This window comes from Cynocephalus volans, chromosome 1 (assembly GCF_027409185.1).
Source record: "Cynocephalus volans isolate mCynVol1 chromosome 1, mCynVol1.pri, whole genome shotgun sequence".
NCBI lineage: Eukaryota > Metazoa > Chordata > Mammalia > Dermoptera > Cynocephalidae > Cynocephalus > Cynocephalus volans.
The window spans coordinates 10,412,201-10,519,444 of NC_084460.1; the positions used below are offsets into that span (position 1 = coordinate 10,412,201).

At 41.0% G+C, this 107,244-nt stretch overlaps 2 protein-coding genes and 2 pseudogenes across 5 annotated transcripts; 1 reads left to right on the plus strand and 3 right to left on the minus strand.

The window, feature by feature from the left end:
• Positions 1 to 280: 280 nt before the first annotated feature.
• RBBP9 (RB binding protein 9, serine hydrolase) lies at positions 281 to 9,000 on the minus strand. Its single transcript, XM_063093643.1, has 5 exons — positions 8,852 to 9,000; positions 7,453 to 7,495; positions 6,604 to 6,709; positions 3,526 to 3,611; positions 281 to 3,126 (listed from the first exon to the last, which is right to left on the minus strand). Exons 1-5 carry the CDS (start codon positions 8,948 to 8,950, stop codon positions 2,900 to 2,902), a joined length of 561 nt encoding a protein of 186 aa, XP_062949713.1. The 5' UTR covers positions 8,951 to 9,000; the 3' UTR covers positions 281 to 2,899.
• An 8,527-nt stretch (positions 9,001 to 17,527) lies between these two features.
• On the plus strand, positions 17,528 to 65,360 carry SEC23B (SEC23 homolog B, COPII coat complex component). Of its 4 annotated transcripts, none has more exons than XM_063089831.1 (20): positions 17,528 to 17,684; positions 19,705 to 19,928; positions 21,067 to 21,124; positions 24,252 to 24,338; positions 25,873 to 26,109; positions 26,215 to 26,300; positions 27,200 to 27,344; positions 27,778 to 27,936; positions 28,279 to 28,394; positions 32,059 to 32,182; positions 33,520 to 33,600; positions 37,592 to 37,681; positions 38,591 to 38,697; positions 40,178 to 40,331; positions 49,699 to 49,776; positions 52,782 to 52,943; positions 54,069 to 54,155; positions 57,315 to 57,470; positions 57,837 to 57,902; positions 64,045 to 65,360. In XM_063089831.1, the coding sequence occupies exons 2-20, from the start codon at positions 19,708 to 19,710 to the stop codon at positions 64,132 to 64,134; spliced, it is 2,304 nt and encodes a 767-aa protein (XP_062945901.1). In that variant the 5' UTR covers positions 17,528 to 17,684; positions 19,705 to 19,707; the 3' UTR covers positions 64,135 to 65,360. The 4 variants fall into 4 exon arrangements, with proteins under 4 accessions (XP_062945901.1, XP_062945892.1, XP_062945910.1 ...); XM_063089822.1 differs by having other exon boundaries at positions 17,607 to 17,666; positions 19,694 to 19,928; XM_063089840.1 differs by having other exon boundaries at positions 17,608 to 17,666.
• A 10,802-nt stretch (positions 65,361 to 76,162) lies between these two features.
• Positions 76,163 to 78,603, minus strand: LOC134385935 (low-density lipoprotein receptor-related protein 3-like; annotated as a pseudogene).
• A 15,478-nt stretch (positions 78,604 to 94,081) lies between these two features.
• LOC134362682 (growth factor receptor-bound protein 10-like) lies at positions 94,082 to 95,844 on the minus strand (annotated as a pseudogene).
• Between the last annotated feature and the right edge of the window lie 11,400 nt (positions 95,845 to 107,244).

Here is a 107,244-nt window from a genome sequence, read left to right on the forward strand (position 1 = left end):
CCTTGAAGTTTTACGACAAGCAAACAGAAAGGACATTGTTGGGTGGGAGGGGGGAGAGGGAGGAGGGAGGGGGATTTTGGTAATGGGCCACAATAATCATCCACATTGTATATCGACAAAATAAAATTAAGGAAAAAAAAAATATATATATATATCACCTCTAGTTAGCTCAGTTGGTTAGAGCATGATGCTGATAACAAGGTCAAGGGTTCTGTCCCTGTACCTGCCAGCTGCCAAAAGAAAAAAAAGAACTAAAGAAAAGTTGAAGACCTGAATAAACTGGAATAAAGGAATGTTTGAAAAAAAATATATATATATATATAATGGCACCTCTGATACATAGTTAAATTCATTATTTATCCTACAGGGATAAACTGACTCAAAACAAACTGTGGGGCTCCAAACTGATGACAACGCCAATAAATCAAATTGTGAATGAAGTCCTAATACTTATATTTGATTCCTATTTAGTATTAGATGTTTTGTTCACCTAAGAATAGATACTTCCCAGAGTCTAAGGCCTTTCAATGATTGATAATGATCCATACAGAATCAAACAGAAATCATGAGAGTCCATGGTTCTACGGTTTTTAAAGAATACTTATGTGGATTCTCACATGAAATTCCTTTGATCTTGGTTTAGCAGTGAGTAAATTTTATAGACCCATGATTTTGATGGTGTTCAGCTAAGCAAACTAGTCAAACAAGTAATTTGAAGTTGAGTTGCTCTTACTTTGAACTATTATTCATTATTGGATGGTGGGTAAGAGAATATAAAATATGTGCCCTAGACCAGTGCTGTCCAAAAGAACTTTCTATAATGACGGACATATTCTATATCTGCTGTCTAATAAGGTACCACTTGCCATAGGTGGCTTCTGAGCACTTGAAATATGGCTAGTGTGACTGAAGAACTGAATTTTTAATTTTATAGCTACTTGTGGCTACTGGTTACCACACTGGGCAGTACAACTTGACAATCATATTGGTCTATTGTAATTCTCTTTATAAGATGAACCATACCAGAATTAATTATTCTCAGTTGCATATATTTGGTTTTTTTTCCCTATGGAGAAAGAGGACAAGAAAGTATTGTGAACAGCTGTTATTTGTATAAGCTTGTATTTTTTTTTAAGAAAGAACTTCAGGAAACAGTAATGGAGTTACTAATTCTAAATAATTCAAGTAGAATCCAACTTTGATTATAGGTTTGGTCAAATCAGTGCTAAATAGCCTCTTTAAGAACATTACTATTCAACTGATTTATCTAATTTGCTTTTTCTTGGTTAGAGTGTGGTGTTGATAACACCAAGGTCAAAGGTTGGTTTTTACTAACTTGTCAAATAAGTTGTTTTAAATCTTATTTTTAATTAGAGAAGTAATACACATTCCATGTAATAAATTCAAATAATCCCCAGGTGGATATATAAAACACAATGGGGACGTCCACCACAACTGTAACTACCAAAATTCCTATTCCCCGAAGATAATTGCTATGAAAAGTTTAGAGAATCTTTCCTGACTTTTTTCTTTGTCTAAGCACACTTAGAAACCAAAAGACTTATCAGGTTAAAATGATGGCTCTGAATCCCCTTTAGGCATAAACAATGTGGGAAATCACATTTCTGCAGCAAATTCAGTTCTGCAACATCAAGTGTGAATTCCCTGGAAACTGTTTGAGCCAATACTTAGGGATCATAATAACTAAAAAGTGTTGGATAATGAAAAAGGGTTTTTTTGAGGGAGTTTGATCAGAAGAAAAATCTTGGAATGATGCTTGAAAGAGATCCTAAGGACACTGGAAGTTAAAAGGTTGAACTCCACAAAACAAAATTTGAAGTATGGAAAGGTTATTTTTTTAAATATTTAAAAGTTTCTAACAAAATCCAAATTGTTCCCATGATTTCATCCTTTGACATTATGTTCATTTTGCTTATCTCAAGCTTTTCTTGGGCTTTATAGAGACTTGTCTAAAAGCAGCAGGCTAAGTTAATGCCTGTGGATAAGGTCACAAGTGGATGGCTTGGATTTTTGTCTGTCTTGCAGTGCTTGTAAATTTTTTGATTTACACTGTTGTTGCCAACTAACATAATCCATACCTATATAGACTGGACATAATTCATATATATATGGACTGTATATACATACATATACCCTGAATTTAAAAACCACTATATGTAGATTTTTCCCTTGAAATATCAGAAAATCGACACCTTGCCACATTTCCACATGGCAACAATTTAGACAGGGCATGAGCTCTCCATATGGCCTGATCCCCACCACTCTCGTCTTACACAAATCTAGTCACTGTGCTTCTGTTCCCTGCCTGACCCTGGCACACCAGTAACTTAGCATACTTATGTATCATTCTCTCTCAACATGTTTGAAGGACTGGGGAGCAAGGTATCAAAGGTGAAGGCCCTAGACTGGGTTTAATATGCTGGGCCAGCTAGTGTTTTGAGCTCTAAGCCAATACTCTGGACCTTTAGTCATGTTTTCTTTCCCCAGTAAAATAGAAAATTTTATTTCAAGAGGAAAAGAGTATAACTCCTACAACATACATGAAAGCCTATTTAGTTTTAATCTGGACTGGGAATCAGGAAACCTGGGTTCCATTTCTGACTTAATTGTTTTGGATAAATAAGGGTGATTAAGCTGTCTTTATGTCCCTTATCAAATGAGAAGAATACTACTGTACTTCATAGCAATATGGAGAGATTTAGATTCTTTGGAAAATGGAAATGGTATTTCTAAAACTTAGTTTGAATGTTGAAACGTGTTTGTTTTTCAGACACTTTTGGAACTTAACTGGATGTTTTATATGTCTAGTAATTGTCTGATAATAGATAATATTACTCTGCCCCTATACTGGGATGCAAAACAGCAGGAATCATCCTGTCTATGCTAGTACTTTCAGCATAGACTTTACCACGCTAATCAGTTCGTGAAACTCTGTGTTCTGAAAGTGGCCACGGTCAGTGAATTTGTACAATTTGGCTTCCAACCTATCAGCCACTTCTTGTTGTTCCTTCCAGGGAAGGAAAGGGTCGTCAGTGGAACCAAATTGCACAATGTGACAGCAATTAGCCTTTATCTTCTCCCACTGCCAGGGGCGGCTGAAGTATCCTATGGAAAAAAAATAACCTATCAATGCCCATGATATTCTAAAACGTCTAGTGGAGACACAGAGACACACAGAATCAGTGCCTAAATGTGAATTAGAAGCACTTCTTTTGTTTTCATATCTGTAGGGCTTGATACCAACACTGTTACTTGTGAAGAGGGAGTATGTGGCTCAAATAAAACCAGGCCTCTAAGGTTCAATTCTAGACTTTGGGTTGGAAAGAAGTCCACCACCTCTCCAAGTGCCTAACATATTCAAAGGTAAGTAGTAAATTTTTCTCATAGGCTATTCAATTTTTTTTTTTTTTAGCTTATCTGAATATCAGTACTGTTTTATAACCTGAACAGGCAGCCCCATGTCTAGGGGAAGGGCTTTTCTGGGGTTTCTGCCTGCAGACTTACCACTTGCACGCTCATTTTCATCCCCCAAGTCTGATGTATATGCAGACACTAATATAATAGCATATACTCTATGTGTTTCTGCATACCTAGAAAGAGAAAAATGATGTCAGCTCATAGATAATATTAAATCCGATCACCAGAAAGTTAATAAACCACTTACAAACCCATTTGATGCATCACACAGAAAGCATGTGCTATATGCTGTTGAGATTAATATGAGAAATAGCAAGAAAACTACAAGTCCAACCCTGACTACTTGATGAGCCCCTACTCATTTTTCAAGGTAGTCCAAACCTCTTCTGCAGTCCTTCCCTAATAAACAAAAAAAGTGTAAACGTTCTCTTTGGTGTGTGTATTCACCCATCTTTAGTGTGCATAAGCATTATGTGGTTGGTTAACATGCAGATTCCCAGGCGTGTCCCCAGAGCATGTTTCAGAGGATTAGGATTGAGGTTCAGTTATTTGAATTCTAAGGTGTGACATCTCCCCCAACCCAGGTGATTCTACAGAGTACCAGAAATGTACCTCTATTACCACACACTCCACATTGCATTGTATTATTAATTTGTGTTGTATTAGGAGGGTACTTCAAAAAGTTAATGGAATGATTCATATTATCTTTTAATTCTATTTTTCCACAAACTTTTTGAAGTACCCTCGTATATCTGTCTCCCCCAATAAACCATCAGCTCCCTAAGGGCAGGCATGAGCCTTACTGATCTTTGTGTCCTTGCTTTCTGGTACAGTGCCTGGCAAGTAGACACTTAGCTAACCATCTGCAGATGGTAACCTCACTCAGCAAAGACTAGGCTAAGGAAAGACATGGAGTAGTAACAGTTTCAAGAGCTAGGGAAGATTTAGGATTCGTATTTTGTTCTTGGGTCCAAACTTTTTTTCCCAACCATTTATTTTGAAAAATATCAGAGGACTGGCCAGTTGGCTCAGTTGGTTAGAGTGTGGTGTTACAACACCAAGGTCAAGGGTTTGGATCCCCATACAGCCAGCTACCAAAAAGAAAAAGAAAAATATCAAACCTACAGGAAAGTTGGAAGAACAAGCACCTAGATTTATTAATTTTACTGCAGTTCACACTTATTTAAGCGTGTATCTCCTAAAAACAAAGCCATTCTCTTATATAATCACAGTACCATGACCACTCCCAATAAGTTTAACACTGAAATAATATCTCTTATCTGTATTCATTTTTCCCCAGTTGTACCAAAAACATCCTTTACAACAAAAAACATCCTGAAAAACAGTAAAAACTTTTACAATCCTAGATCCAGTCAAGGATCATGCATCACATTTGGTTTTCATGACTCTTTTGTCACTTTTAAACTTTTTTTTTTTGGCAGGTGGCTGGTAATTAAACTTTTTGTTTTAAACAACATTGACATTGTTTAAGAGTTTAGGCCAGTTGTCTTGTACACTATCCCCTTAACTGAATTTGTCTGTTTCCTCATGATTAGAATGAGGTTAAACATTTTTGCAAGAATACTACATAGATGATCTCGTGTCCTTCCCACTCCATTCCATCAGAGGGCACATGATGCCAGTCTGCCCCATTATTGATGAGATTAAATTTGATCACTTGCTTAAGGTGATATCCACCAGATCTCTCCATTATAAAGGCATAGTTTCCCCTTTGTGATTTAAAGTAATCTGTAGAGTAGTCTTCTGTGACTGTGTCAATTTCATGTTCCCCTGCAACCTTACACCCAGTGGTTTCAGCATCTGTTTTTCTCCTTGCCTCCCTTAACTGTAGAGGTCAATTCTCCTAAGTCAGAAGGTTGCTGACAACCCTGCAGGAAGTTCAGTGGTCCAAATTCAGAAGGCACATGGGGGTTGGCCAGTTAGCTCACTTGGTAGAGCACCAAGGTCAAGGGTTCAAATCCCCATACCGGCCAGCCACCAAAAAAAAAAAAAAAAAAAAAAGGCACATCTTTACTATCCAATGGCTTGAGAAAAATTCACTTGGCCTTGAGTTGGGCCAGATTTCATCAATAAAGGGAGCTCTTCATTTTCCAGACAAGCGCTGGCAGCTTATAAACATCCCTTACACTATGACTACCATAATTTTATACCTCCATATTAAAAAACGTTATTATTCTCATAGCTGTGATCAGTGTGGCCGAAAGGTTACAGAATTTGGCAAGATTCCCTAATAAGCAATTCATGTGACATCCTGAGTGACTGCTTGGGACAAGAGACTATACAAATAAAAATATTAACCTTTGTCATCCAGCCTAGTGAATATGGAAAAAACCCAACCCTTAGGGAACCAGCTAAGTTCCCTACCCCCTAGAACTTATAAGGTTAAAGGGGGAGATGTGACATTCTAATGGAGACCATCGGGCATGTGCCCATGAATCCTAAGGAATGGAGGGATGCAGGTGGGTGGGGGTAGCAGCTGCCAGCAAATATTTATTGAGCATCTACTATATGCCAGGCTCTCAGTGGGGTTTCAGTGTCAGAGAGAACAAAGTCCCAACCTTGTGGAGCTTACATGGAAATGGACAAGAAATAAACAGGATATAAAATGGTGAAAATTGCTATAGAGAATAAGATACAATGGGCACAGAAGCCAGAAGGGTGAGGCTGCTGTTTCAGAGAGATTACAGAAGGCTTAACTGAGAGGGAACATTTGAGAAGATTTAAAGGGGAATAGAAAGCCACATAGGTATCTAGGGACAGAATGTTCCAAGTAGGAGGGTGAGAGCTGGTTACGGTAGGTGTGCATTTGCCATGTTCCATGAACTGCAATGAGGTCAGTAAACCTGGCTGGGGAAGAAAAGGGGAGATGGTAGAGATGAAATCATAACTGAGTGACAGGAAGCCACTGGGGTTTGGAGCCACTTATGTTTTAAAAGGATCCTGCATCCCAGCAAAAAAGCAATATATTTTCTTTTAATCCACTAACCAAACCAGGAAGGAATTAGGTCAGATTATGTTACCACTTTTTGAGGTCAGCACTGTTTCCTCTGCAATAGAAACCTAAGATATACGCAAGGTATTTCCCAAGCAAGCATGGCTGGGCTGGAGCCCACAAAGTGGGTGGCAGTTCAGCAAGGATCGTACCTCATGGCTGCAATGGCTCCGGAACTGTGGCCTATGATGATGGTCTTTTCATCACAGTGCAGCTCCGTCTCCATGAAGGGCAGCCAGATGCTCTCTCGAGCTGTAACTAAGGTTCAGGGTAAAGGAAGAGTATGTCATTTGATAGGGATGGTCTCAGTATAATGCTGCCCCCCTTTCTAACATAACTGTTCAGCAGTTCACAAGTTTTAAAACCACAGAACCACAATGGGAGATGGAGCTGTTTTAATAGAGTTAAAGACTTATATGCTGCTGTTTGAAAGACCTAAATCCATAGTTTGGAAATAGTTTTATTTTCTACCATGTTTTTGTAAGAAAAAACTGAGGAAATAATGAAATATAACTCTGAAACTTTAATGTAAACCCTCAAACATAAAAAAAAAAGAAAAAACCTTGACAACATTCTCTTTAAAATTCACCTATACATTGTTTCCTTCCATAAAGGAGGTTCCTGAGACAAATCATAGGCATACCCAGAACAAAACTGGCAATATTACATTTTTAAACATTACAATCTCAAATAGGTGCTATAACATTTTATTATATCTCTGCCTCAAATGGAACACCCACAAATTTTACCTGAAAATATCTATAGACTTAAAGAAGGGAAAATCAAATTGCTTGCAAAGTTGAAAATTAAGTTCTACCAAGTAGAGATGTTATCTATATTTTTTGGCTTATACCCTCCTCCCCAAGGTGCTTGCCTTATTCATTCTTAGAAATATATTCATCTTTGCCTTCTCTACTATCATATTCCTGTTCTCTACCACGAAAATGGTGAGATCAAAACCCAACAAGATGCAGCTATTTAAAAACAAGTTTAAAACTTACTTGGGTCAGGCATGTTTTTAGCCAAACACTGGAAACCAGGTATCTATGATATGAGGGAGGGGAAAAAAAGCTATAATAAAGATCTTAATTACAACTAATACTTTGCTAATAAGAAGTGAGACAACCTGATATAATCTTTATCAAATCAATAAGTATTTGCTTATATTATGAAATGAAGTGGGTTAAATGCTACAGGATTACATATGAATATATAATCCTGCCTCATAAACTCCATCTGTAGTTCTATATTTAGCCAGCTCTGCAGACCTCTGTACAGAGAGACCTATCTCTGAATTTGTATATCCTATACAATAAAGATCTACATCCTTTATTTGCAATAAATATAGACCTGCATCTATATTTATCTCTACAGGCATAAATTTATAGAGAAGGCATGAATGAATGTGTTCTAGACAGACCTAGAGCCAGACCGTGAACCAGGGAGTAGATAAAATGTGGTACAGAAAACTGGAGATCCCATCTTCTCTGACCTTTTGGTTTGTAGTTCTAGCCATGGTTTTAAGCCACAACCCTGAAATTCTATTCTAGAAAACTTCTCTAGAGAATGGCAACCCAGGAAGCAGTCTTATTGCCAGGTTACAGAATAGGGTTCAGAAAAAAGTCAAGATGCATAGGACAATCTACAGTAGGACACCATTTTTATAAAGTTCACAAAGAAGCCAAGTTAAACTGTATTATTTAAAGACTACATAATATAAATGCTAAAAATAATTTTAAAAAGAGAAGCAAATGGAAAAAATTACAGGATGGCAGGGGGATAAGATGGGGGACATACAGGTCATTTCAAAAATATTAGTAGGCTCAGTTGGTTAAAGGGCAATGTTGATAACACCAAGGCCAAGGGTTCGGATCCAGGTAAGGGTGAGCCGCCAAAAAAAAAGAAAAGATATTGGTAACATGAGCCCAATAAAGACTGTTTATTCCTCTAAAAATGAAAAAAAAAAAAAAGATATTGGTAACAGACTTTAGTTTGGTGATTCATTAAATTACACTTCATAATTTACACACATACATCCTTTGTATATATTAAATATTATATATTTCATTTTTTAAAATCTGAAGCAGGGAGCAATGAAGATAATTGTAAAATTATCTGGGAACTCCCAAATCGGAACCGGCAGCAGAGAGGGGGAGGGGGAGGGTTCTGTCTCTGTAGTTCAGAAAGTGGTTCCTTCCACTCTAACGACTGAGCCCTCGGAGAATTCTTCCAATTTTTCCAATCAAAATTTCGACCACCAGTTCTAGAGTTTAAGAGAGAACATCGAGGAGAGGGGTGGAAACACACAGGGCGCTGCTGGCGGGAGGCGACACACCTTCAAACGTCAGGCCTCCGTCCCCGACCCAGCTGACTTCCCCGAGCAGATCGTGTGTCTCTTACCTGCCCCAGCTCCTTTTTCACCCAGCCATACCAGCCGTGCGTGGCCACATCCCCGCCTCCGTTCCCGGGAACAATCACTGCCTTGCTGGGAGAAGCCATGAGTGAAGAGGCCAGAGTCGGCTGGCACCGGGTCGTCCAGCGCTCGGAGCCGAGACCGCATCCGGCCGGGCGCGGGCGCCTGTGGCACTCTGGGAATTGTAGTTCCGGGGGACAATAGGACCAATCTTTCACTCTGGCCTTCCTTACCCTCGCTGCACAGGAGGCCAAAACAAACCTCGCGGGTATCCACCCAATGAAATCACCTTTTGCTTGCCTCCTGCTCGGGTTCTTATTCCCCCCCACGCACCCTTATTTGGGAAAGGTTGTGACTTGCCCAAAATGTGTTCTCTCTTTACTAGACTTACTGAGATTTCTATAGGAAAGTGTATTTCTAGTACCAAACACGCAGAACACAACCTATTTATAACTTGGGAACACCCGAAATCCACATTATTTTTCCTTCTGATTCCAAAACAGTTCTTGGTAGAATAGTCAATATCAGCCCTGGTTATTATTTTTCATTGCTTTAAATACTGTCCTTTTAAAAGGTATCATCATTGGTGTAGGGCACATGAATAACATTCATACTTAAATCCATTTAAAGACTGGGCAAATTCAGGAGCTGGCCGGTTAGCACACTTGGTTAGAGCATCAGTGCTGATAACACCAAGGTCAAGGGTTCAGATTCCCCCCTTACCAACTAGCCAGCCAAAAAAAAAAAAAAAAAAGACTGGGAAAACTGAGGTACTGATGAATGATTTACCTTTCATAACATGGCAATCCTGAAGAAACTGGTTGTACCTTATAGGTATATCGAAATCTTATTGAATAGAGATGGGCAGAAGTGTGCATGGGAATGAACAGGAAAGTGCCTTTTTTCCCCTTGCCCCCCATGGAGTTATTGTGTACATCAGACGTGCTTTAGCACCTGATGTTGAGAAACATCCCCTTTTAGTGCTTTTGTGTGTGTGTGTGTGTGTGTGTATTTTCTGAACAGGCACAAGCAGGAGATTTATACAGTACCCCCGCTCCCCACATTCTTTAACAAGAGTAAAACATACTCTTTTCTTTTGAATGGAGGCTCCATGAATTTTCTTTAAAAAGTCAATGTTATTGAATTTTAAATGCAAACTTACGTACTTAAGAAGGTATGATGGGTCTGGCCAGTTAGTTAGCTCAGCTGGCTAGAGCGAAATTTTAAAACACCAAGATCACAGGTTCAGATTCAGATCCCTGTACCGGCAAGCCACCAAAAAAAAAAAAAAAGAAAGAAAGAAAAAGAAAAAGAAAAAAGAAAGAAAAAAAAAAGGAATGAACTACTGAGATACACAATACCATGCATGAACCTTAAAATAATTATGTTGAGTGAAGGATGCCAGACAAGAAAAAAAAGTACATATCCTATGATTCCATTTATATAAAACTACAGAAAATACAAGGAGCTTGAGGAAACTTTTCTGGGTGATATATATGTTCTTCATCTCAATTGTAATGATGTGTTTCAAAACTTAAATTGTATACCTTAAATATGTGCAGCTTATTGTACATCAATTACACTTCAATAAAGCTGTTTAAAATTGAAAAGTAAGGCTGGCTGGTTAGCTCACTTGGTCAGAGTGTGGTGATAACACCAAAGTCAAGGGTTCAGACCACCAAACTGGCCAGCCATTTAAAGAAAAAAAAAAATCCATGAAATTAAGAGGTAAAACAAGTACAGACATTCCTGTACCCAAGTGGTTTGTTGACTAGTGTTTTTTACTTCCAGAAATAATGACACTCCCTTAACATGAACTGTGGGCTGAAAAGGGATCTATCCTTCCTTAAGATTCTGTTAGCTCTTCCTTCTAGAAGGAGAAAAAAGGCAATAGCATGAACTTCACCTTTCTCAGATTGTTTATGGCACTAATTATTGCAGAGGTTATATAGTTACACATAAATCCACCTTGTTTCCTTTTCCACTTTTTATCTCTTTTACAAGCATTTTCTGAGCTTGTCATATCACAGAAGAAATGGCTTTAGTTTCAAAACTAAAAGTCAACATTTTTATAATTTAAGAGAATACAACAATGCACATTTGTATCTGGTACATCATTTGATAATATTGAAAGAGCTGTTCTCAAGAACTTGCTGAGGCAGTTTGTCTTTTTCTTTTTTTTTTAAAGATGACTGGTAAGGGGATCTTAACCCTTGACTTGGTGTTGTCAGCACCATGCTCACCCAGTGAGTTAACTGGACATCCCTATATGGGATCCGAACCAATGGCCTTGATGATATCAGCACTACACTCTCCCGAGTGAGCCACAGGCCGGCCCCAGTTTCAGTCTTTCTAAAGGTTCAGCCACCTTCCTCTAAGGCCCTCCTTCTGAATTCTTTGCCCTGATATTTTCTTCTCAGGTCAAGATCTCTTCTGTTTTGGGGGGGGGGGGGGGGGTTGTTTTTCTTTTTTGTGGCTGGCCTGTATGGGAAGGTCAGAATCTCTTCTGTAGGAAGAAATTCTTCAAACTCACTGTCTAAACTTATTCTCCCCTCTTCTGTGGTTACTTTCCTATTTCCGCCACTGTTTTTGTTTGCTTGTTTGGTTTTTTTGTTTTGTTTTGTTTTAACCACCTTGAGGAGAAGGGATGTTAAAAGAAAGCTTCTTCAAAATCTTGACAGACACACAGGAGTCACCAGGGAAAGAAGGGAAGTGAAGAGGTTGTTCTTGGCAGAAAGGAGAGCGTGGAAAATGGAACAGAGACAAGAAACAGCACACATGGGTTGGGAAGGACAATTGGTTCGGTGCTGTAGGACTGAGGTATGTGGACCATGGAGGCCTTTGAGTAGCACAACAAAATCTGAGCAAAGAGATCATTTGGGAGACTGTTGCAGTAACCCAGTGAGACAGAATGAGTGCTGAACTAAGCAGGTATATTGAATTGAGAAATACTTAGAATAAAAAATCAACAGGAGCGAGTGATTCATTGTTAGCTTCAAGGTGGAGTAGTTAGGGATAAACAAAGGCCGAGGATTACTCCCTAGTTTCTAGGTGAGTAAATGGGAGGAGAATGGCATCTCCAAGTGAAATAGAATTATAGAGGCAGAAGGTTAGTTGGAGGACAGAGGAAAGATGAATTCAATTAAGGACATACTGAGATTGAGATGCCCAAGAACACCTAGAGATATCTGCAGGGAAGTTCTCCAGATGACATTGGACATCCCAATTCTCTCCCCTTTCCTGCTTGTAGTTCTCAACAATAACTGTAGAGAGGCTGGCTGGTCAGCTTAGTTGGTTAGCACATGGTGCTGCTGTCACCAGGATTCCAGGGTTTGATCCTTGTAACAGCCAGCCACCACAAAATAATCACAGAATGTGCTGAAAATACAGTATCCTGAAAAATAAATAATCGTCGAATGTGGTGAAAATGCAGAGATAAAAACGGAATGTCCTTCAGTGCTTTAGCTCAGCATTTCATGCTTCCCCCAGGATGTAAAACCCCTGGTTGGGCTGCTGTCTGGGGTCCCTCTGCTGTGGTGCAAGTGAGGCTCACACAGAGGAGGCTCCATCCACACTTTACAGCTTTCAGGAGCCTTGGGGGACCAGATCATCGTGAGTCTTAGGCTTCTATTGTTCCCTGCTGCCTATCTATTAAGTAATAAATCCACTTTATGTAACTTTGTGTGTGTGTGAGTGTTCCGTCTGGCTAGACTTGGGCAAGCAAGAAAAGCGCAAGATGCAGTGAGCTGATGTGATAACCAGGGCACAGTAAGCCTGCTTTACAGGTTGCTGAATATATGAACCTGATGTTAGATAGAGAAGCCTGAGTGAGAAATACAAAATTTAGAATCAGGTTATAGGTGATGATAATATATTAGGAAAACTGTGAAAGATTTTTAAATAGGCAAAAGAGATTATTGGGTTAATTTTCCATGGAATACTGGGCTTTTTAAAAAAGATCCTAGGGGTCATCTGATTATAAGAGATATGTAACTTTGTCTTTGATTATGCTCATTTACAACTCTGTAGAAATAGAAATTAACTTTTTTGTTTCTTTTTTTTTTTGTATTTTTTTCTATTTTGATTGTTTTATTTACTTTTTTAGAAATTACTTTTATTTTTAGAAATTAACTTATAGGAACACTTACTCTATGGAGTAACGTGATGCCGGATACTAGAATCGCAGTAAGGCCAATTGAGATCTTTAAAGAAGAAAAATAAAGAAATTAACTTATAGAAAGCTGATAGTAATGCAAATGTTTCCTGCCCATAACAATGCAAATTATTCCTGTTCGCAGCAATGCAAATACATTTTGTGTGGTAGAGAATACAAGTCTCAAAACATCAAATTCTTCTTGGAACCAGTTTGAACATCTCTACTGGTTCACTCATTAATGAATGAACTAAGTAAAATCTTTGGAACATATTCATTTTATATTTGTATGAGGGCCATAATTTTATCTTTTCAAGACACTTTAACAGTTTTGAAGGTTTCACTAACATACCAATAGATTCACCTGACAGAACCAGGTAAACCATGTTACTGAAGAAGACCTCATGGGCTGTTTAAGCCCAGACACCTGTTTTTCTTGGCTCTCAGAGTGAATACCAGGTGGCAATAGTACTACAATGTTGCTGAATCTCTGTTTCTCTAGGTTTCTTTTCTCTTCTCTACTGAGTTTGTGTTGTTGTCATTGGAGTGAGCAGGACTGAAACCATGTTGGGACCTAAAACCACATGGGCTCTAAAGGATTTTAAAAGGACACAGTTTTTTCCTTAGCATGCGTTTCTCTGAGTTCCCTCTTTTTTTATGGTTATTTGATATTTTGAACCTTGGTTATGGGGCAAGATGCTGTTATTTACATGAATGTAAAGATGTTTTCCAGCCAGCCTGAAGCTGCAGACTTGCACATACTACACAGACCCTAAGATAACAGCAAAGATAGTAGCAGAAACCAGACAGAATCTTGGTGAGACTGCACCTGAGACCTTGCATGAAGCCCTTGCTGCTCACATGTCCCTCCCTACTGCTTTTTCCCACATTCCATTCCCTCAACCTCCTCTTAAAACCCCCCTCAGTAAACCTGAGTCTTTGAGATGTCTTTAGTTTGGCCATCCTCTTTCAGGTTTACTGGAGAGGTGGGTTAGCCTAACATCTCTCCTCAGGTCACCGGTATTCCTGAATGAAAGCTGACTTCCATGTTCACCAACATTTGAACACTTGACTTTTGTTTGTTTTTTGATTGGGGACAGCCAGCTGGACCTGTGATTTTTGTCTGGAGGCAGGCAGCCAGTCCTGTGAGCTTGATGTCAAATTTTGGGGGGCCTCAGCTGGAGCTGAGTGTGTCCTGTAACACCGTTTTTGATTTACCCACAACTGGTATGTTTTTCCACATTGGTGGCAACAACAGCTAGGAATTTGGTTTTATATTTTGACCATTTGGTGATTTCTTTAAGTGAACTAACAGTCTATAGTGTCAAAGGACAAAATCATAGCAAATGTAGTTAAAGATCTCAAGTTGCTTTATTGAGATCCTAGAATTGGGCAACATGTCATGCCATAAAATAGAATGAATATTCCAATGGCTGAGCAGTGGAGGTTGGTTATATAGACAGAAAAGGCTGAAGAAAGCAGAAATAAAGTACAAAAAGCAGATTGGTCAGTTTGAATTTACTTTCCTTGTAAGGTGGAGACAGGAAGACACAACAATAGAAAAATAACTGACTAGTAAACATTAGGTTACTTCCGCTATCTCTTTTGTGTAAGGATTCAAGAGGAGGGAATTTCATTATCATAACACTTGAAGATTTAAACTATAAGCTAAGTGTTTGGAACTCAGTAGCGGTGACTCCATTTTGACTTTTAGTCTGGTCTGTTGGGACCTAGTGCAGGAACTCAGCCCAAAACAGTAGCCTCCTATAATTTTTATTGAACAATAGAGATCTATTCTCTCCTGGATAAGATATGACAGAGAATCTGTTTGTTAGCCTTTCTTGTTTGTTTACCTTTTTGTCTATTTGTGAGTTCAGGCTGATGTCGGAGGTAGAGTATGGGGGACCCAATAGTTGGCCTTAACCCACCCTGTCCTCTTACCAGGTTTTTGACTCCACTACAGGAAAGAATTCAAGGGCAGAGTCACAGTAGAAACTGAAAACAAGTTTAATGTAACAGATAAGAAATACAGGTTCCATAGAGAAAGTGTGGTCTAGCTCTAGAGACTGAGCAAGGCCCAGACCAAGTTTAATACAAAAGTAAGAAATACATACTGAAAGTTCAGAACAAAATGCAAGCTGCCTCAAGACAGTGAGCAGTTGCTTCCTTTAAGTAAGTTTGATAGAAAGTATACACACCTCAGCCAGAGGAGTACAGATAGCCTCCAAGACAGTGAGCAACAACCCTGCCTTTTGCTGGGATTCAGCTTTTATAGTTTTGCTATCTAATGAGTACTCAATTTAAGGGGGTGGTTCTCAGTTATGGAACATAGTCTTGCACATACTCAGTTGGTCTCTTCTTGGAGCATATTCATTGGTCAAATCCTATCACATGCATCAGGCATGTTGGAGAATATTATGTGCTCTCTAGTACCTCTACTGGAGGGTCATTCAGCTACCGGAGTTATACGACCCCTCTCTACTGAGCAAGCCCAGCCACTGGATTTGCAGAAACCAGCCCCTTGTGGTCTCATTTTCCCATGTTGGTGCTGATAATAGGTCTAACTGGTAATAGTAGCTTTCCTCTAGAGGAGGATCTAAAGGAAGGGCCTGAGACCTCGGGAGTGGCTTGAAACCCAGAGGTGGGTACTGAAACCTGAGGCCAGGGAAACTGAGCACCTCCTATACCAAAATCAGGTAAGACGTCCACACCCTCTGGGAAGGAAAATAACTCTTTGTTATCTGGTCCACTAAATTTTTATTTTTCTGTGTTTAGTTTTAACCTGTGGCTGAAGTCGTAGAACCAAAGCTATAAACTTTCTATATGTCTTCATGGCTGTAATCAAGCCTTCACCTCTTGTAAGGGTGAAAAAGGTTTTACTATCTTTGTAGAGTCTTAGTAAGTTAGATTACTACATTTCTTACAGGAGCTCTCATAATTAGTTTATGGAAATAAATACACACATATAAGTCAAGGATTTCTAAAATTCCTAGAAAATAAGGAAATTAAACTTCTAATACAGTATATAAATGTGCTAGATTTAAAAAGTCCTTCTTACAGACATTGCTAGAACAGAAAATATACAGGTTCAAATAATTAAGGCAAATCTTTGGCAAATAATACTATCCTCACGTTTGTTTTAAAAAACCCCAGCTATGCCTTTTCTCAGTGTTGGGTATAATACATTGCTACGTTTTATTTTACTTGGGTTTGTTTCTTTTATAGAGAGAATAATTAATTTGAGTCGCCTAAACTTATACAAGTTTACTGATCAAATAAGCTAACATTAACATTACGTAATGTTCTGATCCCCATTCCGGCCAGCAGCCAAAAAAAAAAAAAAAATTACATAATGTTTAAGGTCATGAAAAATGTAAATTTGTCCAACGAAGTGAATCATTATTCTGACAAACTTTATTTCTTCGCCTTGCCTTTGCCAGGCTACTGACAAATTTTCATAGTCTCAGTAACTATCACAAATAAAAGAAATTTTAAAAAGAAAAGGAAAAAACCCACAGTAACTATGTTTCATAGTACATTGATTTAATTTCTATGACTTGTAGGTAATTTAAACTTTGTACTAATATTAAATTGAGCTAATTTTGTTTTGGCAGCTGGATGGCACTGGAATCCGAACCCTGAGACCTTGATGTTATCAACATCACACTCTCCCAAGTGAGCCACCGGCCGCCTAAATTGAGCTTAATTAATGCATACTTCTTGGATCCCTAGATATGTTTTAGCATAATTTTAAGTTTATACAGTTTCGCTGATTTGTACATGCTACGGAAGGACTATATCTCTGAGTCAGGTTAATGAACGTGCTCATATTTGCCACTTGTAAGAAACTATAAAACGGTGTGGTGGCTGCAGAAAGTTGTGTTCTATGTAGTTATGACCTTTGTTAGTGTCCTAAAATGCTTGCATATGACAGTTCTCAATTACACATCTCCTTGTAAAAGGACGACAGGAACGGACACGCAGAGAGGGACTGTGCACCAGTGCCACTGTCAGCGGACAGCACCACGTCATTACAGCAAGCAGAGAAGGAAACTTGCAAAACGAAGACGCATCTCCGCTAGAGAGGAAGAGACCGGCCCCCTCCGCAAGCATGTGCCCGTGCGACCGACGCTCGTCTCCCGCCCCTTCCCACGTGCTGACGCCTTCCTCCGGGCCTTTCAGTTTCCTCTCGCCGGAGCCGCTCCTTTTTCCGGGGCTACACGTCATCGTTCTTGCTTCCCTGTAACCAAGGCGATGAGAGGGACTTCCCACTGAGGCGAGCGGACGTCATAGTGGATCAGGGCGAACTGCTGTGGAGTGCTGACTGTGCCTAGAGAACAGTCGGGCAGGCTCCCGGGTTTTCTGAAGCGGAAACGTTTAGGAGTGAACTGAGGGAAATTGGTGTTGGGAGGAAAAGTGACTTTGAAGTGCGAGGCACATCTCGCTCGCCGTACCCCAAGATGGCGGCGGGGCTTCTCTGAGTGTCTCGCTTCCGTTCGTCTGCTAGAGAAGCTCTGTGATTGGCCATCAGACGGCGCCGTGGCGTGATGCGCTGCGGCGCTGACCAATCGGTTGAGAGCTGAGCTGGACTTGGCTGTGGGAGCCGGAGCTTGGTTCTTGGGACTGTGAGTGCGGACTGCTCTAGCCAGGTGAGCAGCGCCGGCCAGGTGAGTGGGAGGCGTAGGCGACGGGAGACCGGGGGTCCGCGCCCGAGTTTCTGCGGCGGGCGAGGCGGGCTGCTCCCGGAGTGAGGCCTCTTCCTGGCAGGCAGGGGAACAGGAGGGAATGGTCGCGTCCCGCGCGGGGCGCACAGAGGACCGGTTTCTGGCCCCGGATCCTTCAGAATCGCGGAGTGCGCACAGGGGAAAGGATCGAACTCCCATTTTATTATTTTATTTCTCTTTGAACTTTACGTTCTGAATGGACCCCCATTTTAGAGTTGAGAAACTCACGTCAGGTTAAATGACTTTTGTTTCGTGACAGCTGGAACCAGAACCAGGTCTTTGGACTCCCTTCTGGGATTAAACCTTACTTAACCTTGTCTACTTGATGGTCCCTACCTCCCGAAAAGTTATATCTTGTCGAGATAAGGATGGTTCAGATTTTTTTGCGGATACTCCTACAGTATGTTTTCAGGCGTTTCATTCATTCACTGATTCATTCGTTCGGCTGTTAACCTTTTCAGATACCCTTCCCCTTTGAGAATTTGGTGTAAGCCGTGAACTCATCTTCCTAGAAAAATACGTATTCGCTTATGCACACAATTTTGCGTACAACTTCAGGGGATTTGTGGACCCTCTGAAGTCTCCTGTGTATTGTGTCCAGGGTTAAGAATCCCTGCTCTGGAGAGGTGAGGGAGAGAGGCAGTGGGACGTGGAGGGAGGAGGTTTAATATGTAGATGCTTAGGGACATTAGATGGAGCCAGTACTTTTTAATAACTAACTGTTTTGAAAGGGGAACTGTCATTTACTGAAACCTGCTGAAGTATTTGCTGGGAATTGTGATGTTAGAAGTTGCTGTTATTCCCATCTGAATTATCTCTTTGTCCCCCAGGAAGCTGCAGAAGTGCCTCCTGTGTACACAGTGCTTCAAGTTCCTGCTTTTGCCAGAAATAACAAATAGATGTCTTAGACTTTCAGTTGGAGCAAACATTAGGAACTTTTGTTGTTTGGATTCTGCCTAGTAGAGTAATTCATTTACTTTTCTAGCCATGTGATATTATTGTATTAATCCAAGTTATTTACCTTACGGTATTTCTCACAATAATGTGGAAGACAGTTATTATCCAGCACTGTGTGAAATGGGCACTAGAGGTCACTTCGTTATCATAGATTCTTTAATTTCCTTTTTTTTCTGCTTTTCTTGAGGGACTTGTTCCTTTGAACCCCAATAGCTGAGGCATGTGTTATCCTAGATTTTAGGATGTGAACAGGATGTATAAAATATTCAATGAAGTTGAGGTTATTTGGGCTTGAAAGCTTAGTCTGAAGGACTGTTTTATTGACCAGAGTCTTTCAAGGCGTGAGCATAAACAACCATGACAAGGAAAGAGGTCCTGGAGAGACTAAGCGTGATAGCAAACTTTCCTTTGTAATTTTGGTAGTATAAAGTAGAAATACTTTAGCTCAGAACTGGTTCCTATTATGAACTGGACTCGCACATCAGTATCCAGTTCTTTTCTCCACAGTTAATAAAATGGAGAGGAGAAAAGGCACAAAAACAAGATCACTCGGAATGTAAAATTTAATATAGTATTTACCTTAATGGAGCAAAGAAGGAAGGGGATCTGAGAGGAAGGTAGTTGAATGCTGAAGCAGGATTTGAGACTTATCCTTGGACACGGGGCAAAAATTGGCTTGGCTGAGATGATGTGTGATCTGTGAAGAGATTTAAAGTAGTAGTAGTCAACCACATGCAGCTTAGAGATGACCAAATGATTGTAACCCTTCCCTCTCTTTTATTTATTTGTTTAAGTGCTAGAGAGGAAGGTTGAGAAAGGAGCCGTACTCAGAGATAACTGTGCAGTTAATTGACTTTTGTGGGTTAGAGGGGAGATACTGTCATTCTACAGGGACAGGTTCTTCCAGATTGAGTATTTCAGAAATACTCTGTTAGATAACTCTTCTTTTGAAGTTTAGTTGAAAATTTCACATGCAATTAAAGCTTTATCTTCAGTTCTCTTTTAGACTATGGCGACATATCAGGAATTCATTCAGCAAAATGAAGAACGGGATGGTGTGCGTTTTAGTTGGAATGTGTGGCCTTCCAGCCGTCTGGAGGCTACGAGAATGGTTGTTCCCCTGGCTTGTCTCCTTACTCCTTTGAAAGGACGTCCAGACTTACCTCCTGTGCAGTATGAACCTGTGCTTTGTAGCAGGCCAACTTGCAAAGCTGTTCTCAATCCACTTTGGTATGAATTCTTTTAAAAACTGGTAAAGATTATGAAAATAAATTATCACTTATATGTTATTCTCATAAAAGTCATTTGATTTGGGCAAGTCATCAAATTTGAGATGAGTAGTAAGCAGTGAGATTTTTAGGTGATAAATGGTATTTGAAGGAATCTCCCTGGCCAAATACTCCAGATAAAATTGGAATCTTATGGGAACGAGGTAGAGGGAGAGGATTTGGAATTTACTTTTTTTGTTGATTATCAGTTTGCTTTTGGCTTAATTGTAGACTTCATTGATGCCTTTTAAAGTATCTTCTCCCCAAATTTAAAAGCTTTAGACGATTTTCTCCTACTCACGGTTATAGTGATGCTGTATAGAAGGAGGAAGTAGTATGCAGAAGAAATTGTAGCTCTTAAATGATTTTATTGTTAAGTGTAGTTTTTTTTGTGCCTGGGGTAGTGATCTATGATATTGCTTTTAGGTGTTGGCACTATTTGAAAGAATTTTTAAATATGTGGAGAGTGTCAGAATTTTTATATGAGGGAACATTTTTCACTTCATTCTCCTTGCTTTTATTTAATGTGTTCATATATAAGAATGCTGCTGCTCTGCTTTTAAAATGATAGTCACTGATTATTAATTTTCTAAACATAGAAAGGGGGGAGGGGGAAGCAACTGAAGCATTATCTTGAACCAATATTAGGAAGTGTATCAACGCAGAAGCACGCCTGCCCAACTTTTTTTCAAGTGGGCTAAGTGAGGTTAAAGTCTAAGATGTTATTACCAGGTTTGAAGTTTTTAGTATTGAAATTTGGTAGTTTAACAGAGCTGAGTAGTAGAGAGGTTAGGAAAAATCATAGGTTAAGATAAATGGTAAAAGAAAATAACCTATAATTTGTATAAAGTATGGAATTTAAAAAATTATCGATAGAATTGGAAAAGAGAAAAAAGGATTCACTGCAGCTATTTGAAGGAAATTTTGGTTACTTAGTAGCCAGAATTCTAACTGCAGTGAATGTTTTGCATGCCTTTATCTATGCACATGCATAAAAAACACATTTCTGAGTGATTTACTGAACTTGAAATTTCTATTTGAACATTCTCTACCTTAAAAATAAAAATGAGACCTAGTTGTAATATTTATTTTTCTCACAGTCAGGTTGATTATCGAGCAAAACTCTGGGCCTGTAATTTCTGTTTCCAAAGAAATCAGGTATATGAATTATTTTTAATAATATGTTATATGTTTCGTTTTAGTTGTACTATGAAAAAAGTGAGGTTGAATTTGTGTCTACGCTGGTGGTCAGCAGTTTCTGCTGAACTCAGAGTGATAGCTTTTGTTAAATACAATGTTGAATGTCAAATGTTTGTGATTTTTCTTTTTTTAAAAAGATGACTGGTAAGGGGATCTTAACCCTTGACTTTGTGTTGTCAGCACCACGCTCTTCCCAAGTGAGCTAACCGGCCATCCCTATATAGGGATCCGAACCCGTGGCCTTGGTGTCATCAGCACCACACTCTTCCAAGTGAGCCATGGCCGGCCCTAAACATTTGTGATTTTTCTGTTGAACGGTTTCATTATTTGAGTTCTGTGTCATTTTCTGTTGAGGGGACATAGAATTCCCTTTTCTTATAAGTATTCTGTAGGAAGTGAATCTATTACCATAAGAAAATAGATGTGGTGTTCATATTTCACTTGACTTCAGTATATTCTAATTGGATAGTGTACATTACTGAATTTTCATTTTCTGATCTTTTTAACTTTTAGGATCTAAGTATGTGTTGAGTTTCTTTCGATTTAAAAATTTTAAAACTGCCAACCTAGAAGGAGCTCACAAGTGACAAGAGACTTCTCTTTAAAATTAACTGAGACTGTGATGGATATGTTCTAAAACTGGGATTGTGATTATTGCACAACTCTGTGTGTTTTCTTTTTTTTTTTGGCGGCTGGCTGGTATAACTCTATGTTTTCTAAAAATCATTGAATTTTACACTTAAAATGTGTGAATTTTATAGTATGTAAACTCTACTTCAGTAAAGCTGTTAGAAATATTAATTGTACCTAACATAGTATATAATGTTCTAACAGATCTTAAGCTATCATCAACATGCATTTATCTATTTATATATTCGATCATAATTACAATTAATCTCATCCTTAGATATGGCACATAATAAGTCCAGTGATAATGAGAATAGTGTACAGTTGAGAACTGACCATAGGTTCAGAAACTATAAGCAGATTCCATTCAAGATTTATCTCCATGAGAGATTGTACAAATCTTAAAATCATTTCTATGCCTTGTTATATTCATAATTGATTTCTGTGTTTAATATAATTTATCATGAAAATTCCAAGGTAGGGTAGCATGGTGGCTAAGAGTCACCTGGGTCTGACTCTCAGATCTACCACTTGCTTCCAGTGTAACTTTGGGCAAGTCACTTAACTTCCTGTGCCTCAGTTTCCTTGTCTTTAAAAGTAGGGTACTTCATGGGATTGTTGTGGGAATTAAACCGAGTCAATGAATGTGAAGAATTTAGAACAGTGCTTGACGCATAATAAGTGCCATTTAAGTATTTGGTATTATTATTATTTTATTTTTTATTAATTTTTTTGGCAGCTGGTTGGTACAGGGATCTGAACCCTTGACCTTGGTATTATCAGCACCATGGTCTCCCAAGTGAGCTAACCAGCCAGCCATGATGTTATTATGTGAGATCTCTACCTGCTAGTTTATGTGTGGTCTGGAAGTCTATGTGTTGTAGGTGGAAATAATCTTTTGTAACCTCCCAGCTGGGTCATGGAGAGATGAACCCCTAAACAAGTACAGAGCTAGAAGATGAGACATGGCCCCCTGGAAAAATCAGGGTGATCTTGGCCTCCTTTTCCCCCTTCTGGGCAGCCAGTTGACTGGGTGGTCCTCTCCAGGTTGCTGGGAGGTGGCTAATGTGTCTGGGCTTACCTGGGTTCTTTCCACACTTTTTTGTAGTCACAGATAAAGCCCCACTGTGTTGGGAGCTGTAGCTAGCGGGCAGTCATGGCCAGGATGGGGTTAGAGGTCTTTTGCTGGCTCCTGCTGAGGCTCCTCCTGGTGTTCAGACACCCAGTCATACCCCTCCCTACTGGCCAGTGGCCCCTCAAAACTGCCTGTCAGCTCCTCAGCAGGGCTTGCATTTGGTTACTCTGAGGTCATTGGCCTGGGGTGTTCAACTGCTAAATTTGGGGAGATGTATCTGAACTTTTGTTTTTAATATAAAGCTAAAGACTATTAGGATTAAAAATCAATCTACAAACTATGAATTTAAAACATTTGCAGAGAGTTTTAAAATAAAAGAAAATGCCTATGCCATGATGCTAAGCGCACAAAGCAGGTCCCAAAATTGCAAATACAGGATGATGTCAACTATGCTCAGGTAGAAGTCTGGAAAGAAATATGCCAAAATGTTGACAGCAGCTGCCTCTTGGTGATAGGAATTGGGGACTTTTTTCCTCCTGTTGTCTTATATTTTCCTGAATTTGCCAGTTTTTCTACACTTGAACACGTATTACTTTATTGATAACAGCCAAAATCATAAACCCAAATCAAGGCTCTAGCCTTTCACATACATAGACTATCGATGAGACAGGTAAAATCTCAGTCATTAATTTGCAGAGCAGCGCTTAAGAGATGGGGTTTTTGGTTAGAGCACAACCTTATAACACCGAGGTCATGGGTTCAGAGCCCAGTACCAGCCAGCTGCCAAAAAAGGTGGGGGGATGTGTTATGTATGTATGTATGTATGTTTGTTTGTTTGTTTTTGTCAGCTGACCAGTACAGAGATCGAACCCTGGACCTTCATGTTATCAGCAACATACTCTAACCACCTTAGCTAACTGGCCAGCCCAAGAAGTGTTTTTTTTTTTTAAAAAGATGACCGGTAAGGGGATCTTAACCCTTGACTTGCTGTTGTCAGCACCACACTCAGCCAGTGAGCAAACCGGCCATCTATATGGGATCCGAACCCGGGGCCTTGGTGTCATCAGCACCGCACTCTCCCGAGTGAGCCATGGGCTGGCCCCCAAGAAGTGGTTTTAATAGTGTATTTTTAAACATTTAGAAGTTACAGCATAACCTAAAACTACTCTTAAAAAAATGTTGCTTTTTAAAAAAGTTACAAAATGATATAAATATAAGACAGAGTCAGAAGTTTTAAATGCTGATTTTTATATTTTAGTAATATGTTCTATATTTTATGCTTTCAGACTTAATGTGTGGTCATTAGCCATTTTTATAAATAGGAAATAAAAAGTGTAATGTCAACATCTTTCAGCCCTAATAAAAACATTACTTTGTTTTCAGTTTCCTCCAGCTTATGCAGGCATATCTGAGGTGAATCAACCTGCTGAATTGATGCCCCAGTTTTCTACAATTGAGTATGTGATACAGGTAACTTCTTTGTGGTGCATTTAATAAACAATGTTAAATATATTTAGTTTCCCTTGAAAACCTTTGGCTTCTGTGTCTCTTACCTGCGCAAAGGGTTTAAAGCTATGAGGGCAGCAGGATCCTTCACAGGAGGATTTGGTGTGTGTGTACTTACTGGCATTGTTTTCAGGTCTTGATAGAAGGCTACAATAAAGGTGGAACTGATTAAATGTAAAACCTGTCCTCCTCAGCCTTCTCTTAGTTGACGGTACTCCATCTTCTAGTTGTTCACCTTAAAAACCATAGACGGGAGGGGGGGGAGGGAAGAAGACATAACAATTACAATTCCTTGAAGTTGATATGACAAGCAAACAGAAAGGACATTGTTGGGAGGGAGTGGGGAGCGGGAGGAGGGAGGGAGGTTTCAGTAATTGGCCACAATAATCAACCACATTGTATGTTGACAAAATAAAATAAAATAGAATATAATAGAGTAAAATAGAATAAAATAATAGAGTAAAATAGAATAAAATAAAATAAAATAAACAATCTGGTACATAAACAAACAAACAAACAAAAAAAGAAACCTTAGACATCCTTCACCTCTCTCTCTCACATCCCATATCTAGTCCACTAGAAAATCCCATTGGCTGTCTATTCCAAATGTACCCAGAATCCACCCACTTCTCTCTCCCCTCTGTTAACTGTCCTGGGTCAGCCACCGCCTCTCAGTTGAATTACTTTGGTAGTCTCCTAACTGTTGTCTCTGCTTTTACCATTGCCCATTTATATTTTACTCTTAACCTAGAGTAACTTTAAAAATATGTATCATGTTATTCTAGCCAGAATAACTTTCGAAAGTTATTCTCTGCCCAGAAATGTCTAATGGTGGGTGAAAATGGTCCCTTTTCACCCAAAGGAAAAGACAGTCTTCAGAGCCCTATGTGTTTACTTCTCTGATTTCAGTTTCTACGAAGTGTCCTCATTCAGCCCAGTGGGCCTCCTTAGACTCTCCTCCAAATGCCAGGAACACTCCTGCTTGAGGGCCTTTTCTCTAGCTTTTTTCTCAGGCTGGAACTTTCCTTCCCCTATCTCTATATTGTTTCCTCTCTCTCCTTCTCCAGGTTTTTGCTCAAATGTTACTTTTTAGTGAGGCTGTCCTGACCTCTCTCTTTAGTACTTGAACCTGCCCTCTGCCTCTCACTACCAGCATTCACAGTTGACCTTAATCTCTCCATTCCAGGAAGTTTGCTTCTTGAGGCACGCAGGGATCTTTGTTCTTTCTGTTCATTGATGTATCCTAGGACCTGAATAATGTCTGGCACATAGTAGGTATTCAAAAATTTTGAGTGAATTGTTAGATACAAATAGTTTTTATGTTTAGTTTGTTTTACTAGAATCTGAGTCATTTAATGAGGTAAGTAGAAGTTTGTGTAGGTGTCCTTATCCCGAGAGTAAGTGTAGATGAAAACTTGCCGTTTTCCTACCTGATTTACTTTAAAAAGAGCTGTTTGTATTTGTATACTGATCATTGTGCTGTTTTTCTTTGCCTAAGCGAGGTGCTCCATCCCCTCTGATCTTTCTTTATGTGGTCGACACTTGCCTGGAGGAAGATGACCTTCAAGCACTCAAAGAGTCCCTGCAGATGTCCCTGAGTCTCCTTCCTCCAGATGCTCTAGTGGGTCTGATCACATTTGGGAGGATGGTACAGGTTCATGAACTAAGCTGTGAAGGAATCTCCAAAAGTTACGTCTTCCGAGGGACCAAGGATTTAACAGCAAAGCAAATACAGGTCTGTGCCTTGATTTTGCAGAAGCAGGAGTAAGGGCATATCTTAACAGTTAATTAGATGTTCACTTTTAGTGTTATAGGAAATGAGTCCTTTTTGTTTTTTTAGGATATGCTGGGCCTGACCAAGCCAGGCATGCCCATGCAGCAAGCAAGACCTGCTCAACCCCAGGAACACCCTTTTGTTTCAAGCAGGTGAGGTGGTGACATATAGTGTTACATATACTGTAGTGGGCAGGCAGGACGGCCCATGGGAGTTAGGGAAGAAAAATATTAGAACTTTTGTTTTCTTATTATTAGAGAAAAAAATGATTAAGCCTAACCAATATTTAATGTTTTAGCAAAAAGGTTTTGAGACCACTGTACTCAGTCATTCCTGCCTTTTGGAAACATGGCTGTTGTCCTTTTTAGTCCTTAAGTAAAACTGGAAAAATTAAAAAGGTTTCTTTTGGGTGCCCTCCAACAAACCTATTAACAGGTACTCACTTCACTCAGCCCATCAAGTGCCTGGGGCTGCCCTGGGCCGAGTTAATAGCCATAAACTTGAAAAAATGCATTGCCTGATATGCTGGGGACAACCTCTTACCCTGGTAAGAAACCAGAGTGTTTTTACTCTGTGTTGCTTTTGAGGCTCAAGAGAAATACAAACTGAATCTTTAGAATGATGAAGATTGTGCACGAAAATGGACCTTACCTGGACTAAATTCATATTCGGCATGTCCTTAGGATTTCTTTGCTGCTTAAAACTTTTTTCTTCTTTTTTGGCAGCTGGCTGGTATGGGAATCATAACCCTTGACCTTGGTGTTGTCAGCACCACGCTGTCCCAAGTGAGCTAACCAGCCAGCCCTTTGTTGCTTGTTGATTGTTTTTCCATGCTACATATATAAATTGTTAAGTATTACGCTTTAAATTACATTCCTCAATAGTTATTTCAGATTGTTTTGTGTTTGTAGTTAAAGATAACTTTGAAGAAAAAAGTTGCAGGTTTTTCTACTCTGAATAATTATTTTGAAGAGCAGTAACTGTGTGTCACCTAGAGTTGAAGACCAGAGTACTTTATTAAACGAGGATCTGTCTATTCAAAATTGTGCAGATTTCTGCAGCCTGTTCACAAGATAGACATGAACTTCACTGATCTTCTTGGGGAGCTGCAGAGGGATCCATGGCCTGTAACTCAGGGGAAGAGACCTTTGAGATCCACTGGTGTTGCTTTGTCCATTGCTGTTGGCTTGTTAGAGGTAATTCAGAATTTACCGGGACCCTTCAAATCATGTAAACTTGCTCTCAAAAAGTGTATTGAATTTGTTTGGAAATCAGCTGTGACTAAGTCAACCAACTGTCTGTGTCATTATATCAGAAAATGCTTCGTCATTATTATTATCCATATCAAAGGAGCCCCTTGATATTTTAAAAGTACCAAAAGTTTTCATGAAAAACATTAGGAATTAGAACAATGGGAAGTGCTCACATTAAATTAATAAAAGTAAAAACCATGAGGTTGGAAGAAGATAAGTGCTGTTTTTCTGCATCATGATCTGTATTATTCTGCAGTAGCATCAGTATTAAGAATAGCTGAAGAGAATTCGTCTTTGGAGTCTTTCTATGGAAAATTGAAACTATACTTGGAGGTAGGGCTGTATACTTCTAAAATGTTGCTATTTACTCTTTTAGGGCACTTTTCCAAACACAGGAGCCAGAATCATGTTGTTCACTGGAGGTCCCCCAACCCAAGGGCCTGGCATGGTGGTTGGAGATGAGTTAAAGATTCCTATTCGTTCCTGGCATGATATTGAGAAAGATAATACCCGTTTCATGAAAAAGGCAACCAAGGTAGGTATTCTTGGATACAGGCTGTAATTGTGGTAAACTGGAGTGAGAGCTGCTTTGCTGAGGCCATGCATCATGGTCAGCAAGATGCTCTTGCTGAGATGATCATCCAAATCTTGGCTGCTATTAAATTACTGTCCCTACTCTCAGACCTTAGAGTTAGAGTGGTTGGCTTTAAAACTGCTCAGAGTGTTTTGATATTGAAAACTATATTTTTATTTTATTTGGATGATTTTAAGAAAATGATTTCTGTATTCTTATGTTTGATTATATCCTTTGGTACATTAAGGCATATCTTGAGAATAACGTTACTTTTTCCTGAAGGTAGTTTTCCTCTCTTCACAGCACTATGAGATGCTTGCTAATCGAGCTGCAGCAAATGGTCACTGCATTGATATTTATGCTTGTGCTCTTGATCAAACTGGACTTTTGGAGATGAAGTGTTGTACAAATCTTACTGGGTATGTTGACAGTGAACAGTTGGGAAAAGTGAGCATGTTATGTTAAGGAAAGAGAAATGAGTGGTGGAGCCATAGGGATGAGCAAAGACAACTTAGAGAAATTTTCAGGTAGCTCTGGGGTGTGGTTTCAGTGGCTGGGGAGGGGTGTGGGCCCCTTGGAGCAAGAAGCAGTGATTAGCAGGAGGTCCCAAGGGTTCACTATGAAGAAGTCATATTAATAACTTCATTTCTTCTTTAGAGTTGTTAGACTTGTACGGAGACCAGGTCAGGAAAGCAAGCAAGCAAGGAGTATCTGGCCTTTAGCACGACACTTCCTTGTAAGAAGGGAAGAAAATAGGATTTGAATGCTGGAGCAATTAGGGGAAATTTGACCTGGCTGTGTGACTACACTTTGTGAATACCAAGTGCACGCTCAGCCTAAAGGGTGTGCTACAAGATACACTGACTTAGTGCCCAAGTCAGTATTGTATTCACAGGTTGGAGTGCAGAGCAGTGGTTCTCAGTGTGCAATAGTGCCTGGGCCAGCAACCTTGGAGGCTTGTGGGAACTGGTTAGGCATGTACATTCTTGGGCCTCACCCTAGATCTCCTGAATCAGAAACTGGGGAAGTAGCTTTCCAGGAGATTCTGGTGCACGTAAAAGTGTAAGAACCACTGATGTGGAACACTAGTATGAAGCCATGTCGGAATCACCAGGGGACCTTTAAAAATTACTCTTGCTTTGGGTCTCGTCCCCAGAGATTGTGATTTAATTACTATGGGGTATGGTCTAGGCATTAGCATTTTTAATGTTCCTCCAGTGATTCTAACATGGAGCAGAGTTTGAGAACCATGCAACGTCTTGAGCCTCACTGTGGACCTACTGAATCAAACTCATATTTGAGCAAGATCCCCAGTGATTTGATGCACAGAAGAATTAGAGAAGCCCTGGTGTAGAGCCGTGAGGTGGGCCTGGGATTCTGCATTTCTAAGAAGCTCCAGGTGATGCTGGTCCTCACTGAGTCAAGGGGTAGAGGGTAGAACCCAAGTCACATGCATCTGTCTTGGAGGGTAGCAGATGTGTTAGAAATTAAATGACACTGATAGGGCTGTATCAGTGAGCTACATTTAATAAGGTGAACTCTTACCGAGGCCCTCTGAGAGTTCCTGACATGCTGCACCCACAGGCAAGCTTTAGTGTATTTGTGAACATCTCTGAGATTGTATGCCAGTTTATGTGTGCATATTTTTTCTGTGGAGAGATGCCATAGCTTTCAACAGATTCTTGCTGAGGTCTTTGACTCTGAAAAACTTAGCATTCAGGTCAGATCACCTATTGCACAAATATGTTAGTGATGATATTTTTAAAAAAAGATTTAGAGGTTCTAATTGATAGCTCAAGGTGAGCCAGCAGTTTGGGATGATTTTCAGCAATGTCAAGGTGATCCTGGGCTGTGTTATAGGAGATTATCTTCAAGGAAGATCATAGTCTTGGCTTCCTTGGTGCTAGCCACAATTTATCCAGATTATGTTATTTTCCTTTGAGCATTTCAATTTAAAGAGGCTATATAGAGGAACTGGAAATGTTCAAAGGGGAGCAGAGGGAGAATGGTTGAAGGAGCTGGAAAAGATTTAGCTGAAGACAGATGCGGCATGAGAACTATATTCAACAGTTGAAGGACTGTTTTGTGGAGAAGAAATCAGATTTGTTCTGTATGTGACCAAAGGGTAGAATTAGAACCAGTGGGTGGAAGCTTCTGGGAAACGGAATTTCACTCAGTATGAAGATCTTAACAGTCAGAGCTGTCCAAGTGTGGAATGGACAGTTCTGGAGAGAGTAAGCTCCCTGATGCTGGAGGAGTTCAAGCCTAATCTGGATGATAACTTGGCAGGTGTGTTGTAGAGGGGCAAGTGTGAATTAGGATTAGGTTTGTGTGAATGTGACAGAAAACCCAAAACAAACTTATTTCCCTCTTGGTGGTAGGCAGCACAAGGCTGGTATATTGATCTCATCATCACTGGGGGCTGAGGCTCCTACCTAGCTGTTTCACCACCCTTAATATGCAGTCTGTAGTTCAGGATGGTTGTTGGAGCTCAAGCCACAGCAGCAGGAAAGAAGGAAGGTCAAAGAAGGATATGCCTCTTCTTATAAGAACACACCCCGCACGTCATAGAGGGCACTGCAACAGGCAGAACTGAGTCACATGGCCACACACAAGGCAGGCTGGGAAACGTCATCTTTATTCCAGGCAGCCAGGGAACACATGAAGGAAGAGGTGGACAGTGGATATTTGGGGCCAAATAGCTGACCCCTTGCTGAAGCGTTCAGACACTCCAAGGTAGTTATACCATCTTTCTTGTGTTCTTCCAAGTTCTGATATCCTGGATGCATAACACACATCAAGCTACCCAAATACATGAAGTGCTGAAACTGTGAACAGTGTTTTCCTCTAACTTCAATAAAGGATGAATATCAATATTTACAAATTAGAAAAAATTATTCTTGTGAAGTCAAATACTCATTGTTTTGAGGCAGTGAATTAACTTGAAAAGGATTTCCCACAGCCTAGGTATTTTTTCATACCAAAGAAGTATGAGAAGAGTTGGAGATGTTCTCTCAGTGGATATCTCATTTAAACTGGTGGGCTTATTGATTGAAGGGTTCTTTCTTTTTTTCTTTCTTTTTTTAACTTTCTGTTTTGAAATAATTGCTGATTTACACAAGATTATAAATGTGATGGGAGTACAGAGAGGTCCCTCTATACTTTTTTTTTTAAAAAAAAATTGATAATATATATTGGTAGGGTACATATAAAATGTGGTGATCAAATCAGGATAATTAGTATACTCATGTTTACAAAATATGGTCAATCTTTGTGACCCTTAACTAATTTCTCGCTAACCCCCTCCCCCTCTCCCACCTCTTTTTTTTTTTTTTTTTGAAAGTTCATTATATTAGTGTAATTCTTTCTCTCTTTCTTTTCTTTTCTTTGTTTCTTTCAGCTCCCACTTATGAGTGAGGACATGTGGTATTTCTCTTTCTGTGCCTGGCTTATTTCACTTAACATAATTTTCTCAAGTTCATCCATGTTGCTGCAAATGCCAGAATTTCATTCCTTTTTATGGCAGAGTAGTTTTCCATTGAGTATATATACCACATTTTCCTTACCCAGTCAAGGAAATCATCAGGTTAAAGGGATACCTGTATTCCCATGTTTACTGCAGCTCTATTTACAATAGCCTCTATACTCTTCATCTAGCATCTCCCAATGTTAGCATCTTACGTAAATACAGTATAATGTCAACACCAGGAAATTGACACTGGCACAATACCATTAACTGTACTACAGACCTTACTAGGATTTCTCCAGTTTTCACATGCCCTCATTCTTTCTTTTGTATGTGTGTATGTATAGTTCTATGAAATTTTATCATCTCTTTAGATTTGTATGGCTACCACAGTAATAAAAATATAGAACTGTTCTTAAGCATTCTGTTTAATGTTTTAGAAATAGTTTCTTTCCTAAGTATAAACTAAACTTGCTGTTTTCTATTTAAGTTAGTTGTACTTTTATGGGCATGGTTTTTTTTTTTTTCTTTAAATTATTGTTTGTAAATAGTGAAAAGTGTTGAAAGGTTTTTGGTTATCCTAACGTTCACTTTCTTTTTTCCTTTTTCTTACCTAGAGGGTACATGGTTATGGGAGATTCTTTCAACACTTCTCTGTTCAAACAGACATTCCAAAGAATTTTTAGTAAAGACTTTCATGGGGATTTCCAAATGGCATTTGGTGCTGCTTTGGAAGTAAAGGTATGATAGACTTTTAAGATTTTAATGGAATTACAGTGTTCTTCTTCAGTAGTCAGAATCCTGCAACCTTAGCCTGCTGGATACAGGCATCTGAGGGCCAAATAAAAGGATCCCAAGAAAAGGCTATCACAAAGTATATTATTCACTTTATCCCTTTGCTTCTCAAAGATGACCTGTGTATTTGTTAATGTTCTGTACAAAGAGTTGACTGGTTCCCCTGCAAGGCTATGCTCTGCCCTGCTTTAGGACAGCAGGAGTTAGAAGGGGTGATGGGTGGGTGTTAGGAGCAGCACTGTGGCTTGAAGACAGAGGCAACCACACAGTGGTCTGTGTGCACCCAGCCATCAGGGTGGCATAGAGTTGTGGTTTATATTTAGTGCCTGCCAGAAGAACAGCCAGAGTGCTTTAACATAGTTGGTATTGTGAGTTTAGATTTGTTTTTCTATGTAGAGATTTATGAGCCCCATACAGTTGATTCTAAGTCACTGAGAAAACATTAAAAGGAACTGTTAGAAAGTATGATTGGAATTACTACTTGGAGAATTTGAGATAATTGTTAAATCATCTAGGTTAAACTTTAAACAGCATTCTCAGATGTTTGAGATTTTATTTTTTTAAAGATGAAGAGGAAGGGACTTTGTTGAAATGAATTCAGATTTAAAAATTTAAGTAACAACAGCTGGCCAGTTAGCTGGTTAGAGCACGGTGTTATAACATCAGTGTCAAGGGTTTGGATCCCTGTACCAGCTAGCTGCCAAAAAAATCCCAAAACAAAACAAAAATACTTAATTCATGAGCTCCAGCATAATGACAGAGCCAACATACATAGATTTTTTTTTTTTTTTTAAGGTGGCTGGCCGGTATAGGGATCCAAACCCTTGACCTTGGTGTTATAACACCATGCTCCAACCAACTGAGCTAACCGGCCAGCCCAGATTAAGTTTTTTTAAAGCAACACTGAACAGTATGTTCACTGATTAGTAATATGTAAATGATTATGAATGTACGTGGGATGGGAAAAGAATGTAGTATTGTTGGCAGAATTGTTATCTTTTATGTGTACAATATTTTAAAGTTTGAAAAGTGAGTTGAGAGAGTTGAAAATGGAACAAAGATAACTCAGTTTCTAAAGGCAGATTTTCTTAAAGTTTTAATCAGCTCACACTGGCCCTGGAAAATCTTGTAGGAGAGCAATTGTATACTGTAATCCATGTGGGATTTTCTTCACAGAGTGATAACACTGTCATATTTTTTCTCTAAGCTTTCATGTAGCCATTGTGATAGCAGGGTGGATCTCAGTGATTTTTAACTTTATACTGTTATGTAATTTGTTTTAGACCTCTCGGGAACTGAAGATTGCAGGAGCCATTGGTCCATGTGTATCTCTGAATGTGAAAGGACCGTGTGTGTCAGAAAACGTAAGGCAAACTCCTCCAGCACCCTCACCCTCTGCCCTGGCTTTAATCCATTAGAAGTGTTGGAGCATGTGACACAATCTTGCATTGTGTCACCTGTCGGGTGTGTGTGTGCTGAGGGGAGAAGCACCAACCCTCCCGGAGGACTACAACTCTGAGAGGTGGTGTTATTTCCATCTGTCCATTCATCTGTCTAAAGGGTCAGTGAAGGAAACTGAGACTCAGAGAGGTTAAGTATCTTGCTCAGATTCATAGCTGACGTAGAGAAGCTAAAGCCCAGGTCTCCTGATTCCACCACCCATGCTTGGGTCTCTGTGCCAAAGAGCCACAGGCATTCTGTTCAGCACAAGGCAAGCATTCGGTAAAATCCTTCAGGAATAAACCTATGTACTCATTGCCCTTAGAGGTGATACCTTTGTCTCGCTCTCAGCTAATAATGATCCTTGTACAACAGAGACCACCATGAGTTGGTTGAGCAGTGGATGAGGCTGTTGTATATGCAGACATCTGGGTTCTCTAGTAACGAATCTTGAGTGTGTGTGAGCAGAGTTTGGTTATTACCGGGGATGAGTGGCTTTGATGATGGCCCACTTCCTCTGATTGTACTTTACTTGCCAAGAAGCAAACCATTTGGTCTGGTGGGCCTCTCCAGGGCAGTCCTGGCAAGGGTCTACGCTCGCCTTGCCTGGCCAAGGTACGTAATCTCCCAGTAATTCAATGCCTTCATCTGGCAAATGGGGATAATATCAGTACCTACTTTTCCGCATTGTTGGGAGGATTAAATGAGTTAGTCACGTGAAACAGTTAGGACAATGCCTGGGCACACTGGAAGCCCACAGATGTCATCTTTCACATCATCATCATTTGTCTTCATCAGCAACAAACATTCCTGAGTGATTACATAAATTAAACTTTTGTCAAGCATGGCAGAGGCAGGCAATTTGAGAGAACATTCCTATGGTCCCCTGGGAGAGGCAAGTCACTGCCCAAAAGCCCACCTGATGAGTCCACTCATTACCCCCGAGGGCTAAGGGGCTTGTAGCCCTATTTTCTGGCAGGGCTTAGGAAGGCTTCCCTGTTGCAGATATTTTCCAAAATTAAAATCTGCCTGATGAAGCCTACCTGAAGTAGGTTAAGAGGATATTTTTATGAATTAGCACAAACTGATTGATGGGCTGTTGTAGTAGAGTTCGGCCAGGAAAGTTTTGGTTGGGGGATGAGGATGCAAAGAGGAGGAAAATGCAATTTTCGCACATACAGAAAAGTTTAAGAGGAGTGTAATGAATTCCTGTGTACCACCGTTTAGAGTCAGAGTCACACAGTTGCTAACATTTTGCCATAATTGCTTCGTCATCTTTTCTTTTTTTTTTTTTGCCACATTTGCTTTATCTGATTATCATCTATTTGCCATAGTTGCTTTAGAACCTTAGAAAATAATTTGTAGACAACATGACACCTAGTCCTTAACTTCAATACACACTGCTAAAAATAAGGATGTTCTCCTACCATGATGTCATTATCAAACCTAAGAAAATTAACAGCAATTTCCTAATGTCATATCTAGTCCATTTTCTTTCTCTAATTTACCCCAAAATGCCCTTTGTAACTATTTTTTCCCCCAGTAGCATTGCATTTGTTATTATATATCCTTAGTTTTTTAAAATCTAGAATAGCCCTCCTATCTTTTTGTTCATTTATGATTTTTGCTTTAAAAAAAAAAGAAAAAAGACATTGAAGAAAAAAAGACGACATTGATTTGTCAAAGAGACAGTGCCTGGTGTCTTCTCTGGTAGAATATCCCACATTCTCCATGTGTCTAATCCTTTCCTCACAGTGGTGTTTAGCTTGTTCCTTTCCTCGCTGTATTGTAAAGCAGAAGTTAGGTCTAAAGGTATGATTAGATCTGGGGGAAACCTTGTCAAGCATACTTCCCGGTTGATGTGAGTTTCATGCTGTGTTAATCTGGAGATGCTTATGTCCACTCATCCCATGTTAGTGGTGCTGAGTTAGATCCTGTGGTGAAGGTGGTAATTGCCCTGCACCTTTCCACTGTAAGGGCACGTTTCCCCTTTGCTTGTAATCTGTTGAATGAGATTGTAGCACAATATGAAAATCTTGTTTGCCAACAGCCTAATGATTTTTAGCATTCACTGATTATTCTCACTTGAATCAGTTTATTTCATTGGAGGATTATAAATTGGTGATTTCCTAATTTTGTTTTTGGCAACTGGCTGGTAAGGGGATCCGAACCTTTGACCTTGGTGTTATCAGCACCATGCTCTACCAAGTGAGCTACCCAGCCAGCTTCTAATTCTGTCTTTACTCTTCTTCCAGTAAAGGCATTTAAAGGGTAGATGCTTAAGGAAGGAATTTGTGTATTACTGAGAAAATTGTTTTGGGGCTCTGGAGGGTTGTGGCTACTCTGGGCCTGAGTAAGGCAAGAAGGGGAGGCATACAAGCTCATTTGACTTCCTTGCCATTTTTCTTGGGTGTAGCCCTTCACTTTCCAGCAGATGTTAAACACCTGCTTCTTTTAGTAAAGGCCACTGAAATGGAAGGTGGACACCCCAAAATCAATCCATCTTACAGTTATGCTTAGGAAGTATGACGAAGCAGTGTGTGCCCTCTCTGCTGTACACCTTAGAGCTACTGTGTGATTTCACGTAAGAATCTTCCCACTCTCTTCCCACTCCATCACATTCCTGGGATTGCTGGTTCTGTGGCCAGGGTATGTAGGCTCCTGGCACGGCTCGGTGGAGAGACCAGACTGGTATCATCTATACTCGGCTGATGGGGTGCGGAGTGGGTGCATTTGGAGTAATATACTCATAAAGAAAATTCCATGACTCTCTTAGTGTACAGTCGCATTTGATGATGTAGTACTCAGCACCTCTAGAATGACAGAATGTATGTTTCAGAGTCTAGTGATCTCAGTTGGTGATTTTAGGTATTTTTGACATTTGTTGTCTTTTCCGCTAGATGTCATGACTGAAACAGTGATACTTTGGTTCACATTTTAATGAACTTAATATTCATCACTGGAAGCCATTCAACTAGTCAGTAAAAAGCAGCCTTCATATCACTACAATTTCCTTAGTTCTTTTAGAATTTATATGTAGCTTTTGCATAGAAGAATTGGATTAGAAATTAATATTTTATAGTGAATGTTCTGCAGTTCTTTATTTCTTGTTCTAATAATGATGTTTAAAGAAGTGCGTCAAACTTTCAAGCTAAGTAGATAATTTTTTCTTCTATTTACTTCTTTCCCAATGCTAACTTGATTCTTGTTGACTTCAGTGTTATGTATCATATATAGTTTTTCCTTGAATTGGTTCCAGGACTCCCTGAGGATACCAAAATCTGTGGATGCTCAAATCCCTTCAAGATGGTGCAGTATTTGCATGTAACCTATGCACATTCTCCTGTATACTTTAAATCATCTCTAGATTACTTACAATACTCAATACAATGTAAATGCTATGTGAATAGTTGTTATACTGTATTTTTAAAAATTTGTATTATCTTTTATTGTTGTATTATTTTTTATTTTTTTCAAATATTTTTGATTGATGGTTGGTTCAATCCATGGATGCACAACTTGCGGATACAGAGGGCTGACATATATACAAATATATATGATGTCATGAAAATTGGTCAGAGTGCCAGTGTAAAAAGCTTAAAAGTACTGTAGGGCTGGCTGATTGTTTAGAGCATGGTGCTGATAACAGCGAGGTCCAGGGCTCAATCCCTGTACCAGCCAGCCACCAAAAAATAAAAATGAAACAAAATTATAATAAAGTACTATAAATGTAAATGTTAAGCTGCCTTCTGGTCTGTAATTGTACTTTTTTAGTAAAGTATTTTCAATTAAGTTTTCACCTGGAAGAAAATATTCTAAATGGACTGCCCTACTCATTCAGTACTTTTCATTAGCAGTTAACCACAGGGGTGGGTTTTTTGTTGTTGTTCTTTTAATTCCTCTTCTCACCCATAGGAGCTTGGTGTCGGTGGCACAAGTCAGTGGAAAATCTGTGGCCTGGATCCCACGTCTACACTTGGCGTCTATTTTGAAGTAGTCAATCAGGTGAACCTGATTTCTTTATGTGTTTTCATGCCTTAGTGTCCTGTTTTCTGATTTAGTACACACCAGTGGTCTCTGGTTACTTTCTCCACAAACTGATACTACTTGGGTATTGGATTAGGCCTGATGCTGGTCTGGTATGGTTTTTTTTTTAGTTCTCCCAGAGTTTAGTTAGAGTCAGACAGCAAATTGCTTTTGTCACTTTATTGTTGAACTAATAGGGTCATTAGAATAATGATAGCTTTTCCAGCCATTGTAATGTTGGTGAATTTTTAAGTGTATCAGTTCTTTCCCCATTATTTTATCATGAAAAATTGCAAACATACAGGAAAATTGTAAGAATTGCATAGTGAACACCTATATACCCATCACCTAGATTCTGTAATTAACATTTTATTATATTTGCTTTGTTTTATATCTATTGGCCCATCAATCCATCTTATTTTTGATGCATTTCAGAACAAATCTGAGTCATCAGTATGTTTTATCCCTCAATACTTCAGCATGCATATCATTAAGTTGAGTTCAGGATTAAATGTGGTTTTTCTTTTTTTGAGGTAAAAGTTGTATAGCGAAAGATGCAGATCTTTTTTTTTTTTTTTAAAGATGACTAGTAAGGGGATCTTAACCCTTGACTTGGTGTTGTCAGCACCACGCTCTCCGAAGTGAGCCAACTGGCCATCCCTATATAGGGATCTGAACCTGTGGCCTTGGTGTTATCAGCACCACCCTCTCCCAAGTGAGCCACGGGCTGTCCCTAAAGGTGCAGATTCTAAGTGTACCATTCAAAGTGCATCAAGAACCTTACCATCACCACTGTGTTAGTGGCTTTAGAAGAGCACAGCAGGTTCTGTGACTATGTTTGAGTCATGTCTGTAATAGTAATGAGGTGTGTGGCCTCTCGTCCTACAGCACAACGCCCCAATCCCCCAAGGAGGCAGAGGTGCCATCCAGTTTGTCACACAGTATCAACACTCCAGCACCCAGAGACGCATCCGTGTGACCACCATTGCCCGAAAGTGAGCAGCCCCAGTTTCCTTTCTGTTGAGCCACTGACTGATGTTTTCCTGTGAATAGCTATTTTAACATCTATTAGTTTGTCTTTATTAATCTATTAGTTGTCCATTGTGTGGTTTTCTCCAGTCTTCACTGGCTTATTTGATGAGAGGTGGTATTTTGGGCTAACCCAGTTGGTCCTATGAGCACTTACCTAGAGGTAGGTACATCTTTCAGTAGGAATATATTTCATTAAAAATAATTTTTCGTTTTATATGTTAGATAAGTAACCCATAAATACATTCTCCTTGTAAAATATTCAAGCATACATAAGTATATATGGAATGGGTCTCTTTGTTCACGTTCCCCAGAGGAAGTTTAACTTCTCAATCCAATTTCTGTGAAGTTATATACTATGTTTATTATATACATGTATGACAGCTTTTTATATTTATATATGTATCTCTATATTTGTGTCTGTCCATGTATGTCTTCAGTTTGCAGGCCTATATCTTATTTATTGTATTGGCTGCATAGTATTGCATGGTTTGGATGGGTTATGCCAGTCCTACGTTTAAGGACATTGTAGGTCCTGCTCCCAACAGTGCCACATTTCATATTTTTAGGTCTTTATGCCATGGACATTTCTTTCCTGCCACTTCATAGAAGTGAAATTTTGGATACTGCAAAACTAGTCTTCTAAGAAGCTAATTTTATTCTCCCCAGTAGTGTAAGGAGAGTGCCTTGTCTCCTCATTAACAGTGGATACTGTCAAACTTTAAAATCCAAATATAGAGCAATATTATCACTTTCATTTGTATTTTCCCCTTTATCAATGAGTTGAGTAATTTTTTTGTGGCTGGCTGGTATGGGGATCCAAACCCTTGAACTTGGTGTTCCAAGGCTGTGCTCTACCAACTGAGCTAACTAGCCAGCCCTGAGTTGAGTACTTTTTCACATTTATTGGCCATATGTATTTCTTCTGTGATAGCCTTTGCCCATTTTGTAAAACCTATTTTTCTTGTTCACTGATTTGCAAAAAGTTGTTATGTATTCTGGATATGATTATTGTTACATTTGCTGCACATATCTCTTCCTAGTCTATCTTTATTTTAACTTTATTATGTCAACTTTTGTATATATGATAATTCTGTTTTCTATGGCTGTAATGCTGTGAATTCATTTTATGAATTTATAAACATTTAGATTTTTGTAAGATTGACCTAGAGGAAGGAACAGTGGATTGAGACTTAGGACCTTTTGGGCATCTACTTTCATGATGTCTTTGGAACATGGGGAAGTTCTCTTCTATAAGTATTATTCTGAGCTTATAGCCTTTGGAAATTACATGAGAGTAACTGAAATGTATGTAAAACGCTTGTGATTCCTTTGTGAAAATGAATTCAAATCTGTGTCATCTAAGGTGAAGGAACAGGATATGTGTATTTTTATCTAAGTGGTCTTTCCTGAACGAAATTGTGACACTAATTCTGGGATTATCAGTTGGGCAGATGCACAGAGTCAGCTTAGACACATAGAAGCAGCATTTGACCAGGAGGCCGCAGCAGTCTTGATGGCACGGCTGGGAGTGTTCCGAGCAGAGTCAGAGGAAGGGCCCGATGTGCTCCGGTGGCTGGACCGACAACTCATCCGACTGGTAAGTTGGGAACAATGGCATATTAGATTCAGTCTTGGTCTGAGCTCTACTTTTGAGAGAAGAAAATTGTCACTTAAATAATTTATCAGTTGCTTACCTTTTGTCAACCACTGGACATTCTGTGAGTGATATGAAAGAAGTGTTAAATATGCATTTTCCTTTCAAGGGCTTACGTTATAGTTGGGAAGAAACAGCACACATGGAACATTTGGGGGGTGATATAAATCTGTGCATGTTAAGAGTTGAATTAGGTGAGTCATTCTTTGAATGTCGTGGTCTTATATTTCTCCTCCCGATCTGGGAGGTGGTTTTTGGAAATAGGGGTCCAGGCCCATTGAGTTTAGGGAGGCTAGTCATGAATCATTCTGGGTCCAGTCAGGAGAGAGAAATCACACAGTAATTTAAATAGGGAAAGTAATATGGAAAGAATGACCACTACAGTAGGGGAGTAGAATAATGATGGAATGACTAGTAAGAATTAAAGAGATCTAGCAGATATAATAGGCAGCCACTATTTTTAGGGCTGAGATAGAACACCCAAGGAAGAACCCCTTTCCCCAGGACTGATCCAGACCTAGTTGGGAGGGCACAGCCATGGTGAGTCTTTCATAGCAGGGAAGTTGCCATGGTGCTGTGCCAGAGGAACTTGCTCAAAATTCACTCTCTAGAATTTGATGAAAATCCACCCTCTGGGGGTGACAGGGTAAGGTGTTTACAGCAAAGTGGCTCTCACCAGAGTCATGCGAGGGTGCTGGGCTAGCTGCTGGCTGCCATGTACTTCAGGAGCCCAGCACTGGGGAGCCATAGCACTGCAGGAACCTGGTGCTGGGGAAGCTGCTGAGTGAGCACACTGGTACCCAGAAGCTAACGCTCGCCTCCAGCACCCTCTACTGACAAAGAAAGCATAGTTGAAGGGCCCACAGTCATTTCACAGCAGGCAAAAGGGTGAATTTGGAGTTGGGAGGCAGTAAATCTGTAATTGGCAGACCATATAATCTTGCCTTCTCAGAGATTCACAGCATATATTTGTGATCAAAGGCACTGAAAAGCCCCGTGAGGAAGCCTATTTAACTTTGTTTAGCCCCACATTTGCCCTTGCCATCTCATGGAGCCATTTTCTGGGAGTGGCAACATTTCAAACACAATTTAAATATTGCTTCTCTAGGATTTCAAAGGCGGGATAGGTGAACAGAGGGTCCTTCCTAGTGGTTGGCAAAGACTTTATGTGGGCAGTGAGCCTTGAGGCAGGTCATCTTTTTTTTTTTTTTTCTTAATTTTATTTTGTCGATATACAATGTGGTTGATTATTGTGGCCCATTACCAAAACCTCCCTCCCTCCTCACTTTCCCCCCACCCACCCAACAATGTCCTTTCTGTTTGCTTGTCATATCGACTTCAAGGAATTATAGTTGTTATGTCTTCTTCCCCCCACCCCACCGGGTTTTTTTTTTTTGTGTGTGTGTGTGTGTGTGTGTGTGTGTGTGTGAATTTATTTATTTATTTTTAGCTCCCACCAATAAGTGAGAACATGTGGTATTTCTCTTTCTGTGCCTGACTCGTTTCACTTAATATAATTCTCTCAAGGTCCATCCATATTGTTGCAAATGGCAGTATTTCATTCGTTTTTATAGCTGAGTAGTATTCCATTGTGTAGCTATACCACATTTTCCGTATCCACTCATCTGATGATGGACATTTAGGCTGGTTGCCAACTCTTGGCTATTGTAAAGAGTGCTGCGATGAACATTGGGGAACAGGTATACCTTCGACTTGATGATTTCCATTCCTCTGGGTATATTCCCAACAGTGGGATAGCTGGGTCATATGGCAGATCTATCTGCAATTGTTTGAGGAACCTCCATACCATTTTCCATAGAGGCTGCACCATTTTGCAGTCCCACCAACAATGTATGAGAGTTCCTTTTTCTCCGCAACCTCGCCAGCCTTTATCGTTCAGAGTCTTTTGGATTTTAGCCATCCTAACTGGGGTTAGATGGTATCTTAGTGTAGTTTTGGTTTGCATTTCCCGAATGCTGAGTGATGTTGAGCATTTTTTCATATGTCTGTTGGCCATTTGTATATCTTCCTTAGAGAAATGCCTACTTAGCTCTTTTGCCCATTTTTTAATTGGGTTGCTTGTTTTTTTCTTGTAAAGTTGTTTGAGTTCCTTGTATATTCTGGATATTAATCCTTTGTCAGATGTATATTTTGCAAATATTTTCTCCCACTCTGTTGGTTGTCGTTTAACTCTGTTAATTGTTTCTTTTGCTGTGCAGAAGCTCTTTAGTTTGATATAATCCCATTTGTTTATTTTTCCTTTGGTTGCCCATGCTTTTGGGGTCGTATTCATGAAATCTGTGTCCAGTCCTATTTCCTGAAGTGTCTCTCCTATGTTTTCTTTAAGAAGTTTTATTGTTTCAGGATGTATGTTTAACTCTTTAATCCATTTTGAGTTGAGTTTAGTGTATGGTGAAAGGTATGGGTCTAGTTTCATTCTCCTGCATATTGATATCCAGTTCTCCCAGCACCATTTGCTAAAGAGGCAGTCTCTTCCCCAGTGTATAGGCTTGGTGCCTTTGTCAAAGATCAGATGGCTGTAGGTGTGTGGGTTGCTTTCTGGATTCTCTATTCTATTCCATTGATTAGTGTGTCTGTTTTTATGCCAGTACCATACTGTTTTGGTTATTATAGCTTTGTAGTATAGTTTAAAGTCAGGTAGTGTTATGCCTCCAGCTTTATTATTTTTTGCTCAGCTTTGCTTTGGCTATGCGTGGTCTTTTGTTATTCCATATAAATGTCTGGATAGTTCTTTCCATTTCTGAGAAAAATGTCAGTGGAATTTTGATGGGGATTGCATTGAATTTGTATATCACTTTGGGTAGTATGGACATTTTCACTATGTTGATTCTTCCAATCCAAGAGCATGGGACATCTTTCCATCTTCTTGTATCCTCTCTTAATTTCTCTCAGCAGTGGTTTGTAGTTCTCATTATAGAGATTTTTCACATCCTTGGTTAACTCAATTCCTAAGTATTTTATTGTTTTGGTGGCTGTTGTAAATGGACAGGCTTTCTTGATTTCTCTTTCTGCATGTTCACTATTGGAGAATAGAAATGCTACTGATTTTTGTGTATTGATTTTGTATCCTGCTACTGTGCTGAAATCATTTATCACCTCCAAGAGTTTTTTTGTAGAGGCTTTAGGCTGTTCAATATATAGGATCATGTCATCTGCAAACAGGGACAGTTTGACTTCATCTTTTCCAATCTGGATGCCCTTTATTTCCTTCTCTTCTCTGATTGCTCTGGCTAGTACTTCCAACACTATGTTGAATAGGAGTGGTGAGAGTAGGCATCCTTGTCTAGTTCCTGTTCTTAAAGGCAAAGCTTTCAGCTTTTCCCCATTCAGGATGATATTGGCAGTGGGTTTATCATATATGGCTTTGATTATGTTGAGATACTTTCCATCTATACCTAACTTTATAGAGGGTCTTGGTCATGAATGAGTGTTGAATTTTATCAAATGCTTTTTCAGCATCTATAGAGATGATCATGTGGTCCTTGTGTTTGATTTTATTAATATGGTGTATCACATTTATTGATTTGCATATGTTGAACCAACCTTGCATCCCTGGGATGAATCCCACTTGATCGTGGTGAATAATTTTACGTATGTATTGCTGTATTCTGTTTGCTAGTATTTTAGTGAGGATTTTTGCATCTATATTCATCAAGGATATCGGCCTGCAGTTTTCTTTTTTGGTTATATCTTTACCTGGTTTTGGTATCAGGATGATGTTTGCTTCACAGAATGAGTTAGGGAGATTTGCGTCCGTTTCAATCTTTTGGAATAGTTTGTAAAGAATCGGTGTCAATTCCTCTTTGAATGTTTGGTAAAATTCTGCTGTGAAACCATCTGGTCCTGGGCTTTTCTTTGTTGGGAGCTTTCTGATAACAGCTTCAATCTCCTTTATTGTTATTGGTCTGTTCAGATTTTCTACATCTTGATGGCTCAGTTTTGGGAGCTTGTGTGTGTCCAGAAATTTATCCATTTCCTCCAGATTTTCAAACTTGTTGGCGTATACTTGTTTATAGTAGTCTCGAATGATTCCTTGTATTTCAGATGAATCAGTTGTAATATCGCCTTTTTCATTTCTAATTTTTGTTATTTGAATCTTCTCTCTTCTTTTTTTTGTTAGCCATGCTAATGGTTTGTCAATTTTATTTATCTTTTCAAAAAACCAACTTTTTGATTCATTGATCTTTTGTATTGACTTTTGGGTTTCAATTTCATTAAGTTCTGCTCTGATCTTAATGATTTCTTTTCATCTGCTAACTTCAGGTTTGGATTGTTCTTGTTTTTCTAGATCTTTAAGGTGAAGTGTTAGGTTATTCACTTGCCATCTGTCCATTCTTCTGAGGTGAGCATTTAATGCAATAAATTTCCCCTTTAATACTGCTTTTGCAGTATCCCGCAGGTTTTGGTATGATGTATCATTATTTTCATTAGTTTCAATAAAGTTTTTGATTTCCTGCTTGATTTCTTCTTTGACACATGTCATTAAGTAGAATGCTGTTTAATTTCCATGTGTTTGTATAGTTTCCAGAATTTCGTTTGTTATTGATTTCTAGTTTTAATCCATTATGGTCTGAGAAAATACATGGGATAATTCCAATTTTTTTGAATTTGTTGACACTTGATTTATGACCTAATAAGTGATCTATCGTGGAAAATGATCCATGTGCTGATGAGAAGAATGAATATTCTGAGGTTGTTGGAGTCAGACGCACTACCGTTGCGCCACGAGGCCTCATTATTCTGAGGTTGTTGGATGGAATGTTCTGTAGATATCTGCCAAGTCCAATTGGTCTAGAGTCTTGTTTAGATCTTGTGTTTCTCTACTGATTCTTTGCCTAGATGATCTGTCCAATATTGACAGCGAGTGTTCAGGTGTCCTGCTATTATGATATTAGTGTCTATTTCCTTCTTTAGGTCTAATAGAGTTTGTTTTATAAATCTGGCTGCTCCAACATTGGGTGCGTACATATTTATGATTGTTTTGTTTTCTTGATGGAACAGTCCTTTTATCATTACATAGTGTCCCTCATTGTCTCTTTTTATGGTTTTTAAAGTCTACTTTGTCAGATATAAGAATAGCTACTCCAGCTCGTTTTTCTTTTCTGTTTGCATGGTAAATCTTTTTCCATCTTTTCACTCTTAGTCTATGTGAGTCTTTATGGGTGAGGTGGGTCTCTTGAAGGCAGCATGTAGTTGGGTCCTCCTTTTTAATCCAGTCAGCCAGTCTGTGTCTTTTGAGTGGGGAATTTAAGCCTTTTACATTAATAGTTGTTATTGAAAAGTGTTGATTTATTCCTAGCATTTTATTGATTGTTGTTTGGTTGTCTTAGGTGTCTTTTGTTCCTTGCTTTCTGATTTACTGTTTTTTTGTGTTTGTCGGTTCCTTAGGTTGTAGATAGCATTTTTGTTTGCTTGTTTTCTCTTCATGAATGCCATTTTTATTATACTAGTGGGTATTGATTTTTCTTGGGTTTTTATGGCAGTGGTAGTTATTTTTCAGGAAACAAACCGAGAATTCCCTTGAGGATTTCTTGTCAGGGTGGTCGTGTGGTGGTGAACTCCCGCAGTTTTTGTTTGTCTGAGAAATATATTATTTGCCCTTCATTTCGGAAGGACAGCCTTGCAGGGTAGAGTATTCTTGGCTGACAATCTCTGTCTTTTAGTATTTTGAATATATCATCCCATTCCTTTCTGGCTTTTAGGGTTTGTGATGAAAAGTCTGATGTTAGTCTGGTTGGGGCTTCCTTATAGGTGATTTGACGCTTCTCTCTTGCAGCTTTTAAGATTCTCTCTTTGTCTTTGAGTTTTGCCAGTTTGGCTATAACACGTCTTGGAGAAGACCTTTTTGGGTTGAATACGTTTGGAGATTGTTGAGCTTCCTGGACTGAAGATCTGTGATTTTTCCTATACCTGGGAAGTTTTCTGCCACTATTTTGTTGAATAGGTTTTCAAAGCAATCTCCTTTTTCCTCCCCTTCTGGAATACCCATGACTCGGATATTTGAGTGCTTAAAGTTGTCTGATATCTCTCTCAGATTTTCTTCAATGCCTTTGATTCTTTTTTCTTTCTTTTTGTCTGCTTGTGTTATTTCAAACAGCCCATCTTTAAGTTCAGAGGTTCTCTCTTCAACTTCCACAAGCCTGCTGGTTAAACTCTCCATTGTGTTTTTTATTTCGCTGAATAACTTCTTCAGTTTGGCAAGTTCTGCTACATTTTTTTTCAGGGCATTGATTTCCTTGCACATTTCCTCTTTCAGGTCCTGTATACTTTTTCTCATTTCATCATGATGTCTAGCTGAGTTTTCTTGTATCTCATTCAGTTTCCTTAGAATTATCACTCAAAATTCCTTGTCAGTCATTTCAAGGGCTTCTTGTTCTATAGGATCTAGAGCTTGAGATTTATCATCTTTTGGTGGTGTACTTTCTTGATTTTTCATATTTCTGGTATCTTTTCTTGGATGTTTATTCATTGTGGCAGGGGGTTTCACAGTCCACAGGTTTGACACTATTGACTGACTAAGATGTTGCTGTGGTTGCCAATTTGGTATGGCTACCTCAGTGACTACTCAGTTGGCCACTAGTGCCTTGCGTGTGTGGTTGCCTCCGGTCTTGGGCCTCTCCGGGGAGCCACCTCTCTGTTCAGCTTGGATTCTGCCGGGCTGCTGGGTCACGGGGCGGTACCGCAAGGTGTGTGTTGTCTGCTGAGCTTCCACCCCCCGTGCTGGACTTCTCCCTGTTCCGTGCACTCTGGCCTGGGCTGCTGGGATGTGCGGAGGCACCGCAGAGCGTGTGGTCTCTACAGAGCTTCCCCTTCCCCTGCAGGATGTCTCCCTGCTCTGTGTGCGCTAGGCCGGGCTTGGGATCGAGCCGGGTGGCGCCGGGAAGCCTACCTGCTGCTGGATTGCGCGGCGGTGGCCCCCCCCCCCATAGGGTGTGTGGACTCTACGGAGCTTCTCTCTCCCTTGCTGGATGACTCTGTCCTTCGTACACATTGGGCCGGGCTGTTGGATTGCGCAGCAGCAGCGTGGACCCCGTGGTGTTCCCGCCTCCCCCGCCAGATGTCTCCTCGCTCTGTGCACACTGGGCTGGGCTGGGAATGGAGCCGGGTGGCGGCGGTGAAGCCTACCTGCTGGATCGTGTGATGGCGGCCCCGCAGGGCATGTGGTCTCTGTGGAGCTTCTGCCTCTCCCGCTGGACGTCTCCCTTTCTTGGCCCGCGGATTGATTTGCTTCCAGCTTCAGGGACGGGCGGGGGGTGTGTGTGGGGGGGGGGGGGGGTCAGAAGCCGCGGTCGCCGCCGCAGCCCAGGGTGACGCATGCCGGCTCAGGCCTCCATGTTTCCATGTCTGCTGAGGCAGGTCATCTTATGAAAATTAGGATAAGAGGAGATGAGACGGCAAGGCTTGCCAAGTGGTGGCCCAGCATGAACAAGCCTGTGGGAGGTTGCTGTGCCCTTCAGCTTATCCTGGGGACTTTGGAGAGACCATTGACACAGGAGGCTAGGTTGTGTGGTGGGGAACAGAGGAAGTGAAGGTACACCTTGATTGGGGAATGCCTTTAGGGCAAGAAGGAGCCTTAGGTGTGTGTGATTCTTAAGGAGGAGTATGTCAATGGCAATGCACTTGAGTTTACATTTATCACCATATAATGTGATTTGTATGGAGAAAAGGCTACTATTATAATGAACGAGTTAGTAGGCTCAAGGGAGCTGACACCAGGGGAGTGGCAGTAGAAATGGAAGGAGCTGAAGGTTTGGAATCAGGATGTATGCCAAAAGAAGAATTGATTAAACTTGGTGAAATGACTGTATGTGGAATCAAAAGCCAAAAAGTCAACATTGACTTGCGTTTCAAGTGTGAGTAACTGCAAGAATGGTGGTAAGGTAGAAAATAGGAAAGGAGAGCAAGTATAGAGTGGCAGAAGCTGAATTTTTAAAATTTTATTTATTTATTTATTTATTTATTTATTGTGTGTGTGTGTGTGTGTGTGTGTGTGTGTGTGTGTGTGTGTGTGTGTGTGTGTGTGTGTGTGTGTGTGTGTGTGTGTGTGTGTGTGTGTGTGTGTGTGTGTGTGTGTGTGACCAGTAAGGGGATCGTAACCCTTGGCTTGGTGTAGTCCGCACCGCGCTCAGCCAGTGAGCAAACCAGCCATCCGTATAAAGGATCTGAACCTGTGGCCGTGGCGCTGCAAGCGCCACTGTGCTTTCAGTGCCGCATTCTCCCGAGTGAGCCACGGGGTCGGCCCCTGAATTTTTTTTAAATGTTATAGTTTATTTTTGATAGGTTGAATGTGAACTTGCAAAGTATGTCAAAGGAAAGATGTCCTGTGGTTAGGTGAAGTCCTGACTGGAGCACAGGCCAGTGGTCAGCACTGGATGCTAGGAGATGGTTATGAATGACATCAGTTTTGCTTTAGTGTTCACTTGTAGCCGAAGCAGTGAGGATAGGAGTAAGGGGTCAAGAACTAACCTCTGAGGAGTCCACAGTCCAGGGGAGGGAGGAAGACAAGGAGCCACTGAAGAAGGCTGAGAAGGATTGGTTAGAGAGATGAGAAATAGGAAAGTAGTATTTTAGCAGCTGAAGGAGAAAGTTTCAGTGTTTGAAAACTCACTTGGCTCATGCTGCTAGGAAGTTCAGCAAGAGGAGAACTGGAAAAGGACATTAGATTTGGTAGGAAGAAGGTAATTGTTAAGAGATGAGGTTTCTTTAAATGGTGGATAGTCTCGTTCTCTAGAAGCTGGAGGAAATATGTGATCAGAAAAACAGGCAGGAAGAGAAAACATTGTGCTTCAGCAATCTGCCATCGCAAAGGGGAAGAAAATTGAGTTGTCATGTGAGAGAACATCAAGGCGTATCTATAGTTGTGAGTTTTCATGGTCTTAGAGGGTCTTAATATGGAAGAAGCACCTGATAGAGCTTATCTAGCCCCTCTGTGGTCATGGTGGTCCTCAGGCCAGCATTGCCTGGGAGCTGGTTAGATATGCACAATCTCTAGCTCCTTCCCAGAGTCTGCATTTAAACAAAACCCTCTGGTGATTGTCTGCCCTTTGATGCTTGGGAGGTGCTGGTCTAGGACTCACAGTAAGTGGCAGGGTTAAGATTGCAGGGCTGGCCATTTAGTTCAGTAGGTTAGAGCATGGTGCTAATAATACCAAGGTCCAGGGCTTGATCCTTGTACCAAAAAAAAAAAAAAAAAAAAAAAAAACAGCTCTTAGTCCAAGGACTTTTCCTTTACCAGGTGACACTAATTACATGTGTTTTTTGTTTGTTTGTTTTTGTTTTCTTTCAACAGTGTCAGAAGTTTGGACAGTATAACAAAGAAGACCCCACTTCTTTTAGGTTATCAGACTCCTTTTCTCTATATCCTCAGGTAAGTTATATATATTTTTAAAATAACTAAAGAACAATAAATTGTGGTAGAAATAAATTTCTCTGTTCTCAGGGTTAAGTCAAGACTTTATGTTTTGAGACTCAGTCTCTAAATGACAAAGGTGGTTCAACTCCAAACAAATGTGTTTCTGTGCAAGACACTCCCCTAAGACAAAGGTGACACAGAGAGGAGAAAATAAGTGCATAAATGTTCATGAAAAGGCAAAGTAGGATTGTTGCTGTAGGGCCACAACAAAATCTCTAATTTGTAGAAGTTCGGAATAAACAATTAGCTACCTCAGCAGCAAACCAAGAAAATGAGCACACATGAAGAGGAATATAACACAACAAAACCACAGTTAGTATGACAAATATTTAATAATATGCCCTTGGTTTTTATGCTGCATCATAACTAGGAATCAGCAACAAGCAGGTCCTGAAAGTAACTATGCTGTGCATGACCCAGGCATTTGGGAGCCACTAGACAAAGGAGAGGAGGGACAGAAATGGATGGAGTGGGAAGCCACTTTCTTGGATCTGTGTTTCTTCCTTTTCTGAACCTCCAGCCTCATCTGTAAATGAGGAAATAGAGCTTAGCTCAGTGGACAGCTGGGAGGATTACATGAGCTGAGGCCATTCAACTTTTAAGTATTTGGCTCAACACCAGGCACCTGCTAAGCACTTTGTGAATGTGAGCCAGCTTGACAGCGGGGGCCTGGGGCATTCAGGTGCCTGTGCCCAAGAGGTTGAAGCCATGTGGTGTGTAGGAAGAGCCCTGGCCCAAGCAGTCAGGGCAGAGTTCCAGCACCGGCCCCGCTGCTGCTGATCTTTGATGAGGTCCTAAGCCCCTGTGGTTTTCAGTTTTCCACATCTTCAGAAGGGAGGAGGTGGTCTAGAGAAGTGGTTCGCATTTTTTTTACACCCACAGAATCCTTTCTTTGGGAGGACTCTCCCTGAAAAGCCAGCGTGTAAAGCAGACAGACTTGATTCTGCTCTGGTTGTGCCCATGGACCACCCACCCTTTGGCTCCCACCAGAGCCCTCCTCACCCAAGGCCCTAAGGATTCGCTAAGACTCTGAAGAGCACCAGATGAGGTGGTTTCTTCTGTTGAGTCATTCTAGGATAGAGGTTAAGAGCCTGTCTGTGTAGCCAGGGGGCCTGGATTAAAGTCCAACTCTGCCACTCAGTAGTAGAGGGACCTTGGGCAAGTTGCTTACCCCTGTGTGCCTCAGTTTCCTCACCTGTAAACTACAGATGGTAAGAGAACCCACCTCATGGGCTTATTGGAAGGATTCAATAGTTCTTGTCCAGTGCTTTGTGCCTAGCACGTAGGATTTATTGAATGTCAGCCATGACATCAGTCAGGTACTTAGTACTTAGAAACCTGTATTTCAATATTTAGAGCCTCAGGAAGCTTTATACATCTCTACCGGTGGTAGGTAGTTTCCTTTTTTTTTTTTTTTTTTTTTGTCGTTTTTTCGTGACCGGCACTCAGCCAGTGAGTGCACCGGTCAGTCCTATATAGGATCCGAACCCGCGGCGGGAGCGTCGCCGCGCTCCCAGCGCAGCACTCTACCAAGTGCACCACGGGCTCGGCCCAGGAAGCTTTATACATCTCAAGGCAGCTTATTTTCATGTTCTGGCAGCACTTTCGAGTGACCTAAAAGTTTGTCCTCTTCTCCACCTTCTTCTAATCTTCAGGGTAAAGAACATACTTCTCCAGTGTCATTCTTGTTCTTCTCTCCCCTGTCCCCTCACTCCATCTTGTCAGACTGTGCCCTGAGCTTTCATCTGCTGTTCCTGTGCCTTGTGTGTGCTTCCAGCATTTCACCTCAGACCCCTCAGCTTTGGGAAGTTTGGTAGCCCTCCACCCCCACCCCAGTAGTTTTGTCCTATCCTGTGGCTCCTAACTCAGACACCCAAGTGTGCCTTGTCCTCACTGGACCTGAAAGCACGTATTCTGTCTCCACAGCCCAGCCCAGTGACTGTGGCAATGAACGTTTCTTTGCCTTTTCCCTGTTGTGTAGAAGTTTTGACATATCCAGAGGCCCCCTTTTTTAAGGCCCCCTTTTTTAATTGTGGTAAGAAATACATAACATAAATTTTACCATCTTAACCATTTTTAAGTGTACAGTTGACTAGTGTTAAGTATATTCACATTGTTGTGCAGTAGATCTCTAGAATTTTTCCTTTTGCAGAACTGAAACTCGGCACCCGTTAAACAGTAACTCACCGTTTCCCTCCTCCCCCAGCTCCTGGCACCACCTCCTCTTTCTGTTTCTATGAACCCAGAGGTCCGGGTTCTACTGTCTCAGAGACCTGAGGTTGTTCTCTGGCCCAGGTCTGGCGGCCTGCCCCCTTTCAAAAGCAAACCACTCAAAAGTCAAATGTTGGTGAAAGTGGAAGTCGGCTTTTATTCAGGAATATTGGGGACCTGAGGAGAGACGTCGGGCTAACCCATCTGTCTGGTAAACCTGAAGGAGAATGGCCAGACTAAAGCCATCTCAAAAACTCAGATTTACCAACAGGTTTTTAAAGAGGGGGCTGAGGGAATGGAACGTGGGAAATTAAAAGCAGGAGGGAAGGCAAGATGAGCTGTAGGGGCTCCGTGCGAGGAGCCAGGTGCAAGGTCTTGCCCATCCTTGCTGTTATCTCAGGATCCTGCTGGAGGGGTGGAGTCAGTGTAGCTTTATTGATGTCTTCCTTGGTTTCCCACGGTCTGGATAGTACATGCAAGTCTGCAGCTCTAGGCTGGCTAGAAAACAATTTTATATACATGTAAATAATGTCATCTTGCCCCATAACTAAGGTTCAAAATATCAGATAACCATGGGAAAAGAGGGAACTCAGAGAAATGCATGCCCCTGTGTCCTTTTAAAATCTTTTAGAGCCCATGTGATTTTTGGTCCCAACATGGCTTGAATCCTCACTCCAACAAGATGGGTTGACTCTCTGGGTGTCAAAAAGCATATACATTTATCTTTTTTTTTTCCCTCGTAAATGCAGTTCATGTTCCATCTTAGAAGATCTCCATTTCTTCAAGTGTTTAACAACAGTCCTGATGAGTCATCATACTACAGACACCATTTTGCACGGCAGGATCTGACCCAGTCCCTCATCATGATTCAGCCCGTTCTCTACTCCTACTCTTTTCATGGGCCACCAGAGGTAAGGTTTTATGTGAATGCTTTTCTGAGAATTGGAATCACCTAATGTATATCATTTTTTCTAGCAAATTTACTCTTAGACCAGAACAGTATAAGAAAAAAAAAGAAAACAGAAAACTGTTTTTATAGTAATTTAACATTATCTCTGAATATTAAAAAATACCCATGGGAAGAAGTCAAAAGACATATAAAGCTATTATTTATGGAAGACACGAATAAATGTAAAAAAGTTTAAAAAATAACATGGGTACATTTTTTTTAGTGTGTTTATATACTTTGACCCTGTAATTCCATGTCTTATAATGTGTTTGAAGGAAATACTCCCAGATACAGAAAAAACTTTGTCCAAAGAAGTAGTAAATTAGCTATTATAGAAAATTAGACAACAATCCAAATGTTCAATAATAGGAAAATAAATAAGTAACCTAAGAAATATTCACAACGTACATACTGGCTAGCCTCCTCCCTCCAAAAAAACTTCACAAAATTTATGTAATATAATAAAATAGATGAATCTTGATATAAAAATGTTACATGAAAAAAATTAAAATAGAAACTTTTCTAAGTTATCTTTTTTAAGAAGGCTATAAAAATAAAGAACTATATGGAAATAAACCACAATATTAATATTTGTTCTTGGATACAAATTTTCGAATTTTATTTAATGAGTACAAGTTATTTTTATTAATAAAAAAAATAATAAAATATATTTTGTAGTACACTTTAAAAACTTGTATTAAATGCAATTTTTCACATAGGCATCCCTGTCCTCTCTCATCTACAGCTGAGTAGATTTGAGAGAAAGTGTCTCTGATCAAAGAAATACATCTCTAGCACAAAACATAAAGTTTGGAATTATTTCTGGTTTCTGAATCAAAAGATATCATTAATTGTCCTTCTCAATTGATGAGGGATTATTTGGAGCCTGTTTTTTTATGTGAAGTTGAGATTAGAGCTGCTGAGTTGGGGAGCAGAAAGTGAGAAGTGGCCTGAAGAGGGGGAGAGCCACTGTACCGTTTGGCAGTAGCCTCCTGCTGTGCTGTGACATCCAGGCTTGGGAGGGGAGTGGTCACCATGTGGGGAACACGGGAAGACCAACGCGTTCTCTCTCCCCATCTTTCTTCAGCCAGTTCTCTTGGACAGCAGCAGCATTCTAGCTGACAGAATTTTGCTGATGGATACTTTCTTCCAAATTGTCATTTATCTTGGTGAGGTAAGATGATACTAATTTCTTTTCTTACTGTTGTTTTTGTTTTCTTATTTATTTATTTAGGTTTTTTATGGTAGTTGAAACAAGAATTTGCACTTAGAAAACCCACGGTTTAATAATATATATTCACTTTTATTCTAGTGAACAAAATCTTTTTTCAGGTCCCTGGAGTATTTGTATATTTAGTGATTTTAATAATATTTGCTGTAAGTAAATCTCAGGTGGTCCTTTTAAGTCACTGTAATCTATTACTTGCTAAGTTGTTAGGCAAGACTAGTTTATTCTTTCTTAGTAAACTTTTTATATACACTGTTGTGCGGAAGAGCTGTTAGACTTAAGTTTGGGACTAAAGTTTTTTCTTTTTTTAAATTTATTTTTTATGATTATTATTATTTTTTACATTCTAAGATGTTGCAGAGCAGTGGGAGAGGGAGGGAAGTAGGGGGATGGTGGGGGGGCAAGCTGCTTTGTTGGCCTGGTTGCAAGGTGTGGAGGAAGTGGCTTAGGCCCTTGGGAGTGCCCCCACACCTGACCCCTGCTTGGGAGCCCAGGGGGCTTCTGGCCCTTCTAGGTTTTATAGGTGTTCTTTGGTGGTGTTAGACCTTTACTGGTTAATATCAGAAGTTTGTCTCTGATCTGTGGGTTTTTTGTGTTTTCTTTCACTTCTGTGTTGGATTATTAGCTACCCTCACCACTTAAACTCTACACTGGAACTAATTTGTTGTCCTTTGCAGACTTCTGTAATGGAGGAATTTCCTGTGGGGACCAGCACTTGAGCTGTGTGGTTGAGCTAAATGCTGCTTTGCTGCTGATTCCCTGGGGAAGACTTTTTGTGTAGCTCAGATTTTAACTGTTGACCTCGTAAGCACTTCTGGGTCTTGTAAGGTCTGGTATACCTGGGTTGTGTGGAAACTCTGGTCTGGGCCTGAGTCTTTTCAGCAAACTACACCCCTGCAGTTCTATATTCCTAACCAGTCTCCACTAGGTGGGCCTAGGTGCTGATCGGAGGGCAGATCAGCTATCCATGCTGTGCCCCAGTGTTCCCCTAGTGGGCCCGTCTCTCTCACCACCCACATTCCAAACACTTCCCATGGGATGGGCCATGTGCTGGTCCCTTGTGGTTGTCTGTGGCCCCTTGCTCCTATATGGATCTACAGGAACATTGTCAGTGGTCTTGCTGGCCTGGGGACCGCCAAGGTCTTCTTCCCTGCAGTCTCCAAGCAACTTCATACAAATAGCACTGCAGTGGTTTTTACCAGCTGTTTCTCCATGTGCTCACCAGAGCCAGTCTTGAAATGGCTGGGCTCGAAATGGTCAGAGTGGTTCCTTCTTTCTCTCATTGAGGCTTCTGCCTTCATGAACTCCATTGGTCTCTCCTCCTCTTTCCCTGAGCTCTAGTGGCCCCAGCTTGGCAATCTTTGCTTTTTAATAGTCGCACATTGGTTGGGGGAGAGAGTGATGCTGGGGATTGTCTGCTCTGCCATCTTGATTCTTTTCAGACTGGTTTTTCTTTGATGAAATAATGTGGCACAGGGAACATTAAGATGGGTCTGTGGATCTCTAGGATGGCTGTGGATGGCTTTCAGGGGAGAATCCATTTCTTTCTCAAAGAGGTTTAGGCCCTAAGAAAGGGAATAACTCCTCTGAATTATTTGTATCTTTATGGGGGGAAATCCTTTAATCAAGCATTATATTCCATGGTGCTTTTTCTTCTATTGTACGTGCTTTACCTTTAGCAAATCCCTTTGGGTATTGATTTGGCTTCCTAGTGTCTGAACATTAGAAGTGATTTCAGATGCCCTGAAAATATATAAATTGTGTTTCAGAACTCCCTTAATGACTGAAGAAGTACTAGTTTTCTCATACTTACCAATATTTTGTAGCTTTACCCTTGCTTCAGCATGTTAGCACCCTCTCTGCTAGCCACCTGCCAACAGGTGCTAGGCTGTCAGTAGTGGTCCTGGGCCAAGGGCCATTGTGTGACCAGCTGCTCTTCCCAGTGGCTTCTTTAGGAGCACTACTGACTATGTAGCTTTCCTTGCCTTCATCTTACCCCTTATAGACATTTCTGACGGTAGCCCCTGATCCCATTCATTCGTACATTTATTAAGCACCTCCTGTGTGCAAGTGAGGCATTCTAAAAGCTCTGACTCTGCTGGTTATGTGTGTTCTTGTGAACTCTTGGACCCAAGTGAACTTATGGACATTTCCTCCAGGCCACTAGTCAGTCAGAAAGTTAAGACCTGGAAAATGGTAACTGGCAAATCTGAGAAGGGGAAAGCAGTTTGCAGAAGGCCTCTAAAGAGAACCCTCTGTCTGGTGTCCTGTCAGCAGTTCTGTTGTTAAAGCACATGGTGTACGTGTTATGTCCATTGTTTTCTTCTCTAGTATCGGCTAAATAACATGTGAAAGCACTTCAGTTTATTTAAAAAGGAGTATGAGTCAGTTAGTGAATATTTCTTGATTTCCTGTGAGTATAAACTATTTCCTAGACCAGTTGCTAATGAGTGTGAAAGTAGGAATGAGACACAAGTGCTGAGCCCCATCAGGGAGACAAATAGTTTTTACCTTCCGCAGTTTAGTTTGTTGCCCTCTCCTCGTTGTCTAACTAACACTTATACTTTGATTCTCAACAGTTTTTATCTCCTCCACCAGGAGTGTCCCAACTCAGGGCCCGGGGGAGCAGGGGATGGAGATGGGTCAGGCCCACCCAGTCTGTATGACTCCTGTGCACTGGAAGAGAGGAGTCACGTGTGCTTTTGGAACAGGGAAGGGGAATGGATTCGATGTAGGCAGTCAACAAATCCTCTCCCTGCCAGGTGTGAGGAGATGAGAAGCTAGACTGAGTGATAACAGTGGAAGTGGAACTCCTTGGGATAACTAAACCACGAGCTTTGTTGACTAGTTTGTATATATAGTTAGAAAGGGAAGAGGAGGTGTGACTGATTATAGATGCTGTTGTCCTGGGCGTACCATCTGCTTACTCCTGCTTCTCATCCTGGTCAGGTCTGCTTTGCTGCCCCTCTGAAACTTAACATTTTCGACATAAGATTTCTTTACTGGAAACAAGTTCTGGGTGGTGGTGGTAGAATATCATAACTGTCAATGAAGCCTGTCATTATAGGTTTGCACAATAGCTTTGGTTGGTTTGTTTTGGTGTAGACCATAGCCCAGTGGCGTAAAGCTGGATACCAGGACATGCCTGAATACGAAAACTTCAAGCACCTTCTGCAGGCACCATTAGATGATGCTCAAGAAATTCTGCAAGTGCGCTTCCCCATGCCACGCTACATTAACACGGAGCATGGAGGCAGTCAGGTGGGTGAACAGAGTTCTGGCTATGATGTTCTGTTTATGATATAATTTTATGGCTATAAATCCAAACAGGGTGGTTAATATTTTATGTGGTAACATAAATTGACATACAGGTAGTCATGTATGACTTTTTAAAGTGTGATCAAAATATGTTGATACAAAAGTAGGGGATTGCCAAAATAAAATACATATTTCATGTTTCAGGATCCTTAATAAACAGAGAGCCAGGGGGCTTAAGCTAAAGAAACAGATTCCTATGCAGTAAAAAAGTTCTAATTTAACCAAAAAAATGTTGTGGAAATTTATCTTACTTTTTTTATTACATTAATATTAATGTCACTTTTAATCTTTAAACCTTTTTTTTTTAAGGCTCGATTTCTTTTGTCCAAAGTGAACCCATCTCAGACGCACAATAACCTGTATGCTTGGGGACAGGTAAGAAATTGGCAGGTATTTGGGGAGGAGGCCAGGCTACTTTCTTAAAAAACTTGTTTTAAAATCCTACAAATTGAGTCCCTTTTGTCCCAGAGACAGAGTAACTCAGGTCTTTTGCTGGAAAAAAGAAAACTTTGAATAACATAGCTGGGGGTGGTGGGCTCCCTGTGTGCACAGGATAATATACCATTTGGCTGTGGCCTCCATTTGGCTCATATACACAGCAACCTGGTCCCAAGTCCTTCCTCTTCTCCCAAGAGCACAGGGCAACTCCCACTCACCATTGTTCTGTGTCCTCTTCAGTTTTCAGCTCAATTCCTTTTTATCTAATTATTCTCAGCATTTATGTCTGAGATGTCTCTTCTTTTGTCCTGTTTTCTTATAACTTTTTAAAAATTAAACTTTTATTTTGAGACCATTGTAAATTTACATGCAGTTGTGATAAATAATACAGAGACATCTTTATGCCCTTTACTCATTTTCCCCTGATGGTAGTAGCATCTTGCAAACTGTAATACAATATCACAACCAGGATATTGACATTGATATGGTCAAGACATGCAACATTTCAAGAACAAACAAACTAAAAAAGAAAAATAAAAAAGACGTGCAGCATTTCCGTCACCGCACACAACTCTCCTATTGCCCTTTTGTAGTCACGTCCATTTCCCTCCTGCCTCCACCCCCTCTTTAACACCTGGCAACTGCTAATCTGTTCATCAGTTCTATAATTTTGTCATGAAGAATGTTAAATATGTGAAGTCATACAGTATATAACTTTTTGGGATTGGCTTCTGTCCTTCAGCATAATATCTAGAGTTTCTTCCAAGTTGTTGCATGTATCCATACATTTGTGTCTTTTATTTGCCGGGTAGTGTTCCACAGTTTAGATATATTGCATTTTGTTTAATCGTTCACCCTCTGAAGGACTTCTGGGTTGTTCACAGTTTCTGGCTATTAGGAATAAAGCTGTAATAAACATTCATGTACAGGTTTTTTATGAACAAAAGTCTTCATTTCTCTGAAATAAATGCCCAGGAATACATCTGCTATGTTGTGTGGTAGTTGCATGTTTAGTTTTTTGAGAAACTGCCAGACTTTTTCAGAGTGGCTACATCCTTTGACATCCCCACTGGCAAAGTACCAGTGATGCAGTTTCTCTGCATCCTTGTCATCATTTGGTGTTGTAATTATTTTTATTTTGGCTATTCTGATAGGTGTGTAGTGGTATAAGAGTACTTCAAAAAGTTTTGGAAAAATAGAATTGAAAGTTAATGTGAATCTTTCCAAGAATTTTTTGAAGTACCTTGTATATCACTGTGGTTTTAATTTACATTTTCCTAATGGCTGATGATGTTGAACATCTGTTCATGTGCTTCTCTGCCATCTGTGTATCTTCAGTGAAATCTCTGTATTTTCTCCATGGTTTAATTGGATTATTTGCGGTTTTTACTGTTAAGTTTTGAGAGTTCTTTATATATTCTAGATGCTGCTAGTCCTTTTTCAGGTATGTGGTTTATAAATATTTTCTCTTATTTGTCTTTATCCTCTTCACAGGGTCTTTCATAGAGCAAGTTTTTAATTTTTAGGAAGTCTGCTTTATCAGTTTTTCCTTTTGTGGATTGTACTTTTGGTATCAAGTCTAAGAATTCTTTACCTATTCCTAGGTCGCCCAAATTTTCTCTTGCTTTTTTTTCCCTGAAATTTTTATAGTTTTACATTTACATTTCAGTCCGTGTATTAGTCCATTTTGTGTTGCTATAACAGAATACATGGAACTGGGTGATTTATAAAGAAAATGCAGTTTATTTGCTTACAGTTTCTGAGGCTGAGAAGTCCAAAGTCCATCTGGTGGTGGTGACAGTGACCCAGGGGTTTCACACTGCAAGATGGTGGAAGCAGAGAAAACAGAGAGAGCAAAAGGCAGACTCTCCTCTTCTTTTAAGGCCCTCAGAACCATGTCCCTGACCACCATTTATAATCCATTCACTACTGCTTGATCCTACAATCCAATCACCTCTTCAAGGCTCCACCTTTCAATTACCATAATAGGATCTCCTACCCTCTTTAACAGTCACAGTTTCTAAGACATAAAACTTGGGGGACACAATTCAAGCTTCAGGGAGTTTTGGGGAGACCTAATTCAATCCACTTTAGTCCATAATCCATTTTGAGTTAATTTTTGTATTTAATATGATGATGCTTAGATCAAAATTCATTTTTTATATATGGATGTCCAGTTGCTTTAGCACCATTTACTGAAAAGGCAGTCTGCTATTGAATTGCCAAAGATTAGTAGAGTATATTTGTGTGAGTTCATTTCTGGGTTTTCTGTTCTGTTCTGTTCTGTTGAGCTATCTATGTTTGTATTCCACCACCAATACCATGTAGTCTTTATTATTGTAGCTGTATTGTAAGTGTTGAAATTGGGTAGACAAATCTTTCTACTTTATTCTTCTTTTTTGAAAATTGTCTTATTCTACTTCTTTTGCTTTTCCATATGAATTGTAGAATAATCTTGTCTATATCTCTAAAAAATCTTGCTGGAGTTTCTATAAGAATTACATTAAACCTATATGTCAGTTTGGGAAGAATTAACATCTTTACTATGTTGAACCTTTTGATTCATGAACTTGGTATGTCTCTCCATGTATTAAATCTATTTTGATGTCTTTCATCAGTATTGTATACCTTCACTTTAAAAAAAAATTATAAAGGAACAGAATTTATTTCTTACAGCTTTAGAGGCTGGGAAGTCCACAGTCCAGAAGGCTCATCTGGTAAGAGCCTGTTCTTGGTGGTGACTACAGCTCATGCAGGGTGTCACATGGCACAAAGGGCTATGGAAGAGCTCACCTTTTTTTTTTTTTTTGAGTGATCATAATTGTGATTTTTTTTGAGTGATCATAAAAAAATTAAATTAACTCAGTGTCCAAGTGTTCATTGCTAGTATGTAGAAATACAATTGCTTTTTGTATATTTATTTTGTGTTATGTGACCTTCCTGAGTCACTTGTTACTTCTAGGAAGTTTTTTTGTAGATTCCTTATAATTTTCTACATAGATAATCACTGTTGTCTGTAAGTAAGGACAGTTTTATTTCTTCCTTTCCAATCTGAATGCCTTTTATTTCTTTTTCTTGTCTTATTGCACTGGGAAGTACTTCTGGCATTATGCTGAATAAAAGTGGTGAAAAGGGACCTTCTTGTCTAGTTCCCAATCTAGGAAAGTGTTCAGTCTTTCACCTTTAAGTCCAATGGTAACTGTCTGTTTTTTGTAGATGCTCTTTATCAAGTTGAGGAAGGTCTCCTCTATTGCTGTTTTTCAGAGATTTTTAAATAGTGAATGTTGAAGTTTTCTTTAATCTGAGATTTTTTTAGAATATTGAATTTTTTTCTGAGATTTTAAAAATCATGAGTGTTGAATGTTGTCATGGTTTTTATGTGTTCATTGGTATAATGTGATTTTTCTTTTTTAGCCTCTGAATATGGTGGATAGCATTGATTTTTAGAATATTAAACCAACCTTGCATTCCTGGAATAAACCTCACTTGGTCAGGATGTACAGTGTATTGCTGAATTCTATTTGCTGATATCTTGGTTGAGGATTTTTGCATCTGTATTCATAAGGAATATTGTTCTACTATCTTTGGTTTGGTATCAGGTTAATTACTAGCTTTATAAAATGAATTGGGAAATGTTCTCTTCTGTATCTGGATGAGATTGTGTAGAACTGGAGTTAATTCTCTAAACATTTGGTAGAATTCTCCAGTGAAACCATCTGAGCCTGGAGATTTCTGTTTCAGTAATTTTTAGATAACTAATTAAATGTCCTTAACAGTTATAGGGCAGTTCAGATTACCTATTTCATATTGGATAAGTTGTGGCAGTTGTGTTTTTTGAGGAATTGGTCCATTTTGTTTAAGCTGTCAGACTGTGTGTATAAAAGTTGCTTGTAGTACTCCCTTATCCTCTAGATGTCGATAGAGTCTCTACTGATCCCCTGTTATTCCTGATATATTTGTCTCCTGTCTTTTTCTTTTTCTTTTTCTTTTTCTTTGTTAATCTTGCTAGAGGTTTGGTAATTTTATTGATCTTCTCAAAGAACCAGCTCTTCATTGACTTTTTTTTTTTTTTGGCAGCTGACCTTGGTGTTGTAACACCATGCTAACTGTAACACCTGAGCTAACTAGCCAGCCCTGATTTCATTGACTTTCCTCTACTATTTTTTTATACTGGTCATTATTATTTCATTCCTTCTGTTTGCTTTAGGGTTTTTTTTTTTTTTTTTTTTTTTTTTTAACTCATTTTCTAGGTTCTTGAGGTGAGAGCTTAAATTATTAATTTGAGACTTTTCCTCCTTTTCTAATAAATGTATTTATTACTATTACACTGTAAGCAGTATTTTAGCTGTGTTCCACAAGTTTTGATATAAATGTGTTGTTTAGTTTCCAAGTACTTGGAGATTTTCTTGTTATCTGTTATTGATTTCTGTTTTGATTCCATTGTGGTTGGAGAACACATTTTGTGTGATTTAAATTTGTTGAGGTTTGTTTAATGGCCCAGAATATGGTCTCTCTAGGCATATGCTCCATGGTCACTTGAAAAGAACGTGTATTCTCCTGCTGTTGGATGGAGTATTTTATAAATGTCAGTTAGATCTTGTTAGTTGGTAGAGTTGTTGAGTTCTTATATATCCTTGCTGATTATCTAATTCTATCAATTTTTTGAGTGAGAGTGTTGAAGTTTTTAACTAATTGTGGCTATGTCCATTTCTGTTTTCAGTTCTCTCTCTTTTTTTCTTTTTTTCCAATTTTGTAGTTCCACTTGGTACATATACATTTAGGATTTTTATGTCTTGTTGGTGTTGGTGGTTGGTTGGTTTGTTTTGTCCCTCTCTGTCTCTGGTAATTTTCTTTGCACTGTTGTCTACTTTATCTGATGTTAATAAAACCACTTTTTCTTTCCTTTGATAAATGCTTGCATGATATCTGTCTTTCAGTCCTTTGAATTTCTGCCTGCTTCTGTCAGTATATTGAAAGCAAATTTGTTGTAGAAAGCATATAGTTGGCTCATGTTTTTTTAGTGCACTCTGTTAAGCTCTCTAAGTTGGTGTATTTAAGCTATTTGTTGTCTTATTTCTTTGAGTCTGTGCTCAATGATGGTTTGCCAGCTTTTTCTTCTCCAATTTGAGGTGTATGTGACAAAAACAAAACCCAAGGAACTCACCACTGTGTGTGTTATTCCTTGGGTCCCAAGGTCACTGTTTGCTGTCTTTTCACTTTTCAAAGTCTTATGTTTGGTTTATATAAAATGTACAGGGTTTTCAATTGTACTAAGTTGTGTACTAGTTTTAGTTGTACTAAGTTGTTTACTAAATAGTGGGATGAATAGAGAAAAGTGTATCTTCTACTCCTTCTTTTTGGAACTGGAAGTTCTCATAACATTTTGATCATGCTTACATTTTTTTCTAATTGTAACAGTACAGTTTCATTTCAGAAAATTTGAATGTTCTTTAAAAAAGAATAAGAAAATTACCTACAGCCACTATCTAGAGTTACCTGTTTGTTTCTAGGTAACATAAAGTGTATGTATTATGTATATATAACTTTATTACTTTATTTCTTTACAAATTGAGGTCTCTTTTCAGTTCTTTTCCCACAACATTAATTAAATCATAAGCATTTTCTGATATTATAAATATCCATCTGTTCAGGGGAGGTAGTGACTCACTTATTTGTGAATACACCATTATCAAGCTTCTGTTGTAAGCAGAGCACTTCAGAGCTAGGGCTAGTGCTGGCAGCAGGGTGGTGGGGAACATGCAGGGAGGGGGTGTGGGCCTCAGAGTGCTCACCTGTGGCGAGCTAGACCCTGGATGAGGCATCAGAACTTTGGAGAGGGGTAAAGTAGAAGGGCATATGCTCAACACTATGTGTGTAGCAGTCAGGGATGTCCTGATCTCAGAGGATCAGGAAAGGGTTTTGTGAGGAAACTGTGCTCCAGTTGAAAGAAATAGTTAGCTAGGCAGAGGATGGGAGTAATGGAGAGTTCTCATAGCAGAGGGGACAACACCTGCGAACGTTCTAAATTCTAACCAGCTTTTAAGACATCTGACAACTAATGTTTATCACTAAATTTCAGGAAACTGGAGCACCCATCCTAACTGATGACGTCAGCCTGCAGGTATTCATGGATCACCTGAAGAAGCTGGCTGTCTCCAGTGCCTGCTAATCTGAGGATGTGACCAGGAAATTGAAGAAAACACTGTCAGATCATGTTCACAATTGTTTATAAAGGCTTATTAGTAACATGCCTTTCACTTTGCTGGCAGATTTTAATAAATAATCAAAGGGAATTTTGTATGTAACTCTTTAGATTATAATTTATTTGTATTTCTTATCTGTGCTCTTTTTCTTGCACCATAAAATTATAAGGTCATAAATGTTTTGGTACTTGTAGATGTTTATTGCTTTTTATATCCTAACTTTTATAGTATAAATAAAATCAGAGGTAATGTATTTTGGCAACTTTTTAGATGAAAATCTTTGTAATCATAGAGGAAATAAATCTGGATGCGGAAAGTACTGGCTAAAATAATGCTAATACAGATTTGGTTTCCTGAGGTCTCTGTGTGAGAGTGTGTGTGTGTGAGTGTGTGTGTGAGTGCGTGTGTGTGTGTGTGTGTGTTGTTTTCAGTGACTCACTTGAGAGGTATTTCCTGAGATTAATCCTTATTTACTGTCTAAATATTAACAGACCAAAGAAAAGAATAAAATGTGTGAAACTCTATTGAGGCAGAGTGGTTTGGAGTGGCCTTGTCCCTAAATCATAATGTGTAACATTCTGTGTAAACAGTCCAGCCCAGGTGGGCATAAATTAGAGTGGCTGATGGGCATAAGTGCTTCCAACAGAATGACGACACATTTATCTTGGGCATCAAGTAGAATAACTTGAACAGGTACTGTTTTTTAGTCAAAGTAATATTTATGCACGGTCAAAACAAAACAAACACCTTATCCTGAAGAGTTTATAATAATAGTGGTTCTGTTTACTCCCTAAAACTTGATCTACTGTTCACAGGGAACTTCTTTTAACCTTTCTTTACAAGTTTTTTGTTGCTGATATATTCAGTTTTAGCCAGTATCTCTCGATTCCCATTTTCATAGAATGAGGATATTTGGACTTTTCTCTCCACCCTCCAGTTTTGGTCAGCTATACCTTTATTTTTATATTATCACGATTGGTAAAATTTATATTCTGGCCTATAACCATACTTATATTTTTTGTTACTAAGTTGATTGTGAAAGCTGAAAGCTAATAAAGGGCATTTACACAATTGTGATGATGCAAATATTGTTCATGTTTGAGTCAAATAGTATTACAGGCATATCTTGGTTCCAGACCGCTGCAGTACAGCGAACACCACAATAAAGCCAGTCACACAAACTTCTTGGTTTCCTAGTGCACATTTAAGTTATGTTTACACTATACTGTAGTCTATTAAGTGTGCGATAGCATTATGTCTTAAAAAAAGCAATGTACAAACCTTAATTAAAAAATACTTCGTTGCTAAAAAATGCTAATGATCATATGAGTTTTCAGTGAGTCATAATCTTTTTGCTGGTGGAGAGTCTTGCCTCCATGCTGATGGCTGCTGACTGATCAGAGTGGTGGGTGCTGAAGGTTGGGGTGACGGTGGCAGTTTCTTAAAATAAGAGAACAATGATGTTTGTTGTGTCAATCAACCCTTCCTTTCACAAAAGATTTCTCTGTAGCATGTGATGCTGTTGATAGCATTTTACCTACAGTAGAACCTCTATCAAAATTGGGCTCAATCCTCTCAAGCCCTGCCGCTGCTTTAGTGACTAAGTTTGTGTAATATTTTAAATCCTTTGCTGTAATTTCGACAGCATTCACAGCATCTTCCTCCGGAGTAGCTTCTATCTCAAGAAATCATTTTCTTTATCTGTAAGAAGGAATTCCTTATTCGTTAAAGCTTTATCATGAGATTGCAGCAATTCGGTCACATCTTGATGCTTCTACTTCTGATTCCAATTCTCTTGCTATTTCCACCACACCTGTAGTTGCTTCCTCCATGAAGTCTTGAACCCCCCAAAATCATTAAGGTTGGAATCAACGTCTTCCAACCTCCTGTTAATATTGATGTTTTGACGTCCTATGAATCACAAATGTTTTTTAGTGGCATCTAGAATGGTGAATCCTTCCCAGAAGGTTTTCAATGTAGTTTGCCCAGATTCATCAGAGGAATCACTTATCCATGGCAGTGATAACTTTACAAGATGTATTTCTTAAATAATAAGACTTGAGGGGCTGGCCGGTTATCTCATGGTTACAGCATGGTGCTGATAACACCAAGATCAACGGTTTGGATCCCTGTACCTGCCAGCTGTCAAAAAATAAATAAAAGACTTGAAAGTCAGAATTACTCCTTGATTCATGGGCTGCAGAATGGATGTGGTGTTAGCAGACGTGAAACCAACATTACTCTTGTACATCTCCATCAGAACTCTTGGATGACCAGGTGCGTTGTCAATGAACAGTAATATCTTAAAAGGAAATCTTATTTTCTGAATAGTAGGTCTCAACAGTGGTCTTAAAATATTTAGTAAACCGTGCTGTCATCCAGGCTTTATTGTTCCTTGTATAGAGCACAGGCAGAGTAGATTTAGCATAATTCTTAAGGGCCCTAGGATTTTTGAAGCAATAAATGAGCCTTCACTTCAACTTAAAGTCACCAGTTACAATAGCCCCTAATAAGAGTCAGCCTGTCCTTAGAAACTTTGAAGCCTGCCACTGCTCTCTAGTTATGAAAGTCCTAGATGGCATCTTTTTCCAATATCAGGCTGTTTTGTCTACCTTGAAAATCTGCTGTTTAGTTTAGCCACCTTCGTCCATTACTTCAGCCAGATCTGGATAACTTGCTGCAGTTTCTACATCAGCACTTGCTGCTTCACCTTGCATGCTGTTATGGAGACGGCTTCTGTCCTTAAACCTACCTCTGCTAGCTTCAGAGTTTTCTTCTGCAGCTTCCTCACCTCTCTCAGCCTTCACAAAAGAGAAGAGAGGGCCTTGCTCAGGATGAGGCTTTGACTTAAGGAAATGTGGGTGGTCTGATCTTCTGTCCAAACCACTAAAATATTCTCCTTATTGGTAGTAAGGCTGTTTTGCTTCCTTATTCTTGTGTTCACTGGAGCAGCACTTTTAATTTCCTTTGTGTTCCCGCTTGGCTAACATTTTGGTGCAAGAGGACTAGCTTTCGGCCTTCTCAGCTTTCAACACACCTTTCTCACTAAGCTTGATCATTGCTAGCTTTTGATTTAAAGAGAGATGTGTGACTCTTCCTTTCACTTGAACACCTAGAGATCATCGTAGGGTTACTAATTGGCCTAATTTCAATATTGTTGTGTCTCAGGGAATAAGGAGGCCTGAGGAGAGGGAGAGAGATGGGAGAACAGCCAGTTGGTGGAGAATTCAGAACACACTCAAAATTTTCCAGTTAGGTTCGCTGTCTCATACAGGTGTGGTTCATGTCACCCCAAAACAATTAAAATTGTAACGTCAAAGATCTCTGATCACAGATCCCCATAACAAAGTTTGAAATATTGTGAGAATTATCAAAATACGACACAGAGACATGAAGTGAGCACATGCTGTTGGAAAAAATGGTGCCGATAGACTTGCTTGATGTAGGGTTGCTGCAAAGATTCAATTTGTAAAAAACATGATATCTGCAAAGTGCAGTATAGCAAAGCGTAATAAAACGATGTATGCCTGTACATTTTTCTCCAGGTGTTTGGTGTCCCAGTCAGTCCTGATGCAACTTTAAGGAAAACATTCCAAATGACAGCACCAGAGTTACTTTGCTTACATTCCATTATGCCACATGTTGGCCTGCTTCCTATTTAGATTACGATTTCTTAGATTTGCTATTGTTTGCCCGCGAGTATCTAGTTTTTGTCTGCTTTTAGAGAGAAGAAATATTTTGTTCTCTATTTACTAAGAAATTCCAGCTTCTTCTGCATGAAGTTCATTCTTCTTTTGAGTTGAATGGAGAAAATGTCTGTGTGACACATTAAATGTTCCATATATGCAGGTCTTATGGTTACATCTTCTGCAAAGCTAAAGCTTTGATCAGGTACAGAATGAAGTGTGAGGTATGGAAAGCCAACCTGACCACCAACCAAGCCTCATCAGATGTTCCCACCCAACTTATTCTTTGGGTTATTCTCCAGTTCTCCAGACCAGCCTTTTGTAAACCGTTTTTTTCCTTTTGTGTTAATTTAAGACATACCAGTAGATTCTAATCTTCAAAATGGCAACTGTACAATTGACTCATTCATATATTTCACTGAATGCGTTTATGTTTGTGCTTCGTGCTCACATTTGGCTGCATGTTTTTTTTTTTTTTTTTTTTTTTTTTAAAGATGACCGGTAAGGGGATCCGAACCCGGGGCCTTGGTGTTATCAGCACCGCACTCTCCCGAGTGAGCCACGGGCCGGCCCGTGGCTGCATGTTTTGCTACTTTTATTATTAGTTGAAAAAAAGAGAAGACTTAATACATTTCCCTAGTTAAGAGCAAATTACGTTACATCACATGGGACAAAAAAAGATTCCACAGGGATGCAAACATAGAAGTGCAGAGGGTGAACTGAGTCACCATGGGGGACAGGGAACACAGGCATCTGCACCCAGCTGTCACCCCATGTTCCACACTGAGGGCCATCTCAGTGTCAGAAAACAGCAGCAGCAGTCAGCACATTCCTGCTGATTGGAATGCCATTAGTGTTAGTATGTGCCTACTCTAAAGCAGGAACTTTGCTAAACTCTGGGAATCTAAAGATAAATAAGGCTCAGTTTAGGTCCACCCCTAAAGTCAACTATAAAATAACCACAGGCAGCATTATCAAGGCTTTCCATAAAAAGCAGTCCTACTTGAACAGCTATTTAAAGGACTGAAAAAGTCATGTTCAGTTTGCTAGGCTTTTACAAGATGTCATGCCGATGGTGACTTCAGTCAGGGATAAGCAACACTTAAACTATATGCACACCCATCTGCACCCCAATCCTGCCCTTGGGGTCCAGGCTAATGGGAGAAAGTGCAGAAACCTGGCTTCAAAGGGAGGCTGGAGCCAGCAGTACGACACGCTATCGGTGTTTGTGTTTCCCAGACAGCTCTGGAGAAAGGAGTCAATGCACCTGCAGATCACCCTCTCCACTTAGTAAGCAATGCTTTCTTTGCTTTATTAATATGCAGAAGGCTGCCTTTTTGAGAAAACTCTGCTAACAGTCAACAGGGAAGTGACAGCCTCTCCTTAGTCCCTGGATTAGATAACATGGTCTAAGTTTTTCTTATTTCCACTGTGGTTTAAACTTTACCAGCACCATTGCTCATCCCTTAAACCTGTCCCCTAATATCCCAGCACAGCAACAGGACACAGGAACCCACAGTGCCTGGCCCTGGAATAATCCAAAACCCAGGGCCAACTGGACATAGAAAGCAGTCCTAAATGCTGCTGTAATTGACCTGCTTTTGTTGTCTGTGTTGTTTAAAGAACTGCAATGTAAGCATTTTAAAAATATTGTTAAAATAAAGAATTTTTAAAACAATGTTAAGTTGTAATTTTTTACTGCTTAGTTTTTACCTCCTGCTTTCTATATGAGTATTAACCCAAGAAAGAAGACAGGTTTCTCTTACTCTACAGGAAAACTACAGCTCAGGTTTTTCAATACTGTTCCCCTTCCCAATCTTTGTAAATGATCAGGAGGACCATATTTGGAAACCTAATTTTTGCTGGCAAAGAGGTTGGAAATAGAGAAAAAGCCAAAAAAATTTTCAATGATATCCAGACCATATTTTAAAGACAACATACAAATCAAGGTGTATGTAATTTGACACAAGGGCACAAATTTATTTTTGAAAAATAAATTAGCTCCCCTTTTTTGAGGAGTAATGCAAAAGAATGAAATGAAGTGTATTCAGCATTGTAAAGAATACCTCAAGTAACAGTGTGCACATCTGACCTTCAAGGCAACTTCCAGGGATTGTTTGTTCAGAATTACATAAAGCGTTTAACTGTGAGTCTAGACACAGTTTTGAGGTCATTCTTTGTCAGTTCAGCCCATTGGGAGAACAGTACTGTCCCATCAGCCTCCTGCCCATGGTAAATATAGTAACATATAAAATAGGTTATTTGGACAAAATTTAGGAAGATTTCTCATTGAGAAGTGCTGTTGACTTTGTGTGGTATCAATATGTGTTTAGTTCAACATTAAAATGCTCTAATAATTGGAAAATTTATTTACCATACCATATGTGTCAGGCTGCAGTGGATTTGCTGAGTGACTCTGATCAGTAAGTCATGTCTTACAGCCACAGTCCACCCCACTTATAACCCTCAGCACCTTACAAAGTGCAGATGTTACATGGGTTTCCCTATTTTGAGAGTAAATAAGTTTCATCCAGGACCAGCCTGGTGCTGGCAGACACAAGGCTCTCAATGGTGTTGTTACAGTATCAGGAATTCTTCGAGCTTAATTTGTACTTGCCTGATGCAATTCCAGTGGAGGAGAGGACCATGGTGTGCCTCTTAGTGTACAATGACCGTCCCCAGCCACATTCCACACACAGTCTATGCCTAACACATACCTGTGAACTGACTCAGTCTCAGGGCTAATGGTCCCATTTCCAGGCCTGGCATTTTCTGCAGCACAGACTCCTTATTCTGCCCTACGGACCAGGCTATGCAAGCTCATCTCTAGACACACTTCTGAAGCACTCAGGGTACTTTCCCATGGTTGGGCATCACTTACTTTCCAAATGTGTCAGATGAAACAGCTAGCTTTTTTTGGCTAGGGAATGAAGGGCCTTTGTGGTTCTCAGTGCAGCTCAGGCCCATGTGTTCTCGGCTGTTCCCTCCTCAGGAGTAGAGCTGCAGAGGGACAGGTGTGTTCTGTCCACCTCAGCACAGGCCCATCAGGTATGTTCATATAAGAAACCAAGAGCATGAAACCAGATCTTCTTGTCTAAACAATAGACCATGAGATTGAAGGAAAGTTCCAAGGTGAAAAAGATTGAAGAAAAGGAAACCAAGAAATCAGAAACAAGGGTAAGTCCATGGTCCCTTGTTGCTTTGCATTGCTTCGCCCCCTATGGATTTGTCACCCCACTTCCCCTGGGTGACGGAGATGCAAAGGATTACTCAAAGCCCATCTCTACTGAGCAGTGAGAGGCCCCAAAGTGGTTAATCTCCTGGAACCCTCAAGAGAGAGGCATTCCTTCCTTGGGAAATTAATGCTGAATTGGGGTTCTCTTCCTGCATTTATTTTCCAGACCAGGAAGTTACAGGAAGAGAACATAGGTGGGGTCATAGTTTAACAGTATAGGCTGGGAACTTTCAGTGAAACAAGCCAGATGACATTCCAGTAAGGCAATTAAGTGGTCCTATCAACAAAAGTTTGATCTTAGCAAACATTCCTTCCTATAGCGATTTCTCAGTATCTTTACATAGCAATCAGTAACTAGTCTGTCTTTGAGCCAGCAACCTGCTGTGCTACAATCCTTATCTTGCAACAGAGACTTATAGCCTGAGGGAAATTTCCAGTCCTCCGCAAGGTCAATATTTGAAACTGCAAGGCTTTGGAAAACCAGGCCCTGTGAAGTACACATGCTTTTTAGAATATTCCACAGTCCCTGTGCAGAACAGCAACATTGCAGGCCTGAGTCAGCCGTGAAAGGCCATGTGCAAGGCAGGCCCTTGGCTGGTGTCCAGGATCTTGGATTTGGGAGGGCCCCTCCTCCCAGAACTGATAGAGTGGCTCACTGTTGCCCAAACTGTTTGAACCAACAACGTGGTACATGCTGAACATTTGCTTTCTTTCTGGGAGTCTGGAAAGCTAGTATGTGCTATGCAGAGGATGTGTGTTAAGTCCAGTGATTACCCTCTTAAAAACCCGTAGGCTCAGAGTAAAGCCCTGGTTGTCAGCACTACATGCATGTTGTCCCAACTCATTGCTGGAGAAACTAAGTGTGTCCTATGCCACTCTAGGGGAGAGGCATCTCAGAATCATGTGTCTGGTTTCCTGCAGACTTTGCACATGTGCCATTTCCCTTTGCTGACTGTGCTTTGTGTCTTTTGTCTCCTAGTGCATGACTGAACCTGGGGTGGTCTTGGAAACCCCAGACACAGGATCAACCAATAGAACTACCAGGGCCAAAGAATCAAGAGCCAAATCCAGCCTAGGGAAGTTCCCTGCAGGACACATGCTACTTCACAAAAACCACACTTCAACTGGCTCCTAGGCTGCACTCCTTCCTTCCACCTGAAGCAGATGGGCTCTTCTTACTAAGAGGACTCTCTCTGCACTGTCACACTCTAAGTTACAATCACACAACACAGGGAGACTCAGCATGCTTATAACTTCCAAGAACCTTACTTAGTAAATGGGCAACTCTATGTGGTTTCTCAAGACTTGCTCATTTGGCTATTTATTGTTTCTGAGAATGAAATTGTTATTGTGCTTACAATAAACTATGCAAATAAGTGTGTTAATGTCTTTGCTAACTGTGAGGTTTTGGTACACAAGTGTAGGCTACACATGCTAGGACTAATTATTAGATATGCCCAATCCCAAGAATGGAGAAACAGTGAGAAAACTTCACACTCATGTTAGATATCTTGAACAAAAACTCATTTTCCACCAAATTGTTCCAGACCCAGCCTGAACCAAAGCACCTGAAATTGGCCAAAGATGACACTCATTGACAATTTCTGGGGTACAGTGCATTGCTGCTGAGCAATTAGTCTTTCTGGAAACTAATTCTGAGAACTTCTGTATGGGCTTTTAATTCCTCTCAAGAGGTTAATTGTTCATTTTAATATTGGAGTGAAAATAGGCAGTCCCACAGCAAATACCAAAATCAACTCAAAATGGATTAAAGACTTAAGTTTAAGACCCCAAGCCATAAAATTACTAAAAGAAAATGTAAGGGAAACACCTCATGGTGTAGGACTGGGCAAAGGAAACAATCAACAGAGTGGAAAGACAACCTACAGAATGGGAGAAAATATTTGCAAACTATACATCCAACAAGGGATTAATATGCAGAATATATAAGGAACTCAAACAACTTCACAGTAAAAAAAATCAAATAATCCAATTAAAAAATGGGCAAAGGAGTGGAATAGACATTTTTCAAAGGAAGACATACAAATGGCCAACAGGTACATGAAAAAATGCTCAACACCATTAACCATCTAGGAAACGCAAATCAAAACCACATTGAGATATCATCTCACCCAAATTAGACTGGCCGGTATTATAAAGACTGAGAATAACAAATGCTGGCAAAGATGCAGAGGAACTGGAACACTCCTGCACTGTTGGTGGGACTGTGAAACAGTACAGCCGTTATGGAGAACAGTACAGAGGTTTCTGAAACAACTACAGATAGAACTACCATGATTCAGCAATCCCACTTCTGATTATATATCCAAAGGAATGGAAATCATCATGTCGAAGGGATACCTGCACTCCCATGTTCAATGCAGCTCTATTTACAATAGCCAAGATACAGAACCAACCTAAATGTCCATCGATGGATGATTGGATAAGGGAATTGTGGTATATATACAGAACGGAATACTACTCTGCCATAAAAAAGAATAAAATTCTGCCCTCTGCAGCAACATGGATGAGCTTGGAGAAAAGTATGTTAAGTGAAATAACCCAGACACAGAAATAGAAATACCACGTGTCCTCATTCATAAGTGGGTGATGAGAAAGAAGGAAAGGAAGGAAGGAAAGGAGGAAAGGAGGGAAGGAAGGAGAAAGGGAGGAAGTGAGGGAGGAAAAAAGAAAGACCCACAATAATACATTGATCTGTCAGAAAGAGAAAACAAATCTATGGTTGCTAGAGGTGGGAGGCGGGAGGGAAAAGGGAGTGTCAAGAGATTGGGTAAGGGACAAAAAGAATAGTTATGATTTGTAACAATGAACATGATAATAATATTGATTTGATTGACTCATGTTGTACACAGGTTTGGGTAGTCAACACTGTACCCTCAAAATATGTATAACCAATCTCGATTCAATAAAAAAAAGCTTACAATTATACATATTTAAAGATCTACAAAAAAAAAGTTTCTTCAAGCTCATTATCAATAAATATATTTACTCATTTTTCTCACAGAAAAGAACTGCATATTATATTATTCCATAAAATGGAGGTATGACTATTTGGGCACAGCTATTGACAGGGAAGTGGCCCATGGTTGTAACCAATGACGTGATCAATAACCTCACAGGTGCCTCCTGTGCACCTCCGTCAGTGTTCTTGTGCGGGTGGTTCCTAGAGTGGATTTCCTACCTGGTAGAGATGGGATACTGAGGGGATTTACAGTGTCCCTCCTTTTGGCTTATCTTTTGGAGGACTGAAAAATGGGTGCGTTCAGGCACTTTTACTTAATTTTATAGAAGCCGCCCTGCAAAGGCTTGTGCCATTCTGCCTCCTGCCAGCACTGTCTGAGGGTGCCTGCCTCCCCGTGTCCTGGGGAAGAGGCTGCTCATGCTGAGTGATTTGAGCTTTGTGATCACAAGTTCATGTCCCGCGTCAATGCCCTGCACGCTGGTGGGGTGGTTGGGGTGTGGGCCCTGCAGCCAGACAACCGGGGTTCAAATCTCTGTGACAGTATAACTAGCTGCGTGACATTGCACAACTGACTCTTTTTCTCAGTTTCCTTATCTGGTCATAATAGGGCTTTTGTGAGGATTTGTCCAATAAAGTGTAATATAGATAAAATAAATATAAAGAACATGAAATAGTGTCTGGCACTCACTAAGTATTCAGTAAATGTAAGCCTTATTATTTACTTAATTTTTTTCTTTAAAACTATTTTTCTAAACCCGGCCTTATGCTAAGCAATGCACAAGATATGATAGCTCTAATGCGCTATTTATATTTTATGCTAAGAGATGTTACATATATAACTACAATATTAAAAGAAAAATGATGCCACAATTTGGAAAGTACTGTCCTAAGCAAGAGTATTATTAGCAAGTATTTTGTTCTGTTCAAATCAGATAGTATTGCATTGATGTTACAATGTGCGTTTCTTGAAACATAAGTCAGGTTGAACATTTTCATATGCTCATAAATTATTTTATTTTTGTAAACTGCCTGTTAATATGTTTACCTTCTTTTATATAAAGTTTTGGTCTTTATTCATCAGTTTGTAAGATTGCTTTGTAAATTTAAGAAATTAGCTCTTTGACATATATACTAAAAATTTCCCCTATTCATGTTTGGTTTTCTGATAACATTTTTTCCATTTAGCTTATTTTATTAATCTAATTTATCAATATTTTCTTTGTGGCAGCATCTGGGTTTGCTTAGAAATACATGCCCACTATACAGCACTATGTACACAAACTTCTCCCCTAGTTTTGTTTCATCCTTTCTCTGTGGTTGTTTTATTTTACATTTTTATTCCATTGTAGATCTGCTTTAACATAAGGTGTCAAGGATGGATCTAACCTTATTCATTTATTTCTAGATGGCTATTTTTCCCAGTACCATTCACTGAATAATTCATTTTTCCTCACTGAATTGAATTTCTGCCTTCATTGTGTACTAAACCTGTACATGTATCTGGATTTAAAATGGGCCTCATTACATTTTCTCACTGATAATATCCGTATTACTACATTAGTATTTAACAGCTAGAGTTGAGCTTTATAATGTATTTTCCTAACTTGTAGAGCTAATTCTACTTATTGCTACTTCTTTTACTAATTGCCTTGGCAATTCTTGAAAATATATATCAAGGTTAAAAATGAATGATTTCATTTTACTTAGGGGATAATTTAGAGAGAACTAACATCTTTATAATATTGAGACTTGATATCCAAGGACAGGGATGTATTCAAGTCTTCTATTATATCTTTCAATGGTGTTTCGATATTTCTTCATATGGAGCTCGGAATATTTGTCGTTAACTTTTGGTTTCAGATTCTATTAAAATAGAATAATTTCCCTTTATTTTGAAATAATTATATGTGTGTATATACGAAAAATTATTGATTTTTGAAATTACTTTTATAGGGAGAAAATTTACTGAATTATCTTACTGTTAATTTGTTGTTTTTCTAGATATTGGCTTTTATTTCCAAGAAGCAAAAAGGAAAGAAGGATAATTTTATTTTTTCTTTAATGTTTAAGTTTTTTGTCATACTCTCTTCTCTAATTGTGCTTGATAACTTGGGAAAGTTAAGAATAGAGACTTAATAAGAAGGCCTAAAACACTGAAACAAGAGTCACAGAAGAAAGCTGTTATCACAATAAAGACACCTCCAATTTCATCCTCTCAGACCAAGGTAGGAGACAAGTGAGAAGCAGAAGTCCAGGACCTTGCAATGACATGAGGAAGGAATAAGGAACAGATCCTGTGGAATGTTACACTGATGGCATTACATGAGACAAGTTTAAGACATTTTAGCATCTCCGAGTCATGAATTGTTACAGGACCTTAGATGTGTACGTGTTGAGAGGAGAGTGTCAAACAATCTCATGGTTGCTTCGATTTTTTTTCTATAAATTATTTTTAATTTGCTTTCTCTAGACTAATAGATTTGGAGAAAATGAGGCAAGACCAATCATTTATATCACATTAGTTTCAACACATAATGTGCAAGGGGTCTTCAAAAAGCTCACGGAAAGAGTCTTACCATCTTTTTTGTTTTGTTTGGTTTGGTTTGGTGGCCGGCAGATAAGGAGATCTGAACCCTTGACTTTGGTGTTATATTATCTTTTAATTCTATATTTTCACCAACTTTTTGAACTACCCTCCTATATATTTATATTATGGCACTTGTATATATGACCAAAGCTGAATGGGAGAAAAATAGAACAATCGTGTGATAGAAAAGATGCCTATTTTTCAATAGCACAAGAATGTGAGAATGAAGGAAACAGTTAATAACAACAACAACAATAATAATAAATAGAAAGAAAAACATTAATAACATTGAAAATCCTTACTGTGCACTTGTTTTATGCCAAGCACACAGCACAGATTTTTAAATGGATTACCTCATTTAATCCCCACAATAATTGTGCCTTTTCTATAGATTTGGAAACTAGAGTTTACAGAAGTTAAATTGCCCGAATCTACAGTTTAAAAACTGGTTCTTACTTTCACAGCCTGATCTGTAGGACTTTAAAGCTCCAGCTCAGGTACTAAGTTATTCCTAAAAACGGGCATTTATTTTCTATGATATTCATGAATACGAACAAATACTGGTTCCAACCCAAATTATTATTATTATTTTTCAGTGTAGAAACAACCGTGTATTCCCTGATTGCAAAGCAGGGCTGTGACGGTCACCAGTTTGTCCCACAGGTCCGCAGATCAGCAGGGCCTCATCACTGGCCTCCGGCATGGAGGAGCAGCGGGGCGGGGGCTCCTGCAGACCCACAGTGGCTCTGGCAAATGGGGGTCTAGGTAGCTGCTGGCAGTGGGGGACTGTGAGTGGGGGTCCTGGGCTGAGCAGGGCTCCCGAGGTATGTCCACGGGAGCCGGGCTGTCCACCAGAGGGTCCCTGCTGGCCTTTCTGTCCTTGTCCTCGGGCTTGCACTCTGGGTTTCGCAGGCCAGAAGGTGGGGATGGCACTGAAGGTCCCGCATCTGGTGCATGGCTGGGGACACTGGGAGGCCCGTCCCCAGCCTCCCAGGGGCTGCCTATGTCTGTAAGGAGTGCAGGGGGTCTGGGGCGACCCCTGGTGCAGGCTGGACACCCAGCACCGTCTGTGAGGGGGGCGGGGTCACCAGCGGATCTGGCCTGGAGGCACTGCGACGGTCAGAGCGGGTTCTAGTGGTGGGAGGCGTGCCTGCGCATGTGTCCCCATAGGGCCGTGCGAAGGTTCTGTGACACCGAAGCCTGGGACGCGCTGTAGACGGGAAAGTCCTCCGCGGGTGGCATGAGGCTGACCCTAGGAGGGGGCTGCCTCCCTCCGCACACACTCAGCCTCCAGGCGCCTCACCTGGGTCTGGAAGTCCCTGTACTCCGAGTGCGCAGGGAGTAGAGCGCGGAGGCGCAGCCCAGGGAGGTGACGCGCACCCGAGGCTGCGATGAGAGCAGCGGTGATGACCTTGCTGGGCACCGTGGCCAGGCAGCCGTGCTCGTCGCTGCCGTCCTGGCAGTCCTCCCGGCTGTCGCAGCGCCACGTCTCAAAGAAGCCCAGCAGGTTGGTGCCCCAGTGGAAGGTGCGGGCTGGCAGGAGAAGCAGTTCCCATCGTCGGCGCCATCGGGGCAGCTTTTCTGGTTGTCGCCGCGGTCGGCCGGCGGTAGCACAGGCCGCTGCCCCCCTCGCAGGGGGACTGGTCGGGCGGGCAGGCGGGGCCACCCTGCTCATCTAGGCCACTGGCGCACTGCCACCAGCCGTCGTAGAACTGCGGCTCCGAGAAAGCAGCCCTGGTCGCCAATGTCACTCCCGTCCCCCTCGCTGCTGCTCCCACACGGCTACTCCCATGAGAGGCAACAGTCCTCCAGCTGGTAGGTGGCGTTGAAGCCGTGACCAGCGTTGCGGGCACTGGTGTGGTAGGCCACGGTGAGGCGGCCCTGGGGGACCTCGAGGCTCATGGCCGCTGCAGGACAGTGTCTGCCGCAGGCCGCCCCCACGCTCGCCGCGGCCCCAGCCCCAGCCTCGCCGCGCCCCGCCCCGCCCCGCGCCCTGCCCCGCCCCATTCCCCGCCCCGCCCCGCGCCCTGCCCCGCCCCGCGCCCCGACCAACCCCGGCCCCCGACCCGACCCGACCCGCGCCCGTGCCCCGCCCCGCGCCCGTGCCCCGCCCCGCGCCCTGCCCCGCTCCGCTCCCCGCCCCACGCCCGTGCCCCGCCCCACGCCCCGCTCCCAGACCCGACCCGACCCGTCCTGCGCCCGCGCCCCGCCCCGCGCCCGCGCCCCGCCCCGCGCCCGCGCCCCGCCCCGCGCCCGTGCCCCGCCCCACGCCCGTGCCCCGCCCCACGCCCGTGCCCCGCCCCACGCCCCGCTCCCAGACCCGACCCGACCCGACCCGTCCTGCGCCCGCGCCCCGCCCCGCGCCCGTGCCCCGGAGCGCGCAGCCTGCCCGGCCTGGCACGGCAGGGTGCTGCCAGTAGTGACCCAAATTAATTTTTTAAAACTCAATGAAAGCCAGCTTGCTATTTAATGTATCAAGATTTTTTTTTTTTTATTGTTCAAACCCTTAGACCCGTTTCTAAGTAATTTCTATACTAAGTTTGTGTCCCGAGGAAACAGAGATAAGCACAAAAATTAATGTTACAAGAATGTTTACTTCAGTATTATTTATAATAGGAAAAAGAGAGAGAAGGAAGAAAAGAAAAATTCAAATACCCTATGAAATAAATGGTGAAATAAATTATAGCCACACATCCAATTGACTAGAAGACAGACATTAAAAACTACGTCTTCACAGATAATTTAATGGCACGGGGAAACGTTCATGCTATCCCAGTATGTGCAGAGTAGGCCATAAAACTTTATATACAATGTGAAATGTACTGTGTGGAATCATATATAAAATTGCTTTTTTCATAAGTCAAAAAAAAAAAGTCAGCGTGCTAAAATATTAATTTAAATACAGCACTGAGTAAAGATTAAACAAAAATCACAATCCAGTCAAGATGAGTGCTCACAAGGGCATTTTCTACAGCTGTACACAGTGTTTCTATTTGAAAAAGAAAACTATACTTTAGAGAGCCTGCTCTAAGAAACCCGGATACCTCCCACCTTTCAGGTAGGACACGGCCTAGCAGAGCGTTTCAGGTAAGAGCTGGCATTTCAGATGGGCGAGCTCTCTGCGTCTGCACGCGGCCACCTTCTGGCTGTCGGCTGCTTCCCATGGCCACGTCCTGCAGGAAAAGCCTCTCTCCTGTGAAAAGGAGATCGCTGTGGACTCCAGAGTCAGCTCTGCATCTGCTGGAGTCTATGGAAGCACAGATTGGTATGGATCTGAAAGAACAGGCCGAAAGCTCCTGTACGCAGAGGACAAATATTCACAGATGAGAAGATTTCTCTCCACTGAAGAAAAAGGGAAATGTTTTTCAGCTAGTGACAAGAGGACAGGTGGAGGAGAAGCTGTTGGGTAACTGATAGGGTCCAGGAAGCCTTCTGAGACTTACCTTGGAAGCAGCGTGATCTGAGTCACAGGCAACTTCCACAGGGTTGGAAAAAAACGGGAATAACCAACAATTGCACTTTAATGCTACTGAGATCTTATTTAGTAATCGATGCTCCCCTTTCCTGTCACGTTTAACTCCACCGAGAAGCCAATCCCATGCATAGTTATATAATTAGCTTTCTAAAATGCAAAATAAACCCAGAAGTGTTTAAAAGAAGCATTTAATTAAACTTCATTTTCACTTACAGACCTGTTACAGTCGGTAAATGAGTCATCAAGAATGCCTGGTGACCTCCCAGCGTCACACAGGATAAGTTTAAAACAAGGTTTCATAAACCTACTGATGGAGTTTGGATGTGTTGTCCCCTCCAAAACTCGTGGAAATTTGATCCCCGGTGTGACAGTGTTGGAAACTGAGTCATGGGGCGGATCCCTCACGAATGGATTCATGCTCTCCCTGGGGGAGGAGGGATTAATGAGTGAGTTCTTGCTCTATTAGTTCCCTGAGAGCTCCTTGCTTGAAAAGACCCTGGCACCTCCCCTCTCTCGCTTGCTTCCTCTCGCCATGTGATCTGCTTGTACCCGCCGGCTCCCTGCCACTTTCCGCCATGAGTAGAAGCAGCCTGAGGCCCGTGCCAGATGCAGCTGTCCCAGAATCGCAAGCCAAATAAACTTCTGTTCTTTATAAATTACCCAGTCTCAGGTATTCTGTTATAGCAACACAAAACGGACTAAAATACCTACTTTGAAACTACTTTAAATAGGAAGGTCTAGAAATAAGTTATTGACAATATGGTAGTTAAAAAACTCCACTGGTGTCACCACTTTAAGTACTTCATGAGGCAGGATAATGACAGTTAAAAGCCAATGTTCTAAGTTTATCAGGGAAATCAATATATAGTTAAGATTCATCTCACCTGAATGCTACTAAATACCTATTCTGTCGTACCCACATAGAGCTGTCAAGGAGGATTTTGACTACAAAAATACCTGAGTCTTGTAAAGAAAACTTCCAGTGCTAATGTAAAGAAAAGAGTCAAAAAGGAGAGGAGCAAGTCTCTTTTTCTCCCAGGGCCTCAGTGAGAGGAGAAGGGCCACCACGGACTTGTGTGAGGGAGCAGATCAGTCCCTTCCTGCCTCCTGGCTCTGTCAGTACCGAGAGGAAGGGAAGGGAGGCGTGAGCTTCAGAGAAATGGGGAGGAAAGTGTAAGAAACTCATGAAATCAATTCCAGTTCACTCCTTTTCTTTCATCTTGGAGAAGCTGGTCCAAAAATTGCTTGTTGTAGACCGTGCACGGGCGAGGCAGCTCAGCTCACAGCTCCCTCTGTGGCCTGTGCCACCTTCCTCCCGGTGGTTATCTGAAGAAAAGAAAACATCTACCCCCGCTGGCCCGTGCAGATCTTCCCTGGGAGTTTGACCCTTGAGTGCCTGAGGAACCCTCTGGGTGCAGGTGACCAAGCTGCCTGCTCCCCATCTTTTGAAATGTGAGTTCTGAGCTATTTTGGTGTCCTTTAATAAAAAGTAATTAAATTTTACAACATTAATTTCTGTTACTTATATCAAAAGAGCCTAGATTTCTATCTGCCTTAAATAAATAATATATTATCTTTTTTCTAAAGGTCTATCTTGCAGGACCCTGCCATGTTTCATTCAAATTTTGTCAGACACCTGTTTTCATAACACAGATCTTGATCATCTCAGATGTTGTAGTTCCAGCACTTCAGAGACCACTTCATTACATGGAATACTTAAACTGCATTTTTGATGACTCTGACTTGAGATTGATTTTTATTTTATTATGTATTTAAACTTCTGCTTGCCAGCTATTTCTACATCCCATCCTCCACCCACTAACACATGTGGCAATTCAATTTACTTACCTTGTTAGCTTTGCAAAGCAAGCGATTAGGAACTAGGGATACAGGAATACATAAGCCACAACCCTACCTCCAAGGACCTTAAAGTTTAAGTGAGAAAATTTATATGATCTGTACAACGAGCATAGTAAAAGAGAAGTAAATGTGAAAAGTAAAAATAAAGTGCTAAAATACAGGAAAGGGATGCTTAAACGTAGCTAACTTGAAGTCTGTTATTTGCGGGTGGGGTTATTCCAAGTTGGGCAGATTTTAACAGATGGAGATGAAGGGACATTCCAGAGAAAATCCTGCAAGGAAGGGCACAGGAGTGGTGAGCACAGGGGGTGTCTGCCAAAGGTTTGCACAGATGTCTGATGGTTGTTTCATCTTCATGGCATCACTTTCAGAAGTCCTTCTTGTCTCTCTCCCTCAACAGGTGGGTGATTGCCGGAGACCAGCTCCGCAGGATTCGTTGGACATGAACAGGTGGTGTGGCGTCGGCGAGGAAAGAAAGAGATGGACCACAGATGTCTAGTGCAAGTGTGGACAACAACCACAAGAATCTTGCTTTATTTATTTTTTTTACTTAACCTTTTACATGATGATTTATCTTTTAATCAAAACGTTTATTATTTCATCTCTATAGAAAAAGAAAATCAGAATGTTCCAAAGCACTCACGTTGTAACAAAAGCACCCACTCATGCATCAATAGTTCACCCCAAAGCCTGTGGCTTGTGGCCAGGAAACTATACAACAGCAGCATGCTTGGCTTTAAAGAGCGTCAGACTTTTAGTTTAAACTATAACTGTTAACCTTCTTAACTTACAATTTAACCCTTTTTAAATCTTACTTATACTTACTCCTCTTAATTTTATTAACATTGATTAGTTATGGTTAACAATTTAATATTGCTTATACTCTATATTGATCATTTTAATTTATAATCAAAATCACAATGTTTGGGGCCTGCCTGTGGCTCACTCGGGAGAGTGTGGTACTGATAACACCAAGGCCACAGGTTCGGATCCCATATAGGGATGGCCGGTTAGCTCACTGGGGTGAGCGTGGTGCTGACAACAACAAGTCAAGGGTTAAGATCCCCTTACTGGTCATTTAAAAAATAAAAAAAAAAATCACAATGTTTGTACTTTTTATTTCCCTGCCAATAGACTCTGGGAACAGCACAGGGGACAAAGTGAAAAGTTAAATTATCCTACTCAAACTAGCAAAAACACACTTTATCATTCTTATTATTACTAAGGAAAGAACATGTTCTTGGTAAATCAAGTGAAACTGTGGGAGTGGGGAGAAACAAAGAAATCTGTAACTGGTTGATGATCAATTAGTTATAAACATTTACTGCACCCAGACCCACTGTCTCCCTGGGAGATGTGGATAGAAATCTAACACAATAACTTCATTCTACACATACAAGAGCATGACCACAGCCACAATGGGTTAATGCACATATCACTAACAAGGAAGATTAATAACAAAATTAAATTGAGCCAACTCATACCGGGAACATGCATCAAAAACACTTTTAGTACTGACAATGCCCTTTAAATAAACCAGTTAATTTTGAAGTATTTTAACATGTCCTTTGAGAAAGTCCAGGGAATTTCCCAAAGCCATACTAAGCCAAAAGGTTAGGCTGTTTAATTCTGGGAAGCCTTGTCAAGCAACCAAAGGTGAACAAACAAGAAATTCCATGGAGCCGTGCCACACACATGGGGACCCCCTTGTAGCCTGCAGAACAAGGGGTATCACTCAGGCTCCCATGCCGTTCCCTATAGCAGGATGGCTCGTGGCAGGTGATTTTCCTGTAAGCTGCTCTCTGGGGGTTTTCTATCAAGCAATGGTCAGAATTTACCCCAACGACCCCTGTGATCTCTTGCTGGTGGCAAACTGTGCCTCCCTCTCTCTGCTCTCACGAGCTCACCCTTTTACACCCTCTGTTCTCCCCCTCTTACACTCGGGGTTAGCACCTGTTACACGTGCAGTGTATTCTGTCAGCTCAGCATCCTACAGCTCCTTGCTTCTGACTCGCACTGTGATGCATTTAAAAAGGAAACATTTTCCTTGATGAATTTCAGCATGCCTTTGTTGTGTAACCATATGAGCCCAGGTTTGCTGAGATCAAGTCAAGACTGCCCATGTCTTGCAGCTCTCAGGCAAACCAACCAGAGGAAGGATGACCACAGTTCACTCTAAGTGCAGTCAGAGGTGTGTTCTCAAGGTAAGGAGGACTGCAGAGGAGGCACCGTAGCTCCATGTGGCTTTGCAAGAATTCACAGTGCTCTCTGGGCACATCAGATGACCAGTTGCCACATCTACAGTTAGTGACATCAGCCAGGACACCCAGGGCTTGGGCTTGCAGACCTGTAGGTCTGTGGCAGCATCTAAAAACCTCCTCTTTCTGCAGCTTCCTCCTGGGAGGTGGGATTTGGAGCTCTTTGAGCTCGTTCTGAGTGATCCACTCATTTACCATAAAAACAAGATCACTCAGAAGCCTCAGCAGACACAAATGGACAGGGACCCTGTCAGAACAATTTAATATCCTAGATTTGAGATAACTACTTGCTATTTCAATGATCAGATAAACCATGAGACTTCCCTCGAGTTTCTGTCTCCCCCTAACACAAAACTGGCTTTGTTTTTAGTTGTGTATCCACTATTTTCCCTTAAGTTTAATATGATTTTTCTCTCTACAATTTGACTTCTTACTACAAACATATGGGCCACATGAACTTCCTACTCACACTAAGTAACCTTAATTCTTTCAAATCTGTTCCCAACATTTCCTTATTATCATTATTTTAAATTATGAAACATTTCAATCCTGCCCTCAAGTAGCAGAGTGCTAACATGTGTTAACATTTTGGATCTTTTTAAAATAAACAAAACATTGCAGATATAACTAAAAACTGTTTTCCATCTTTTTGCTTCAGATTTTATGTCTAGTGATCTAAATCTTCATGACTGCCTCTGCAGCCCCCAATACTGTGACTTTTTTGTCTTTTTCATATATTGTTAACTAGGCTCGTTCTAGTAATAATTCTCACTTTTCATTTTGTTTTCTTGCTTCCAACTTTAAAAAAAAATAAAGTTGCAAATGGTTTACTAATGCTATTTTATTCTGTTCTAGGAACCTACTGGTTTATATTTCTTAAAGTAAAAAAAAAATCTTTAAATGGAACATTTTTTCTATTAAAGCTGACATTTATTTAAAATAATTTATTTTCCTTAAATATTTTCCAAACTGTTCTTAGAAAATGAGGAAAATGAGGTGTTTCTTTTTACATATAGAAACTACATAATATGAAAATCCACTCAAATTTTAAGCTGTTGATGTACACTTAGCATAACTTCTATACTGAATTCCTAAGAGCTATCATAACCTTTTAAATTAGACTTGTGATGAGTTTTTAATGAGAACAACAAAGCCCGAATTACTTCAGAAAGTTCATATTAAGCATTAAATGACGGTTCTGCAAACTCTTGAACACCTAGCTGTTATTTACTGATTATGCCTGTCCTGTGCTCCAGGCCAATGCTTGCCAGGAAGACGCAGCCTCTGCGGTTGTCCAAGGCCGAGCTCAGCTGCAGGAATGTCTGGGTGGTCAGCCCCAGCAAGAGGCACGGCTGGGCTGGAAGATGGACAGAAGGAACTGTGTCCTAAGCACATAGAATAATCCTTATGATTCCAGGCAGCTGATGAGGAATTCTAGGGACAGCATTGGATTTAGAGGCTCCTGGTAGTCTAGATCATTTCTGTTGTAGAAGTAGGAACAGGAAGGAAAGAGAGATCATCTATCCGAAGAAGGAAAGAACAGGAGAGAGGAAGGGCGGGAAGTGGGAGAGAGAAAGACAAGAGCATGTGCTGTGCCCATGTTGCCTCCCTGAACCCCACCTGTGTGGTTACATCTGATGCCCCTGCCCCTATTCAAAGGGCTGTCATGTTTCTCTGTGACTTTACAACAACCAAACTTGCTTAAACCAAGGTAGGGTCAGACCTGACCTGGCCGGAAATGTATTTCTCACAGTTCTGGAGGCTGGCAAGTCCAAGATCAAAGCACTGTCAGGTTTGGTGTCTGGTGAGGACCTGCCTCCTGGTTCATAGATGGCTGACTTCTTGCTGAGTTCTCACATAGAGAAGGAGTGAGGGAGTTTTCTGGGGTCCCTTTTACAAAGGCACTAATCCCTTTCATGAAAGCTTCACCCTCATGAAGTAATCACCTCCCTATGACCGCACTTTATTGGAGGCTAGGATTTCCAGCACACGAATTTCACGGGCACACAAACATTGTCTGTACCAGCCTCCTAAGCACCCACTGCCCCTGAAGCTCAGCTGTGTCCTCCCATTCCCACTATGTGAAACGATTCCCAATTTGCCTGTATGAAGTTGAGTTGGTTTAAGAGAGAAAAAAAAAAATAAAGAGGTGAGAGAGAGGTTAAGAGAAAACATGCAATGAGGAAAGAAAAGATAAAAGAATAGACACAGGTTACAGACTGTCTTCCTTGGCTGCTTTGATGAATCGTGACCATTGTAGGGGATTCTCATGTGGAAAAGAATTGCAGGCAGCCTCTAGGAGATGAGGGGAGCCCCCAGCCAACAGCCAACAAGAAGTGGGGGCCCTCAGATCTGTAAGCAGAAGGCAATGAATTCTGCCAGTCACCTAATTGAGTTTGCAGCAGATCTTCCCTATTTGATCTTCCAGATGAGAACCCATGGCCGGCTGACAACTTAATTACAACCTTGCAAAGGACCCAGCTAAAACTGAGCTATAGAAATTATAAGATAGAAAATATGTGTTACTTTAAGGCATTAAGTTAGGCAGCATAGACAATACAGATTTGGTACCTGGAAGTGTTATCTTCCTGCAACAACTACCTAAAGATGTGGGTGTAGCTGTGGATCCAGGCAGTGGGTGGGGGATGGAAGAATTTCGAGGCACATGAGAGAGAAAGTCAAAATTGCCTGGGACAGACTATTCAGATTTGGGTATTGGGGATGCTGGTGAGGGCTCAAGAGGATGTAAGGAGCATGAAAACTGAGAAGTGGGATCGTGTTATGTAGTTTCAGGAGCTTGCGGAAATCATCTGCAGTTATTTGCAAAGCAGAACTTACAAGTGATGAACTTGGTTTCATAGCTAAGAAGATGAGGGTACCGTCTGGTTTATTCTTGCTACTTACAGCAAAATTTGAGAGGAGAGAGATAAATAGAGGGAAAGACTGTTAAAGAAAAAGGGTTTGATGATTTTGGAAATTTTCAGCTTCCACAGATGGCAGAGAGAAGAAGGCAGGGGAGTGACTGTGCATGTTTTGTTAAACCTCAGAAAGATCAAATGGTCAGAGTCCTGCAGAGGGCGTTTCAGGAGATGGAGGGTGTGCCTCCCAGTCTCACCTGATGCCTCTGCCACTTGGCAACTTAGGGGTGTTGTCCCTCAGTCCTGTCAGCAGGAACCCGAGGTGAAAAAGGGCTTACCTAGAAAAGACATGTGTGTGTGGCTTTTGACTAAAGGTGTGACCCGCGAGACCCACACATTCCTGATCAGGTTATGTCAGCAAGAATCTTGCCAGCTTGGACTGAAGAGGGATAGAGAGTGGATGCAATGAAAGGAGGTTGTTATGACCCCCAAATTCTCCTGGCAGGAGGCAGCTGATAAAACTGCACAGCTGCAAACACAGGCTACTCTCATGAAGAGGAAAAGATGACCCATGTGGCTGAACCAAGATCCCAGATCGTGGGGCCAAGAGCCCAGGAAAATCATTCCCATTCTTGATACCTGATCAACAAACTCCCAACATTCGCCTGACTGTATTTCGGAACTGTTATTGGCCAGTGACCCTTTTCTACCTTCCATTTCCGCCTTTTTAGAAATGTGAATGTTGGTCACTGTTATCAATGGCTGCCCTGCCATTGCATGTTGGGTGCATGTGGAGAGAAGTGAATAACCTTATTTAGAACTGGCTGCTGGCTTTTTAGATTTATAGCAACAGATGAGGAGCAACTCCACACAGAGCCTTACCCGCCCCTGGAACTGATTCACATGATATTTCGGACTTTGAATAGTTGCGGTCATGGGCTGAGGCTCTTGGAGACCCTGGAATGTGGTAAACACATATTGCATGCATGTGAGAGGGACATGAATCATTAGGGCCAGAGGAAGACTTGCAGGCAAATTCAAAGGGGTCCCCAGGATCCTTGGCTCCTGATGTTCATAAATCCCTCTCCTTTTTTTTTTTTTTTTTTTTTTTTTTAAAGATGACCGGTAAGGGGATCTTAACCCTTGACTTGGTGTTGTCAGCACCACGCTCAGCCAGTGAGCGAACCGGCCATCCGTATATGGGATCCGAACCCGGGGCCTTGGTGTTATCAGCACCGTACTCTCCCGAGTGAGCCACGGGCCGGCCCTAAATCCCTCTCCTTGAGTGTAGGCATGCCTTGTGACTTGTTTCTAATGCATAGATTACAACATACATGATAATGTTTGCATGATTAAGTGACACAAAATTGTACTGTCTTGCTGGAGAGATTCCCTCTTACAGGCTTTGACGCAGCATGTGGCTATTTGGGGGAGGCCCACATGGTAAGGGACTGCAGGCAGTCTCTAGGAGCTGAGGGCAGCCTCTGGCTGACAAACAGCATAAAGCCAGGGTCTTCAGTCCTATGGCTGCAAAGAATATAAATTCTGCCAACAAAATGAGCGAGTGAGTGAGTGAGCTTGGAAGTGGGTCTTCCCCAGTTGAGCGCCCATGTGAGATGCCAGCCCTGTGCAGAACCCAGCTAAACCATGCCTGTACTCCTGACCACAGAAATAGTGAGGTCGTAAGTGTGTGGAGGATTAAGCTAAGATTGCGGTAACATTGTCATGTAGCAATATACGAGGGGTCTTTACGAAGTTCAGGGAAAGATTTGTATTATCCTAGCCCAATTTTTCCACGAACTTTTTGAAGTACCCTCATATACCTTAGCAAGTAAGAAAGATAAGGAGAGAAGAGAAGGAAATATTAAAGCAAAGAGTGAATGCAAAATAAAGAGAAGCAAAGATAACCAGTGTTGCTAGAGAAAAGTCTGCATGATCAAGCAGGGACACAAGGTTCCCTAGGACAGTTGGGGCCTTGCTGAGGGAGCCTCAGTGCCATTGCCTCCCTAAGGTTGTAGTGTCAGCCACTGGTTCTGGGGAGGAAGAGAGGGCAACTCGGAGTGCGTGGACTATAACCATAGTAAGCACCAGGACAGCTTCTGAGCACCGTGTGAAGTGTGTGGTAGCAGAAGGAGTTGCTGAGGAGGACATGGGAGGGCTGGAGGAGCCTGCCCACGCCAGAGCACTGTCAAGGCCCAGTCTGGAATGAATCTTTGTAGCTGCTGAAAGCTGAAGCTTCCTGCCAACCTGTGTCTGGCAGCCACCGGGCCTCAGCAGGAGCAGATATGGTGTCCGATGACAGTTTCAGAGTTCTTCAGGGGCCCTCAGATTCCAGATCACAATAGTGCCTTCTACATGGACAGTAATGAGCTCAGCCATAAGTCTGCTGGTTACCAGGACAGCCACAATAAATCTTCATCAAAAGTGCATATACATCTTTGAGATTCTGATTCTCAATTCCCCCAGAAATAAGTGGAAAATAGGCCTCAGGGAAGATGACTCATGAGTGACTGTCAGACTGCTGCTGTGGTCAATAGCATGCCATCCCTTATCACAGCTCCAGGATGTTCACCTGCACTGTTAGGATGGATTTCTGAGTAGTCCTTCATCTCTGCTCCTGAGCATCTGGTCTCATGAGGCGGGAGTTTCCTTCGATCAAAACAAACAACAGGCAGAGACATGATGCACACACCTCCCACACATCTGCCTTTTCTCTTAGCACAGCTCCATCTGGTTTGGATAACAGCACCTGCCTGAATGATGCTGAACCGAAGACACTTACCGTGCACATGTGATAAGCTGGAGATAATGCTGGTATCTGAAACTTAATAGGTATTGATGTTTTTTGAGTAATTTAGAAAAAATATTACACACTTCGTTTAATAAAAGAGTCTCTCTCCTTTGAACATAACTGGAAATTTCACAAATGCTGTACATTAACTGTTCTAAAGCAGTCAATGCAAAGCATATATCCAGGGTCTTCAAAACATTCGTGGAAAGGTTCGTATTATCTTTTAATTCTATCTTTCCGCAAACTTTTTGAGGTACCCTTCTATTAATAAGAATATAGGTTGAAAAATAATCCATTTGGATAACCAACTTTTGGTGACTGGTAGTTTAGGTCCAAGATCCATGATCTGCAGTCCTTGGTACCAGATGTGTTGCAGAAGTCAGGGTCTTTCAGATGTTAGGAACATCACATTGTGTATATATTACGTATTGATCACCAAGGGGTAATCATATGCATTCCAACTTCTGCAAAGAACATATGAGTATTCATATTTAATAGGACAAAGACTTTCTAAGTATCATGAATCAGGTCAGGATTTAAGCTCATCCCAGTGCAGTCCAGTTAGGTTTTGACATCATGATGGTCCTTATTTCTTTCAGAAGGTTTTGTAATTTGGAATTGCGGATAAGGCATTGTGGACCTCTAATAACAGACAACATTAACATGAACAGTGGATAGACCCAGACAGACAGATACTAAAGTCATTTACAACAACAGAATCAGCAGAGCATCAAGAAAGCGTGCAAGGCTGGAGAATGAGTTGCTGGCGTGCTCTTACTGTAAAGTGAAAGGAGCAGACCTCCCAGGAGGGAACTCTGCTCTCCCAGGGGAAGGAGAGCAATGCAGCGAAGCTAAAAGCAGGTGGCTCAGCAGCAACTTAAACCTGTCCTAGGAACGGTGGTGGCGAAGGAGAAGGGTGACCGCATTGTGGTCCCTGTGGTAAAAATGTAATGCCAGCTGCAAAACAGAATGGTCACGTAAGGCAAACGTACTACCCTATAGATGTCCTTTAAACATCTTTAGATCCAGTGACATGTGTTTGGAAAGGAAAAAAAAATATCAGAGATGGATGCATAAATATGACATTATGAGTTGAATTGTGTCTCCTCAAAATATATGTTTAAGTCTTAACCTCAGGAACCTCAGCATGACCACAGGTCATTGTGGATGTCATTAGTTAAGATGAGATCGTACAAAGGGTGGGCCCTGAATCCAATATGACTGGTTTCTTTACAACAAAAAGAAAAGGGACATAGACAGAGATGCACAGAACAGAGGGTCATGTGAAGACAGAGGCAGAGATCGTAGGGACGCATCTAAGAGCCAAGGGATGCTGAGGGTCACTGGCAATCAGTAAAAGGCAGGAAGACGAGGGATTCTAGAACCTTCAGAGAGAGCAGAGTCCTGTCGACACCTTGATTTTAGACTTCCAGCCTCCAGAACCACGAGACAATAAATTTCTGTTGTTTTAATCCATCCAAGTCTGTGGTAACTTGTTACAGCAGCCCTAGAAAATGAATACATACGGTGATGAAGCTTATAAAGGTACATTTTTTTTCACTAATCAAGAGTACTAATATTTTCAGTAGTAAAAACAAATATCTTTTAAAAAAATTTATGTATTTTGTTGTTAGTACACTCATCTTTACAAAACATAATTATTCTTTGTGACCCTTAACCAATTTCTTGCCAATCCCCCTCCTCCTTTCCTACTTCTAGTGACCACAGTTCTGTTCTCTCCTGAAATGCCAACACGCTATTACGGTTTTTGTTTCTTTCTTTTCTTCTTTCTTTCTTACTTATTTATTTGTTTATTTTACCTTCCACTTATGAGTGAGAACATGTGGTATTTCTCTTTCTGTGCCTGGCTTATTTCACTTAACATAATTTTCTATAAGGTCATCCGTGTTGCTGCAAATGGCAGAATTGCATTCTTTTTTTGTGGCTGAGTAATATTCCGTTGGGTATATACACCACATTTTTCTTATGTGGTCATCCGGCAATGGACATTTAGGTTGGTTCCTGTTAGGTTCCGGGAGACAGAGAAAAGGGAGAGAGAGAGGCCCAAGCCAGATGCTATTTCAGCCAAAAAGCTTTATTCCACTAGTGTGGAGGGGAGACTGAGCCAGATCAGTTCCCCCGAACAAAGGAAAGCAGGGGTTTATAAGCCTTTGAGGGTTCTGGCAGAGTCATGGGCAACTTCAAAATCAGTGGTATGTAGGTGTCACAGGACTTGTAGTCTGCTGACACCTGGTCGGTTAGGGCATAGGCTTCTAATTAGTGTCGCTACTATATCAGTGCAAAGTGCTCCAGCCCGAAGCCTGCTACTGCAGCCCACAAGACGTTCCTTTGATGATAACAGTTATGTTTACCCCTTCCCAGGAGACGAATTTCAAATTTCACTGCTCAGTTCCCGGAGCAGAAAAGGGAAAGGGGAGGGGGTGAAAGGGAGGAAGGTGCTTATCCTAGCTGTGCTGATGTTAAGCTAGCCATGAGGCCTAATTGCTCCAACTCTTGACTATTGCAAACAGGGCTGCGATAAACATGGCAGTGCAGGTAGCCCTTTGACTTGAAGACTTCCATTTCTTTCGGTATACAGCCAGCAGTGGTGCTGTAGATTGGATGACCCCCAAAACCTCATTAAAGCTTACTTAATCTCCATTGTAACTGTAGAGGGTGGGAAATGCTATTACGGTAATTGAAAAGTGGGGCCTTTAAGAGGTGATTAGATTGTACGACCATGCTGTAATGAATAGATTAATAATTGTGGTCAGGGATGTGGTTCTGAGGGCTTTAAAAGCACATGAGAAGTTAATCTCTCTGTCTGCTCTACCATTTTCACAATGTGATACTTTGCCATCACTGTCGCCACCACCCAGCCTCTCACCAGATGTGCTCCCTGGACTTTGAACTTCCCAGCCTCAAAAACTGTAAGCGATAAATTTCGTTTTCTTAATAAATCACCCACTTCTAAGTATTTTGTTATAAGGAATGGAAACAGACTAATACCAGTGCAATTGTTGGGTTGTACAGCAGTTCTGCCTGTAGTTGTCTGAGAAACCTCCATACTGTTTTCCATAGTGGCTGCACTACAGTCCCACCAGCAGTGTAGAGGAGCTTCCCTTCTCCACATCCTCGCCAGCATCCGTTATTCTCTGTCTTTTTTATGATAATGGCCAGTCTAACTGGGGTGAGATGATATCTCAGCGTGGTTTTGATTTGCATTTCCCTGATGCTGAGTGATGCTGAGCATTTGTTCATGCACCTGTTGACCATTTGCTCATCTTACTTTGAGACGTGTCTATTCAGCTTCTTTGTCCATTTTCTAATCAGGTTACTTGTTTTTTTACTGTTCAGTTGAAAAACAAATATCTTAATTTGTTGATTTCATCCATTTTTATCTAACACTAATGCTTCAGAAAAAGGTAGAAGTTCTAATAATATAAGTAATTTATTCTTTCAAATACTTATGACAGGGCAAGAGTCCAGCCAATATCGCCCCCCCCCCCCAGTTGACACCTTTTATTTAAAAAAAAAACAAAACAACAGTAACAACAAAAAGCTTTTGAAATACGTTGGGAAGGACTGGGGGTGCTTTGTAATTTGGGCACTGAATTCACACTGTGGTGAGACCTGCAGAGGGTATGGGCCACCCCCTCTGGGAAGACTTGGGGACCCATGTTCAGTCTGGAGTCTGCCCGTTTGAAACTCTTTGTCTTGTATGAACTGAAAAGCCGCATCCCTCCTACCATAGGCTGAATACAATACTGAACACACAGAAGTGCAAGAAAGTCATCAATACAAAAAGTAAACAGATCAGTTTCAATTATCAAGATTGTTCCAGGGCAAGAGTTCATTTCTGATTTCTTCTCTCCGGTTCTTGTTCCTGCGTGGCCCAGCCAAGAAGATCATTCCAGTTTATTCTCAAATCTGTACTGGATCTTTCATGACCTCCCTGATTTGGCCAATGTGGAAGGAGGCAATCCTGCTGGATTCGCAGCAGCAAATCTCATTATGTCCAACAAGCTAGTCGATCTTGGTTGGTTGGCACCAAATGAACCCACCTCTCTCCGAGTCCCAAGGTGCCAAATAGAAGTGCGTTCTTAACCATCGCACAGCCCTATTCTTCGTTCCAGTGCTGACTTGCTGCTCCAGGCTTCGGCCACAACCACGTGGAATGTCATAAGGCCACACAGATGCAGTGCTGCTGGAGTTTGCAAGGCAGGACTCTGTTGAGCTAGTCAAAGTCAACCAGCTGGATCAGGTTGGAGAATTTGGTGTTCCCGTCATCAAGGCTGAAGAACGTCTGTCCCTTGCTCTTGCAAGGTACGATCTGGAAATTCTTAATTTTCTGGTGATGACACAGTGTGAGTACAAATGCCCTTTGGATTACTCCAGCTGTCACGGAGGAGAAAAAGCCCGTCCACAAGTTTGATGATCCTGTGGGCTACCTCCCTGGAGATCATCCCGTGGAACCAGTGCTGCATCCTGTGAATCACTGTACTCAGGGTGGAAGGGTGCAGGGACTTGGCTACCTCGCATATCCATCGGTGGGCAACTCCTCCAGGTGCGGCCCTCTCCAGGGCTGCACGCTGGGCTTCAGCCAGTTTCTCTATCACTCTTCCTGTTTGCCCAGAAAAATCCATTGCCGCAAGGGAGTTCTCAGAGACACTACGCACTGGCATTGAGAAGGGAGAGAGCAGGGCTTTCCTCTGCTGAGGGATCCGGTGCTTCTGGTACAGGAGCTTTCCATACTTGAGGAGCCTAAACGTCGTCATCAAGCAGCTCCAGCCCCGCTCGTCTTCTGCACAGAGCAGCCTCAGCTCTTTCGCTGCCTTCCTTACTTTGTTTGGCTTTATGCAGAGCCCGTGGTCCATGGGGACACTGTACTGCTTTTTGACACTGGTCAGGGAGAAGACGTTGCTGCCCTCCAAGTCAGCTAGTAGCTGCGAGTATCTGGGTTCCTTTGAAGTTCCTTTGTGGAGCAATAAAGGCCTGATCTCCGCAAACACATGTACTACTTTTTCCACGATTTCCTTCCCAGATCTTGCAGGTGCAAAAACTCGTGAATTTCAGGACAGCTACTGGAGTTTAGAAAATTCTGCAAAAGCTGGGTCTGACTGCTGTTTGACAGCGGGCACCAAGTAACCATCTGTTTTGGGAAGAAATTCATAGGATTTAAAAAAAACTCATATTTTGCGTAATTCTTCCTGAATAAAAATTTACTTTCACTTGCCATGGTACTTTCCACTTGGATCACCAACTCATGGTGCGGAGTTAGAGCTAGGGTCTGGAGCTCACAGATCCCTGGAGCCAGTTCAAAAACCCTTCACATGCAGGTCTATGAGCTAGGTAATCAGCAAAAAGGTCCTTGGAGCCTTGGCTGAAGTAGGAATAGTCTTTATTCAGCACACACAACACTATGAACCAAGCAGTCCACAGAGAAACTCAGAAACTCAACTGCTACCAGCAAAGTCCAGAGAGAAACTGAAACTGAGCAGCTGCCAGCAGAGTAAACATGCTCTATTTTTAGATGCTTAGACGTCAGCTCTGCCAGCCAGCACTGCTTCACAAACTCAAGAACACACAAAAGCAAAGATACATGGGTGCACATGCACACTAACTCCACCCACACACAACTTGTTTACAAGAAATGTTGAGAGAGCCTGACTAAATTATCCTATTTCCCCACACATGGTCTTCCAAGCACCTTTCTAATTCTAGGTGTGGGTGGTGCTCCACTAGCACCCAGCTGCTGTCATCCACACAGTGATTTTTGTAAACCAACCACTGGCACAGGTGTCTCATGTCTGCTAGACTCTCCACCATTTTGCTCATCCCATCTTCTCTAAAGACTTTAACATCCTGCTTTGCTGAGGCCTGGCTCGGAGATAAGGAGCCCTGAGTGAGCACAGGGAGGCTCCCAGCAGCTTCTTTGTCCATTTTCTTTTTGAAAGAAATGGTTAGTATAACACTGGTCCAGCAGAGAGTTTTGCTTCGGTAAAACAGAAATGGCACTGGTGAGAAAATGTCAAACAGAAGGAATCCATCCAGACAGGAAGCTGATGCAGACCTGGTTCAGCTCACATCTCTAAGGTTGTATTCTCAAGTCCAGCCACTAACCTACCGAATAAGTAAACAGAGCCACCTCCAGGCAGGGCTGGAGCTGAGGCACTGCTGTAGCATCCCAAGAAACTCCCTCAGATACTTTCACAAGAATTTGATGACCTACACATGATAGCCTTGGTCTTTGCGGTGAATATTCATCATATTCCTGATTTTCATCCTTTAATGGAACATGTTGGCTGTGCCTCTACTATCTGTGCTTTTATTTGCATCGTCCCTGATTCCCTGGACATCCTCCTTAACTCTGATCAATCAACATCATAACTTTTCTTCAAAGCCCTTCTTAGGCTCATGCATGACTAACTCAGACTGCAGTGCATTCTACATTTTGTGAATTCCAAATTCCTTAAGATCTGTGCTTCATATTTGAACAATAATTGGGGTGTTCTTATACATCTGATGGGTTTTGTATCTTTAATGGGCAAAAATGTTAACTTCTAACAAAATTTTGTACAGTGACCATTCGCTAGTGATGAATGCAGGAGCTGTGCAGCTCTTCCCTAAGTAAGCTCAAAACAGGAGGGGAGACAGGAACACCCACCAACTCTCCTTTAAGGACTGGAGGCCAGTTACAAACCAGAGACACACAGAGCTGGGAGGAATCACTTGCAGTTTGGGTCATCAAAAATGCATCCTGAGAGAGAGTGCGTGTCACCCATTCATTCGCTCAACAAACATTTACCAATGCCCAGCCGGCCCCAGACGGGTTCAGCTCAGGAGTGCAGTGGGGAAAGGTCACACTAACAGGGATCATGGCTAAATCAGTAAATAGCTCATAACAAGAAGTGTAAAAATAAGTTACAACTGCCACCTGCTTTCATGTTAGTTTGGGAGAAACAGGACTTTATTTGTGATGCAGGGGACTGGCCCTTTCACAGTAAGCAAAGAGGTCGATGATGATGCTTGGATATGGTATTTCTCAGACGTGTTTAACTGGAAAATAGGAATTTCACTATCTCTATCATTTATGTATAGACATACATACATACATACATACATACATACATACACACATATATATATATATATTTTTTTTTAGTTGGGGGAAGTCAAATTACAATGTTTACAATGTTCTTTTTTTCCAGTATCTGTTATATAAAATTCTAATTTAATATATATTTTTTCAGAACATACTCTTAGACAGTACATCTTGCTCTGCTCTGATAATGTTAAAAATGTGTGGCCATAGTCCCTATAAAAAAATACCTTTATAATATTCAAAAAGTTAAACTTCCCCCCAAAACTGATTTTTCCCAAAAGAGGCAGGATAATTGCTGTAATTAGAACAGAAATATGTCACTGATGCAAAATAATGCCAAGTGGTTAAGACTCTAATGAACCCAACACTTCCTATAGCCTGTAGATTCCTAAACGAGGCCACATGACAAAGGGCTCCAGGGGGCCTTGGGTTCCACCAGGGGCTGTGTGGTGTCCAATGTGCTTGTTCATTTACTTTACATTTGAAGGCCCAGCATCTTTTAGAATTTCCAGATTATACCAGAGGAAGTGGAAGAATAAATTAAGTTTAGTCATGTACAAACGCGATGGAAAGACAATGCTAAACTATTGTACAGTTGAAAAATGTAAAAGTAGATTATAAGGACTTATTTCTTAGATTTTCACACCACCTAAAGGAATAATAGGGGGATTTTTTAAAAATCCTAATACACTCTGAAGTTGTCTTACCTCCCCATCTTCCACACATGCAATATATTTTAAAGTGTGATTTGCACCTTACTGTCTCTTGGAAAGTATTTTCAAAATAAGTTGGCAAATTCGGCTTCTCAATTGAGTCAATATAATAGGTTTAAAATAACATGTGTGTTTCTCAATAAAGAGGCATTACCCAGATGATTTCTTCCCAACAGCACTGATTCCAGTTCCTTCTGCTGTCACTGATCATCAGCAGGTAGCTGGTCACCCGGTCCGAGCTCCTGTAGCCTCTCTGGACGGCCACAGCTGTGACCTCCATTCTCTCTCTCAGGTCAATCTGCAGACACTGGCATTTATTTGACTAAAGCAGGGTCCCACCAGCTCCTTTTTCCAGAAATAGTAAAAGAAGAAAAATAGAAAAAGAAGAAGAAATGGTTAAAATCTTTGTTAATAGAGTTAAAAACACCTGTGAGACTAGGTACATACAAATAATTTAAGAAATAAAAGTTCTTTAATCCAGAATATACAGCTTCTCATAATTACAGAAGAAAACTAATAAAAGCACAAATTGAATGCAAGGTGATAGGACCTTAATTGCTTGACACTCTGGTGTGCAGCCCCCCTGCCCCCCGAATGTGTGAGGTGATTAATAGGAGAGAAGGCTCCTCAGCCCCCAGCATGGTGAATGCACTTGGCCCTGAGCACAACGTCGTAATGGGCCTGCTGTTTAAACACTTCTGCCCTTTGCTGCACATAAGGAAATAAATTCACATGAAAGAAACTCTCCAAGATGTTTTGCATTGAAAAGGATGAAGGATAAACTGTTGGAAGTTGAGCCAGAGTTAGAAGCATGATAATTCTTCCAAGGCAGAGAAAAAGTGCTCACTGCATCATGTAAATTACGTGGCAGGCGTTGCTCAAAATGCTCTTACTAAGTTTCTTACAAAGAAGTAAACACTAATTCTCAGTGTTGCTAATGTTTTAAATTATAGTGCATTAAATAAAAGTTACTTTTACAATTTTTTCATTTCCCTGTAGACTTATAACCGACAGAGAGTTTTTAATATTTGACAAAGTTATCTGTAGTTCACAGAACTATCCTGATTTTCCCCACGATAATATTAAGACCTTTCTGCACAGCGGCAGCTCGCATGCTCATTTTTATAGTTCTGCACTGCTGAGAAAGGTGAGGACTGCCTGCCCATAAACAAATGGATGGTGTGGGAAGAGGAACCATGGGCAAGGCCATCGTCATTCCTGTGGGAGGCCACAGAGCCATGAGTTGTCCTCAAGTTCCCTTTGCCTTCAGTTTGCTCCTCAGCTCACTGGCATTTGTAACATGACACAGTGATCCAGGTCTGCATTCCTGAGGCACGTGAGCCTGCGCCATCTGCCTGAATGGCCTTGCAGTGTCATATTAATTTCTCTCTCTGGACATGACATGTTTGAAGCTGGGTTCAAGCTTACCCTGGGTTCCACATATATCCTTCCCTGTCCCCAGTGAGGGCCAGCAACCTAAATTTTCCTTGACTCTGAGGATCAAAGAACTCAGTCCATAGGGAAATTCACTTTCTGCAGGTTTATGTAGAGGTAAAAGGAGCCCTGAGTGGCTAACGGGTCCTTGGTCTCCAATTCAGTAGGAACCATTGTGTGTGCCTGGTGAGGTCATTCCTCCCTCGGGTGCGGAAGTATAATAAAGCAAGCCCCAGAATTATAAAGGCAGGAAGGATGGATCGTGGATCTCTATGGCTCATCAAGGATCCAAATCACCCATTCCTCACTCGGAAATTGCAATAGACTCTTAAGTTCTCTCCCTGGTTTTTTCATATCACCCTAATCTGTTTTCTACCGAACAACAAATAGATCATTTAAAATGTAAATTAGATGTTCTGCCAAGAACCCTTCAAGTATTTGCCATTTGACTTAGAATGTAATGCAGATTCCTTCATTGGGCTAACACGTCTCCATAATATTGTTGCCATTTACCTGTCCTATGCTTCTTTCTTTCACTCTGCTCTTGTCACATGTGCCATTTTTCAAATTCTCAAAGAAATCAGGTTCTTTCCAATGATGCATCTGTCCACTGTCACTTATGGACTCTGCTTAGAATGCTCCTTCCTCGGCCTCTGCGTGACTTGGCTCCATCTGCCATCTCACTGAAGTGGGATCCTTCAATTATGTTTTCTCAAACGTGGTTTGTTCCATTGCAGCACTGCGTGAGTCACAATTCCTTGTACGTGTGCTTATCTTTTTTACTTACTTGTTAGCTCTGTTATTTGTTAGTCTATAGATATGTGAGGATACGGCTGTGACTTTTTCCTCATTATTCTCTCATGCTAGGAACTCAAGAAATATCTCTACAATGATTTGACCAGGATCTGTGTTAAAAAATGACATTGAATGAATAGTCCATATTGTACACATAAGCTACCATTGGTATTCCAGTAATTTCTTTTAGATGTCACATTTGGTAAATGCAGAATCAGATTTTCCTAAAGATATAGTATAACCCTGGATTCTAATTTTCCACTTTCCCATTTTCTAGAAGCAGATACTCTGACATATATAACAACATGGATTGATACCAAAAACATTATACTGAGAGGAAAAAAAAGACAGACAAAAAAAATCTGTACACTCGACACTGAAAGGAGGACATAGACACAAGTGGTGTAAGTGGAAGCTAATCCATGGACGCACCAGTACGGTAGGGGGCGGAGAGACAAAATTGTGCTTTATTAAGTATTTTAATTATTTTTGCTACTATAAATGTAATTTTCTTGATTTCTTCTTCAGATAATTTGTTGTTAATGTATTGAAACGCTACTGATTTTTTATCTTGATTTTGTATTCTGAAACTTTACTGAATTTGTTTATTAGTTCTAAAAGTTTTTGGTGTAGTCTTTAGGGTTTTCTGTGTATAAGAGCACTTATCTGCAAACACATATAACTTTCTTCTTTCTGAGTTGGGTGACTTCATTTCTTTCCTTTGCCTAATTGTTCTAGCTAGAACCTTCAGCACTATGTTGAATAGAAGTAGATACGTAGACATGTTGTCGGGACCGATCTTAGGAAAAAGCTTTCAAATTTTCACTGTTGAGTTAGATACTAGCTTTGGATGTGTCATATCACCTTTATTGTGTTCTGGCACATTCCTTCTATACCTAATAGGTTGAATGTTTTTTTCATGATATGATGTTGAATTTTGTCATATGCTCTTTCTGCATGTATTGAGATAATCATATATTTTTTGTACTTCATTCTCTCAATTTTGAGTATTACATTTATTATTTTGCATCTGTTGATATACTTTTGTATCCCAGAGATAAATCCCACTTGGTCACAGTGAATCATCCTTTTAAAGGATGCTCTTGAATTGAGTTTATGTTTTAATCTGTTTGTGCTTCATAACAAAATAGCAGAAAATGGATACTTCATGAACAATAGAAATTTATTTCTCACAGCTCCGGAGGCTGGGAAGTCCAAGATCAAGGCATGTTTGATGTCTGGCGAGGGCTGCTCTCTGCCTCAAGATGGCTCCTTTAATCCTGTGTCTTCACACTGTGAAAGGTGGAAGGGAAAAAAGGGCCTATCTAGTTCCCTCTAGCCCTTTTATAAGGTCACAAATCACATTCTCGAGTGCTTCACTCTCATGACTTAATCACCTCCTCAAGGGCCCACCCTTTAGTATTATCACATTGGGGTTTAAGTTTCAACATGAAGTTTGGAGGGGACACAAACAGTCAAACCTTAGTATTCTGCCCTGGCCCCAAAATTTATGTCCTTCTCACATACAAAGTATGATCATTCCATTCTAATAGCTTAAAAAGTTGTAACTCGTTGAAGCCTCAACTTTCAAGGCTAAGTCCAGTGTCATATCTAAATATCATCTAAATCAGATGTGTGTGAGACTCAAGGAACAATTTATCCTGAGATAAATTCCCCACTAGCTGTGAGCCTGTAAAATCAAACAAGTTATGCGCTTTTAAAATACAATGGTGGGACTGGCATAGGATAGGTATTCCCACTCCAAAAAAGACAAATAGGCAAGAAGAAAGGGGTAATATGTCCCAAGTAAGTCCAAAATCCAACAAGGCAAACAACATTAAATTTTGAGGCTTGAGAATAATCTTGTTTGAATCAATGCCTTGCCTTCCAGACACACTGGGGTAGGGGTCCGGTGGACCCTGCCTCCATGGCTTTGCTGGGCACAACTCACACTGCAGCTCTCACAGTTTGAGATCCAGTGCCTGTACCTCTCCCAGGCTGGAGCTGCACATTGGTGGGTCTCTGTTCTGGGATCTTGGGTACATCCCTACCCCCACAGCTCTGCTAAACATTGTTGTAGTTGGGGACTGACTTTGCTGGCCCTGACACAATGGCTTCACTGGCATTTCCCTAATGGGGACTCCCTGCAATGGCCTTGCTCCTACAGCTTCACTGGGCATTAATCCAGTGGGTACCATTTGCAGTGGCCTGACTTGGGTGGTTCTGCTAGGTATTGCCCTAGTGGGTGCTCTCAGGGTGGCCCTTGGCCATTCTGAGTCTCCTGACTCTGCCCTCTCATAACATTGTAGCTGCCTGTACCCCGGCCACATGGCTCTCAGGCTACTCTTGTCCCCTTGGGTCCTGGTCTGCCGGATTCTAAGAGAGGATGTCCCCACTCTGGTCTTCACCTCTTCTGTTTCTTCACCATCAATTCCATGCTCTGGGACACACGGTTCAAACTCTAAACGAGTCCTGGTCAGAGGGGTTCCACTAATTGAGATCCACCCACAGGTCTGGCCACACACTGGCCTGTCTTTCCGTGGCCACCTGCCAGTCATAGCAGTTGGCACCTCAGTGGCTGAGCACCTCCATACTTGCTTGTTCTCCTATTTGCAAGAATCCGAGTTTTCAAGACTTGGCAGTTTAGAAATTCCTCTTTGTCCAGATTCATCATGTTTAATAGGTCATTAAATATCAGCATTTCTAGAAACTTTGCATGCCCTGAGCTGGAGGGAGTGGCCTTGGCAGTTGATGGGGTGATTCCCAGTGATTCTCACGGGTCCCCTGGAGGAGGGCGCAAAGCGCCCTCAGTCTAGGACCTTCTCAGGTGTCACATCTGAGGCGCATCTCAGCTGAAGTCTCAGGACTCATGCACATTTACTCACATGGCCAGAGGAGTGATGACTGTGACCTCTCAGGCCACCAAATGTTGATAATGGAGCCCACCAGGACCTTGGGCCCCCTCACAGTACTGTGGCCTTTGCTCTCGAGGTGCTGGCTCACACACTTTCCTGGTCCACTGCAGGCTGGCAGATGAAGGAAGAACTTCTAGCGTCACACTCTAAGGGTGGTCTCATCACCGGGAGAAGGAGGAGCCTCTCAGAAATGTGCAACCCCAGGGTCTACCCACCTTTGCAAAAGGAGTCTGCATTTTCACAAATCCTCAGGGGATGCATGTAAATTAATGGTTGAGAGACCCTCTCGTTGTGTGCCAAATGCTACCAAGACCTTAACCAAACCTCCTAGATAGACCAGTGCTCAGCAAAAAAAAAATTTAAATGCCAGACAGTAACCATTCTGGCTTTTGTTGGCAGATGGTCTCTTTTTCAACTACCCAGCATTGCCATTGTATGTTAAAAGCAGCCATAGACAATGTGAAGCAAATCAGAGTGGGTGTGTTCCAGTAAGACTTCACTTCCACAGGTGGGCAGCAGGCTGTTTGGCCCTTGGCAATAGCTGTCAACCTCTGAAGGAAAACTTCTCAGTGTGCACACGCGGCTGGTGCCCGAGTGCCAGCGTGCTGCCAGCTCCCACCTCAGGCACCCGTGTCTCCTCCATGTGGCTCAGGGCTTACTCTGTGCAGATGGAGCTGCCTCAGCAGAGCAGGTACACCCTGCAAGTATGGGAAATGTCAAGAACGAGGGTCACCACCGTCATCAGGAGGGAGGCAGGTAAGTGTCCCACTCTCCCCAACCTCAGGGCACCCAATTCAGAGGAAAAATTTTACATCAGTTCTCAGAGCTTCTCTAGCAAGATGAATCCCCATGGCCCACAGCCTGGGCTCTAGAAAGAGATGTTCACAGCCTCTACCTAAGGACTGAGTAATGTACTCTTTCCAGACAAGATAAGCTTTCACTTCATGAATATGACTTCAACATTTATCTGCAGCTATGCATAAATTTCAGAGGATCTAGAACCCCCTGAAGGCATGTTAAAACCCACCAGGATACTGACCCAGTGGGTGTGGACAGGACCAGTAAATTTGCATTTCTAACCTGTTCCCAGGGGATGGTGATGTTCCTGCTCCCTGCACCACACTTTGAGTAGCCCACGTTCAGAATACTTCCCTGGGGGTGGATATAGATCAAGCCACAAGTGAGAAGTGACTGAATCTGAAGGGCATTGGAGTGGGTTCTTGAGAATGATTTCTGCTGTGCACACTGGATCCGGAAGGCATCAGAACACCATTCCTGATGATAAAGAAAAAGGAGGGTTTCTAGACCCAAGGCATCAGTTTCCACAATAGTGTCCTAGAGAGGAAAGAGGATGCTTTGAACCTGAGAGTCTGACTTTGCTGCACAGTCGTCCCTCAGAGCTGGGGGCTTCCCCAGGAGCTGCAACTCTCAAAACTATGTAAATACCCAAGAAGTGACAGTTTAAATTTTTCTAACTTTTGCCATTATAAAAAGTCGTGTGATGAATATGTCTTTTACGTATATTTGTGTGTATATATGATTACTGTTTCCTTGTAGGCAATGTACTCAAAAGTCAAACTATTGTCTAATATTTTTTGACCTCCAAAGGATTATTAGTAAGCATATTAAAATGTCTGCTGTTAAAGCAAATAAGAAGGGTGCCATTAGCCTGAGGTTGTCTCTGTACCTAGAGCTCCTCCATAAGCAAACCAAAACTTAACTTGGAGGAATTTCTTGTGTCTGACATAAAAAATAAACCTAGCTTCAATTGATCACAAACAGCCAGCCAACCAATTGGTTATATAATTAGTGACCTCCATCACACTGTAACCAAAGAAGAAAAATGCATAGCTATAGTCAATCAGATACCTTCTTTATTTTACTACCTTGTTCAGCCTGTGAAAGCTCACAGTTCATGCTGTTTGAATGGAGCTCTCCCAACCTCTTTCCGTTTTGAAAAAGAGACATTAATGTTGAATGGTGGCCCTCTGTCTTCTGCTGACACACCTTCAGAGATAGCGGCATCCACATGGGGCTGCACTGCCTGAGAGGGACTGCAGGGAGCCCAGCAGGTCCCAGTGCCCTGGGCCACTGCCCTCTCCTGCCCAAGACCCGGATACAGTGCTCTGGAACTGAGGAAGGAAGGGCTGAGCATGTGCATGTCCATGTGCACATATGTGTGTGCAAGTGCCTGTGTGTGTGCAGCATTTGGGGAATGGCAGAGGCTGCTGGGTGTAGATGTTGATTCTAGTCTATGAAAGGGAGAGGAACAACATTGGGGGTGATCGGTTTCCTGACTCACACCATTGCAGTGACAGATGCCCCAGGGACCAGGAGTGGGGTCCTACATTGTGAAAAGTATGTGGTAATATTAGCGCCTGCCCCTCGCTTTGCATTGAGTGGTATTCAGGAAATATGGTTAGAACTTGCCAAATCTGACGTCCAGTGGATTGAACTCTGTGAGTCAAGAAGAGGTTCTCATATAACACTGGGGGCCAGTGAGTGGGATAAGTCGTCTCATTTAACCCAGTAGCTGCTATGAACATTCCTGTACGGGTTTTTGTGTGAACACATGTTGATTACAGTGGGAAATATACCCAAGAATGCAATATCATGCTTAGTTTTGTAAGCACCTGTCAAACTGTTTTTGAGAGTGGCTGTCCTGTTTCACATTCCCATCAGCAAAGTGCGAATGCCCCAGTTTATCTGTCTTCTTGCCAGCATTTGGTGTTGTCACTGTTTTTTATTTTATCTGTTCTGGTGATTATATAGTGATATCTCATTGTGGTTTGAATTAGCATTTTCCTGGTAGCTAGTGATAGTGAACATCACTGCGTAAGTGGATTTGCCACCTGAATGACCTCTTTGGTGATGTGTCTTTTGCTCATTTCCTAGTGAGACTGTTTTTTTGCTGTTGAGTTTGGAGAGTTCTTTGCATGTGCCAGACACTAGTTGTCTGATGCGTGTGCGGTTTGCAAGTGTTTGCTGCCACCGTGTAGCTGCCTTTTCCTCCTCTTCACAGGGGCGGTCATTGAACAAAATATTTAAATTTTGATAAGAAATAACTATTCAGTATTTTTGTTTATGTGTCATGATTGCATGTTAAGACTAAAAACTCTTTCCTGTGCACAGTATTTTCATATGCTATCAGTATGTATCCTGTGCCTCAAAAAGTCTGTCTTTTATCATTACTAATATTTTATAGTCTCTCCCTCTCTATCTCTGTTTCCTGAGTTTCTCTACTTCTAATAATCTTTTCACTCAATATTTGACATAGTTCATTACCTACGTTCTTTGTTTAAAAATTTTGTTGTTTTATTATTTATTTTACCTTTCTATATTAACATTTTGTTCTTTATTTTCTTATTTCTGGCTTTTTTATAAATGCTTTTTGAGTATGAATTTCCCTGTCATACCAAATTAGCTAAATTTCACTTTTTATAAGGTATTAAATATGCTCTATAAAGATAAGTTATGTGTTATTTGGTAGTACGGTTTTAACTTACAAAACAATATGCTTTAGTTGCATTTTTGCTATTTTTGTAGGTATTTACAACCGATGTTTGCTATTAAGTTGTTACCAATTTATTTTGTCATTTTGCTATCAGTTAATTTTTCTAATTCAATTTAATAAACATTTTGTAGTATTTTTCACTGCTAATTTGATTACATTATCATGAGGAAATGCAATTAATCTAAAACTATCAGATACAGCTTTATTGTTCAGTTGCCCATATCTTTCTACTTTTTAAAAAAACTTTAATTTCATAATTACTAGACTGTTCTTTTAAAAACTTACATTCTGTGCACAGCAATGTAAATGCACTTTGAATTACTAACCTGGACACTTAGATATGGTGAAGACTGTAATTTTGTATTATTTGTATTTTGCCACAATTAAAAATTTTTTCACATTTTGTATTGAGTAGAGGGATTTACAGGCTACTGAAGTGGACTAGTTTATGGTCCCTATCGATTCTCTGTGCCCTTGATAATGTTTAGCCTCCCTGACCAACTTCTAGGAGATGTGTTAGAATCTCCCAACATGGCTGATTCTCCTGGTGACACCAGCACTTGATCCTCAGTTATGCCAAGTCCACGGTGGCATTTGCACCTAGGTTCATGGCTATTATAGCTTCTGGATGGAATTTTTTCTTTTATCATCATATAACCTGCATCTGTATTGCTAAGGATATTCTCAGCACTGGACCCAATCATGTACCATGTTACTATGCTATAAGAACACTCTTTTCATTACCAACAACCAGGGTTTTAATGTGAGCTAAGATTTCTGTATTTGGATTTGATACTTTTGTTATCGTGGGGTGGGTTTATCCACCTTTGCCCTAACATGTGAGAGAAACCCGATTTGGACCCTCAG

Coding starts and splice junctions, on each gene's coding strand:
- SEC23B (XM_063089831.1), top strand. CDS start 19,708: ATGGCGACATATCAGGAATTCATTCAGCAAAATGAAGAACGGGATGGT. Junction 28,395..32,058: donor TGTTGTACAAATCTTACTGG/GTATGTTGACAG, acceptor TTTCTTACCTAG/AGGGTACATGGTTATGGGAG. Junction 57,471..57,836: donor CGGAGCATGGAGGCAGTCAG/GTGGGTGAACAG, acceptor TTTTTTTTTAAG/GCTCGATTTCTTTTGTCCAA.
- RBBP9 (XM_063093643.1), bottom strand. CDS start 8,950: ATGGCTTCTCCCAGCAAGGCAGTGATTGTTCCCGGGAACGGAGGCGGG. Junction 3,612..6,603: donor GGAGCCATTGCAGCCATGAG/GTACGATCCTTG, acceptor TTCTCTTTCTAG/GTATGCAGAAACACATAGAG. Junction 3,127..3,525: donor TGAAAATGAGCGTGCAAGTG/GTAAGTCTGCAG, acceptor TTTTTTCCATAG/GATACTTCAGCCGCCCCTGG.